Genomic DNA, 144179 nt, shown 5'->3' with positions numbered 1-144179 from the left:
GGCATTATAGTATTCATAAACACATTTGATGTCTGTACATGAGAATAGCAAAGGAAAAAAAATCATTTATCTTTTTTTTTAATACTTTGTGTGTGAATAAATGTTTGGTCTTTACTTCTACTTGATGCAGGCTTGTAGGCGTGGCCACGTTGACAAGTATTGTCTCCAATAGACATTGAACAGAACCCACGTCGGGGGTGCCATCTTGCTCTCAGGAAATAATTTCCGAAAAGTGAAAGTCATGGCTGACATCCTGGGATGGCACATCATCACCCCAAAAGTATTCTATGCCCTCCAACATCATTACATGTGTTCAGAAGTCGAGGCCACTTTTGCAGGGATATTGCAAAAGAACGTTCAGGATGTGGAAGGCCAAGAAGTTGTGGTGTGTGGTAAGGATATGCATGGTGTTATTGCTGGTGTACTTTTCACAAATGCTTTTCAATTATCAGATGGTAGCTTTCATGTGAACTGATTCACATTTTTATACTTATCTACTTTAAGGCAACATAGCATGGGGTCATCTGTTCACCCATCGGCCTCCCTTCCAATTTCCCCATTTGTTTTCATCCGTAATCGATGTTGTTGATAAAGTAACATAAGCCAGTACATGTGTCATAATGAAATGGGTCAAAGGTGGAGAGAAAATGCTCCGAGCCCAAGTACATGTACCTGCTCTCAGAACAATTTAACCATCCGCAATGAAAACTGGTTACAGGAATATAAGCACTCGATACATTTGTAGTTGTGTTAAACTTTCAATCATGTCTGATGTGTTTTTTGTAAATTTTTCAATCTTTAAATTTTTTTGCCATTCATGTGAAACTGTTGTCTCACATTATCTGTTAACCCGGTAGGAGAGCCACATAGTATAGCCGAGGCATATTGGCCACTTTAGTGACATTTCTAGTTTTGTTTTCAGCAATGCTTTTGTATGCGTAACACTGGTAAATGTTCGGTTGGGGGTGTTGGGTGAAGATGCTGTACAAACCCAATATATGATTTTTTGCGCATTGCCGCAGCATTCAATACATGTAGGTAGACAAAAACTTTATCTTGCATTTTAATTTCGTGATTCTTGGCTCTACAGAAATTTGAAAAACTAAAATGCATGCAGACATTCTTGGTTTTTACAGTAGAAAATTTTTGTTGTCACTGCCGTACACACTTGTAGAATGCTATAAGCTGACTCAGCCTCAGTTGTTGTTGAAGATTTATGTACAGCATTGCAAATACTACCACTATGCTGTTAACCAAAACAGAATCTTTATTTCATTTCCTTGTATACGAGGCCCTTGAAATATAAACATGCATGTAGATTTAGGTCGGTTTAGTGAATACTGTGGAAAGGCACCTGGCAAAGCTTACAGTAAAATTCAAATATCTCACACAGTCCAGCTAAACCTCAAGACCCTCCTTGCTTATACTCTTGACTGCAGGTGATGCGAGGAATGACTCCCCAGGATTCAGTGCACAATATTGTACATAGACATGACTCGATCTTGACCATTTGACCCAAAATATCCTGGATGTCCAAAAATTTGTGGACAAAAGGGAAACGGGGGATAAGTCACCCAACATGGAAACCCTCGCCCTCGTACGAGCCATTGAAACAATATCCAGCAAGGGCATGAAGATTGCAGAAGTGATCACTGATGCCTATCCAGTGATCACAGCACTGCTTAGTAAGCATATTCTGTTTAAAAATGATATAAAACTGCCTTCTAAAGTTTTCATAAGAAGCCTTGCATTACCTTATTTAAATGTTACAACATGGAATGCATAAAAAATGCATATTTGCATACAGTCAGCCCTGCCTAAGTTGATTGGACTGAAGAAATAGCTTCGACTTAGAGAAAACTAAACTTGTGCAGGGTTAATTTAATCAATAGAATACAAAGAGAAGGGGACTTGAAAAGATGATGTACGTAGCCAATATGTGTTTTAGTTGGTTATGAAAGTTTTTAACCTTAAAGAAGGAGGGGAAAAAGAGAAACATGGTAGATGTGATACCTTTGATAGCATTTTACAGTAAAAATCAATTTTTGGAACAAAATCTGTTACTATACACGTAATTGAAGGAAAAAATTAATTTACAGGTTGAAAAGTGGTTTCTGCCTGGATGTCAAGCATGGGTTAATGAAGTAGCATGCACCTGGCTTTGACTGATTAAAGTTACACTGTGTCTTGTGTCCCAGTGTTTGCCTCGTAATGTAATAATGTTCAGCACATTTGTGTCCATAGAAAAAGAACACAGTTGACCAACAGGACAATACTATCACCAGACTTCAAAGATTTTACTTGTTGTTTTGTTTCTTGACAGAGAGGGAATACCCAGAGATACTGCACAGCTGGGATGTTTGGCATGGTGCCAAAAACATTGGGAAAAAAGTGCCCAAGGTATCTAATCGACATTTTTGTGGCAGTTTAATATAAAGCACTAATCGTACGGACACACAACCTGAGAACAGTCCAGTACACTTCGGCAGATTTAATGAGTTTCCCCCGAAATTCTGGGAGAACCTATATTCCTCCCAACTTTCATGGTCGGTCGGCATGATCGGAGCTTACATGTTCTGATTGGCTCTCACTCACGCCCATCAAAAGATTTGGTCATTACGTATTCCTATAGTGGTGGTAAACTTTAGGCTTCTTTCAAAGTCGTAACTATTACATGCCTCGACATATTTGTACAATATAACGCGAATCAGCATTTTTTTTCTGCCAATGAAAATGTAACTTCAATATCATTGTTTCGAAAATCGTATCTTTATGTTTTTGGTGATTGTAAGAATGTATCACTTTAACATCAAACATTGAAAATTGATTGATTACTCGAAGTTCTCTTTCTGTTTGTTTTATCTTTAAATATTAGAAGACAAGACTAGAAGAAGCCAGCTAAGGTCGACTTGCAGAGCTGTAGTCTGTTATGCCATGTACCTGGTATTATACCATTTGTGAGCTTGACTGCTACGAGTGAGCCCTACATCTTCCCTTGCCTTCAGAGAATGACGACCTCACTGAGAGTTTGGGCCTTCAGCATTTTGAAATCATCATACAAGCACCAGATAGGCCCAACCAGGGAGCCTGGCCCAACATTTGCTGTTACAAAAAGTGTATGTTGTCAGCTTGTCACTTCAGGAAAATTTCAAGACATTTTCACATTAGTGAAATAATTATGTGAGCGAAAGAGATGCAAAAGTGAGAGAACCATCATATTCAGCCAGACTCATCATCATCAGTGCAGAGATTTGTTAGCTACTTTAAAGATTGACTGGAGGAAAAGGAGTGTCACTATGTCCTGTGTCATTCCATCACTGATGACAGCGTAACTGAGGAAATACTTGTACAGTAATGTACAATGTACAAGTACATGTACATTTGTATGCCAGAACCAGATGACTGGGCTTGGGTGATCTTCTGTGCTACAGTGTATCTTTACATTCATGATGGGTACAAGTATAAACTGCAAGAAAGTCAGCATATACTTAGTTCATGTACAGTATTTTGATTTTGCACAAGAGAGTTGCTGTGCTGGTAGAGGAGGGGAAGCTTCCTATGCTGTACTGATGGCAAAGGATTTGAAACTGCTACATGTCTCGATTAGGCGAGGGCCAACTTGGGCAGTAACAGTATAGCTGTACTTGCTATCGGATAAAAAGACTTATGGGTGTGAGCCTGAAGTGCAAAACCTTCCACATCCATGCTGTGTTGTTTGTGCTCAAAGTTGTTAAATGTGTAATTGAATCATGCAATGGTGTACATTGTTGTTTTTTTTTTTCTTTTTTCTTTTAAATAGTCAAATAGCTGAGTTTTACCCTTTTTTTTGTTTTAAAGAAGAGTGTTGTCAAGATTGATTTATGCATTTTACAACTTATGCATTTTAAAACTTATACAATATTACATAAAGAGCTCTTGCTCAGCATTGTCTTTCATAATCAGTTCAGTGTGTCTGTCAGTGACAAAGAGAACTGCTACCTCCAAGCCTTGCCAAATGTATCAAGTTGCTTTAGATTTACACCAAGGTTGGTAATCCTGTGCAATAACAAAAAAGCTACCACAATTAGCTATAATTGAATCAAAATTACACAAATAAAGCCATGGAAGAATTGGACAGTTAAAGAATTAACTGAGTATTTGAGGGATAGAGGTGTGAGCACAAGCGGCTACAACAAGGAGAAACTCATCAAACTAGTGCAACTGCCGTAGCCGATTTGGATTTGCTCATCGATCCCGACGCGACCTCTCCCGGGCGGACACCGGCTGGTCACTGCAGGAGAAGCCTTGCTCTGGTAGGCTGCTCGTTCTCCGATCCTACCAAGCTCACTGGGTTTACATCCAACTTCGAGAGTATTCAAGATTTTGGACTCTTTGACGTGTTCAACTACCTGATCATCAATCGGAGTGACTATGACCAGAAAAGCTAAGGGATACAAGTCATTTGAGGACTACCGTCTTTTCGCGGATGGGAGTGTTTCAAGCCTGAAGTTCAATGAGTTTCGGACACGAGCCCTTTTCGTGTTTTCCTTGGTGAGGTTAGGCCAACCGGACATACCTCAACAAACCAACGTACCAGACCTGGGTCATGATGAATAAGTCAATGGGGGAAATGAATGTTGCCTACTGCGAATGTCAGGGAGGGTAGGTCTATCATTGTTTATGTTTTTAATTTTAGGTCTACGTCTAGGCTAGATCTAGGCCTACTCTAGGCTAGATCTATCTAGTCTAGACACATAGGGCTAACGTTAGGCCCCCTAACTGTTATTGTTAATAGAAAAATAGGTCAAAATCGTCATTCTATTTCATGAAGTCTAATCAGTCTGAGTCTAACTTTAAAAAAATCCTTGGAAACATATCGATTATGAGAGATACGTTGTCTAGTTTAGATTTCACAATCAATCATACTCCAAGTAATGCCTAAAATCATTGAAGTTTGAAGTGAGATGGTCATACTGTTGTATGTTCCGTAGCAGCAGTGTTTTCCACCCGTTTTCAGAGCTACTGAAGACAAAAACGAAGCCAAAATTCAACAAAATCGAAACTATAGTTTCGATTAAGCTATATATACTTATGTATAGCTGAGTTAGTCACCCTAAGGGACAAGGGATTTTTCTAGTACATTTTTGTACAGCATTGTCATGCCATGGAATCTTGGTTCTGTTAAAACCGGTTTACATATGGGGTAGCGTGCAAGTAAATCGAGCTATTAATTGTGACATCTGGGCCCCGTTTCATAAAGACTTGTTATGATAGCAACTGCTGCTGGAATGGCAACTTTCATCACAGCAGCCAGTCAGCAAACAGAACTCCCACAGTTGTCATATACTGTACCTGCTATTCTAGCAGGAGTTGTTATCATAACATCCATCAGGGCAGCCCAGTTGAAAAGGTTTCAGAGTACATATACCTAGGCACCAAAATCACAAATAACCTAGATTGGTCCGGAAACACAACAATGATTCAAAAGGAAGCAAACCAAAGACTGTTTTTCGGTTCGGAACTGCCTACAATTGTAACATTGTATATCGAAAGAATGCTATCCCAGGTTGGAAATATCATGAAAGATTCCTCTCACCCTCTATATGAGCGGTTACACACGGTCAAAAATTCGTCATTTGACTGATGATTCCAGTGAAAAATAATTCTAATGACGAATTTGTAGCACGTGTGGAAGCAAATTAGAATCACGAATTCAAATTCTAGTCCGGAGGTGAATTCCAGTGAAGTTTCACTGAAATTACGGTGCGAAATTTGCATGTGTAATGCTTGACCTCCAAAACATCTTTTGAGGGGCGGAGCTTATGTGACCTTTCAAGCACTTCCGTAGATAATACGCGCGCCGCATGCATGCACTCGATCGTACGTTTCTATTTGCGATCGCAGTGTGTGTACTTATGTGTATATTTATGTGTACTGTATTTTGCATGTTGTGCGTTGCATATCGTGTGCACAGCCCTGAGTCCTTATAAATCTTCGGCAAGTCTTGATAATATTCTACTAGCTGCCACAACTCACCTACAATATATTATTAATATTCAGTTGAATCAACAAACCACCCGTTGATATTCTGGTTACAAACTCAGCATCAGAATGCCTGCGGACGAAGAAGGGAAGGGGGCGATTTGGGGGCCCGAATAAACGACATGTGCTGTGGAACTATGGGCTGCAGAGCGCATACAGAATATGCTGCTGGGACTCAACTCTAAAAACAAACGAGTCGATTCCCAGCGAGCATTCGAAGAAATAACCGCCCACCTGACGGAAATGGGCTTCCAGGCCCGACCCTCATCGAGAGTTAAACAAAAAATAAACAGGCTGAAGGGGGAATACCGAGAGATGAAAAGAAAAATGAAGACAAGCGGTGAAGGAAAGGTAATTGTTGAAAATGTTACAATGGATGAAAAAGACAATCCGGTTAAAAAGGAGAGACCTAATTCACGATCTTTCGGCCTCGGCCCAAAGAGTATCGAAACGGTAAAAAAAGGTTGCCGAGTGGCTGATCAAGGTGCAACGAGCTGAGGCTGAGCTGCGCTGAGCCAGCTAGTATGAAAAAGGCGCGCTATAGAACCTCGTTGTTTTGATTGAAAAGTCACCAAGGATTACGTAACGCCTTCGCTCGAGAATTTGAATTCTAATCAGTTTTCGAGCGAGCGTGTGTAAGGTCCGATAATTCTAAAGAGGAATTGCAATCATCATTACAATGATGATTCAAGTTACAAATTTTCTCTCGTGTGTAACCGATCCAAGAAGAATATAATCTGAATCGTTCAGGCGTACGTCTCTGTGTCCCCCGTAACAACCGTGCCCGCTTTAGAAAATCATTCGTTCCAGATTCAATTCATACGTTCAACAGTAAGGTAGCGAGATAAACTTTGAAATAGGAGGCAAGAGGGGGCGGGGGTATAGCACCAGAATTATGTGCTATATGTATACGGTCATTGTACATGAACTCCACTCGCGTAGCCAGGGGGGATTAAAATGGGTGGTGGTGAGCACGCACCGTAAATCTGAACTATTGTGTGTGCTTGCTAGGCCCCTTGTCTATTGATGTACTGTATGAACCCCTGGCTGCGCGAGTGATGAACTCTTAAATATGATTTGGACTGATGTGATTAAGTTTTTAAATCTCATTATTCAATTAAATTAAAAGACAATGCACTGAGAATTTGGGATGGGGTATAGTTGAACAGGTGCAGGGGGTGGGCTACAGAACTCGCAAGTTTTTATATTTTTCACCTTATAATAAATATTATGTACTTTAATGGTTGGTTTATACCCCGATTGGAATATTCTGATAATAATAATGTTTTAACGGAGAGCTTGAAAGGGTGCACGCAAATTAATGCCATGAAGTTTTGAATTGTATTTTTCAATTTATAAATGAATGAAATTATTGCATTGTAAATGTATTTCCCACAATATACTAATTCGACTACATGGTGGTGGGGGCCCAGATCATTCAGTGTACATACATGTTGTGACGATACATTAAAAAAACACTTTATACCTTGGGTTTACTGGTGTGCCAGTGATTACCCATAATGGAGTACATGTAATGACTATTGAAGACTCAGCATTGTATCACAATTCCTTCATTTAATGCTACCCATGGTGTAGCAATTAAGGCTCACCACTTTACAAATGCAAGGGTAATCACCATAGAATGTAGATACATTTATTATGTGTGTGCTCTGAATATTAAATTTTGACATCATCTGATCATTCAATGTATATATGCCAATTATGCAGTGTTGTGACAACCTAATAATGTCACTTGAGGGGTGACTTAAAACATGATACATTGTACCTTGTGTTTACTTGTGTGCCACCTCTGACAGTGATTACCCAGAATGAATTACATGTATTGGAGACTCAGCATTGTATTTATCTTAATTTAAGGCTCATCACTTCATAAATGCAAGTAATCAACATGTACATAAATGTATTATGTGTGTGCTTTCTAAACTAATAAAATGTGTATTCTTTGAAAATAGTGTGGTCTTAAATTCAACCCATGTAAATTGGTTAAATTGCAACCATTATGATTGGTCAATTTCAATCAGCATAACTGGTTAAATCCCAACCAATATCACTGGTCCCTTCAACCAATGTGGATTGGTTGCATCATATATATAGCCCATACTAGATTAACCAATCTATGGTTAAACTAACCAATCCATGTTGGTTAAATGTGCAGCCAATGTAGATTGGTTGATATTTGAACCAAACGAGATTGGTTACTGTAACCAAGAGATTGGCTGGACACATATCTACCAACGAGATTGGTTAAAATAGCCAATATATTGGCTATTCCAACCAATCTGTTTTTAGAGTGTACAATCATTACTTGTTGAAGGCGAGATGGTTATTACAAAATATGCATGATGCACATAAGGGATGGGTAATTTTGATACAGATTGCATGGCACCTCAATATCGAATTTGGAGTAAAGTGATGAGACTCCCAGTGTAGAAGTCTTTGTTAAAGTTTTACCATGTGCTCATTGCTGTCCTGAACTTTGGAGGAGCTGGATGCAGTTTGTGAGTGCAGGAGGAACTTTTGTAAGTTGTCAACTTTCTTACTTACTGATTTAATACAGTAACTATTATTCACTGCACTGTTGTACACTTGTCTAATGTTTCATTGACAATTTATGTTAAAACTGATTTGCCTGGGTTGGTATTTCCTGCATTTTAGTCAGAACAGAAGTTAGAAGACAGTCCAGCAAGCTATACTTTATTACATGTAAGATGGTTCTTAGTAATAGTATGTATATATGAATATACAATGAGAGACAGAGCTGGCGATTTAATCATATAATCACAAGTTATATGGTCAGATGGAATACAAAATTTCTGACTATATTACTTAGTTATTGTGTCATATAGGATTGCTTGCATTTTGGAAGAAGAATCTGACTTGATTCTATCTGATTTGGTTGTTTGATATTCCAGCTACTACAGTTAACCAGATTTATAATTTTTGTGTGTTAAGATTATGATTTGTTTGAATCTGTAGCAGCAATATATTCATTGGAATATATTGTATGTATGGTTTTGTGCACTTTGAGCCATTGATTTAACGGATATTGCATAACCCAAATTGCGACAGGTTTTACAAATGATTGCTTGGTCAGACTGCACATTTAATTTTATGTATATGACTATAGATCGTTGAGGGCGCACTAGACATGCATGAACAAAATGGCGGCGCCCATGTGCAGAACATATACAACTGTACCATAAATATGAAGACAGCGTGTAACATGTATAAACTATTTAGCGGAAATGATTGTGATTTAATACTTAATTGTTTTTGGTATACAATAGGTTCCCTGGTTTTGTGTCAGTGCATTGGGTTGTATGGTTTATATAGCATAACTGAGAGTTCATGTTGAGTTTGTTTTTCTATCACTGTAAATAGATTTACATGATTCATTTTTGGTATTTAGGACCTTTGTGTATAACTAGCTTAGTATGTATTCAGTGTTTTGAAGCACAGTGCACATGTTATAATTATGTTGTATATAATTTGGAATATATGGTTATATGTTTACTATTGTTTCAATCTTATATCAGGATGTTTTCACGAGTATGGTATTCCTGCCTGACTGATGTCCACTCGTGTGATTCAGGACAGTAATCACAGACCTGGGGGTTGTTGTTTGGGTATGACATCAGTGATGTCAGAATAAAGTTAGCAATAACAACGTTCTGAGTGCTGATACTCATTCATTTGAGTCCGAACCCAAGATTGTTACACAATCTACACCGGTGACCAACATCACCTCACGACATTAACAAGTTTGTGTGACCTGCATGAGAATTGTTCACCCTCCTTCACATCTGTTGTTTGAAGTAGCTGTGTTAATATCTGGTCAATGAGTGGATTCACGTGGTGATATCTGATTGATATATGTGGATTCATTTGAAACTCTGGATTATTAACTGGATTATCATCTTCACAACATGACATCCTTTTGTCTTGAGCTGCCCGAAGTGTTTACCGGTGAAGATGGAAAAGATTTCCACCAGTGGGTACATTGATTCGAAGTAGCCGCACAAGCATTTCCGGATAGCTCAACTAAGCTACATTCCCTTCTTCCAGCAAGACTTGCTGGATCAGCTTTTACTGTTTGGGAGAGCATACCTGATTCCGGAAAGGAGGAGATACAAGGCTTTGCTGTCTTACAGCAGCATATGGCAAGCTGGGAGAAGTCAGCGGGCCAGACTGCATTCGTCAATTCCCACCGTGGCTTTGACTGCAACTACAACCAAACAGATTCGACATGATGTGTCTGATAATTTGGGACTCAGAAACTTTGTGCTCATAGACCGGTCACCAGAGAGGCACAACATCAAACATGTGGTGCTGAAATCAAAAACGAAAGACCTGGATCACTTGTTTAAGTGGATGGCAGATGAAGTCATAGCTAATGGTGCCACCACAGAGCGAACTAAAATATATTGTAGTTCTCGCAAGATTGTTAGCGAATTATATTCTACATTCCTTTACTACCTACCAAAAACCAATCAAAAACATGTTAACATGTTGCATACCATAGCAACTGCTGCTGGAATGGCAACTTTCATCACAGCAGCCAGTCAGCAAACAGAACTCCCACAGTTGTCATATACTGTACTTGCTATTCTAGCAGGAGTTGTTATAACATCCATCAGGGCAGCCCAGTTGAAAAGATTTCAGAGTACAAATACCTAGGCACCAAAATCACAAATAACCTAGATTGGTCCGGAAACACAACAATGATTCAAAAGGAAGCAAACCAAAGACTGTTTTTCATTCGTCAACTTAACAAACTTTCTCTAGACAAAACTTACAAATCGATCATTCAATCTATACTCATGTTTAACCTGATCTGCTTTTATGGAACCTTAACAAAACAAGATAAGGTAAAGATTGATCGCCTACGCAAAACCGCCCAAAAGATTATCGGTTCGGAACTGCCTACAATTGTAACATTGTATATCGAAAGAATTCTATACAAGGTTGGAAATATCATGAAGGATCCCTCTCACCCTCTATATGAAGAATACAATCTGAATCGTTCAGATCTGAATCGTACGTCTCTGTGTCCCCCGTACCAACCGTGCCCGCTTTAAACAATCATTCGTTCCAGATTCAATTCATACGTTCAACAGTAAGGTAGTGAGATAGACTTTTAAATAGGAGGCGGGGGGGTATAGCACCAGAATTATGTGCTATATGTATATGGTCATTGTACATGAACTCCACTCGCGTAGCCAGGGGGGATTAAAATGGGTGGTGGTGAGCACGCACCGTAAATCTGAACTATTGTGTGTGCTTGCTAGGCCCCTTGTCTATTCATGTATGAACCCCTGGCTGCGCGAGTGATGAACTCTTGAATATGATTTGGACTGACGTGATTAAGTTTTTAAATGTCATTATTCAATTAAATTAAAAGACAATGCACTGAGAATTTGGGATGGGGTGCAATTGAACAGGTGCAGGGGGTGGGCTGCAGAACTCGCAAGTTTTTATATTTTTTACCTTACATATGTATAATAAATATTATGTACTTTAATGGTTGGTTTATACCCCGATTGGAATATTCTGATAATAATAATGTTTTAACGGTGAGCTTGAAAGGGTGCACGCAAATTAATGCCATGAAGTTCTGAATTGTATTTTTCAATTTATAAATGAATGAAATTATTGCATTGTAAATGTATTTCCCACAATATACTAATTCGACTACATGGTGGTGGGGGGGGGGGGGGGTTAGGTGATCAAGGTGAGAGAAAGCTGTTATATTAAGGATATGTTTAATTTATTGTTATGTTGTCTATTGTATTATGTGTATTTTCTTATGTATTTATGTTTGTAAAATCCAATGCAAGAACAATTTCCATACGGACAATAAATTATTCAATTCAATTCAATTCAAATTTATAAAACAGGGCCCAGATCATTCAGTGTACATATGTTGTGTCAATATACTAAAAAACGATACTTTATACCTTGGGTTTACCGGTACTTGAATGTGTGCCAGTGATTACCCATAATGGAGTACATGTAATGACTATTGAAGACTCAGCACTGTATCACAATTCCTTCATTTAATGCTACCCATGGTGTAGCAATTAAGGCTCACCACTTTACAAATGTAAGGGTAATCAACATAGAATGTAGATACATTTATTATGTGTGTGCTCTGAATATTACATTTTGACATCATCTGATCATTCAATGTATATATGCCAATTATGCAGTGTTGTGACAAAATAATAATGTCACTTGAGGGGTGACTTAAAACATGATACATTGTACCTTGTGTTTACTTGTGTGCCACCTCTGACAGTGATTACCCAGAATGAATTACATGTATTGGAGACTCAGCATTGTATTTACCTTAATTTAAGGCTCATCACTTCATAAATGCAAGTAATCAACATGTAGATACATGTATTATGTGTGTGCTTTCTAAATTAATAAAATGTGTATTCTTTGAAAATACTGTTGTCTTAAATTCAACCCATGTAAATTGGTTAAATTGCAACCATTATAATTGGTCAATTTCAATCAGCATAAATGGTTAAATCCCAACCAATATCACTGGTCCCTTCAACCAATGTGGATTGGTTGCATTATATATATAGCCCATACTAGATTAACCAATCTATGGTTAAACTAACCAATCCATGTTGGTTAAATGTGCAGCCAATGTAGATTGGTTGATATTTGAACCAAACGAGATTGGTTACTGTAACCAAGAGATTGGCTGGACACATATCTACCAACGAGATTGGTTAAATTTAACCAATATATTGGTTATTCCAACCAATCTGTTTTTAGAGTGTACTCTAACCTCGCACATGTGACAATGCTGAGATAGACCAGCGTTATTTTTGAACTAACCATGGGAATTATCATACAGCTCCATTATGTTTTTAATAAAAATAATTCAAAGTAACAGCTTTTTATAGTACTTGAAAACTGATTCAAATAAATTTGACATGAATTGGTTGCTAGCTGTCATAAAAATGATTGCTTAAAAGTCAGTACAGTGTATAATGTGATGAATTGCACATCCACACCTACACACTAACAAAAAATCTTGAAATAAATTAAAAAAACTTAGTCTTTTAAAGACCAGTCTTCACTGCCTGAGTTCTACTTGATTTTTCCTCTCCTTGCAAAGTCCGATCATTACGAAGAGTATAAGCCAATGAAAACATATACTTTTGTGTGAAGTTTGTAGTAACTAGAGAGTACCAAGTCATCCATTTGGATGATCAGTTTGTCCTGCCTTGATAGGATCAAATTCATTAACTGCATAATGATGGCATTTGAGGAATATCAAGAAAAAAAAAATCCACCTTACTTTGAGAATTTTCCTTGCCTGATTTGAGCAATCAGTTTTTGCCTTTGCTCCAAAACACTTGCCCGACTTTGACTTGCCCAGGGCAAGCGGGCACATGCTTACCTAGCACCCTGCCGTAAAAAATTAGCAATGATGGGTAAGAAGAGTAATGCATATGTTAACTTAGATGAGCATTAATTTTGAGACTCATGTTAAATTGACCCAAAACTCATGTGTTGATACTCAGTATATGGCTAAGATGTAACTTATAGTTAGTAGCAAAAAGAAGTTTCCACCAGTATTTCAAATCTTCATTTCATATCCCCTTCTTTTCCCAGCACTCTTAAGTCCAGCAACCAGCTGTAGCATCCCCAACATGACTGGTCATTTCAGGATCCAGAGCAAGCCCCATAACAAAATTCGCAAGTAACAACCTAGCTTTACTCAGCACCCTGTACTGTATCTTGTCTCCAAGGAAGCACCCATTTCAGATTTCAGTGAACGTGCACAAGTGGACGAAGTCGAGATCACGTCTGCCTACAATCAAAGGGCTACTGCGCATGTGCCTCGCTCTCAACAGTACGTCGACGTGTTCACTACCCATACCGGTATTTAGAACTCCTAACCCGCTAATTTCACGTCATCTCAGACAGGTGAACGTCGTCCACTGCACCATGTAAACGTACCCTTAAATGACGCAATCGGTTCATGTCGACTATGTCAAGGTGCAATCTTAACTCCCTAATATACAGTCAGTGAAATGTGGACTTCTACGCCTGTCGTATGGCTCTCACACGCCACATCGCAGCAGGTATACAACCAACAAAGAGCGGTTGAGACTGTACTTCTGTGCTCTTGCTTGCAGCAGCTCAGCTGCTGCCCCGGCGAATTGCCAATGTTACAGTGTGAAAATTCAGACATCTACAGACTGTCAATCTTATGATAAGCTTTTTAAGAGTGAATTTCAAAATGTTTGTTTTCAAGCCAAAAATTGGAAGTTTGTATCAGAGCTTTGGAAGGTGAAGCAGTAACAGCCTATTTCAGCAATAACATGAATTCTATGCTCAGTCTTGTGGAGAACCGCCATTTCATGTTCTGAAATGAAAATGGGGCGACATGCCGGGGGATAGGGCATCTGGGCCGGCCGTTTTAATAGCGGCCACGATCCACTTCGAAATCGTGTCCTTCGAAGCTGGAGAAAAGGGCTCCTTCGTGACAATGAAGAGCTGATCTCCGGAGCGTCGGTCTTTGGTGCGCGCCCAATAATATTTGAGCGCTCGCACTGGGCACCAGACCTTATCCTCTGCAGTAGAGGAGTGGGCCGAGAGCGGTTGGATAAAAATCTCAACCGGTCTGGAGACTGCCGTCTGGTTCTTGGCTATGAACGAAGGGTTGGGGATGCGTAGCCTCTGAATCCCTTCCACTGGAAGGAGAAGGCGTCCAGCCGCCAGGCCGCGGGGTCCTGCACCCTCGTGCAGTACCTCGGTAGCTGAGCATTCAGCTCCGAGGCGAATAGGTCCACCTCCAGTGGGGGCAGCCGACGCACCTGCTTCCCTGGTTCCTTATCAACACTATAAAAGGAAAATTGATGCATGCAAAGAGAAAGTTGAAAAGGCAACATGGAACACAAAATTTCTTTTTTTCCTTCTATTAAAAGAGAATGTTTCCACCAGCAATGGACCAAGAAAGGATACCAAGCTGAGAAGCTGAAAACGTAGCTTGACAAAATTAACAAATTCATTTTGGTAAAGATTCAAGACCTGAAAAGGCCAAGAAATACTTTTGGAGTAGGAGATCCTTTACACACTGGTGGATGGAAAGGTTTGCACTTGAGAACTTAATGATTTTAGGAGATCATTGTCAACTCTTTGTAAATGCATTGGGAGCCATATTGTAAGCAATAGGTAGGCAGCATCCTATGACATTACAAGAATGGATAGTGGTGTATACATGCAAGATGGAATTGTGCATGAGCATCAGGTTCATCCTTTGCTTCCCTGGTTCCACATCAACACAATAGAAGGCAAGTGGATGCATGCAAAGAGAAAGTTGAAGAGGCAATGTGGAACATTGAGAGCTCTGTTCACTGCCAGTGGGGACCCAATCCAGTCATCGCAAAGTTTGACATGCTCGAGATCAAGACATGGATGACTGTGGAAGAATTGGGAAGTCAGGTATAGACAATTACACAGATGTACATTGTATGTGGTGTTGTCCAAATTGGGGACAAAGAATGACCATTTGACATGGTTCTGTTTTTGCAAAGAACAAGTACTTAATTCCCTGCATGATTTCTAAAATATTGAAACGTATGATAAAGAATAATGGAGACATAGCACTGGAAGACATTTCCATGTTGAGCCTAATTTTCTCAGGCGAACAAATTTTAGTGACTTTTTTGTGCTTTCCAGAAATCGCCTGAGATACTAAGAGATGTCTCGTTTGGGAGTGATTCAGCTCAGCCCGATGGCCCAATTAACTAACTAGTCTTGACTGTGGTAATGGTTTTCTGGAGAGACTCATCCTTCATTTCCAGACTGCATTCGACCGACTCTAAGTGAAACAAGACAGGCAAGAGAGTCACTTGCTGGGAATCCAAGTCTCACTGTGTACTTCAGATTATAGCACAGCTGCATGAGAATGGCCAGGAATACATCTTTTCAGACGAGTCTGAAAAGGAACTGGACGATATTAACGAACAATACATCGAGCAAATCAATGCTGCAGCAAAGGAAGGCCATCCACCTCCTCAATCCAAAAAGATAGAAATATTCATGCGTATGGAGAATGATGGAGACACGGCATCAGGAGACATTTCGATGTTGAGCCAAATTTTCTCAGGCAAACAAATTTCAGTGACTTATGCTTTCCAGAAGATCACCTGCGATACGAAGAGATGTCGTGTTCTATACATCTTAAGAGCAATTCAGCCCAGCCTGATGGCCCAGTTACTCACTAGTCTTGATTGTGCTAATGGTTTTCTGGAGAGACTAATTCTTCACTTCCCTGGCTGCATTCAACCGACTCCAAGTGAGACCAAGTCTCATTGTCATACTCTCTGTAATTGCACAGCTGCATGAGAATGGCCAGGAATACATCTTTTCCGATGATGCTAAAAAGGAACTGGACGATATCAACGAACAGTACATAGAAACTAGATATATCGCTACGGCGACTGATATGCCTCCGCCATAATGCATGGTTCTCCTAATAGGTCAATAGTACAATGTCTTGACAATGTGTGATGACAGTTTCAAACAATTGGCAAAATATTAAAATGACAGGTTTGACGCAAATGTGCTGAATGTTCACTTTCCTAGAACTAGGTTCAATTGGATGAATGATTAAAATGTCAGAGTGCAGGTATTTGGGGAACTGATGATTTTTACTTGACTTTTGACCCTTTTATAAGTTTATGCATTGAGTAATTTTTCAAGGTATTGAGAAAAAGTATAATTTCAGTATCAAATGGGAAAATAGCATTATCTAAACCTGGCCTTTGACCTTTGACCTCACAGTTCCAAAGAGAATCACTGTTAGGTTGAACATGTATAAATATGTAAGTTTCATGATGATACCTTGAGTTACTTTTGAGATATGGAGGAAAAAGTGCAAATTCAGCACTTTCACTTGACCTTTGACCTTTTGGCAAGAAACCTCCCACAGAATATATATTGGTTAATACATGTATACATCAAGTTAAAAAAAAAAAACAAACTTCATTCATTGCATAAATATAAGGAAAGTAGTGATATTTTGAGAAGTTGACCTTGACCTTTGACCCATGACCCCCAACTTCTGTAGATAATCACTGCCCATCGGTACAAGCATATATACTAAGTTCCATGAAGATACCTTGAACCATTTGCGAGATATGGAGAAAAACATGAAATTTCATTTTTTTTCACAAAATAACCTGTGACCTTTGACCTTTGACCCTGTGACCCTAAAATCCACACAAAGTATTATCCCCCAAGGATATACCCTCATACCAAGTTTGATGTAAAACCACCACACGGTTCTTGAGATCGACAAAAACAAAACGGGACGGACGGACGGACGGACGGACGACCCAAAAACATAATGCCTCCAGCCACTTCGTTGCGGAGGCATAAAAATCACCTGTGACCTGCAGCGAGGGAAGGCAATCCTTCTTAATCCAAAAAGATTGACCATATTTCTACGTGTGGCACTGGTGCTTCACGTCATAGGCAACGTGATTAGTCAGATGTTGGTGGGGGAAGAAGTAAAGTTTTTGTCAAGGACAATCAAAAAGGACACCTTGATATCAGCCACACAATTTGTAGAATTCTGTGAAGATCAGAAGGAAACCTTTTTATGTGTTAAGTACAATTGTTATCAATTCATACAAGGCATGAAGCATTTTTTTAATGTGTACATGCTTTCATATAATAAATCAAATAATACTGACAAGTGAAAATGTAGATTATATATATTATAACTTAATTATGATCATTTGAAAGAAGGCCCATAAATGGAGGTATAATAACGCATAGTTAATTAAATCTTAGTACACATTTATCAGGCCTAATCACTTTTTGAAAGACCCACATGATACTTATCTTAATCAATTAGATATTGTATGTAAACTATTAAAAAATGTTCCCATTAATAATTATCATTTTCATTATCCCATTTAGGATTAAACTTTATTCCATTCTCTCTTTGAACAGATGGCACTTGGACATGGCAATGATGTTAATGCTTCCCAGAGGGAAATACTAGTGCAGCAGAAGAAAAACTCCAAGTATGTTAAAACTTTGGCCACCATGCAAAGGGTCTGGCCACATAGAAAGACAAGAGCTTATTTGGGGGCCTTGCCCCAGACAGTTACGTAGATGGGGGACCACATGGTGAAGGCACCAATAACTCCAAAAAAGCTGGATGTCATGTGAGGTAAATTAGTGCAAATTACCTCTTTTCATAACTGTTAAATATTAAATGCACTCTCGACCAAATCACTGTTGACGACACAGACTCAAACTAAATGAAATCTTAGTACACATTTATCAGGCCTAATTACTATTTGAAAGATCTACCTTCTACTTAATTATGAAATCAATTTAGTGTTTATCTAAACTGTTTACAAAAAATGGTTAAATGAATAATTATTATTCCTTTTTTTCATAGTTCTTTTCTTTTGGGATTAACCTTTATTTCTCTCTATGTGAACAGGTGGCACTTATACATGGCCATTAAATCTCTGCTGGCGAGCCCAGTGTTGTTGCCCTGGACAGCATCAATGTCCTGATTGGAGGAACAGCTGACGCTCACATCCTGACTCGTGCCGAGTACATGGAATGTTACCTAAAAGAGTGACAACCCAAAGGACTTCATCTTGAGGCTTATGGAAAAAGTCTCCACTGACGAGGAACTGGCCCGCAGTAATTACAACGGGGGACCGGTGGGCAGCAAGCAGTCAAGGACAGTCAAAGAGAAATTGTGCACTAAGATCTTCAAGGCCATCCTTGCACAGGCAGAACTCGTATATCCGGGATGCACGTCATCTGCAAAGTTTCAGAAGGTGCTGTGACCTGCGATCAACTCAAAATGCCTATGGGCACTGTTCGTGTTAAGACACTAGGCATGGGACTGTACTTCATGATCAGGAATGCAAGTCATGGATTTGGACAGTAGATGCGACGACTGATATTAGGCTGCTGGGATCAGTTATACATTTGACGGTGTATTACAAGTTCTTACTTTAATTTAATACAGCTATGACATTAACGGTGCACTTTTCCATAAGTCTGACAACTGTGATCAGTTGTGCGTTTAAGTTTGATAATTAGTATATTTGTGTCATTCCTGTTTTCATTAAGTGTGACCGACAACTTATATCTAGAGCTTGATGTTATCACTTTTATGATTTGACTTTGTATTACAGACTCTTGTTTAGTGTATTTGTGTCACTGGACACTTTAATTCTCCAATAAGTGTGATAACTATCATCCACCATATGTTGATGTATAACTTGGGCCCCTTCCTCTTTCAACTGAAAAATCTAGATGGATCGCTTGCCAAGACAGAAAAATCAACATTGCTCCATTGCATTGAAACTCATGTACAACCATTTCCACAAGCTGACATTCTGCCAGGGAGCATTTGGATTGTTGATGGTATGGCGATGATACAGGAAATGTCCCCCAAAAGTATTCCCACAACCTTTGGAAAGCTTAGTGAATTCCTTCTCAGACAACTATAGTTGAATTGGCTCTCAGCGTGTGCAGTGATACAGGTGACACAACACAGGTACAATTATTTGAGCACAAGAGAGTGCTGCATAGTTTAAAATTAGCATACCGGTAATTATAAATGTGCAACTTTTTTGACACTAATGAGTTATAAATTTGTGTTTAGTAATTATTTATTTGAAGTATAACAAAAACTAGTGTAGAATCAAGACATGAGGCACGAAAATGAAAAACTAGGCTTCTTTATGATGTATGTCCCTCGGTCTATAATGTTCTTTGTTCCAATCATGTGATCTGGCAATGACAAATGCTTACATTGTATACAGGTCAGTTACTGGCAAGCCCAGCACACACATTGACTTTTAAATATGCTTGATGTTATCGGGCAATTTCTCTCTGAAAGACAATTAGAAGTCACTGATCGAACAAAGCCTGGACCAAGGGGGAAAGAAATCTTCTCCAGTCCTCATTAGAGACAACCCAACCAGTCTCAAATACTCAACATCTGATCATTGGCCCACAGAGATACCTCCAACAGAGAAGAGGCAGAAACCAACACGTCTATGTGAGGTCTGCAAGCCACCAAGGAGTGAAACATGCTGCTCTTGCCATTCCTGCCATGTTGTTCTCTGCGCCAAGTAAACGCTTTATAAAACCATATCTAAACCTTGCTTCACAATACAGTAACAAACACAAGGAATGAAACTGACATTGGACACTCACAAATGACTCTGTGCAGTGTTATCTTGAAGTCTTGACAGGAATTTTTATAGTGATGTGAGATTTCAAGTTTCCTTCATGTTATCTGAGCACAGATATACAGAATGCAAATTTGATTACATTCATGGAAGTTTTCTGGATCCTGATCTCGCTTTTAATAGTTCCCTTTTTCATAAGTTCACTATATTCATCCTTTAATGGTTACTTTTTAAGAATGAAGGATGCAGCTATGACCTTGGAGAGTTTCAGAGATGGTGATGTTGGACCTATATCAGTTTCAGGGGAAATGTAAGTATCATTTCAGGATAAATTGTCAGCTGTACAGGTATATTGAGACCTGCCTTAAATCCACCTCCAGGACTTGTTCTGGAGTCATCTGCTCAGCCTTATATGGCTCAGGCTCAGGATTGTCATCACAGTCATCTACCCGTTCTACCACCGGGCCCACCACCAAGCCACGACCATCTCCTAGTAGTAGTACTAGTAGAAGTAGTAGTAGTACTTTGTGCTACCGCACACTGACCCATTGGAAAAAAACACAACATCCAAAAGACGACAAATTAAGAGAGTGAACATAGCTCTGCACACCATCACACCTTATGAAGACGACTGTAGTGTATGTGCGACAAATCTTCCATCATCATTAACAGATATATTGTCCTTAGCGCAGGCAGCCGGAAAAGACTGTGACGCGGTACAGTCACTGGTGAGATCAAACATGAGTCCTCCTTGCTTCCCATGATGATGAAGGAAATAGTGAAAAGGTCCTTATTGTAAAGTCAGGAGGATTATGGTCATGCAGAGTACATGGAAGACTGGCTGTCAGTCAAGACACTAATACTCCTCCTTCTTAAGACTGAAACTAAATCCCAAGTTTCAAATATTTCTTTTTAAAGTGTACAATAAATCTTGTCAAAAATAATCTTTCTCACACTTAGTTTTAACTTGCTTTTTGGTCTATACCATGTATGCCCAAATACATAGTATAGGTAGATACAAGACTTGAGGCACGAAAATGAAAAACTAGGCTCCTTTTTGATGTATGGCCCTCGTTCTATAATGTTCTTTACTCCAATCATGTGACCTGGCAATGACAAATGCTTACATTGTATGCAGGTCAGTTACTGGCATGCCCTGCACACACGTTGACTTTATGCTTGATGATATCGGGCAATTTCTCTCTGAAAGACAATTAGAAGTCACCGATCGACCAAAGCCTGGACCAAGGTGGAAAGAAATCTTCACCAGTCTTCTGCAGAGACAACCCAACCAGTCTCGAGTACTCAAAATCTGATCACTGGCCTACAGAGATATCTCCTAATGAGAAAAGGCAGAAACCAACACGTCTATGTGAGGTCAGTAAACCAACAAGGAGAGAAACAAGCTACTTTTGCCCTTCCTGCCATGTCGTTCTCCAAGCCAAACGCTTCAGACCATATCTACAAACCTTGCTTCACCATACAGCAACAACCATGAAGAATGAAACTGACATTGGACACTCACAATTGACTCTGGTTATCTTGAAGTCTTGACAGGAATTTTTATAGTTATATGAGATTTCAAGTTTCCTTTATGTACCAGTCATCTGAGCACAGATATACAGAATGCAAATTTGATTACATTCTTGTTAAGTTTTCTAGATCCAGATCTCACTTTTGTATCTCCCTTTTTCGTAAGCTCCCTGTATTCATCCTTTAAATAGTTACTTCTCAAGAAGGATGGATGCAGCTATGACCATGGAAAGTCTAAGAGAGGGTGATGTTTGACCATATATCAGTTTCAGGGGAAATGTAAGTATCATTTCAGGATAAATTATCATTTGTACATAATTTTCACACAGTACAGTCCTTCAGGTATAAACCAGGACGATCCTCGGCGCTGTCGAATGCCGTCTCGTGATCCCTACTCTGCTGCCTATATTAACACTGCTTGTAAGTGTATACATCTTATATTGAGCTCTATATTCCAAATTCTCAAAAGCTTGTTTTATTATACAATTTGTTTTTGATGGAAAAGAGTAAAAGCACTCACTGGCACGTGGAGGAGACCAAATTTTTCGTATGCACAAGGCATCGGGATGAACTGCTGCGGTAATGTTCAGAGCTATCGCAAACATGGGGACAAGGTCTACCGGGAAATGAGTGCCAGCATGGCTGCTCCTGGCTATAAGCAATCACACACCCAAATAAAAGACAAAATGCGAGCGATGACAAGCGCCTATAACGAAGTTAACACAAGTAACAGCAGAAGCGGAAGGAATCGGGTGACCTGCCCGTTTTACGGTGAACTACACAAGTTTTTGGGAGGAATGGGTGACCTGCCCGTTTTACGGTGAACTACACAAGTTTTTGGGAGGGAGACTTGGCTTAATTAAATCCACCTTCAGGGCTTGTTCTGGAGTCATCTGCACGCTCGGCCTCATCAGGTTCAGGCTCAGGCTCAGGACTGTCATCACAGTCAGCTAACTCGTTCTACCACCGGGCCCACCACCAAGCCATAAGCATTTCCTAGTAGTAGTAGTACTACGGCTACGCCTGCTAGCAGTGCTAAGTCAGCAGTTGCAGAATCTGACAGCAAGAACGAGCTCGATCTCGATCAGCTGCGGTGCTAGCTAGGACTGGAAGTAGTGCTAGTAGTAGTACTAGTAGGCCCCCAAGCAGAGCCTCGGGGTAAGTACTTAAAGACAGAGTACTGAATCAATGTGGAGAGGCAGAGAGTCCCCCTGACATTCAGCCAAGGGAAAGTCTTGAAAGAGGGAAAGGAAGGTTGCTATGGTAGAACAGATGAAAATGAATGTTAGTGAATCAGTTGACACACTGGTATTCCTCACTTCCTTTTATAAGCAGTGGTACCAGCGGCCCATGAGGAAAGATAGAACGTGGGGCTGGGCATGGTTCTTGCCAAGAAGGGTCACCTGCTGAAGGACCTCGGCTGAGTTTAGGCAGAATGAGGAGAGGTGCAGATAGAGGACAGAGTATCCAAAGGGTGCCAGAGAGAGTGACACTACCAGCTGATGATCAACACAGGGGAGATCCAGGACGTTGAGGGACAGGAGGAGAGAAGAAAAGATAGGAAGGAGCAGGAGAAGAGGACGTGGGCGTGGAAAAAGCTGAAGAAGACAGAGTACAGAGTGGTGGAGAGTTTCCCCCTGATGGTGAGCGAGAAGAAAGTCTGGGAAAAATTATTAAATGGCTCCTCACTTAATGATCAATTTACATACATACAATTCTCCTTCGCCCACGCAGGGTACACTCTACAAGAGTCAACAGAGAGATAAAGATCTCATGCTAGACACACACACACACACACACAAAAGCATCTTTGCTATTAAAAAAACCCCAGAAGTTAGATATAACATTCAGAACAGCTAAATTCCTAAGTGCAGGTTATTAATGATGATTTAAAAGAAACTTGAAGAGAATTTAGCTCCCAAATGCAGATTTATTTGTGGTCTGATTTGAAATCTATGCTCCATTAAAAGCACTGACACTAACAATTGTACTAAAACTGAGTAAAAAACCCCCCCCCCCAAACAACCAAAACAATACTCCGTTGAAGAACTAATCAATAAAATGCCTCCCTATGTGTACGTAAAGAGCCAATAACATGGCAAAGAAGAGTGACACAGAGTATGATTTGGATAGGTAAAGGAAAAATATGGAAAAAATATGTAAAATACGGAAAAAGATATGAAAAAAAAATGCGGAAAAATACAGAAAAAAAAACCCTCAGAAATGACAGTTGTTTGCATGTGCTGTCTTGCTTTTGTGCTTTGAATGAAAACAAGGTAATGAGTTGGTCAAACATTCAACTTTAAAATCCCATCCAGCTGATCCTATCCCTACATGGTTAGCTAAGTGCTACCTTTCTGCTACTCTTCCAGCACTGACTGAAATTGGTAGCACATCTTTGACATTGGGTTCCTTTGCACCACCGTTCGGCACTGCCGTTATTTCCCCACTGCTAAAGACATGATGTCAGGAATTGTCCCAAGTGTCACAGATTTATGATCTGAAAAAACTCACAGGAACAGCCGTTTCAAAACAACTGATATCCTACATCGAGTCTAATGGATCTTCAGATCCAATGCAGTCAGCTTACATGTGATCGCATCATACTAAAACTTTTTACTTCATAGAATTCACGACCTACACCTCTCCACCATCAAAGGCAGTATTCTGAAGTTTATACCCCTTGAAGTTGAATACTAATCACTCACTTTACAATGCAAATATTCACTCAGCAATTGTTTTACTGCTGGAAATCACTTGGCTGTTGCCCTATTGTTGCTTCCAAATTCATCCAACAAAATACAGAAGCTATCTTGTACCATTTATATGTGGCCTGGTTCATTATGTCAAGTGACGAGTGTCAAGGTGCTCAGCACGAATAAATTGATTGTATCGTATGTGATATCTGTGTAATACCTCACTACTGCAGCTACCAACACAGGGATAGCACTACAGTTGCTGCATTGTACATGCCATTGAACTTGGTTATTCAATAAACTGGTATCATGATGCAGGCTCAAACATATATTGTAGTTGAACATTATCCCAAATGTCATCAATACATCTTACATACACGGTATACTGTATATTGTATTATGTATATTATCTCCTACATGAACATGTGGACTTATGATTTGATACATAAATATTTTATGTATATAATCCACAAACAGATATATTCTGTTCTTATACTCAAGAGTTCATTATCCACTCTCTTATACTGACCTAATAAAATAACACATTAGCAGAAATGCCATCCGGAAGAACAGATGTACAGGTATAGCTATAATATAAGCTAAAAACCTGTATGAACACTACATACATGTGTGTTTATCAAAACATGTATTGGTACTTCAATTCTCATAACTGCAAAAACACACTTAAAGGAGACCCCTTGTATGTTTGTCATTAAATTGACAAAACAAGAGAACAATATGTATGAAACTTTGACATTTGATAAATACATGCACATGGCAATTGTACAAATGTGGGTATCATCATGTAGTACAATCTAGTTTAAGAAATTATGTGTGTAGAAAATGCATCATATACCCAGTACATCAAAATGTTGTAGATATTGCAGTCTACAACAGTCCCTTCCATATGGTTATTGTTTCATGTCATGTATCTGACTGTCATGTTCCAATTGTTGGAGCACCCCCTCTGTTGAGCATCAATACATTGCCACCAGTTCTCTGCTTAATGCTCTGTGTTATAGAACTCATGGCCAAAGGGCTTGGGGTCCTAAACTTGCTACCTACCTGTGGGGTTGCAGCAAGCCTTACACCCGACACGCTATTAAATGGGCTGTTGAGCCCGCTTACCACGCTGCTCTCCCAGCAGAAGTAGCCACATCCCCATTTGACATTGGTGGCATCTCCAAGGGCTGGGCGGGAGTCCCTGCCTCTGCTTGGGCAGGAGTAGAATGGCCGTCCCTGATTGGGACCTGGTCTGGCAGCTACCCGTCTCTTGGTTCTGCGACCGCACTTGCACATCGGTGGGGTGATCTTGGCGCACGGTTTTGGCGTCGTCGCCATGTCCGGAGTGCGAAAGTTTTCGGAGCTCCTCTTCCTCAAGTGTGAATTACTACCACAAGGTGTCTTGAACACTGTGATCTCGTCGGTCTTCACGCCAAGTCGTCCATATTTGGTAATGGAATTCTGGTTGAAAAAAGGGACACACTGCGCAGGAGGTGTTTTTAACTTGCAGTTCTCAGAAATATTGCAGTGCTCAGGCGTTCTTTTTTCAACACCACCAATATCCCCAATGCCCTCATGCGATACCTCTTCCCCTATCAAACTGCTCTGCTTGGAGGTAACCTTGGAAGTAACACATGACTCCCTTACAGACATGTCCAAGCTTGTCCTGGGAGGTTGATGTAGTTGATGATTGGAGGAATCAACGACACTTAATGTTCCAGGGCAAGGACGTGGAGTAGTGTTCTCTTCCGAAGACTTGTCTGGGCTAAGTCTTGAGGCTTTGGGTGATTTAAGCAAGATGGTTGTATCAGACTTTGGTCTGTCAGACGTTAAGGTGTGGGGCTGACCTGTCTGGCGATCAGCTTCTCCTGATTGAATGCGAGGATTCATTGTTGTGGTTCTTCCCTTTAAGACAAAAAGGGAAAAGATCACAAATGACATCATCAGTCTTATCTCTCTTTCTCTTCCAGATTTGAATAAGTATTTATTGCACAATCTTAAAAATATCACAGATATATAACAAAACAGTGTCCAAAACATGCACATCTTAACAAAATATGAAATGACTGAATCAAATTGAATAAATATGGGAGTTACTTGTATCTTTAAGACAGATTCCTGAGGCACACTTAACACATACGATACTACAAAATAACTTTGCAAACATCCTGAATTTTGACAGGTACAGCGGAGAAACAACCACTCATATAATCACAGTTCAAAGCAGAACTCATCAATAATGGCCACTCTAGAGACAAGATACAGGGTGCATTTAGGCAAAATTTTTCCAAGGCAGAATTACGATCCTTAGTGCGTTTGAGGCATTTTCAGGCGGTAGATAAACGCAACCATGTTTCCAAATGCATTTAGAAATGCTGATATGAAACGGCATTCAAAGGGTGATTTGGAACACAATTTCAGACCAAGCTCGCCTTTCAGCGAAGAGATAAACAAAATGCCGTTTTGAAACACGTTTTCATCTCTGAGCTGTCGAAGTAAACTTTCCAGCTATTTCCGGTTGCAGAGAAAAGTGCGCTATTCGTGTTTTTTACATTGCTTGTGTGTGAATGAAGGCATGTTTCGTGGTACACAGTTGACCTCTACTTCCCGAGTCGAATGCCGCAAAGCAGCTGCGCAGTGATAACACTCAGAATTGCAATTACCCGATGGTTATATAAATGTGGCATCCTGAGAATCATGTTCCCAACTACATTCGTACATGCCATTGGAAACATGTTTTAAAAACGTGATTCCCTCTCGAGTTAGATAAACGCAGCCTTCGACATACAAAAACAGACAGGATATCAGAGACAGTATACAAAGATCGTCACAAATACATTATCTGAATAGTAAAATCTGCAGTGGCTAGATATAAAAGATGGCAACAACAAGGCAAGTGCCAAAATGTGTCTCGCTCTTGTGGTGACCATCCACTCCCCAAGGGACATCTACCATCCAAGTTTGGTCACAAACGGACCTATGGATCAAAAGTTATGACCCATAATAGAAACGCGCCATAAAAACTTAACACTGGACTCTAAGAGTTCGTTGACCCCTGCTTGTGACCATTGACCTTGTGGTGACCATCCACTCCCCAAGGGACATCTACCATCCAAGTTAAGTCACAAATGGAGTTATGGATCAAAAGTTATGACCCATAATAGAAACGCGCCATAAAAACTTAACATTGGGCTCTAAAAGTTCGTTGACCCCTGCTTGTGACCTTTGACCTTGAGGTGACCTTCATATTATATAATAAAATGTAAAACTTTGTATGACCCCTCTTCCCTCGAAGTTTAATTGCAATTGAAGCCCAGAGTAAAGAGTTATTGAATTTTTTGTAGCGTTACGGACAGACGACGGACGGACGGACGGACGAACAGACGCCGCAGGCGATCCCTTAGTCTCCCCTCACCGCCGGTGGGCTTGACAAAAACCACGTTTGACAGCATAAAATAGAAATATACAAAATAGTGACTATGACTAAACTAGCTGATGAGAGATACACCACAGATGATTTCAGTTTTCTCCTCATTGACCTAGCATCGTCATACAATGGATTTGGTATCCAATTCCTACATCTTGTTATTTCTTGTTTGACACATTGAGTGGATTTGAACTATCTGTTGGTAAAGTATTCATGGCACATACACAAAAGAGTCTAAACTTGGACACCCTCATCAGAAAGATATTGCACAACAATTTCATTGCAGATAATATTGACTACTGCAAATCCTATGAAAAATATCTGTAATGTGACGGGTCCAGATTTCCAATTTTTTGAAAGATTTCACATATTCCGAACCCATCTTTATCCAGTAAAAAAAAAGATTCTGATACAATAGTGCTGCTTGTTCTCATAAATAGTATTTGGCTTGCAAACCTCACAAAATGTAGCAACTCAGATTGAATTCTCAAACTTTTAAGTTTTTTTTGTTTTTTGCTTTGTTTTTTGTTTTTTCACTGGTGAGGCCATGAACAAGATCAAGTTCTGAAAAAAACTGGATTAACCCATTCCCTATCACATTTTGAAATCCACAACTCTACAGGATGTGCCCAGCTCTCAAGGCAATAAGTTAGGTGAGCTTAAAGTTTTAAGCATAAAGATTGGAGGAGGTACTGAAATAAAATCAAGTCTTGACAATCTTTTTTTCTTCTGTTTTGATAAGGGGGGGGGGGGGAGGGCTGCCTTTCACTCCAAGCCTTTTTGTCTACATGTCATTTACAACTTAAGCTATTCCTGAATGTAATTTGATACCTTTCTGCATATATTTTAAACAGATGTGTTTCTCTCTTTTTATTCAACAAGTGAAAACACTTTCAATGAGAAATATTGAGGCTCTAAGAACATGACAGTAAATATCGACCTCTTTTAGTAGTTGGCATTGTTCTCAATATTCAAACTTTTTATGCAAAAGGCACTATATTACATAAATATTCAGTATTATTCACTTGCAGCTTGATAAAACATCACATGAAGTTACAAATTAGTTCACAATGACATGGCTGATGGACTTTAACAGTGGGGAAAATGATACTTGCAAAAGTTTGCTAACTTGTGTGTTTGACATAGACTGCATTCACAAAGGCTGACTAAATCTAAACCCTGGATTTGTTAAGTCCGAGGCATAAATGGGGAATTTCAACCACGATGCAGATTTCATCTCGATAAATTTGGGCTAATATTTAATTCGTCTTGATCTATCAACAACAAAAGAATAAGGGAGAGGGGTTAAGACAGATGGAATTCATTCTGAAGTTATCTCCAGTAGACCCCCTGACCCACCGATCTGATAGTCTTTGTAATGCTGAGGAGACATCCATCCTGAATCATTCGCCACACCAGTCGTGCTGTGTTCCTGGCATCATCCAGACCTGGTCCCACAACAGGAGGGGGAGAGAGGGGAGAGAAAGACAGCAGCATCCATATGTTACACAGTGGATGCACATCTTGCTACAAGTACCGTGAGCTGGTAGATTAACCGACAACATATTTAAGCAAGCACTTTGCACTTTATCAGGCAATGGATGGACATGGCGGGAGAACATGAATAGTCACTGTGTCTTCTCTTAGTTTGATACGTCAACAATCATTGCCTCAACTCTGTTCTTCTTTAATAGCTGGCTAGTCACATTTCTGAAGAAACTCTTAGATCTCTTCCCAATGGGGAAGCATCATCCCCTCCTCAAAAATATAAAATTCCATAAATTTGATAAACAAATACAGGTATGTACAAATACACACTACATAAGTAACCGTACTTCCATTTCTTGCACTGCTGAAGACAGGATTTGACAGGTCTAACGCCGAAAATTGGAGTCCAAAATGGAATTTAGATACTACACCAAAATTAGACTAACATGAGTGCTATTGAACGTGCGCATCCATCAGTATTCTTGTCAGCCGGCACAGGGCTTTCATAAAAGCTCAATTGTTTCCATGAAGTCTTGTCACAACATTTTTAGTACAATTATTACACACATATCAAGATCGAGTAATGTCACATGTATTCAACATTTGTAGAAAAGAATAATCTGATACCATATTGTGTAGCAAAAAAAAAAAAAAAAAAAAAAGAACAGATGCACACACACACACACACACGCACAAACATCATTATACATTTTTAAGCGTAATTTGAAATCTTTTATTAACCCTAACTAGGCCGGGCTATTTAGGTAGATCATAGAGCCGGGGGGGGGGGGGGGGCCTCCCAGGCCCCCCCTCCAGATCTCGGCCGTCGACCACGCAATCGCGACGAAAATTGGCACACAGGTTGCCTATGATGTAATCTAAAGTACCATGAAGTTAAATTTTAAAGAAATTATCATTTATGCTAAATTATGCTAATTTATGCGTAATGATGCATGAAATCAGACAATTTGGTATAAATCACTAAATAAAGCTCAAAATGGGCACATTTTTTGTGGTAATATTCTTTTCAGTCTCCTGAGCAAATATAAGAGAAAAAAATTACACCATCATAAAAAATTTCCTAAGTATTTTATTGTTTTTTGAATTTCTTATGTATTTCTTTGTTTTTTCGACTTTATGTTTTTCATTGTTTTTTCGATGAAACTTGTCCGCGACATTGTTCCGAACAAGAAAATATGTTATTAATTGATTTTAATCCATAAAACCTCAAAATAATCATGCTTTTATGAAATTTGCCTGTAAGCACAGTTTGCATTGAAATTGTACATGAATTCACGTTTTTGAGCAATTTTTGGTCTGACATGCATGTACATATTTATGCGCAACTTCGGAACTGCGTGCCCGGATATCGCAAATTTGGTGTCAAAAGATGCGGGAGACTCGAAAGAAAAAAGTCACGAAACGTCGCGGCGATAGCTTTTCGCGTTAGCGATACATCGCGCGGAACGTCGAAGGGGGGGCCTCGGAGGCCCCCCCCCCCCCCGGCCTAGTTAGGGTTAAATTCTAGCTGAGATATTTATTTTCATTACCTATACAGGTTACAGCAAACAGGAGGGTCATCATCGGTTATTGAATTTATCATTACGCAGTGAAAAACGGCATTACGAGGCAATGAAATACGGAATGTTATTTGCATAATTTCTACACAGCTGCGTGCAGTCACCAGCTGTTCGAAGCACCTCATCAATTCTCTCTTCCGTTTCTCTTGTTCAGCGTGTAGGCATTCTCTCTCTTTTCCCTCCCTTCCTCTCCCGCCACCCCCACCTCTCTCTTTCTTCCTTTCCCTTTCTTCCTTTAATTTTGTTTTTGTCCTATTCCGTTCAATTGTATCTCCTAAGTTTAGTCATGTCATGTTGTTGTGTCTGTTGTTTGTTCCATTTTGTCTAAATCGTTTTTGTGTAATGTATTTGTAATTGTATGTGAAGTATTTTTGGAAGAAATTCTTGAGTGGTCCACAATCTACAAGCACTGCTTTTTAGTGGAGCTCTCAGTTCTCTTTTTCTCCTCAAAATAGAACTTTGTATTTTCCCATATATGTATAACATACATGATTCATCTCTATTAGTTTGTTGTATATCGTTAATCCTTCACACTTTGTACTGTATATAATTATGCTTATGATGCATTTTCTGATTTACCTTGTGTTATGTTTTGTTGGAAAGAAAATGAGAATGAAATAAATGGATTGAATTGAATTTCAAACAGAGAGAACTGTTCTCCTTGGGAACAAAGGTACACTCACCAGAGTGTTGTCTGCCAGCAAACTGGATACCAAGCTCTTGTAGAGCGCCATTAAGTCCCTGTGGTCTGCGCTTGTAGAAGCTCTGTGAGAAATGGGGCAAGTAGCAATGCCATTTATTATCATTCATAGAAACATCTACTATAAGATTTACACAATCAGAAAAACAGCAGACCTGTTTAGCAATTTGCAGGTGACCCCCCCCCCCCCCCCCCAACCAAAAAAGAAGAAGAAGAAGAAGAAGAAAAAGAAGAAGAGAATAGCACATTTTGCAATCCTGGAAAGAAAATTGTTGTAATTTCAATTCAACATCTGGTAATTGTCTGAAAATCAAACATATTCTACACATGTATGCACCAAGACAAAAATGCATGATTTTAACAAACTCATATAATGATTGTTGTATGTCACATCATTCTCCAGGGAAAAAAAACAACAACAACAAAAAACAATTACAGATAAGTTTTGGAAGTCATAGAGGGACAAGCACATACAGTACCATATCAAACATGACATCTCATAGCATAAATCAATAACATCTGTCCATTTGTGTGCTTAATGCATCTGGGTAGTATTTATGAACTCCTTTTTAAGTGGTATTGTTGCTTCACAGAGGATTTATAGCAACAAATAATTCCTATGACTTAAAAATACAAACAAAAGAATTTCAGTACTATAGAAACATACAATCATGTACATTTCGTCTGTTGAGAATGAGAAGGGCATTAAGTTGTCTCGAACATTATGGGTTTAGTAGCAACTAAATGCCCTTATCATTCTCACCCGACGATTTCATATTTCCCTACAACAGATAAGATTAAAAAGTTACGAGTACATAAAAACAGGTCAAAACATACTGGCACAAGTGACATTAACTTACCCTGTACACAGCACGAATGTCGATCCATTGGTTGAGGGCGCTGGGCTTGCAGAGTTGTTTCCGTTGACACTCGTAGTGCAGACACACTCCAAGATCCCAGTCTGTGGAATACAATGGAGCATAAAAAACATATCTGGCATAAAGTTTAGGCATGTTTTAGTTTGTGTATGGATGTTTATCTAAATGGAGTAAAAAAGGGCATGAGCTTTCTATCCTAGCAGAATCTTCATCAGAGGCAAAATGACACACATAAAACAGTAGAGAACGCAATCACATATTATAAAGACTACACACAACAAGCACAGTCAGGGGAGGGCTCTGGACATGGAGCAAAGAGAACAAAAGGGGTGGGTTAGAAGTCAAAGGCAGGGGCCAGACAGGTATAAGGGGGTGGGGTTACAGCAAGAGGGTGAACAGACAAAAGGCAGATCGAAGAGGTGGATTAGTGATGATCCGAAGGATTATTGGGGAGGGCCCCCCCCCCCCCACCCCAATGATGAATAGGGAGGCAACATCAGACAAGATAATTCAGGAACAATAGAAGGATAAAGAATATGAAAAGAGTGAAATAGCAACAGCATGAGTGAAGAAGGGGGGGGGGGCTGAAGAAGCTTTACTCCATTTTTACTCAATTGGCTTGCCACTATTAGATAAGTAGTTTTCAGCAGCTGTTTTTCACTACATTGTTTATCTAAAATCAGAAAGTGTTTGATTTAGATTCAAGAAAGTAATGAATATCAATGACACTAATAATTGCTTTACATGTGACAACAGGTAAGAGAGACCTGTCAGAGTAAGAAAACAGGCAAACATTCACGACTGGTTATACTTGCGCTGAAGAAAATACGCAAGCATTATCAATTGGTTGTATTACTCACATTGACAAGCAAAGTTTGAAAAATGAATATTGTATTTGAATTAAACATAACACAGTTCTATCTTGTATATTATACATATTCTGGCTTACTTTCGAAACACAATCTTAAACACAATTTCAGTACAAACACAAACACATAGAAGTTGCCCTGTTGATATGTAATAATCATTACCTGACCAAGTGATGAAGGTACATAAGCTTTTTGTGTCATCCTTGGAAGTGTTGTAGGCAACAAATTTATCCCTCTCAATCTTCTTAAGCCAGGAGTTAAATTGGTTCAGGCAAACAAAGAGGGGCACACCATTGTCAACTTGTTCCTGTCAACAACAAAATAAATAAATAAATTCATAAAATTCATACATTAGAAGCATATCAATTTTGAGCTCTAAAAGGCATCCATGCTATCTTCCACAAAGAGGTGTTTAAAACTGTACAGGTCGTTTGTATTTTTATACTGAGTTTTTAAATGACACTGAAAATACCAAACAAAATTATACACATGATATACTGCGGTAGAAAGTACAAATGTAACATTAACAGTAATATCCACGCATAGCAAGTACTGTAAAATGAGGAATGTTAATGTGCATTTTAATTTCACGAGCGCCAAAATTCGCAAAATTAAAATGCATGCGAAATTTCGTCTACACTATATGCATTGAACGACAGAGACAATTCGCGAAAATTTCATGCCACAAAAAGGGCCGTCGGCTCTAATTTGCAAAAATTTCGTGCCACAAATATATCATGCTTTACACTAGTAGTCAACTGAGTCAAAATCAGGGATAGGAGTCTTGCGTATCAATTTGTGCATTTGATATAACCTTGGAAACTCAACAATGACAGCAAGTGTGTTAGTATTTGGGAAAACATTAAATTGCTTTATTTTATTTACAACCATGAACACTACAGCATGGCAGGAAAGCTTAATCTTTGGTAAATGTAATGCACATTGTAAGTATAATTCTTGAATCACATCCTGATTAACTTTGCAAAGTTCTTTGAACTGGAACTCTAACTGTAGATAACTTTTCTATATTCAAATTATTCAAACGGAATATCAAGTAGCACAAGTGCTCACAATTATTTGAAGTGAAACTGACCTTGAAGTTCTAAGAGTAAAATCAGTAGATGATTCATTAAAATTGGACTATAAGAAAGAAACTATGGAATGTCAAGTCTCACCATGCTTTTATAAACAGTGATCGCTTTATGAAACAGAGATGAAGAAATGATGTCAATTCCTCACATGTATTCCATTTTCATTACTGTACATGAACAAGTATCTTTATTAAATTTCCTTTTGTTGAAATTAATCAAAATAAGAATAAATGGTATTCTTCACATCTGTAGATTTGTTATACCTTTAATAAAATGATTCTCAAAAGAGAAAGAAAAAATCTTGCACGTACTAATTTGAGATGAGATGCTATTTAAAAAGAAAACACATAAAGCAAGTGGCCCTTGATTCGACAGGGTTCCATGAAACGCCCACTCTTGGTAAGTGCATTCTCTCCAGTTTCATGAATAATACATGGCGTAAATCAAGTGCGAAATTCAAACTATGCAACTACCTCCACACGTGTTCGGAAGAGCATGACAGTGGGCCACGTCGTGGGACCTCACAAAATCGTTGTCGCGCCTCCCAGGTCAGCTCCGGATAAGCGATTCAGGGCTCCGTTAACGGGCGAGTTAAAGGGGGAGTCTTTTAATTCGGACATTGGGGCTATATAGAAGGTATTTGAGCTCACTAACACGATTCTGGCGTTTTTATCCACCAAAAATTGCTCAGTAACAAGAAATCGCTCAAAATGTTCACTGATTTGGGAACGCCCCCCAAAATTGGCAGCTGATTGGCTTATGCGATTTGACGTATGAGGGGGTGAACCCCGCGAAGCCACCGAGTTCGTCTAATGCGTTGGCAATGTAAAATGAGTGAAACTTTATCTATTTTTAAATCAAGATTAAACCAGTTCTGACAATCTTTGCGTCCCAAAAGTGATTTGAATATGTTGTTTAGACATTTTAGTAGAGGCCCAGTGACCCCGCTGACTTTTTTTGTTACATTTTACCCATGATATTTGCCTTTTTGGATCCGGTTTACGTTTGGAAAAAACTAGATATTTTCTGCGAGAGAAAAAGACAAGTAGACGTACAGACAGCCGCTTTACTGCTGACCGTACATTGTGACTCTGTGTGTGTGCATGGATGATAACAACAAATTTCAACTGGAGACTGGATGGCACTCTAATTTTTACGATAACAGCATACCTTGCTAGCTCTTTAGCTTTATACACGGTAAACAAGCTGGTAGCAGTATGTGGTCAACAAGACAGTGTTCTCAATATGGATTCAGACCTGGATTCGCCTTTCTGGCTGCTACCCCCACCGAGATGATGAAGGCGAAGGTATAAAAGCAGCCCCTCGTCAGCTCCAGCTCCAGCCCCACGCAACCCTAAAAAATCTGTATTGAGTTCATCCCGCCCGTAGCCGTATACCGTTCTGGAGTACTAGTATATGAACCCGACTCTTCACCTCCCGCCCCCGGGGCAGTGGCCCGTGAGGATGCTGCTCGAGAAACAGGGTGATGGCAACGAGCCCGCGACGAGGTTGGGACTTGGGAGATAATAATTGGTAACTGTCATTATTAGGCTACCTATCAAGTACGCTGAGGGTCTAGATAGTTCACTCTAACGTTAGGCCTAACGTTAATTTTTACAGAATGCAGGTCGATTGGGGTCGGAAAAATCAAAACAGAATTTTGTTTACAATACAACATGAACGTGAAACTGGAGTGGAAGAGGGACATCGGTAAACGACGGTATGAATTGAAAGGCTATGCACTGAGCTGGCGAGGCAGATGTCATATCTCTCGATCTCATTCATAATGTCACAAGGACAAACTGATTTTTCAGATCCCGATTTTTTTTTTCCGCATTTAACAGTATTTTACTTGAGTCCTGGTATAAACTTTTGATGTAATTCATAGTACTGTACCTGTATACGCATGTACCCGGTATATAAGGAGGTCATTTCTCTGGCCCCAAGGACCTTCCTATCATGAGGTAATCGACTGGTAAATTCCAACCAAGTTTGTTTCCACTAGGCCCTCCTACTATACAGTTTCACATGTAAATTGCCGAGCACGAGACAAGTTATGAAAGGATAAGTGAAAAACTGCTGTTTGCAATAAGGTACAAGTGTTTGCCGGCCATACCATAACTGCAATTTCAATTACTGTATGTGGCTGGGCTAAGCAGTGGTTTGAAGAGTCTGGTATCAGTGGTAATCTCTCTGGCAGTAGGGGTTCCTACAGGCCTAGTCATGAACGATATTTTGTTCACACTTGCCTAGAACTCAAACAATGATTTCACTAATGACTAATAGGCCTATAGTCTAAATCTCATTGTGTGACAGTGCAGTACTACTTCAAAACACCAACTAAAAACACAAAGAAGGAAATAGGAATGTGTTGTTTGTTATGTTTCTTCTTTTTTTTTCATTTTTTCTTTGTTTTCAGGTGCCTCTGTCGCAGCTGTGTTCCCACATGACCACTGCCAGGGAATCCATTTGCTGCAAAGAGACAGAGCACATAATGGACAAGATTGAGAATTACGGTACAACGAAAGACATTTCGATGCTCCAATACGCTGTATTATAGCACATCCAGGTTTCTCAACCGTGGGCCTCGATGAATGGGTAAAAGAAACTGGAAGTTACCAGGACACCCAACAGTAGGCCTATGGAGAAGGTGCTTGAACAAATGCTGCAGATAACAAGTGAGTTTGTTAGGCACATTTAATTCCCTATTTTATTTTCCAAATGTTGCAATAAAAATTAGGCTTTTTTCATATCCCTGATAATTTCCTAATGAATTTTATGGTGTCATTATACGATTCTACATATGAAAGATCCATTCACATTGTGTAATTTTATTCCTGTTCTCACGATTTCTAGAGTAACACTTATGTAATATATTATCAAATTTTAGTCCCTTTGCATTCCATTGCATTCCATTTCATTTCATTTTTGTTTCAATTTCAGGCAGTCAATACATGTTTTTATACATGTATTTTATCCTGCCATTATACAGTCGTCCCCAAAATAATGACTACCATACCCCATGGGTCCCATTTACATTGTCTAATTCAAATCCTATTCTCAAGATAAATTCCTAGATGAACACATGATGTCATATAATAGGATTATCAAATTTTACTCCTTTTGCATTCCATTTTGTTTCACTTTTGTTTCAATATCAGGCGATCAAGACATGTTGCATACCGGTAACTGGTGAGATGATGCTGGATATTTCTGGGCCAAAACGTGAGAGTCCTACTGCCATCTTCTGCTGTTAGAAAAATCTGATAAACTCATCCATCAGAAATAGTGACAGGCTTTCATTTTGCATAGGTTGTAATAAGACTGTATATGCAGCACTGATATTGGGTGTAGAATGTGACAACTTGTCACATTGCGATCTGCTTAACGGGAATGTGGTCACAGTGTAGAAATGCATCAGATAAGTTTGTACATTGCGAAATGTCACGTGTATACTTTGTCAGACACCTTGTCCATTACAGGTATGTTGGGTATACTGATGATATGCAGCGTCCAACACCAACTCATCAAGGCACACAGCTGAGAAACATGCTGTTGGACTTCAGCCTCTCTGTACAAATGATCTACAGTACATTGTATTTTATCGTAATTTATTGATGCATGTTCAGTGGAACCTCAATATTATAAGCAGTGATATGACAAACGGTAGTTATAACAAGATCTTGATATACAGGAGTGATATCTCTGGTCCGATAATGTACCTCATTATAACAAGATTCGACTGTATGTCAAATGCACTCTTGTCTCAATTCTTACTCTTACTATGCTCCCCTCTCTCTTTTGTAATGTAGACCTACTGCATGTTTTAGCAATTGGAAAATGACACTTTCACAACCATACAACTGAAGGTAATTTTGATTGTGTAGAATTGACATGTTGAACAGCTATGTTGTCAATCATGGTCACAAAAAACAAATAACGATCTAATACAATTAAGATGCTGTAGCCTTTCCGGCAATAGCTTCACAGCCTTTATTTAGAGAACAGGACCAAGTCTAGTTACGAACTCATTGAACTGGAATGTAGCTGGCTCATATAGCAGTATTCTGTCATGAACCAGTATTCATTTGTCAAACATTACTTCCAGCTGATTACACCAATTATATTTTGTAAGCAAATGGAAAAAAAAAGTGTGTTGTGTTTTCTATATGTAGTTGTAGCGTTGTAGTAATACAGTACATGCAGTATGAATTCATCCTTATTAACAAAAAAAGATTAGGTTCATACAGACACATGAAAATGCACAAACATACACATATACACACACCCTCAGTACACTCATGCATATCAGATACAAACATGCACAAACACACACCAACATTAGACACACATAGGATGAATATATCATTGATATATTTGCCCTATGTTTGTCTGATGTTCCCCCTCATGGAATGGATAGAAATATTCCCCTCATAGATATATGTACAGGTAAGATTTGTATGGCATTGTACATATGTATGCGATTTGCATGTTGGTGGGAGTGTTCAAGTGATGCCTGTTTGAAGGCGTTTGTGGGTATGTGTGTAGTATGGCAAAGGGTGTGTGTGTGTGTGTGTGTGTGTGTTGATGTGTGTATAGATAGGAGACCAAAGAAAATTAGTAAGTATGAAAAGGGAGTGAGGAAAAGTAGGGGAGGGGTATTGTACTTACAGGAGTGAGATTGTAAAACCCTACCAGTGTGTTATCTCCATATCCTAATGTTGGAACAAAATGGGATTTATTCCACTGGATCAATGGCAGCTGGTCAGTCAAGCACGCATGAGTGACATCCACATTTGACATCAAATCAGTCCGGAAGAGTTATCTTTTCCACATACATACTGTATATTTCATATCAATATTATGAGACATTCTCATGTAACATTGAATAAAAAGCTTTGTGATTTCTTCTTCACTATACAGAAATCTCTACAGAACTCAAATTTAGGATAAAAATAATATATGTATTGCAAGTGTACATATACAAAACAATACAGGTGAGTGTATTCAATCTTTCACACATTTAAAAATGTGTACAAATGTGTGAATGTACATGTGAGCATATGTGCATGTGGGTGTTTGCTTGTGTGCACATTTTCAGAAGTACCTATCTGCATGAATAATTATGAATGTCTGAGTCTGAGTGACCTAGCAATTGTTCTTTCATAAGACCCCTGACACCATATTCATAAAAAAAACAATGCTTAACTTTTAATGCTTGACTTCAATGATTATGCAGGGTGGTCCACGAGGGGTTTTAGCATGTCGCTGCAACATGCTAAAATTCTTGTGCAACATCCTTAAGAATTTGCAACAAGCTCAAAATAAAAGTATTAAAAAATGTGCAAAACATGTGCATAACATAAGAAACATCATAACTACCAGGTACTTTAGATATTTGTGTGCAAAACATGAGAGAGAACATTGAATGTAAGCAGCACAAAGAGAGATAAGCAGCAAAATATTGCGTACTACGTACTCATCGTGTGCGCTCCGCGCATATTCAATTTCTGCAATATTCTCAAATTCCGAGCTTGCAACAGGCTAAAATTTCAAGTTGTGGACCACCCTGGATTATGTATGGAGAACTACATGTATAATAGAAATCAACAGAATAATTCCCCAACTAGACTTAGCATCGCATTATGAATTCGGATTCTCCCTGTGGATGCATTCCAGGTCTCGGAACTTGAGTAACTGGGCCTAAGTCTGCTTAAACACAGATGAAGATTATGTAAAATGCTAATGCTTAGAACACATCTTGTTCTCCTTTTTCATAAATCTGTGAATCATATACCAAGAGTAAATTATTGCATTTCTTCTCAAAATTACATGTATATACAATTTTTTTTTTTCAATCCCTTTTGAGTGTGTTGTGTTCTATAATGCATGCACATCTGATTCTAAATTATCTTGTCAAAAATATCAATATTTGATCATAAGAGTGATGAACTCTAATCTATAACAGCAAACATGCTATGATAAAACCATAGTAAGGGACAGCATTCATGTAGAAATCTTCTAAACTTACCATTTTAATACAACACTAAATATCTCTACAGAATAGTGTTAAGAATGCAAGCTCATCTGTCCATAAATATGGTCATTTATGCTTTAAATATCAACAAAAGAATACACAGTTTTCCTTTTGTATCCACATGACTCCTGTATTGCAAATGAATTATGATTTTGCTATTAAAAGGACAATATTCAATTGGCAAAGAAATGGTCTTTGAAACACTATATCAAGTTGGCATCATATTGTTTGTGATGAAATGCTACATACATGTTATACAGACGGGACACAACAGTAACCAAGGTGATCTTATCTTGTCTTTAGATGATCACTCATGAATAGAGCGCATAAGAATGCTGGGTATGCATAACAAAATTTTGAGTGTTTGTATCCAACATCTGACAGAAGAACAGATGAAAAAATCATTCCACAAAAATTTGTATCATATTGTACATAACATGAACTTCAATCTCAATTGCAAGGATTCCTGAAACCATCACATCATTTGTCAGGTGCAAATTGTCTCCTGTGATATTCAATAACTTCCTCCCTTGGATGACACACGATGGCACTCACAAGGGGAGGCGTTGAAGGCTGGCAGGATGCAGGAGTTTTGTCATCGTACTCCACAACAGCAGAAAGGACATCATCAACATGTGCTGTAGAAAATTCAACAGAAAGAACCAAAGGGACACACAAAATAGATGGAATTAAGATGTTTGCATTGGTTATTAGCAACAAAGTCCTTGAGGTGTCATGAACAGAAACCACCATTTTGATAATGACATTAAAAAAATCTTTGCAAATTCATATCAAAATTGAGGTTTGTCCTCCTCAATGCAAAGACTCGATTTGAGAATGCCAAAGTAGCCATTGGTCGTGGAATGTGGAGTGTTGGTCTTCGGGAATGGAAAACTGACTGCCTCCCTTCTATGACTTCTGATTAGTGGAACAGGCATAAGACCTGCCCCTCCACCCCCCCCCCCCTAAAAAAAAGAGAAAATGTATATCTTGACCTTTTAAAATTGATCATTTTATGTGTACTCAGTGGTCAAGAAAGCCATGCTTCTACAAAGACAAACAAATAATAAAATGTGTATTCAAATTCATGATTTTCTTCCGTCGAGATGTTTTCATTGCAACTGATTGACAAATTGCCCTACATCGACGTAAATAAGCACTGAATTGATCAGTGTCTTAGTAGTAGCCATGATAAAAAATCATGGGCGTACATACTCGAGCAGGATTTGAACCTACGACCTCCTGATCACCGGACAGGCGTCATCTCCACTAGACCACCAAGCTTTCGCCCGAAAGCAAGTGTTGGTTCTAATCCTTATAGCAGTACCCGCTGCATGCTATAAGGATTAGAACCAACACTTGCTTTCGGGCGAAAGCTCGGTGGTCTAGTGGAGATGACGCCTGTCCGGTGATCAGGAGGTCGTAGGTTCAAATCCTGCTCGAGTATGTACGCCCATGATTTTTTATCATGGCTACTACTAAGACACTGATCAATTCAGTGCTTATTTACGTCATGTAGGGCAATTTGTCAATCAGTTGCAATAAAATGTGTAGTTGAAAAATTGTGCCATTCTAATATTTTTCTCTTCATTGTAATTGGTCTTGTAACGTGAATTCATTTTCTTCCAATATTGCATAAAATATCTACACCATTCTTTACGAACCTTCACACTAGAAGACCCAGCCTTGTATTTCGGCTTCACATTCTGGTAGAGCAGATCACCTGTTGCACCTCGAGCTTGCCTCCGGTCTCGATTTGTGTTGTACACTGTAATGCAATGCTGCCAGCTGAACCCTGTAATTAGTAATAGCATAGAGAGGATTGAATAAAAAAAAATGTCTATGTAGGCCTGTAAGAACATGGTTAACTAGATGCATGTAGGAACTCTTGGGAGAAACAAATACTGTTAATCACAAATAATAACTGCCATTATAACTTCCCCACATTCAACATTGTAACCAGGGCAAGTGAAATTGTAATGACGACAACTGAAAATAAACGACTGCAGAAAGTTCCTTGTCTGATTGGAAAGTGACTTTTTTTTTTTGTACATGTAAACTATGAAATCACATTACATTAGTCAACTAATATGGGAAACATTTTGGGACCTTTTCAAATTGATCATTTTATGTGTACTCGGTGGTCAAGAAAGCCATGTTTCTACAAAGACAAACAAATAATAAAATGTGTAGTTGACAAATTGTGCCATTCTAATATTTTTCTCTTCATTGTAATTGGTCTTGTAACGTGAATTCATTTTCTTCAAATATTGCATAAAATATCTACGCCATTCTTTACGAACCTTCACACTAGAAGACCCAGCCTTGTATTTCGGCTTCACAATCTGGTAGAGCAGATCACCTGTTGCACCTCGAGCTTGCCTCCGGTCTGGATTTGTGTTGTACACTGTAATGCAATGCTGCCAGCTGAACCCTGTAATTAGTAATAGCATAGAGAGGATTGAATAAAAAAAAAATGTCTATGTAGGCCTGTAAGAACATGGTTAACTAGATGCATGTAGGAACTCTTGGGAGAAACAAATACTGTTAATCACAAGTAATAACTGCCATTAGTACTTCCCCACATTCAACATTGTAACCAGGGCAAGTGAAATTGTAATGACGACAACTGAAAATAAACGACTGCAGAAAGTTCCTTGTCTGATTGGAAAGTGACTTTTTTTTGTACATGTAAACTATGAAATCACATTACATTAGTCAACTAATATATGGGAAACATTTTGGGGCAAGAAAAAAAAAGGATATTGAAGATTTTACTTGCCTAATGACAAATGGGCAAGTGAAGACAAACAATAATGCCCAGTCCTAGATCAATTCAATCTAATAATTTGTTTTGGAACATACCATCCAACCATTCGGTGACTACGTACAACTCTTTAGAGCTTTATTGGGGAAGCAAGGCAGTCCCACTCGAAATGCCAGACAGAGCCTTATCAACCTATCTAAACCGTGAAACTGTTAGTAAATAATATGATACTAGTAGAATATTAGCAATAGGCCGAGGCCATAACCAGACGCCGTGCGAACCCCGTCCCGATTTATACAGCAACTGGGCTGTGTATAGATCTAGTTACGATACTCGTACGATAGCTAGAGAGTCGTCTATACAGAACATACCCGACTCTATAGATCTAGAGATTTAGAGTCTCTGTATACATTGGTCTCGAGTTTTTATCTCGACTCTATATAGAGTCGTGTAGACGCTATACAGAACATACCCGCTTTCTCTCCAGCTTCAGAACTGCTGATCCGCTTTGTTTTTCAGCTCTCTGACGATGGGATTGGCTTCCAGTTCCCAGCTTGATGACAGGGATAGCTATGGGCTGCAGGATCCTCTTTTTGGGCACAAATCCTAGCCGAGTATACAGCCCCTCCTCTAGTTTACATGTACTTGGCTCCATTCCTCCAAGCGATCACTGCATACGAGGCTGTACAACCTGACGACTATAACGTTAGAAGAACCATTCATCTTCATTGCATGCATCCCATCCCACTGCACTGCACTGCTGGGCTCGCTTCAGCAAATGAAATGAGTCTCAAAACCCAATTCTTTCGAATGGCGTCATCTTTAGCCTAGGGAAGTTGTGCAGACTTACACCCATCTTTTGTGTCTTTGCTGCGGTGACGACACACCTCCACGGCATTTTCTTGAAATATTTTATCTAACTTTCCTACAAATACACAAGACTCACTGCACTGTGAAGTACGGTATACGGCAAGACAGTCGGCACTATGTATACCCCCTCGTACGTCAAAGTGTCACCTGACAAGGCACGTGACCGGTCCTTGCTTTTTCTGGGGGCGTTCCCGACTACCCGAAAAATGAGCGATTTAGGCGATTTCAACTGAGTTTTTTGAAGTTCACAGATCTCGTTGAAGAAAAGCATATACGATTTCTAATAGTATTGACATAGTATTTTCATATGATCATGCATTATAAAGTTAAAAGACTGCCCCTTTAAGTTGCACAGCAACGCGTAGACTCGTTTCATTCAAAATTTCGAAGTATCTAGTCCATTTATCTGTGTTGAACGTGCACAGCATATACACCTGCAGCCACGGTGGCAGCAGCTTTTAAGATGGCTTTTGCATTTGCGAGCTGTTTAAATATGCATGCACCTGTGCCAGGATTGCGCGATGTGCCATTGTTCGTCATATGTGCGTTAGATCTGTGCGTACTGTCATCAGCATATATGCGAACGCATATCTTCCGCACTGGTATCCAGTGGGGTGGGGGGTGAACCATTCAGAGCACGCTCATGGCAGGGACTTACTCTTTCTTACCCACGCTCCCTTCTGGCTCAGCAAGCAATGCAATGTTGAAGACAGAGGCCTCCATTGTTTTACTTTATACACGACATGTATGATCGATGATGTTCACATTGTTTGGTGTTGAACAGGCAAAGGAGAGAATAGAAGTTGAAGATATGCCTAGGCCCACAAGGGCAGTAGTTTATCACAAAACAAACAAAATATATTTTTACCTTCAACACAAATTAAAATTGATCAACATAGAAATTTTATTAAGAAGTTTTGCTGCTCGTAATTTACATAGTTGAGTTCTATTTTCATATATATATCCAAATATAAAACGTCTAATTCGCACACATCATAGGCGTAGCTATTTCCCCTAAACCCAATCCTAAATCGTTCATCGTTGTCAAACGGTTATAGCAATTACGTTATAAGTATATATGAACATAATTGTGAAAACGTAACCATTCAGTTTTCACACTAATTGGTTTCTCTTGCATTTCAAACTATGACAAAATGCCCCGGCCAAAATACAGAGCCAACTACACGCAGGAAGATGTGGACAATGCTGTTCAGCGGATCCACGTAGATGGAATGTCCATCAGGCAGGCGTCAAGGACGTATAACATACCCAGGACCACTCTTGTTGACAAGGTGTGCATCACCAGCTTTAATGACAATAATTAGCACCATAGAAGGTAATGTTACTAGTGAACATATCGAAAATCTTGTAGAGGACTGCAATTTTCCCTAACTTCCCAGCTCCCTGTCTACCCCAAAGTATTTTTCTCTTGTTTGAGAAACCAGAGAGGTGGGTACCACCTGCAAAGAGGACTAATTTTTATTTACTCCAGTGTGGCCATTTCATCACAAGACGAGGCGAGTAGTGATGTCATGAAAAGAGTACAGCTCTGCTTATAGCAGAGCATTATGAGCAACTATCTCTTTCATTTTTATGTTTCAATATGCAGTTTTATCTCATTCAGAAATTCAGTGAACACCTATCTATAATTTTGAACGAACAAAAAAGAATGCTCTAAGGGAGTTGTTCCCACCCCCCCCCCCCCCCCAAAAAAAAAAGAAGAAGAAGAAGATGGCCAAAATCGGGTTTGGTCGGACAAAGAGGGAGTTGAAACAGGTGGATTACATTTGATATTTATGATGTATTATTGTATTCATCACGCATTCACTGGAAACATACCGTGCGTAAATAATTTTCAACATTCATACAAACAGAAACGGAGAGAAAGAGCCACACATGCAAATACATCTAAACATGATACAAAGTACAAGTTTGCGTATATTCGTTGAACCATACCAGGAGTATTACCTGAAGAAAACATACAGTATATATTTGCTCCTCGAGAGAAAAATTATAATCTTTGAACCAATCATACGTGCAACTTCCTCGCCCTCCCACTCTCTCTACATAAACACACACACACACACACACACACACACACACACATATATATATATATATATATATATATATATACTGGCATCAAAAGACTTGACCAAAACATGGCGGGCGGTGCAAGAACAGTAAATCTATTGACATCAAATCTTGCACATTAATAGACGTGGCTGGTGTTGGGTAGCACCCCTTTAATCATCGAGCTTTCGGGCGAAAAGCCCTTCTTCAGGATTGTGTTGGTGCTGAGTGTGGTCTTGTAGTGTTGTCTGTGTATATATATATATATATATATATATATATATAATTTCATGTCAGTTCTCTTTCCCCCACTTGTTTTTCTCTTTGTTTTTACCCTTTCCTAACCCCTCTCTTCTTGGTAGATATTTTATATTTTCCCTTTCTCATTGTTTTTCTATTTCTTTCTTTCTCTCTCTTTTTCCTCCCATCTGTCTCTTCCTTCGCCGTACTTTTTCTTCCTTAAATATACACAAAGTACTCATTTCTAAAGTAATTTGTAATGTGTTTTGGATGTGATTTGATCTATTGGCCTGTTTTATATATTCGTTTCATATGTTTTTGTAATTTTCCGATCCCAATACGACTGCACTCTTTGAATGGTGTTATATACTTACAATTTTTTTTTTTACACTCACGATGTTTAAGTCTGCTGATTTTTTGAAGAGCATAGTATAAAACAACCGAATTGAATTTATCTCCTATGTAGATATTTTTTTCTTTTTGTTCATCAAGAATGTATTACACATTTGTTAATTACAGGTCGTGAAAAGGATGCTCGACAAGGATGGCAGACCTACACCATTCAAGGACAATATCCCGGGAACTAAATGGATGCGCCTCTTCTTGAGGAGACATCCCGACATCTCTCGACGACTACCGCAGGCGATAGGAGTTCAACGCGCCGTCATCACGTCAGACAACCTCAATGCGTGGTTTTCCCAGCTGGAAACGTTCATGCAGCAACATCATGCTTTGTCGATTCTATCCCAGCTGACCAGGATATACAATTGCAACGAGTCGGGTTTCCCACTTTGCGAGAAAACCGACAGAGTGCTCGCTCAGAGGGGAGCGAAGGCGGTCGCAAGATATTCCACCGGGGACAAGACGCAGATAACGCTTCTCCGCACCATATGCGCCGATGGCAACTTTCTCCCTCCCACGCTGGTGTTTGCTGGGAAGAGATTCTGGGAGAATCCACTAAAAGGAGGACCAGCAGATGTATTCATGGGCAGGTCCAAGAACGGGTGGATGGATGGTGAAGTCTGCCCAACTTCATCTTGTATAGCTTAATCCCATTCTTGGACCAGCACGGTGTGCAAAGGCCGGTCCTCCTTCTGATGGATGGTCATGCAAGCCACCTGAGCCTCGAGGTAGCAGAACTCTGCAATGAAGAAAACATCATCCTCTACTGCCTCCCGGCCCACTCCAGCCACGTTCTGCAGCCGTGTGACTTGACCGTGTTCAGGCCCCTGAAGGCAGCTGGGGGGAAGGCAGCTGGGGGGAAGGCAGAGAGGAGTTTCCTGCTGGACAATCCTGGTGAGGTTGTCAGAAAGATGACATTTGCTAGGGCCTTTCGGCTGGCCTGGGAGGAAGTGTCCTCCAAGCCTGACATTGCGAGAGTGGCTTCAGGGCAGCGGGGATCTTCCCCGTCAACAAGAGGTACCACACAGAGAGGTTGGAACCCGCTGCCCTGTTCCAAGATGCACCACCTCCAGCTGAGGCAAGACCACCTCCACCAGAGGCAGGCCCAACAACACCAGAGGCCCCTCCACCTCCACCAGAGGCAGGCCCACCAACACCAGAGGCCCCTCCATCTCCACCAGAGGCAGGCCCAACAACACCAGAGGCCCGCCTACCTCCATCCGTGGCGCATCAGGGCCCACCGCACCAGCGGTTTATCAGCCCTGCCCTCGAAGAACGGCTGGTTCTTCCGAAAGCCGAGAGGAGGGCTTCGAGCAGGAGGAGGAGGGACACTACTGATAGCATTCCTAAATGCGTCAGTAGTGTCACCTTCATAGAAATGAAGAGGGCAAAGCTGAGGGAGGAGGAGGAAGAGGAGGAGAAGAAGAGGAAGAGGAAGCGCGAGAGGGAGGAGGAGGAAGAGGAGGAGAAGAAGAGGAAGAGGAAGCGCGAGAGAGAGGAGAAGGCGGCAGCGAAAAAGAAAGAGAAGATAAATCAAAATGTGTGCGCTGAATGTGGGGGGCAGTATGCTGATGATCCCGAGGAATGGGTGGGCTGCAATTACTGCCGCAGATGGTTCCATATCGTCTGCACAGTGTTAGACAGCCTGACAGATGAGAAGATCGAGGAAGCAGATTTCAAATGCTCTTTCTGCCAGTTCTTTTACCCTTCTTTCTTGCTTTCCTTTCCTGCTTCCTCTCATTCCTTTGATCATTGGCATCACTGGCACTTAATGTCATGCAGCTCTTTAATATGATTTCAAAAGCGTGAATTTATATCATTCTGATTTAGAATATATTTATGTTGTTGTTTGTTTTTCGGCAATGCTACGTTATCTCCGTATGCAATACATCTTGACATCTACATCAAATGACTTTCCTTTAGTTATTGTGCAATATTTTTGGTTACATGCTTTGAGTTGAATATTTTTTTTCACTTTCGTTACAGTGCGATTCATCTCAACTTGCAAACTTCAAACCTTAAACCGAATCGATTTTACCTCTGTATAGTAATTACATGAGTTTGTATCTTATCAGTCACGCATTTCTTATGTTTAAGACAAGAATAATGTATGACAGGAATGGATATATTTCAGCCATTCTTGAAAAAGTATATGTTACATTTATGGAATATATCGCAGTCATGAAATTTATACAGTGAATTTTTTTTCCTCCATCTTTCTTACCTCACTCTCTTCGTTCTGGATCGTCTCCTGACTGTGAACTTGTGTTTCCTTTTGCACATACAGTTTGTTTTATTATGTCGCATCGACAGGAGATTCCAATATGGAAGATGATGAACTTCTATATTACTTACATGAGTTCATCTTATCAATCACGCATGTCTTATGTTTTAGACAAATTTAAAATATATGACAGGAATGGATATACCTGTATTTCAGCTGTTTCTGAAAAGGTAACCGTTACATTTGTGGAATATATCGAAGTCATGCGATTTTTACAGTGAAAAGTCTCTTTAAAGTTCATTTTTCCTTCATCTTTCTAACCTCATTCTCTTCGTCCTGGATCGTCTCCGGACTGTGAACTTGCGTTTCCTTTCCATATACAGTTTGTTTAAATATGTCGTATCGACAGGAGATTCCAACATGGAAGATGATGAACTTCTATAGTACGTGAGTTCATCTTATCAATCACGCATGTCTTATGTTTCCGACAAATTTAAAATATACGACAGGAATGGATATACCTGTATTTCAGCTGTTCCTGAAAAGGTAACCGTTACATTTGTGGAATATATCGGAGTCATGCAATTTTTACAGTGAAAAGTGTTCATTTTTTCTTTATCTTTCTAACCTCATTCTCTTCGTCCTGGATCGTCTCCGGACTGTGAACTTGCGTTTCCTTTCCATGTACAGTTTGTTTAAATATGTCGTATCGACAGGAGATTCCAACATGGAAGATGATTCTGAACTTCTATAGTATACTTACATGAGTTTATCTTATCAGTCACGTGAGTCTTATGTTAACGACAAAAATAATATAATAAATATATGACAGGAGTGGATATACAATTGCACCTGTATTTCAGCTGTTCTTGAAAAGGTTACCGTTACATTTGTGGAATATCGGAGTCATGCGATTTTTACAGTGAAAAGTCTTTTTTTCCTCCATCTTTCTTTCCTCATTCTCTTCGTTTTGGATCATCTCCGGACTGTGAACTTGCATTTCCTTTTAATATACAGTTTGTTTACCATGTCGCATCGACAGGAGATTCCGACATGGAAGATGATGAACTTCTAGTACTTACATGAGTTTATCTTATCAGTCACGTGTGTCTTATATTTACAACAAAAATAAAATATACAACAGGAATGGATATACACTGTACCTGTATTTCAGCCGTTCTTGAAAAGGTTACCGTTACATTTGTGGAATACTGTATATCAGAGTCATGCGATTTTTACAGTGAAGTCTTTCTTTTTTCCTCCATCTTTCTTAACTCATTCTCTTTGTTCTGGATCGTCTCCTGACTGTGAACTTGTGTTTCCTTTTCATATAGTGTTGTATCGACAGGAGATTCCAACATGGAAGATGATGAACTTCTATAGTACTTACATTAGTTTATCTTATCAGTCATGCGTGTCTTACAATGTATGTTTACGACAAGAATAAAATATATGACAGAAATGGATATACCTGCATTTCAGCAGCTCTTTGAAGAGTAATCATTACATTGTGGAATATATCAGAGTCATGCAATTTTTACAGTGAAAAGTCTCTTTTTTCCTCCATCTTTGTTACATCATTCTTTGCTCTGGATCATCTCCGGACTGTGAACTTGCATTTCCTTTTTGTGTATATACCGTTTGTTTATCTGTCACATCGACAGGAGATTCCGACATGGAAGATGATGAACTTCTAGTGTTTACTTACATGAGTTTATGTTATCAGTCATGCGTTTCTCATCCTCATGTTTACGACAAGAATGAAATATATGACAAGAATTTATATGTTTCAGCCGTTCTTGAAAAGGTTACCATTGCATTTGTGGAGTATATAGTATTTGCAGAGTCATGACATATTTATAAAATGAAACTTTTTTTTCTCCATCTTTCTTACCTCATTCTCTGCGTTCTAGATCTTCTCCGGACTGTGAACTTGCGTTTCCTTTTTATACAGTTTGTTTATCTGTCGCATCGACAGGAGATTTCAACATGGAAGACGATGAATTAAATGTCTGGTGACTAAGTCACACTGAATCTTTACGTAACCTATGAGTTTTCATTGGTCCAGTGTTTGTGGTCATTCAGCCGAGTGCGAGTGGTTTACATAAGTTGGTATACTGTATACGGCGAATATATCACGAGATTTTTCTTTTCGCGTATTTCTGGAGTCAGGCGCTATTCTAGAAATTAAAGACACCCGAAAATATTGACTCTGATCCCGATGTGGATGTGACGTGCGCGTCTACATTTCTCCGTTCAGTAAATTTACAGGACCTCACGATCGCGAATTTAACCCTCACGAAATCGTCAGGAATCATCTAGGCCCTATATGGCGTATGGCGAAATATATGGTGTATAAAGTAATTTGTGGATGAATGTTCGAGTAAATCTCACGCACAGTGTGGAGTATATAATAACATATCGAGTATCAAGTATAATTATTATGTTGTTTGTTCGTCATCGTTGCAGCATACTCTTGTCAGAGCGTAGCTTCCCTCACGGCAGCATGATACAAACATCTGTTTTGAGCCATTCCAGTTGCTTTCTCCATAGAACCAAATGTCTCCCTCACCGTTCTGTCCCATCCTATTTGGGTCTCCCTCTACTACGCTTTCCAGGGAATTGGGCCATAAGGACTCGCCTTTTCATCCCACTGTGTCTCATAATATGCCCAAAATATCCCAGCTTCTGTTTCTTTACATACTTCAGTAGCCAGTCACTAGGTATACATTGAGTACCTTTCTGATGTCTTCATTTGTTCGTCGTTCCACCCACGGGACTCTCAAAATTCTGTGATCACATTTATTTTCAAATGCACAGATTCTTTTCTCATCTGCCTTCCGTAGAACCCAAGCTTCGGATGCGTAGGTTGCAATAGGGAAAATGCAGGCTCTGAGAACTCTGAGTTTTGTCTCCTTGTCTTGTCCTTGCCACAGTTTCCTCATGGCATTCAATGCCTTCAAACCCATAGCTAGTCGGCTTTTAATTTCCCTGCTGTTATCACCATTTTGCTGCATTCTCACCCCAAGATACTTGAAGTTGTCAACCTCCTCCAGTATTGAACCATCAATGCTAACTCATGCTAATGTTGTTTGCTAATGCTATTTTTTTTTTTTTTTTTTAGTTCTTATCAATTATGTTATATCTTATTGCCAGTATATGTTCACGTTAATGCTCATTTTATGAATTTATGCCTTTACTGTTTGATGTTTTTATGTGAATTAGATAGTGGTATTATGTTGAGATATAATATGTTTCGCAGTTATGGGATTGGATTGTACATGGAGTTGTATTGTGGAGGAGATAGTAGGGATTATGAAATAGGTGTTTGTATGGGGGAAATAGGTGAAATATAGTATTGTGAGATGAGGCTTTGATGGTATGATATGTAGATTTACAGATTGGGTATGCTGTAAACATTACATCATAACAAAAACACAGGTGATCAGAGTTTGGTATTCACACTCTCTCTTTCAATACCTCACTTGCACTCACTCCCCCTCTTTCCCTTTTTGGCATTATCACTTGCTTTTTCTGTTATTTTTTTTTTTTCATACACACCATTACGCCCACACAACATACTGGTGCATTATTAGTCCTGCTGATTTCCCACTTTTGTTACCCACCAGTGATCACCCTCTATAATGTAAGATAGAGATCGCATTTTGCCATTAAATGTACAGGTATCTTATGAGTAGTATACTCACCCTCATGAATTTATATCATACGGTGCTTGTGCAATAAGAAATAATTCATTAGTTTGTGTATTTGTATTGTAAAGTATTCTTTGTTTTGTGTTTTCTGTAATAATTGATATGAGTATTTGGATTTGGGGAATTGACGTTAAGTTCAGTTAAAAATGAATGCAAACACAGTTATTTGAGTATCAAAGTGTTAATGGTTAATGAGTTTTTGGGTTTTTTTTTAAACAGATGATATGCAAAATATATTTATTGAAGTTTTATATTGCATTGAATCAATCATAGGGAAATGTGGTGTATTTGTTATTGTTAAAGTGTTTATATAATGTCTGTTGTTTGATGTAATTTATACGTTTTTCATGTGATGCATTATAATTTAGCCTTCGGGCTACTACTTTGCATGTTTGTTCCAATAAACCATTATCAACCCCGCTCTCTCTCTCGCGATGAAATATACAGCTCTTGTCCGTGCATGTACTAGAATCATGGCACGCGCGCTAATCCATTCATTTGTACAGGCAGCGCACAGCAGTACATCGCAAATTTGAAGCACTGGCATGGGGGGTCGAACAATGAGCCGTGGGCAGGCGTACGAGTCATGCACGCTTAAATCGCTTCTGCACTTAAGCTGTCAAAACACGGGCCACTTGCTTTAGTTCTTTTATGTAACAAAGCTAAACCGAAGTGGTGACATTAGCACCTTATTTTATCTGCACAAGAGCTTGCGTTGAATATCACTTTTTGAGAGAAGCAATTTAGGCTTTCATATTTTAGAAACAAAACAAGCAAACATGATGTAGACAAACACATATGGAAAGACAAATCCTTGTTAATTCTGAAACAATGGATTTCCTCTTACCTGCGAAATGCCAGTAAACTCCTTGCAAAATTCACTCAGCATTGGGTTCTCATCCGGCATCACGTACTGATGGAATTCGGACTCTATCTGTCCTGTCTTGGTATTCAGGAGGACGGCAGGGAATTCAACTGGAAAAACAAGCAAGATAGACTTGGGACATACAATGTAAATACTCGGCATTTTAACACTGGATTGATTTCCTGATACAGATCTTCAAATCCATAGAACCACTTTTCTTGCCAAATATCTCAAGTTGAATTATGCATTTCATCAGCTTCTGACCTTTATATTAACATGGAATGCTCTAATTCTTTTTGTTTTTTTATACATGCTTATTTAAATAGCCAATAATGAGTATGGATCATTTTCAAATCTCTGAGATAGGGCATAGAAGCTTCTGCATAACCTTTCGAAAATAAGGACTGCACCTTTATGACAATTTGAAGTATCAGGAAGCTCTTTTGCATAAATGCATTACTTCTGGTCAGGTATTGGGTGTTTAATGCAGACAGAGCTGCCGCCTTCCTGCCAAACGTCATGGTGAACATAGTATGGACAATTTCAAGGCTCACATTAAAAGCATACAATACACTGTCGACATCAGCAGGTCCATTAAAAGGTCCTTTGAATTGGGGCACAGATACACTTGTAGCACACTATTTTCTACAGCAATTTGTCCCGTTCTCCTTTTAAAGTACAGTGGGAACAACCAAACTTCCTTGACAGAAATTAAGTTCCTTTTTCCAACTAAGAATCGAGTGGAGCGGCAGCAGGAACAAACTCCAGAATCTCTTGAAGCTTCCCTGAAAGCTACCTCCTGTCTCGATGACTGCCTGCTGTGTCTTCTGCCACTCCCAAGAAGCTTCCAGTAACAGACATATCCTATGTACCGGTACTTCATATCAAAGCCAGATATCCCTACGGTTCAACATACTTTTGACACTGTGGTATCACAAATGTACACATGCATACAGCTATGCTTACATATCCTATTATAAATTTGTGTGTTACTACTCAGGAACTACATTTTCTTTCTGCTGATGTACATTTTAGTACACAGGCATTCAACTGTAGCACCTGTGTACAGTGAACATGCCAAATTCTTGTACACTATATTACACTAAGACATGGTTCCAATTTGCATCCAGATCAGTCAAGACATTATGCAGAAATGTGCACAACCAAAGAGCCAACCCTGGACACATTCCAAGAGTACCAAACCTGTCATTACACACACACACACACACACACACACACACACACACACACACACACACACACACACACACACACACACACACACACAAATAACACCATTACATTACATCTGTCCTTGGCCATATATATAAATCTTGATCTAGGATGCACTGTATACATGGCATACTTCATAATAATACAATGTACTTGTGAATTTTGCTAATTGAGGACAGCAACCTTTTAGACTACAGTTGTACATGCATAATTTGCATGTACCAGTACTTACTTATTTCTTGATTGCTGTTTTTCTTATCTTTCCAGCAGGTAGATTCAAAGTCTATGACCACAACATAAGAGAAAGTCTGACCTGTAAAGAATTATGATATCATGAGGAAAATCAAAGTTTTGATTAAACTTCATCTTAAAGAGATTTTTAAAGGGATCTATAGTTTTGGTTGAGACCTAATTTCAGGTTTCTAATATTTTTCGGTAGGGTAATGAGAAAACTCTTATGAAATATGAAAGAGCATGTAATTCCATGAGGAATTCAATGTTTATTTGATGAAAATTGGTTTTGAAATGGCTGAGATATCCAAAACAGAGCGATTCTAATATGTGTGGGACCCACACTTTATTACGATCGCTTTGTTTTATTTTGTTTTTTAATGTTTCAGTCATTCCAAACCCGATTTTCATCAAATAGACTTTGAATTCCATTTAAAATGGTATGCTCTGTACTATTTCGTAAGTGTTTTCTTGGTATCTCACAAAAAGTTAAAAGCCAAATTCTCATCTCCGCCAATACTGTACCATCCCTTTAAACACTTAAAATGCAGCCTAATAGGCAAAACACTATACAAGCAAGCAAATAAAATAAAGTGGTTGCCGAATCCCTATGCCCAAAAGGGATGATGGATAGCATCATATGCTACTGTGTTGGTCTTTCTTCTGCTGTCATACTGATCATTACATACAATGTATACACTGTACAAGTGTACAATGTATGTTCTTTGTGACATCATTTACAGGTGCTAGCATGTGCATGTACCATGAGATGTATCCTGAGCAAATAAACAACTCTGGAAAGGAGAAAACTTTATCACAATTTTATGATTGAAGTCAAAGAAATGAATCAATAGGGTCCCATTTTTATTTTCTGGAAAAATCAAAACTTTTGCACAAAGTTATTATATTATACAGGGAAAGTTTATAGTGCTAGAAGTACATGTGATGTAAACAACAAGGCCACATTTCCCCTCATAAGCATTTCAACAACAAGTAAACATATTGGAATTCATTTGGATAGACAACTGAAATTCAAATTTACATGTCACTGGTGAATTCTTGGGCAGTTTGCTCTTTCTCTTGTCCAATGTTGATGCAGTCCGCTTCCGAAGTAGTCCAAGTTCCCTGCATTGGGTGAGAAAGTATACAAATCAAGAGAAATGAGGAGAGTACCGTTAAATAATCTGAGGAAACCAGAGGGAAAAAAAATTGAAGGAAATGCTCACTAGTGATACACATAAGTTATTAATTAATATCAAAGGGATGGTATAGTTTTGGTTGAGACCTAATTTCAGGTTCTCAACATTTTTGGGTGAGATATAAATGAGAAACCTCTTATGAAATATGAAAGAGCATGTAATTCTATGAGGAATTCAACGTTTATTTGATGAAAATTGGTTTTGAAATGGCCGAGATATCCAAAAAAGAGCGATTCTATAGTGTGGGACCCCCACTTTATTACGATTGCTTTGATTTACTGTACGAGCTGAAATTTTCGCAGCGGTGTTATTTTCGCGAATTTCGCGAATTGCCTTTGAACCGCGAAAATAACAACACGCGAAAATTACAACGCGCGAATATCAACCAAGTTCAGTTACAGTTAGAGCCTCACAACTGCGAAATTAACAACAGGCGAAAATGTTCTCCAAGTAGCAATTTGCGAAAATATTTGTACGCGAAAATTTCAGCTCGTACAGTACTTTGTTTTTGGATGTTTCAGTCATTCCAAATCTGATTTTCATCAAATAAACTTTTAATTCCTCTCAAAATGGTATGCTCTGTACTATATCAGAAGTGTTTTCTTGGCATCTCGCAAAAAGTTTAACTGCTAAAGCCCAATTCTCATCTCCACCAATCAATACTGTAGTCTGTACCATCTCTTTAACACGTCTTTGCCATTCACTACCCTCACTACTACCACTAGATATACATCAATGGAGAACAACAGGCGGTCGATTCTAAAATGCCACTTGCACTTGTTGCCAAAAAATTCGCGTATATGATTTAATTTACGAGTCAACAATCAATCTGAGCCTGTGTCACTGTGATATATATGAATCTGCGGTATTTTCTGTCATGGCATGGCGAGAGTGAAATTGAATTAAGGTGAAACTGAAGAACATTTTCAAAGATATGAGATAAAGTTTACTTAATCAAAAAGTGGTAGATGAGTAGTACACGTTTACAACATAGGTCTAACACTTTAGATTTTCTATTTACATTTAAAATGGTTGTGTTTACCTTGCTAGCTCTTTTGTGGACTTCATCTTTGACTTCACTTTAGATACTGCTACCAATTCCGGCCAGTTGCGGCATTTGCACACGGCCGCTACTGCACTGGCTGGCTAAATACGCACTTCTCTCTCTCTCTCCAGACTCTGTCTCTGATCAGCTGATCGCGTGACTGGCCTCTTGTCCAGAATAAGACCATTACATGAAACACACGGCTCAGGCTTAAAAACACGGGCGTGGAATGTAAGCAAATGCTTGGTCACTACGCACTAGGTCAAAACAGGGAGGTCACCTCCCTGGTCAAAATCAGCCAGCGCAGTGCTGGAGAGATCTCCAGCTGGAGAAATCTGGAGAGAAAAAGCCTGCCTGCCACTGCACAAGTACGATTCCAGCGCGCAGCGCCAGACAGACCCTGGCTGAGCTGCGGGATGTTGGTAGGCGCGGCGTGGGTCAGTGGATGGTACGCGTGATGGGGAGGACAGCGAAGATCGGGATTCTCGAACGAGACCACCTAGAAACCCTATATAGTTCACACGTTTACCTACATGGTTCTAAAATCCACGAGACAGTCAGGCCTAGTGCAATTCACAGCTCCACAGAGTTTCAACTACTTCGGGTTTGGACATAAGGAGTGGACAACGTCCATAGTTTCTGATAATTTTTGAATGAACCGGTCCATCGATCATGTTGCTCTCCTTGTTGGTCACGTGATCACGTATCGAGAAGCGCACGCACAATTACAAGAGCACGTCGAGGGTCTACTCTCTCGGTTTTGCGTATTACGCTCATGGTCAAGGTTCTGGCGCCATTTTAGGAAGCGAAGCGAGCGATAGCGGGCGTATTTTTACGTGACCCTAAATGGGGAGAAGTATCTGCCTTCCTTCCATTTTCTCCCTTTTAGGGAGGTATACAGGGTAAAAGAAGTACTTCGGACCTCATTACAACATTTGAAAGTATAATTTCCTCCTAAGAACGAAATATGAATAAAGAAATTCAATCTATTATCAAATCTGCAGTCCCTCAAAATTCGAGCTATCTAAGCCATGGTGTTTGATATGCATGAGAGTGCCCACAGGCGTGTTTTTTTTAGACGGCACAGATTGGGGACCCTATCCCTAAACCTAACCCTAATCCTAATCCTAACCCTAACCATCAAACCCTAACCCTAACCCTGACCCCAACCCCAACCCTAACCCTAACCCTAACCATAAACCCTAACCCAACGTTTTTCCCATAGGTTTAACACGCGCCATGCCCCAATCTGTGCCGTCTTTAAAAAAAACGCTGCCCACAGCTTCAGAGCCCTCTCTCTCCCTCTCTCTCTTGCCCGTCTCTCTTGTGTATTATCGTGCATTGTGGGTGGCAATGGGGGGGGGGGGCAAATTTCCTCCCCCGAATTCTTTGTATTTTGATTTCATTTTATTGGAATTTTCCTCGAGGATAGTGCCCATCCCTCGATATCTTATTGTAAAATGATAATGTCTTGATTTGCATGAAAATGAAACAATAAAGAAAGGAGGTCAGTGAAAATTTGACCACAACAAAGGTTATGAACTGTTTACAGTTAATTAATAGTGTAGAGAGTAAGACAATTTTGTAACTCTTGAAGTAGGAGTAAAGAAGTTCTACATTTTGTTTTCTATATGCACAAAATTTCTGTAATTTGAATTTTTCTCCCAATGTTTTGGAACAGACAGAACTTATCCGCCGAAGGTGTAGTATGGTGCACATGCAGAAACGTATTATGTCAATGAACAGATCTAAAGAAATTGTTCTCGTGAGGAAAGTGACAATTTGTGACTTTTTGTGTACAAATGGCACATGCAAGTATGCAACAACGTCTTACTCTCCAAGTTTGAACAGTTTACAACTCTTGTTGTGTTTCTAATTTCCCTCAAAAAAAAAAAAAAAATCACCGATCTATATACTTTGAATCTGTTCAAAAGACGAACATTAATTTTTATGAATTAAAAATTGTCCTTGTATTGTCTCCACCAAAATCATGCATTATAGATCGCTGAATTTCAATTTTCAAAAAGTCATTAATAAACACCCGACACCCTCCCCTTTGTCCTTGGTATGCGGCTCCCATATTCCTCCAAATAGGTCTACACTGCAGTGAACACGCATCAAATGCGGATCAAGAGGTGACATCAGAAGTACGGTTTATCCATTAATATTGTCCCTAAATACTTTTTCTTTTTACCTTTTGGGTGAAAATTTGTACATTTTCCACCAAATTATCGTGTGTACTAAATCGCATTAATTCAGTTAAGAGTATATGCAAAAGCTTCGTCCTCTTTGGTCCACCTCCATAAACTCTATAGTGAAGACGCACAATATATATGCAGTTTATTTCTTAGGTGGCCGGCATCTACCATGATCAGTGGCGTATCTAGGGAAAACGGCGCCCGGGGCAAGCACGAAAATTGCGCCCCTAATTTCTGAAAAAGTGTTCAACCCCAACCTCATCCCGGTAGGGACTTTAAACAAAGTCCACATGATGCTTTTTCAAGCACTTAAAAGGGATCTTTTGAGGGTGATTTAAATGTAATGAATTTTAATAGATTTTGGCGAGCGAGCGCAGCGAGCGAGGCGAAAATTTTTTGTATTTCAGCTTACAAAACATGGAATTCTTGTCATTTTTTGCTTACCAAATCTTACAATTCTAATCAAGATATAGTGACAGCCTTATAGATATCGATTTATACAAAAAAAAAACTGAGGACTTTAAAAAATATTCTAAATTAGTGCGCGCGAGTGAGCCGAAATAGGTAAATGTCCTCGTCATTATCACGTATTGTTATCTTTTTTTTTATATATATAAATTTTGGCGAGCGAGCGCAGCGAGCGAGCCGAAAATTTTTGTATTTCAGCTTACAAAACATGGAATTCTTGTCATTTTTTGCTTATTAAATCTCACAATTATAGTGACGACCTTATAGATAACGATTTATACCAACAAACTGAGGACTTGAAAAAATACTCTAAATTAGTACGAGCGAGTGAGCCGAAATTTGTATATTTCCGCGTCATCATTACGTTTTGTTCTTATCTTGTTTGATTTGTTGTTGTTGTTTTTGCGCCCCCCCCCCCATGTTCGAAACCGTTGACGCCCTCTTTTAATCCAATTGGCGATCGCTTCAGAACGAATGAAATTGCAGCCGCTGCTCCGTGAAACATTTTGCCTGCTAAATATAAATGTCATTTTGTCATCATCACGTTTTGTTCTTACCTTCTTTTTTGTATAAATTTTGGCGAGCGAGCGCAGCGAGCGAGCCGAAAATTTGTGTATTTCAACTCACAGAACATGGAATTTTTGTGTGAACACGAACATTGTCATTTTGTCCGCGTCATCATCATGTTTTGTTTTTATCTTGTTTGATTTGGTTTTCTGCCCCCCCCCCCCACCACTCTCCCTCCCCCTTCCGGGCGAGTTTTTTTTTTTCTTCTTCTTCTTCTTCTTCTTCTTCTTTTTTTCTTTTTTTTTTCTTCTTCTTCTTCGTTTTTTTTTTCATTTTTTTTTGCGCCCCCAAGGAGTGGCGCCCGGGGCACGTGCCCCCCTTGCCCCCCCCCTAGATACGCCACTGACCATAATTCAGCCATTCGCAATGTGTCTGTATAAAATATGAAAAAAAAAAGAGATATTGAAAAAGATTACAAATACATGTATATAAAGCTTACACCAGATCGGTGAATTTCAATTTTGCACGTAGAAGCTCCGACGGTGTGTGTGGGTGTGTGTTGGGGTGGGGCATCCCTTTCCACACCCTCCCTATCCCCCACACCACTTCCCCGGGTCAACCTTCATTAACTTTGAAATAACATTACACATTAATAGACAACCCCCCCCCCCACAATTAAAACAAACAAGAAGTGACAGATAGTGGTATCACAACGCATAGCAATTGTAATATTCATTCCTTCATTTTATATTTCTTCCATTTACAACAGAATCATATAAATTAATATTTTACAGAAATCGAATACATAGATTACATCACAATATAATAAAAGATAAGTTTACAGAATATTTAAGTATACGGAAATGCTTGAAATGGGGAGGAATGAAAGCAGTGATAATAGGGTGCGCCCCCCACCACACACACACGCGTAATACAATACATTATATGATTGATATATACTGTTATACATAAAAAGCGGAAATGCAAAAGAAACTAAGATATGGAAACCTAACTAACCCGAAACAAAGGGGTGCTGTTCGTTATTCCGAAGGTTCGCTATTCCGAAGGGTCGTTATTCCGAAGGGTCGTTAATCCGAAACACGCAAATTCCCTATACCTAGAGGTTCGTTACTCCGAAAATGAAAAAGGGTTCGTTAATCCGAAAATTTGTGGCGATATTCCGAAGGTTCGTTATTCCTAACATTGGTTAATCCGAAAATGAAATTCGGAACAATGAACCTTCGGAATAACGAATCTTCGAAATAACGAGCTGTAACCAAACAAAGACCCTGAACAAACCCCCACACTTAAAGTTGTCGGTGTCATGCTGAAGACAAAGGAGAGAGAGGGAGAGAGAGAGGGAGAGAGGGAGAGAGAGAAAGGGAGATAGAAACTTGGTGTTATGAGGTGTGAAGATAGAGATAAAAAAGACGGAAGACTGTAACGCGAGTTACTAGTGGATGGTTGGAGCCGCTCAGCAGTGAATGCTTGATTTTAATAGAAAATAAGGTTGGATTTTCCAGTTCTTTGCAACCATTAAAGGATCAGCACAATTTTACGATTTTGTGTTATGAGATGTAGATACATAAAACATTAATTTTGGTGATGAGACTCGGATAAATTCTTGACATTAATCAGAATTGTTTTTCTTTAAATTATTCTTAAAAGTTTATGGACGCCTTTAAACTGTCACATTTCTATAGGTTTTCATGTCCAGTCTGCACACTCCAGTATATTCACATGTCTTTTTAGTTGGCAGTCTCAACCCCCATACACACATTAAAGAATTAGAGTAATGATGGTAAATGAAGTTAATAATGTTTTAACATGCAGCATTTCTGTAAAGACTTTTAGATATGACAAGGGTTTATCATTGGTCCCTATATACAATGATTTCTAATGACTCTTCTGCATTTTGAAAACAAAACATAGTAAACACAAAAGAAATGACAACGGTTCGGACAACACTAACATTTTGAATGATGGGATCAAAAGTCTCTCCACAGCCAAAAGGGGAAAGGAACGAGGGAGTAAAAAAGAACATGAATTATGAAATTAAAATTCTCTTCATGTGGCGAAAGTAGGAGGGATGGGGGGGGGGGGGGGGAGGGGGGGAGATATACGGAGAGAGATTAACCAGGAGGGAGGGATGGAGAGAGGGGAGGGGCCTCTCCGAGCATGTAGCCCACACTCAATGCTCAATAGCCAGATCTTTGAGAGACTACAGATTGTAAAGTGAATAAAGGACTTTTCTTCGTTTTATCTCATGCTTAGGCATGAAGGATACTTCTGTACGACAAAATAAGGTCTTGTATAAATGTCTGCTTATCTGTGACCGCTATAAAAGAGAAAATAAAGGGAGGCAGAAATCACTCCTTATACAGGGTCACGTAATAGGCTATTCAGCTGTTTGCTTCCTAAAATGGCGCCGACAGTTGCCCTGAGCGTACTACGCAGCGAGTAAGCCCGAAGACCGCGCGTACGCTACAGTGTTGTTTTTGTTGTTCATTGATCCATGCATGACAAAGTAAATGTCTTAATACTCTTATTTCAAATAATCAAATATTGCCTTTATCACCTTTATGAAAATGGCCAGCAATTTTACTTATAGAATTGTAGAATGGAATAGGATTAAAATTTTGTGATGACTACGTCTCGGAATGAGTTAAATCTCATAAGATTTACACAGAGCTTAGCTGTTTCTTTTTTTCCCGTTGTGGTGCGCTTTGAAGTGAGACTATCAAATATACATTACGCCAGCATAGCAACGCTACAACAATACTGCAGTGTGACAAAAAAGAGGGAAAAACGCGATAAATTTGTTTCCCTGAGCCAGTATATTTACATTCTACAATGACGGCTGGATCGTGTATTCATTGAAATATTACTTTATAGTATTCAAGGTAAACAATTCAGAATTTTAACGAATGATTTGATGTAACGATGCTCGTGTGTGGTTTGCTGATTCGATGACGAGTAGTGGCGTTGTCGGAGTACTTAACAGTAGTCCCATCGCCTTCATATTATGTTGTGTAACGGCGAGTACGATTAGTACGGTTGGTCCTACTATGTTACTCATTAGTTTATTACATTGCTCATCGACCGCCTAATTTTTATTTGCTTGATAAGAATATTTAACACTGAAATTCACGTAAAAACTTGACCTACGTGATTGAGAAAATCCAGCACTATCAAATGCTGTTGTTCCATTTTCAACTCGAAGTTTCACTCAGTGCAAAAATATTGCCGTCGAACTTATACTGCAGTGAACTTATTGAGTGGCCTCTTTTCAGCTCGCCGCGGTGCCGCTCCTTTTTTAGAATTTAGTAGATCTAACCGTTAGATCGACCACCGTTTTTGTATTGACAATGCACACAAACCGAGTTGTATTGAACACCGTGTTGTACGAAGCTTTTTAGAAAATGCATTGACATTAGTACATTACGATTTGGTTAAAATATTCATGAATTCGAAATTTTGTCCTTGATTTAAACCATTTAAATGAACAGTGAATTTTCGCGTTTTCCCACACATCCTCATCAACAGTCAAAGCCAATACATTTTTATGTGCTCTGCGCGCAGTGCAGTGCGTACTAAGCGTTCTGTGTGCCAAAACTACGCGGTAGGTTTAAAAAAGGGTGGTTGATGTGTAGTAGAGCTACCATACATCGCTACATGGTTGGTGTCCAACACATCGACACTCTTATGTTTTTCTTTCAATAGAAACTTAAAATATCTCACAAATTGCTGAAATTTTACTCACATGTCAGGAGAATACTCTGAATTCACAAACGCGCATTAAAAATGCAATTTGTGGTACACGTTCCAAGATAACTGCTTCGAACATGTGTGTGGTGTGGGTTGTTATTTTGATGCACTCGACCTCAGCCAGTGAGGTGCGCCGTGTTTTGAAACCAACACCCCTACCCTCTATTGACAATTCGTGTGAAATGCACGTAATGCTTTTCCTTTGTGCATTTTTAATCTATGGTATAATTGTTTTGCTGCTGATATTGTTTATTATCGGTTTTTCAGTAATATTTGGACATCTTCAAATCCCTAGTGAAGAATGCAAAACCACTCGCACTGCGTGAGTCTTATGCGTGAATGTTCGTCCTCTACATGCAATGCTATAGAAAACAAAATAGAGGGATGTCAGTTTCAATGTACAGTGTGGACACCTACCATACTATGTAGCCTACAGTGTATACCCGCACCCGGTATAGAGTCTAATAGATTCTAATGTTAGCTTATTAGTAGTGATTAGTAACACTATGTGTGCACTGTTCAGTATAACTAGGTCCTGACTCCTGTCCTGGTCCTGGATAAGGCCATACTATTGCCTATAACTGTTGGAGTACTTACGATAAAGCTTAAAATGCTGCAACATACACAAAACTGTAAATGTAATAATGTGAGGCCTATCCATCCAAATGCAAATATAATCTCGATCTGTGGTTGCCATGGTATGTGCACCATATTCTTGTGAAATTGTCAATGTCCAAAAACTGTTTCTAAAGCAATGTGAGATACTGTACAAATAAGATACATTAAATGAAGAAAACTTTCTTTTTATGCACTCTCCAGCATGAGTTCCAGAAATTCACTGAGAAGCCGAGATGGTGGTAGACCCTTCTCTGCCAACAGAACACAGCTCCCTCCCATTCAGAAAGACAACAAGCCAAGGTACCCTGAAATAAAACAGAGGGGATTCTACTCTGATGTCATCAGTGGGGATGGACCCAAAAGAGTCGGTGTAAGTCACAAGTATTTCACCTTCAAATTAAGGATAGGAGATGTCAGCTGTTTGTCAGATTTGCATAAAACATGAAGAAAAACCTCAGACAGAATAGATGTATAGGGTGTATAGATACACTGATGTATGCTTACAAAATGGGCAGATGTAATTTTCATTCTAAGAATTTGTATTTCTACATTTCTTGCACCAGTAAGTTGTGCCTAAATGTGGACAAGTTTTAGTTGTGCCAAGGGTTTGAATTTCTGAAAAGAGACTGCCACCTGGATCCATTGAAAGAATGTAATATGATCATGTGTTTGTTAGTTGCTGCATGATCAATGAGAGTGGACATGTTCTTAGAGACTCAGAGTTTTTACAGTTATCATAAAATAGCTTCCACTTGACCGACAACAGCATCAAAATATTAAGTGCAATTTTCACAGAATCATGGCATTTTTCTTGTCTGTTTAATTGTGACAATTTTAAGGAAACTACATTTTCTTCTGTGTCTGCACTGTTTTGTGTGATTTTCTTGTTTTCTTGTTCTTTGAGTGTGACTCAAAGCATAATGACCACAAGTGGGCAGATTTGAGCACTTCCTATCCAGCCACTATTATTTATTCATACAAACTAAACATAAATAACTTCAAAGGTTACTGTATTTATTTCAAGCAAGCAATGCAAAACACCAGTAAACTAATATGACGTGCATATCCATTTAATAAAAGAAAAGACTTCATAAAACAGAAGAAGTGATGAAGACCTCCTGATCTGTGAGGGTTGAGATCAGATGATATTGTGATGTATATCGTATTTTTAAAGTTTCTTGGCTTCATTTCGACAGAATGTCCTGAGTGGGGCACCAGTGGAGCAGGATGTTCTGTGGAATGTTGCAAAAGACGAACACACACCAAAGACCACAACCTTCAAGGGACCAGAGGGTCCGGAAGGACTCAAGAATGAGCTTGGAAAGCAGGTGTATGGACCAACCAGTGAGATCTTGGCCAAATCGGTAATTTCCTTTGTATTTCTTGTCTATCTTTTTGTTGTTGTTGTTGTTGTTGTTGTTGTTTAAATCTTGGTACCATATAGCTGCATACAAAATTTTCATCTGTCAAACTTGCACAGCTTTGAAATGCACCCATTGCTTACATCTGAAATTTCACACTCTACTCTGTTGACAGTTTGTTTTCTGGGTGATCTGTTGTAGTCAAATGTTAATGGGGTTATCATATAAATGTTGCCTCTGGGAAATCTATTGAGGTAAACAAACCATTTACATTTTATATGCTGAATGGTAGACTGCATATTTGTGAGCTTGGTATAGCTTCCATTGTTTTATATGAAAAATTAGCTGATGATGCGAGCATAGGCCATTTTTACAGGGATAACCTGTAGTGAAAGTTTAACTGGAATATTTCCATACGCTTGGATGCCACATATGTACCTTTGTATTTGCAGTAGTCATGTGTATCAAACTAGCTTATATATAATTTGTGAAGTTTTCTGCACTGCTAAACTTATCATATTAATGTGCATGTTCTCTCCCTCCTCCCTGTGTTTCTCTATCTTTGTCTAAACCATTCATTCAAATTTCTTTAATTTCTCTTTTTTATCTTTGCTTTTCAGGACTTTCCAGAGAAGTCCTTCAAACCCAAAGTCCAGCTACCGTACTTCGTACCGCCAGGGAGATGCCCCCGCAAGATCGAGATCGAGAGGCGCAAGCGAGACTACCAGAGTCAGGACCTTGAGCAGCTTCTGGAGCAGGTTGGGGTGGAGACCAGCAACCTCATGCCCAGGCAGATCCAGGGCAACCTGGCGGTCAGGCTGAACGGGGCAGGAGGCTCCGACCCCGCCCCCTTTCCCCCTTTCCTGCCCCTGGATGTCTTCACTGACATGGAGTTTGACTGCCGCACCCCAGAGGAGTGGCTACAGCTTGGGGTGGATAACGGCTGCAGAAACCCTATACCTGGCAGAGCACTGCTGCCAGCATGGGACTCCCCTGAGGAATGTGAGTTGAGCAATCCTTTCTTGATCCGTATCAGATTGTGCTGAAAACCTTGCAATGAGTAAATTCTGTGTACATGTTTTGGTGGTGTTTGTTCGTTTGTTTTGTTTTTTGTGCAAATCTTGCAATGAGTGAATTCTTTAAATTACACACAAAAAATTATCTTATCTGCATATAAAAGAGCTTATCATCTCAAGACTGTTTTAAGAGGCGGGATAGAGTTTTCATCTGAGGAGAAAACACATATATATTTACCCAAGCACCTTCATGATAAGAATAGTTATTATAAGAATCATTATGTATTATCTTTAGATCTAGATGCATGGCAAACAAATTTTATATTTATTTTCATGTCATACATCCCATTTTTTGCAGTGGATCCCAAGGACCCAAGCATAGAGTATGAATGGTTTGATGTCGGTATGCTGGCCTATGACCCCAAAACTGAGCACTTTCTGGTACAGAAGACAGACCTCAATGGCAGGATTCTGGATGAGCAGGGAAATGTCGTCATCAATGGCGGCAACAACGGTGAAGGTAGACTTCAACTATTTAATTTCATCCAATTTGTGAAGAAAATACAGCGCACCCTTGTTCTAGCAAACATGGTTTTTACGAAATTCTCATTATGATGAATTTAAAAATCAGGCCCCTCAATTATAATCAGTATGTCTTAATGTTTTTTTACTGTTTGATTGTAACAAAATTTTAATATGATAAAGGATAACTGCTGTCTCAAGGGCTGCGTTATAATGGGAATTGCCTGTATACTGTATTTGAAATGTAATGCTATAATTCTGTTACTGTCATTGTTATAAAAGAAGTATATACATTTAGAGGCATCACACTAAGGGCAGTGACAGAGGTAATATCATCTTTTCAGTGCTAGGACCTGTGGATTTTCAGTTTTAAAGCAACAACACAAATAACTAAAATTCTATGTTCTTCTTATCTGTCTTTATGTCATCATCAGTGTTTCAATTTTCCCATTTAAAGAAATCGCCACACACTTTTGTACAGTCATCAACTTACATTTTATTTTGATATCTGTCTTTTGAAGCTATACACACAATAGGTGTGTATTCATGTTAAATCATATGCACATATGGCACTTACGACAATCGCTTTGGTCTTTGAACATTGTGAGAGGTCAGTTATCCTGACAACTTCTTGTGTCTACTCTTTCAGTTCTCCGTGCAGGCCAGTACTGGGTGCCCCGCATCAGGCTCATGTTTGCCGCTGAGGACCCCACAAACTTTGCCATGGCTGTGGGCAAGGCATTTCATCTTCGGCAGCACACAGAAGCTCTCCTCAGGTACTTTTTGGTAGAATCTCTCTAACCCCTCAGCTCCTGAATAGTTATTATTCCTTGTCAACCTTTTTACAGGCAAAACCCTTGTAGTATTCATTGCAAGTTGTTGAACGTACATGTAGAAAAACTCCCAAACTTTTAGATTGTGCTGCACAAGTGACATCTGCACATCCCTGACGGTTAAAAATTTAGTTGCATTTGTATCTGTGTTATTAGAATCTGTTGACGCTTTTTGTCATAGATACATGTATGTATCCAGTCAAACCTAAATTTAAGTAGAATTTCCACAGAATGTTATGTTTGAAGTAATAATGAAATTAGCATTTGTGTGTGTGTGTGTGTGTGTGTGTGTGTGTGTGTATTTTGCATACAGAAGTGGCCTGTGGGGTAACTCATAATACCCCAACATGACTTATATGTCATATGACTCATCCTTCATTATTTGTTGCTGTTATCTTTCATTCAGGTACAATCTGTACATAGACTTCATGCCCATGGAGGGAGTCGGAGAACTAGACCCGGAGAGCCTGAAGAGGATGATAGAGTGGGCCAAGGGGGCGCCCTCACTGGCCAAGGATAGAAAGTGAGTGTTTCATCACCGGCTGCTGAAGAGAAAGGGTACAACGGATAACATGGAAAACAGGACATGTGCCTGGGCTTGAGATGAATCTAGATGGAATACAATTGTTGATATCATTGAAAGGAAATTTGTGTGTATTTTTTTTTTCTCATTGGGATTCAGTACTTCAAAAAGCAATTCTGATAACTTTATTCTACATATTTTACGGGTGAGAAATCTGAATATAGCATATTGACCGCTGGAAATATCTGATCATTTCCATTGCCACTGTTTCAAGTTAGAATCTCTGATACAGGTACAGATGCTGCAGAAGTTGACTTTAATATGTATTGGGCTCAGAGATTCTGTGCATATAGCTGGCAAATATTACTGCCATGCTCTCTGAACTCAAGTCTGCTATGAAAGCAAAGTGCTGATGAATAATATTTATTTCTTCATTGACACAGCCTTGATGACTACATACACACCCTGGAGAAGGAGATTAACATAGAGTTCTGCAGAACCATGAACCGCATAACCTTTGATCGGATTGTGTCCAACGACCCCGACACGTATGCCTTTGTCACCCTGCCAGAAATCAAGGCGGAGCCCGTACCTGACACAGGTAAGAATTATTCTGTTCCATTCATGGGCAAAAGCAGTGCATCATGTGAGTTACAGAGAGCAGTGATGGTGGGATGGCTCAGTTAGTAGTGTTACTGCCTTGCGATCCAATGGCTCTTACTGATCTGGTTTAAGTTCTAGTGAGTTTTCTTGGGCAGTGTTTTTTGAGTACATACCATCCCCACTAGTAGGGGGCAAAACACTGTGTCCCTCAGATGGGATATACACCAGAGGTCCAGTGTGTGAGATGTATATAACTCAAACATGTAAAAGATCTCACATTACTCCCTCGCAAGGAGCAAGGAGCAAACCTGATGGATTAATTTGCCCCACATACCTACACAAAAAAATGACTAAGTGATGCTGATCTTGCTCCCTTGTTTTCCCTAGGTGACTAGCTATTATCAGCATAAGGTATACAGAAGTTGTAAATCTGGCACATCATTGTCCCGTATGAAAGAAGAAGAAGAAAACACTAATTTGCATTTGCTACGTGCTTAAATATAACCTGAGCATTTTTATTTTCTTTTAAGATACAGTGTATGGTAAGCATGCAGTTTATAACTACATCATTCAAGAATATTTCAACAATTGTGTCTTCCAGGGATGTGCCCAGATGTCCCGGAATACCCGTTTGATGAGCAGTATGACAACTTTGCCTTCAACTCCCTGCTGACGCGAGAGGAGGCCATTTTCGCCATCAACAGAGTGCGAGCCGAGTGCAACAAGGTGTCAGCCATGTCCCTCTTCCACGTCCCGATGACCAAGTACATGAGGCTGGAGGAATTTGAACAGACCCAGAGTCAAGCGAGCTCCCAGGTCAGTTCGATAACGATGATCTGGTATTTACATTGGTTCCTGTTATTTTTCTTTTAAATTCTTATGGCATTTCATGTAGTTGTATATTGACATTTTCCTAAAGTTTGATAGTGTGACATGCAAACCATAGAAAGAGGAGTGCACACACCTTTTACACTCCCGGGGCCATCTTTCTTGTCAAGCTCTGCATGTGAAGATGGTCATTCCATTTTTTTAAAGACTTTATTCAAACTGCTTCCTCTGACATTGTAATATGTCTTTACTTTATATGTTTTTCCCCCTGTGATTGCACTACATGTCATTTATGTATACTCATGTAGACACTTGCTTAAATTTTGTTACACTGGATTTAAAATGGGATGCAGGAATAAAACTGAGCTAACCTGGGTTCTATTGCTGGACATTGATTTCAACCTTCATGTAGGCTGCATAGATTTGTATGCCAGTCTGCTGAGGGTTTTACAGGAAATACTTGTAGCATTCATGCAAAAGAGTTCCCTAAGTTGAGTGCACTACGTGAGTGTGTAACAGACATTCCAAATCCACTGCGAAGGAATTATCCAGCCCCATCCTTGTGGACTTTTCGACCCCCTCCCTGTAGGTCCAATTGTTCCTGAAGGACACTTGGATTACGACGCTGCGCGCGGCCATCAGGACCAGTCTCCGCGACGTCGGCAAGGGCTGGTTCAACCTCCACGAGTCCAACTGGGAAGTCTACCAGAGGTCCAAGCTCAAGAAGTTCATGGAAATGGTCAAGTTCTGTATGCAGGTGAGTGATCTTCCCTGTTGTTTTATATTAGATGTGTGTATCACCCTCGTCATACACATGCAACAAAGGGTCCTTCCTTCTTTGTGCCAGAGAAGGTTCAGTACTTTGACAGAATGTAGTAGATGAATTTATGATATTAAGAAACAAAAATTAATAGGTAATGTTGAAGGACTTCAGGGAACATTATTTCCTCACCATGAAAGATTTCACATTTTGGCAATCCAGCTTTACAATGCCATGATTTTGTAGCCTGTTCTTGATTTGTTCCCTAATCACTTTTTACTATATTTTGGTAAGACCAAATGTTCATATCTTTTTCTTTGTCTGTGACAGGACTCTCTGAGGTACCTAGTCCAGGACTCACTAGTCAACTTCACTCAGATGATCATCGATGCTTCATTCTCCGTCATGGAGTTGCCTGATGAGGAGATGACATGGGGCGTGGATCTCATCAACAGCAAGTTCAAGTGAGTGAATCTGCTGTGTGAAGAGAAAGGAGAATGCATGAAAATGTTTTTGCCTATGCCTATGAAAGCTCTATCTAAGAGTTGTCACTTTACTGTGCTAATGTAAAACTCTTCTGAATTTTTAATATCCTATTCTGTGTTTGTATTCTTCTTTATTTCTGCATCCCCACTGGAATCCCATTTTCTTTGCTCATTTTACATTTGTATTAATTTAACAATAAGGGGTTGTGATAGTTCGGCAATAGAAATGAACTTTACTGTTACTGTGACCAAACTATAGAGCTCAAATGAATTTTGTTAAAAAGCTCTCATTCTACCATATGAATCACTAGCGTTGCATTTTAGTCAAAATCAAAATAAGAAAATAGACATCAACCATAGAAATTTTGCTTCTAGGACTTGGTGGGTTGTAAATGGCAAAAATGTTGACATTCTCATGACGTTTCTGTGATTTAGGCCCAAGAGGAACAGCCTCTTTCTAGTTGACCTGATCTTGGACAAAGAGGGCAGCCACTTCAGCACCAACCTGACCAACTTTGAGCCCACACTCATCGGTCTCTTCGACAAGGGCATCAGCTCGACCCAGAACGTACCTCAGCTTGAGAAGGTACATTGTATGTGTCTAAGATGTGTGTATGCCCCTTCCAAACAGGGGCTTCATGGAAAAAAAAAACAAAAAACTGTAGCACATTCAGCCTGGCAAATAAAACATAATGCTACTCGAATGCTTCGAGACAGTTGACATTATGATAGGTCTAATATAATGATGATAATAATGATACTGTAAACGTCAATATTTTCGCGCGATTAATTTTTCGCGCTGAGCGGCTCGAAAACGTATTCGCGGGTTCTTAAATTCGCGCTCCGCAGCAGGTTACTTTACTGTAGTACACATTCACTGCTTTCATCCAAAGCCTCCGCTACATGGCTTGCTATGCCAGCGTACGACAAGCGACGTAGTGAGCGGCTCGACTGCGAGTACAAGCACTCAAATACGTAGTACAGCTGTGACTCTAGTACCGTAGTCACGGGGGACTGTAGCATCGATGCGTGCGGTGCACACATGCATGCTACATACAGTACACAGCAATCTAGGGTATCGTCTCTTCGCACAGTAGGGTTGGACCTACTACTAATCAACCGCCTAATGTTTATTTGCTTGATAAGAATATTTAACACTGAAATTCACGTAAAAAACTTGACCTACGTGATTGAGAAAATCCAGCTCTATCAAATGCCGCTGTTCCCTTTTCGATTCGAAGTTTCAGTGCAAAAATATCGCCGACGAACTTGCGTGGCCTCGTTTCAGCTCCCCGCGGTAAATTGCGTTTTTAGGATCGACCGCTGATTTTGCATTGACAATGCACGTAAACCGAGTTGTATTGAACACAGTGTTGTACGAAGCTTTTTAGAAGCCTTTTAGAAACTTCCATAGATATCACATTGTGCTGTCATTACGATTCGGTGAAAATATTCATTCGAAATTTTGTCCTTGATTAAAACCATTAATGAACAGTGAATTATCGCGTTTTCCCACACCATCCTAATCTACATTCAAAGCCAATCCATTTTTATGTGCTTTGCGCGCAGAGAAGTGCGTACTAGGTGTTCAGTGCGCGAATTATACGCGGTCAGTTTCAATAAGGGTGGTCGATATGTAGTAGGGCTACCATACTAGTAGCGTAAACATGCCTGTACATTGTACTACATAGCAGTATCATCGATGAAGCGCACACAATTCATCCCGTTCAAAATGTGTGTAGAAAATTGTGAAGATATATTCGCGCGTTTTTGAATTCGCGCTAGCCGAGCGTAGCGCGAAATCCGCGAAAATTAATGTACCGCGAAAATTTCCACGTTTACAGTACATTGCATTCTTGTAGTGCCTGATGGGATTATAAGACACAGTAGACACTCTTGATGGCAGGACAATGAAAAACTAAATACCAACTGTGCACATAAAAAAGAGAATGGAAAAAAAATCCATCAGGACTATTCTTGCTGCTATGGAGAAATTATGCAAGTAAAAAGTTAAACTGTCAAGCCTTTCATTTCATCAAAAGAGTCATCAAAAGAAGCACAAGGTGAGAAGTTGTCTGTAACAACAACTTATCATATCAGTCATGTAATGCAGTGTGATGTAATGGAACAGAATGTCCCATCATGCATTTAGCTCTGCATACTTTTAAATGCCCTCATTTTTTGTTCTGAAAAGTTTGAAGAAGGAATGAGATCTAATCAGATCAAATCAATCTAAAAAGGATTCAACCAAAAACTAGCTCACTGGCCATATGTTGATAACCCCAGTCATGTGAAAGTTTATGATGACTTTCATGGTGATTTTCATGGCCAAGCACACCATGAGCTCTGCTTATCTCTGTTGACCTTTACTGCGCTTGCACGTCAGCCTCTCTGTGTTTTCACAATGGCATGACCTCTGACCTATGACCCCTACGATATATCATTTTATGCAGTATGTCCTTGAGGACATCTCCTGGGCCGATACACCTCTGCTGGAGTCAGTCGGGGAGCACGAGCCCCGCGTGGAAGAGCTACGGGAAACCATACAGACGGCCATCCGCAAGTCCCTCATCCCACTGCGGGCCTACGCCAGGGCCTACGAACAGTTCCTGGAGGTCAACAACCTTGAGCTCAATGACTACATGAAGTGAGTGATAGTTGTGTAGTGACATTCCTTTATCATTCCTAACCTGTTGTTTTAAGCATGCTGCAGGAAAGGGGACAAGCATGTATTTCAGTTTTGTCATTCTCACCAGGACAGCAGTGCTGGCAGTATTTGGAATAAGCCATGCAATTACAGAATTCCATCGTTTGCAATTACAGAATTCCAAAGGAGAAAGAATGTTTATAACATATCCAGAGAAGTTATACCCGTTTCTCTGAAAGCACCTCCTTCTACTTATGTGTGAAATTCTCACTTTCTAAAAAGTAATGTTCGCATGTCCCCGAGTATATGAATTGTAGAATCTTCTTCCAGCCTTCTGTCTAATCCGTCTGTGTACAACATTTTAAAGATTTGTCACGTGCATTATGGATTTTTCACATGTCCTCTTTAATGAAACTTAAATGGTTTGCAGTTGAAGGTAAGGTATGAATTGTTCCCTAAGACCACAAACTCTTCTTTGTGTGCAGAAAAATTTCTTGCATTGTGAGAGGTTTACCTCTCCCTCCCTCACCAATGTCTGACTGGCTCTCCCTCTGTCCCCATGCAGGGAGTACGATGCCACGGAGCACACAGCGGCAGAGGTCAAGAAGGAGATTGAGATGCACCTGGAGCGCAAGGAGTTCCTGGAGAACACCATCCCGTCCAACATCATGATTGGGCCGTTCTTCGTCAGCACGGAGAACGTGCGGCAGGGTCTGTCCAAGAAGCGCAAGGCCATGGCCAACGCCCTCTTGGAGCTGCTGGCCAAGAAACTTCGCAAGCAGGCTGAGGACGTGAGTTTCCAAGAGCCGTGTTCTTGAAATTGTTATCCACCTGTACTACCTGCTTCATAAGGTAGTAAGTGAAGGATGCATCCTTTGGGTTCTAGGGCAGTTTGCTGGACAATTACCCCAGACCCTTCCCCTGACCCTAACCCTAATCTTAATCCTGAACCTAATGAAAGAATCCTAACCAAAACTCTAGCCCTAAACCTAAGAGCCTAACCCTAAACCTAAGAGCCTAACCCTAATCTTTACTCTGATCTTATCACTGACCAGTATTTAACTGGGGGATAATTGTCCTGGGGGGGGGGGGGGGGTAATTGCCCTGATAAGCTTCCTTTGACCCTGGATATGTTCAGCCAAGTGAGCAATCTATATCACTGAGTCTCACTCATAGTGTATAGTGTTGCAGGAGAAATATGATAAAAATGGCTTTTGCCATATTCCAACAGCAAAGTGTCAAATGATTTACCATCACAGATATGTATCACACTTTGCAGACACACAGAGATATGTGATACTGGGCATATGATATTGGTTGTTCTGTCCAATTGTATGCATAGATGGAGATCGATCCCATTTTTGTTGTAATGGATTTGCGCTCAAAGTTTTTCCCCACAGTGCTGCGATCTATTACAAAAACTCAGTCCCATGCTCCAGGTTACATACTGTAGGTGTAAGTAGGTTTTCATGGTGAGAAAAAAATAATGCTCTGTAAGAATTTAAGAAGCTGCCGATATGTTGTCCATAGAAGGCAGAATTTGCTTGCAATATAACACAAAAAAGTTATAGCAATACAGCTATTATTTGTGATGAAAATGCACTAATTATACTGGAGTCTGACTTCAACGGAGTTCTCATGTACATGTACATCTCATATCTTTTTTGGTGATAGGCATGTGAGGAATTCAAGTACATCTCACGCAAGCTGTACGAGAAGCCAAACTGCATCGAGGACCTGTCTGAGCAGAAGGAATGGATGAAGTCCATCCCGGAGAAGCTCAAAGAACACCAGGAGCTCATCGACAAGGCCATGACAGACTACGAGCTAATCGAAGAGTTCTACTACAGTCTCTCCACAGACGACTTCAACCTCAAGTAAGCAGACATCAGCAGTGCCCTCTTTACCTACATCCTTTGACGTCTTTTATGTGTATGGAACTATTATGTTGTGATTTGCATCAGACAATCATGAGCTATCTTTCAGTGTATCTATACTGGTCTCATCTGGGCCGTATTTCATAAAAGATGTTAGGATAGCAACTCTTGTTGGAATGGCAACTTCCCATAGCAACAGCCAATCAGGAAGCTGGATTCTTGTCGTTACCATGACAATTGCTGTTCCAGCAAGGGTTGCCATCATATCAACTTTTTGTGAAATGGGACCCTGCTCTTTCTTTTCTCTGCTAAGGACTTGAATCTAGGATTTACACAACTAGGCAAAAAAAAAAAAAAAAAAAAAAAAAAGGAGAAATGTGTCTCCTCAACATCTTCACTTAGCATCAATCTACAATCCATAGATCTTCAGTTTGCTTGGTATGAATTCATATAAGAATGTTAAAAAAACAACAGCAAATTTGCATTTAATTACATTCTCCTTTTCAACATCATCTATGTTTTTGTTTGGTTGTTGTTGTTTTCTAGCTGTTGTGGTTGCATTACAATAACAATTCTAAATTGCTTTGATCAAAGTAAAGCACAGTGTTAGCATCTTCCCCTCACTTTGGGGTTCATATTCAGGCTTGGTACTCATTAGTGAAAATTTCTGTTTTAGGACAAATTGGTGCTGTACCAGTGACTTCTGCGATTATTCTCTAAGAATTGATTCATCTGAAACTTTCACTCATATCTGTACCTGCCAGATGGAGCGCCATAGGCTGGCCCCACAAGATCGAGGCCCAGATGAATGCCACATACGAACAGCTGGATGAGGACCAGGAACGGTTCCAGAAGATTCAGGTCGCAGACCAGAACTCCTTCCAGGACAGGCTGGATTCACTGCAGGTGAGATTCAATTTAAGTCTGTCAGGCTGTGTATGTGTCTCTGGATGTAAGAGGCTGTGCTCTTGCAAAAGTAGTCCATGAAATACACATGTGTGGTGTTCCTCCTGATCTTGAAGTTATAACCATACTGTTGATAGATTACATAGCCAGTGTACACTGTCAGAAGAATGTGCTCTCTTTCCCTGCTTTTTTTCTAGTGTGGGAAATTGAACAAATAGGGAGTCTGTTAATGAAATATAGTTCACATTTTGAAGAAAAACTGCATGTAGATATGCATTGATTACAGATGTACAATTGACTTACATAAACTGTCTATAACAACACTTTCTTTTATGAGTAAGTTTTGCAGAAACTATTGCCATGTATGTGTTATGATCAATCGGGTCACATCATAGTGTGTATAGTATTTATATTTCATTCATGTTTTGGCAGAAATGTCTTGTTTTTGCACTAAATCTTCACTCTATATAAAGTTAGGCTACATAGGGAGTTGCTCCACTGACCAAGTTGATGCCAAATTATATCCACCAACCCAAGAAATATGAGGACTCGCATCCCAGTATTAAATCCATCTTTTCTTCAGTGGCCAAGTCTAACTGGTTTCCCTCTCTTGTTGAAATTTAGATGGTAGTGGCTGGTTTCGCTGCCCACACCGACATCGGCAAGGCCCATGAGGTGGCCAATGAGGTGCGTCGTGTCAACAAGCAGCTGAAGGAGTGCCAGCAACTGGCCGCCATGTACAACAACAGGGAGCGTCTGTTTGAGATGCAAGTCACCAATGTGAGTTTTCAAAAGACACATGATCTTGTGGCATCCTCTTCGTATCTATGAATACCAGTGGTAGCCTATCTACTTATGAACTGATGTGAGTGACATATCTGACTGTAGGAGAATGGAAAATAATTATTTAGAGTTGATAAAGCCTGAGCATTGTGTAAACTGTTTTCATTGTTACCAAATATTTATCGTGTTGGGATTTTTTTAAGGTTAAAAGGATTGAATGGATGTCAGTGTGCATTTCCAAGAAACTTCTTGCAAAAGGATTATAAATTAGGACAATATGATGTCTTCTTGTAAATTTTTGTTTGTCTCATTCTGTTTCCACCACATGATTTTCACATATGTTTATGAGTAGATATCAAAAGTACGATAAAATGATAGAAGTGATGTTTTTCGTTATAACACTTTTTTTTCAGACAAAGTGCATGAGTGCAAGGTTCTAGTGCAGTGCATGCAGTGTTTCTCATCCATTCTTTTCTTTTATATGTCTGCACCTCCCAGTATGATAAGCTGAGCAAGCTGGTCCGTGACTTTGAGCCATTCAAGAACCTCTGGATAACATGCTCTGATTGGATAAAGTGGCATGAGAGCTGGATGAATGACCCCCTCACAGCCATCGACTCAGAGCAGTGCGACAAGCAGGTCAACGACTCCTACAAGATCATCCACAAATGTGTCAAGACTTTCAAGGACATCCCAGGTAAAGGCTGCATGCTTGGGTGAACAAAACGAAAGAAAGAGAGGGACAACATGAACAAGGGCATGTGAATTACACATTGGGACAGCTTTCGATTTACCTGATAGTCAAAAGTCAAAGGACAGTAGGTTGAGAGGAATGTGTAGTTATATTAACATTGCTCCGCAGAGCTTGTTTTGTTTAATGTGTTGGTAATGCAAAATTCTCTTGTTAGGAGAAGAACTAACAGACAGAGTGCGCTCCATTATTAGAACACATCTCACACTTAAAGCAACGAAAATGTCTGTTTCACTAGAAGAGTGCCAAGAATCATACTTCAATTTCAACAAACATAAGCATACTGATAATGACTTTCATCTGCTGAGTTTAGAAAAAAGATACTGCTTTGATACATTAGCCTGACTTCATCTCAGGGTTTTTTTTTTTTTCTTGTGCTCTTTCTTTTTTAATGGTTTTACACTGTACCTTAAATTCTTCATTTCTATCTTAAACCTCTAGATTTGATGCTCCCTCCATATCAATGGTGTTCTTTCTCATTCAAATTCATATCCATGTTTGTTTGTTTTTTTCCGTCTGTCTCTTCCAATACTCTTATCTCTCTGACGCACACACACCTACACATATGCACACGTGCTGCACTCATATTCACAAACAATTAAACAAACCAACAACACACCCTCTTCCCCCCCCCCCCCCCACACACACACATACACATGCTCACTCTAACAGGTGTGCAACTGGTGGCCCAGAAGATCAAGGGTTGGGTGGAGGACTTCAAGCCGTACATCCCCCTCATCCAGGGTCTGAGAAACCCTGGCATGCGCAGCCGCCACTGGGACATCCTGTCCAAGGAGCTAGGTTTCACCATTGTGCCCAAGGCCTCCCTCACCTTCAGCAAGTGTCTGGAGATGAACCTGCAGCAGCACATTGAGAAGATCGCCAAGGTGGCTGAGATCGCGGGCAAGGAGTACTCCATTGAACAGGTGAGGAGTAGTATTAAAGTCATTTATTCCCAGCTTCTTACTTGCTGATACGATGATTAATGAGTGTAAAACATCCCAACCTTTATGGCTACTTTCTTGGCAAATAAAGTCAATCACGTTTTTTGTTTTTTTTTAAGTAATAGAACAAATGACTAGTTCCCAGTTAGTCAAATATGAGGATGGTGTAGACGTACAGGTAGTCATTCTAGTCAAGAACGGACACATCTGACAAACTCAACACCAATGAATCAGCGACAATCAGTCATAAACATCATAGGGACTTTGAGCTGCAAGGCTAGGAAAACTGTTCTTGTGTATGTAATCAGAATGTTTTGCAAACGTACTGATAGATTTTGCTGGAATGTCACTTGAATTTCCTCAACTGAAACAGTGAACATAACTATACAACAACAAAAATCTTGAAGACAATTTCTTTCAATCATCCATACATAAGTGTGTTACGCAAACCAAGTTTTGATGAGAAAATATTGGAATCATTGCTGTTATTTGCCAGTAGGTTATTGAAATGAATACAGACATTGATTTGATTATAAACTTGTTTTACCACATCACCAATGACACTTCCTAACCCCACTACTGCCCCGCCCCAGGCCCTGGATAAGATGGAGAGTGAATGGAAGCCGGTGGTCTTCGACATCATGCCTTACAAGGAGACCGGCACCTACATCATGAAGGGCTCTGACGAGTGCACCCAGCTCCTGGACGACCACATCGTCATGACGCAGAGCATGTCCTTCTCGCCGTTCAAGAAGCCGTTTGAGGAGCGCATCAGCACGTGGGAGGGCAAACTGCGCATGACCCAGGTGAGGTTTTCTTCCTCAGCTCTTTTGATGCATCTCCTTCAATGGAAATGAGATATGAGGAAATGATAACGAGATATAGGAGATGTTATAAATTTTTCCGTACAATTCTCTGTTTGTCCTCCTGACGTTTAATCGATGTGTGAGGTTGCTTAGATCTGCATGCACAACCTAGATCATATATTACAGGTGAAAATGGCAAAAGTAGAACTGGGAAAAAGTTAAGCTCAATCTTAGTATACACTCGATGCAGCATCCGAAATAGGTTGACACGTTACTATTGATGAAATGAAGTAGTGGTAGTAGTAACAGCAGAAGCAGCAGTAATACTAGTTTTAATAAAAGTGTGCAGCAGAAGTTGTAGAAATAGAAGTAGCAGTAGTAGCAGCAGTAGTAGTGGTAGTAGTAGTAGTAGTAGTAGTAGTAGTAGTAGTAGTAGTAGAAATAGTAGTTGTAGTAGGAGTAGCAGAAGCAGCAGTAATAATATTTGTAATAGAAGTAATAGTAGAAGTGGTCACAGCAATAGAAGTAGTAGAAGTCGTAGCATTGTTAGTAGTAGTTGAGGTAGAAGGAGTACACTTGTAGTAACAATCTTATTTCTTTCTATAATTTTCCAGATTACATTCTGAGTTTTATTATACATTTCTTATTGCGATTATAGCTTCTTTTATTTTTTGAAGTGGTAGTTGCTATAGTACAGGTCAGCACACGCTCATGGGGTGTACTTTGTCAAAACTGCCTCCTATTAATGCACGAGGTATGATTAATACCATTGCTGTGTCCCCCTGCAGGACGTGTTGGATGAATGGCTGGTCTGCCAGAGGTCCTGGCTCTACCTCGAGCCCATCTTCAGCTCTGACGACATCAACCGGCAGCTTCCCGTGGAGGGCAAGCGCTACCAGACCATGGACCGCATGTGGCGCCGCATCATGAAGAATGCCAAGGACAATCCACAGGTGAGTGTTTTCTGAGCTCTTGCAGACCCATTCTAGAAGGCATTTTCTTCCACCGTAATAGTGCATAAAAGGACAGATTTGTGATTGCAAAATTACATCGTATGTCTGTCTCTTTGGACTTTGCAGAAATAAAAAAAAACAAACAAAAACAAACAAGAGTTCGCCATTTTCAGTTTGTGCTGCTGTAATTGGACTATGATTTCTGAGTTGCCTGTCATGTATTTCAGAGTTCTTTAATGTCGTGATTACTTATGACATATGTAGGAGTATTAAAGGACGAGTTCACCTTCATAGACATGTTGATTGAACTATTGCAGCAATATTAGTAGAACACATCAGTAAAAGTTTGAGGAAAATCGGACAGTTTGTTCAAAAGTTTTGAATTTTTGAATTTTCTGCTCATTCACTGCTGGATAAGAAGACTATTACTGTACAAACAGGTTGTGATGTCACATGTGTACAACGATACAGAATAGTGACTTTTCTCTTTCAGCTGAATGTGATTTGTCCAAAATGCAGTAGAGGTGCAAGCAGGAACCAAATTAGTAAGAGTATCTAGTGGTACACTGGATGGTTAGATAAGTAAAAGACAACTAGTGCATGAATTGAATAAGAATTACTGATTTGACATAGGTATGCACAGTGCAGTGAAATATGTAGATAATGGATGAATGATTTTGAATGATACCAGGTGATCTCGCTGTGCCCTGACGCCCGTCTCCTGGACAACCTCAAGGAGTGCAACAAGCTCCTGGACCAGGTCCAGAAGGGTCTCAGCGAGTACCTGGAGACCAAGCGGGCCTCCTTCCCGAGGTTCTACTTCCTGTCCGATGACGAGCTCCTCGAGATCCTGTCACAGACCAAGGACCCGACAGCGGTGCAGCCGCATCTGAGAAAGTGTTTCGAGAACATCGCAAGGGTAAGTAGCATCCGCACTCTGACGGTCGAACTCCTGTATGGCTCAGAGCCAAGCTCCATGAAGGAGTCAATGTTCAGTCAGTGTCTTCATTATGGCAGGAGCCATCTTTGTTTATGTATTTGCAGAGTTAGCATGTTTGTATAGGTCTTTGGAAATGAGGCGATGGAGAAGTTTCACAGAAAACTCACAGATTACCCTTTTGGATCCCCTCTACCCCATTTCTCAGCAAATTTTTAACAGGAATCTCATCTGTTTCTCTTACTATTTCCCTTTTACTTTGTTTGATCAACACCCCATCATAGAGAAACATGAGTGATTTTCAGCAAATTGTAGCCCTAAAGCAACATGTTCACATCTGAGGGAGATAACAAGTACATTTGTGACAACTTGACCAATACCGTAGGAAGAAGATAAAACAAAATCAGTGAAGGCAACTTAATGGCTCGAGGCAGCTGTACACTGCATTCTGCTGTGAGAGTTGTGGGAGAGATTTTACTCTTGTGGCCGTTTTTTTTAAGGCCCTTTGGATATCGAGTCGTGACTGAAGCTGTAGCCCTTCTGACAATCAACCTTTCACAATTTTGGGCAAGCTTTCATCCACTCCTGTGTACTTTTTTGAGCCAAGCCTTTCACATTTCTCACAAACTTCTGTCAACAGAGAAACTGTTCTGTATTGTTGCCCTTCTGTTTTCTTATATTCCTGTGTAACCTCAGCTTTTCTCACCAGCGTGTTGTACACAAGAGAGTTGTATTACCTGCAATCACATAGTAATTTGTATTATGATTCATATACGTTTTGATGATAATTGCCAGGAAACCGAAAGATCTGAATTAAGTCAAATCATCTCAATCTTTGCAGCTCAAATTTGAGGATGATTTGGAGATCACCCAGATGTTCTCCAGCGACGGTGAGATGGTGCCCTTCGCCCAGACCCTCTACCCCAAGGGTAACGTGGAAGACTGGCTCCTAGAGGTGGAGAGGGTGATGAGGGAGAGTCTACGCAAGATCCTGGGTGACTCCCTGATTGATTACCCCAAGGTGAGGTTGTCTTCTTCATCTTGTGTTTGAGGCGGGGGCAGCTACGTAATGTCTCTCAGTTGTTCTAGCCTGTAGTTACGGTCTCAAGGGTGGGGTGTGTTAGGTCCATGTTTTCAGGTGGTCGGAGATCAGGGCACTCACTCAAGATGTGTCGAGCAGTCTGTTCTGGTGCACCACACTGGCAGGCTGCTGATAGGCGCAGCCCCCACCAGTGCATGTCTGCGTTGAATCGACTGACTGTGAGGATTTGATTCAATGACTCAGCTGCTCATCTTTACTCTTTAATAAAACACACACACACAAAAAAAACTTCTGTATTAGGCACTGTATGAATGTAATTTATCCTTGTCATTATTATTTGTGTAAAAATAGATTCTTTTGTGATTCTTTTATTAACATTGAAATTGTGGTCACATGATCATTGACAGACCAAACGAACAGAGTGGGTGCTGAACTGGCCCGGTCAGGTGGTCATCGCCGGCTGCCAGACATTCTGGACAACCATGGTGGAGGAGGCCCTAGCCAACAAGTCACTGCCAGATCTCTCGGAGACACTCAAGCAGCAGGTAAGACATGATTGATGCTTTTCTCTCTGGGAGTGGGGTTGGGGGGAGGGCGGTGATGTGGCTTAGTCAGTAGCACATCTGCCTTCCAATCCAACAGCCTGGATTTGATTCCCGAGTCCTACCCTAGCAATGCTTTGTGTAGTCATACCGTCCTCTCCTAGTGAGAGGCCAAACACTCTTTGCCTCGCATATGACATTGAATGGAATTCCTGTGTGAGGGCATCATGACACATACACATGAAAGATCCCACTTCATTCCTTCATCGCAAAGAGCAGGGTGCTAACCAGGTGAAGTGGTCCACCTACCTACCCACACAAGAAAATGGGGATGGAGGAAGATGCAGACCCCTTGTGATTTGTCCCAGTAGTTCAAGACAGCAAACAGTATCAGTCAGGCACATTGTGCCATACACTTGAATGAATGACTGAATTATGGGGTTAGAGTTGTAAGGAGTGAGTGGTCAGCTCCTCACTAAATAGGCCTTGTGGCATATCAAGTCTGAAGGTGGCTTGTTGAATAGTGCTCTATAGATTAGAAAATGACGTGGCTCACAGCCATTTAGAATATCAAATCAGGAACTTGTGTGCTTAATGTTTACCAACTGTGATTTCAGTTGCAATGTTGTGTACACCAAAGCCTTAAAATAGTCTCAGTTCTTGCCTGTCTGTGTTTGTGTGTGTGCATACTGTATATGACTTTGTTATCACTCATGGCCATATGTGACCCGCTACAACAAAAGGATCCTAAAGTCGCTGACGGGCGAGCCAAGCATGGCCCAGAAAAATGCTATTTTCAGGCCTTTCCTTTGATCATTTAGCTTCGAAATTTTGGCAGATGATAGAAGATATATGAGAATACAAAATTATGTTAAAACAGAAATCCGAACGTTTTGACAGATTTTGATGATCTGACTTCAAACTTGATTTTCTCGGCTCACCCGTCAGCGACTTAAGGATCCTTCTCTTGTAGCGGGTCACATATGTTTTAGTTATTTCAGTTTTTGGCGTTGCTGTTGTTTCCTTAGACCTGTGTATCTATAACAACAACTAAGGAAATATATTTCCACATAGAATGTCCCAGCTGGTAGTGTGAGTGAGGATCGATGAATCTGAGCATGACAGCAGCCATGTGACGTGACCTCATTGGTAATCGCCTGTCACCGTCTCTCTCTCTCTCTCACAGATCGCAGACTTGGTGGCGCTGGTCCGAGGTCGCCTCGCCAAGATCCAGCGGGCAGTTCTCTCGGCCCTCATCGTCATTGAGGTCCACGCCAGGGACGTGGTCGCCAAGATGTGTGAGGAGAACGTGCAGAACAGCAACGACTTTGAATGGATCAGCCAGCTCAGGTCAGTTAATGCTGATCTGACATATATCACTAACTTGCCCCACATTTCATGATGAGCAAAGTTGATTTGATTTGATTTGAATTTATTAGGTTGATGTAACTGCTAAAGATGCAATGAATGCATATTTAAGCAAGCAACCATGGGACCAACATCTTTAAGTCCCCATGAGAGGAATAGGCATCAAGGATAAAGTGCCTTGCCTAGAGGCACAACAGCCACAGTCAGGGGACTTGATCTAGGGACCTTGTGATTAATGGTCGATGGTCTATATCACTAAGCCACAACAGCTCATGTGCGTAGTCTTATGTTGCCTATCTTGTTTTTTTCATCAATTGATATATGTTACTTTACGAAAGAGTAGATTGCTGTGGTAGATACTGAGAAGTTGTGACCCTGAGAAGCTAGAATGGAACAGATACAGGAATAAAACAACAAAACAAGAGTCATCATCAACATTTTCTTTGTAAGGCTCATATCAGGTAAATCCAGATTTATATAAACCCTTGACCAGGTGTCAGTGGGTCGAAAAACAATGAGTCAAGTGAATCCTTTCCCAATCTACTGCCATTCATTATTTTAAGGATAGCTTCATCAAATTTTGAATGATGGATGACTTCAGAAGATGCTAAAGTTTTAGACCATGAAATTTTATCAACACCATCAGGTATTACTGGGTGGACAATGGCCTGTACGTGCGCGCAGTGAACGCAGAGTTCTCGTATGGCTACGAGTACCTCGGTAACAGCGGACGTCTTGTCATCACCCCACTCACTGACCGTTGCTATCTGACGCTGACCGGCGCCCTCCATCTGAAGTTTGGCGGTGCACCTGCTGGTCCTGCTGGTACCGGCAAGACAGAAACCACCAAGGTAAGAAATGGTTACCCCTTATGGCCACCACACACTGTATTACTTTCGGTCACACAACTGACAGACTTTGGATCCGAAATAAAACACAATAGCTTTAGAATAAGCACGCTTGTTTATTTCAGATCCAAAGTCAGTCAGTCGTACGACTAAAAGTCGTATCATGTGCAGTGGCCTTTAGTGATTTCCAAGGACCAAAGATTACCCAAATTATCCCCCTTTCAAGCTTCCAAATACTACTGTCCTCCCTTGCCCCAACCTGAAAAGAGAATCATAAATAAAGCAATGATATCAATAATAGTGATGATGATGGTGATGAGGATATTGATGATTGGAATGATGATATTGACTAGAGGGATCATAGTTAATATGATGGTGATAATGTTGCCGGGGCGTAAATAAAGTGATGATGATCAGATGACAATTATTCTGATATAACTTGCAAGGATGATGATGATGATATGATGACATTGTTGGAGTTGTTGAATGGATTTCTCAGTTAAGCTAATAGATGCATGTGATTTAGTGAATGTATGTACATGTGTGCAAACAGAACAGTATATCCAAATCCCTTGTCCACTCTCCCCTCAACCTCTGACCTCATCCAGGATCTTGGCAAAGCACTGGCCATCCAGACAGTGGTCTTCAACTGCTCGGACCAGTTGGACTTTATGGCCATGGGCAAGTTCTTGAAAGGGCTGGCCAGCTCCGGGGCCTGGGCCTGCTTTGATGAGTTCAACCGCATTGACATTGAGGTGCTCTCCGTGGTCGCCCAGCAGATCACCACCATCCAGAAAGCTCAGCAGCAGAGGGTGAGGAAAAAGCCATTTCCTGCTGTTGATGTAATACATGCATTGAGAGCTGGAGACATGTATAATTGATGAATGAGTCTGTGTCTATAGGCAAATATGTTGATACTGATGTATATCTTCCCACTTACCAAGTGCATTGCCATGTCTACTCTTTGGCCCAAACTCAGGTTGACCGTTTCATGTTTGAAGGGGTGGAGATAGCTCTCAAGCCAGCCTGTGCTGTGTTCATCACCATGAATCCTGGCTACGCTGGGAGAACAGAGCTGCCAGACAACCTCAAGGTATGTATCATCATGCATCTTCCATCATGATTTGCAATGGTGGTTTATGGCATTCTGTGTTTTGGTACTGTTGTTTCCCAAGTAAGCTGTGCAAATGTGTAGAAACATTTTCTAATATGTGTTTCAAAAATTTGTTCTCTGGCCCTTTAAAATTTTTGGCATCAAGGAAACATCAGAAAATCTAAGGGTGCGTAAACTAGAATGACTCATAAAAGTTACAATAGCATAGTTAGAAAATAGAAACAATCAAAGATTAGCTGTAAAAGACTGAATGCTAGACTCTAAAATTACTTCTCTTAGCAATAGTTCACATATAATTCTGCAGATATGATTAGATTCATAAGTGTTTTTCTTGTCTTGTTTATTGTTTTTGATAACTTTACAAACATTTTGCAAAATATTCTATTACTGTCAATCCCTTAAGAATGTGCTGAATGAATAATACCACATACACACACCCATTGCAGGCCTTGTTCCGCCCCGTTGCCATGATGGTTCCTGACTACGCCATGATCGCCGAGATTTCGCTCTACTCATTCGGCTTCAACGAGGCAAAAGTGCTGTCCAAGAAGATCACCAGTACCTTCAAGCTTTCCTCAGAACAGCTCAGCTCACAGGTACGTAGGAAGTCTGTCTGATGGATGTTAGCCTTACCTCCAGGTTGTTGTGTCTTATAGTTTTTGATCTCATCTACCAAACCATCATAGAAGCATGAATGAGGCTGCATCCAGTAATGTTTTAACTCCTACACATTTTCAGAGATAAGAAGTCACACATGAATGTCAGCATATGATTCTGGTTCCATACTTCTCAATTCTATACCTCCATTGCTCTTGCTTTACACCCTGATCTGCATTTTTTCTATTTCTTTTACCCTTGTGTCATGCAAAACATTTTATTCAATGAAGCAAACCCGCTCATTGTTGCAGTTAAAGTGATTTTTCACATCTTCATTTCTCCTCCATACTTTCATTGTTTTTTAATACTTCTAGTCTTGTACACAATGTTTTGTATAACTTTTGACTTTTAGAGAATGAATAAAAGAATTATGACAGAGTTTGTCAAGATTGCTTATAAAAATTCAAAGCTCCATAAGGAGCCAAAAATTATGTTGTAACTTCATTAATTACTCACTTTGTACATGTGAAATTTGATGTTGAACTCTTGATCTCAATACAAGACACTTACCTCCAGAATTTTCAGCTGTCAACGCTACAGCCTTCATCAGCAGAATGACCCGTATTTGCCTTTGCCAGATGAGCTTCTACTCTAATCATTTGTGTACATGTTTATGTCTCTTATACAAGGACCACTACGACTTTGGAATGCGTGCTGTCAAGACTGTCATCTCGGCCGCAGGAAACTTGAAGAGAGAACACCCGGAGATGAACGAGGTGGGCATTGAATCTTGTGAAGTAATTTGCTGATAGTGGCAGATTGTAGTGGTAGTGCTAATTGCTCAATCATCAACAGAATCAACAATTTGCATGGTCCACCAAAATGATACATCTTCCTTAATTTGTATTCATTAATGTTATGCAGAGGTGAAAGTCTAAGGTAGGACAAATGAGGGAAATAGGCTGAATGTGTTTTTGTTTTTTGTTTTTCCCAACATGTTTCACTTTCGTCATCAGTTCAAAAACACTCGGAGATGAGACAGTAAGTTGTACAAAGACAGTTGCTAATCTTTCCATCCTGCTTTGTTTTTGTCCCAAAGCAACAGCTCTGTTAACAGTATCGATTCAGTTGACCTGATAAGTTTGAGGCAATTGGCATTGAAAGTATGCGTGTCATTGAAATGCGTGAACAGACAAAAATCATGTGTGGATTTTATATCCCAGGTTGGGATTATCCAAGTAGGTCAACCAAATTTGTTCTGAATTTTGAAGAACACCACATGCAATGATTGTCGCCTATAAGGTTATGGACATGCTGTGTTTGAAATAAGCCTGCACAGAATGCGACAATGAAATTTAACTTTACTCAGTAGGAGAAAGAAGAAGGAGGAAGAAAAAGGGACAATGGTATGATCAGAAAAAAAAGAATCAAACAAACAGTTGTAAATCTAGTGTTTCAGATTGTAATTAATACACCTTGCTATCTCTTCCCCTTACCTGTTCTCCATAGGATCTCATTGTGCTGCGAGCTATCCGTGACGTGAACGTGCCCAAGTTTCTGCAGGATGACCTCAAGCTCTTCAATGGCATTGTGTCTGATCTCTTCCCCAAAATCAAGTATGTTGAGGAGCTAACAGTTTCACTCTTCCACTTAGAGTTGTGCAGATATATTTCTACAGTTGGGAGTTTGCCTCATGAATTTGAAGTGGCATATCATCTGATAAACATAAAGCCACATGGAAGTCACACAGATGATATGGAATTAACACAGTCTGAGCTTTCAAAATTAAAAGTGCCATACTTGAAGTGTGTATAGTAAGAATTCAAACAATAACCACATGTGACAGCCATGAGACAAAAAAAAATAATAATATAGTAATCTAAGATCTCTCAAAATCATGTTCAATAATCCAGAAATATCTTAAAATGCTTTTGAGTTTTGTCAGCTGATGCAGAATAATTCTACTCCAAAGAAGCCTATTTTGAAGCAAAATATTCAAATCTATGATTTTGTGTATATCTCTATAAATTGTGCGTAATCACAAATGACTGTATGCTACAAAAACAACAACAAAAAATTCCATGTAAAAATGCAATATGTCTGAGAGATGTGAAGATGTACAAATTGCATTCCAGAGATGTACAAATTGTATTCTGTGTTTTGTGCCAACTTCCAGAGAGGAGCCAATAGACTATGGTGAGCTTGACGCCTCGATCCGCAAACACTGTGGCAAGCTTAGTCTTAAGGACGTCGACAGCTTCATCGTCAAGTGCATCCAGTTGTACGAGACCACAGTGGTGCGCCACGGTCTCATGTTAGTGGGGCCGGCCGGGTCAGGCAAAACAATGGTAAGTGGTGCTCTTTCATCAACGCCTTCCTCCTACACTATTCAAAATCCCATGGGAACCCCAAATGGAGATATTGGTATTTAGGCTAAAATCAATTCTTGAGTCTAAGATGTATGTAGGTGCGACTGTGAAGTTTGCATGGTAATACAAAATTCTGAGTGTCAGCTCTCTTTTCACTGCCTTGCATGATTGTGGCAATCAAAGTACGCAATTTTTATCAGCTTTGAATATCTAATGTACAGGGAGTTGTTGATATGTCTGCTTTACTGTATGCACATTTCATATGTTGATGTATTTATATGACTCTGTAAATTAAAGATGTAGGGTCATTGATTATAGATATTATGTTTACTGTACCATCTGAAAAATAAAACAACATCTGCAAAACTGTGAGAAGCAATTATCAGTTAGCTTTCAGAGGTTAAGTTATATCGATCAGATATATCAATGAAGGCATCAGTAGCTACACAGAGCAGATAAACTTCCTGTTATATATTATAATGGGGATGCTTCATCTAATTCTTCTTACAGACTTATTTCTCTGTCATTGTAGAGTTACTTTTAGTCATTGGTAAGATAAGAATTGATAGATCTAAGTTAGATGGTAAACTTGCATGACCAGTTGCATTCACCCACTCTCTGTGCTCCCAGTGCTATGAGGTCCTAAAGCGTGCCCTGACTGCCCTACGTGGGAAGGATGCTGTGGGTGGAGGTACCTATGAGTCGGTGCACACCTACATCGTCAACCCCAAGTCTATCACCATGGGTCAGCTGTACGGAGAGTTTGACCTTCTCACCCATGAATGGTAAGAGAGAAAATACTTCATGTGTCTCACTTGGAGATGTTGTTATGAATGATGCTTCTTGTCTAAATGTGCATTATGTAGAGGAAAAGGTGAATCTCTCATGATTAGTGGCAGCTTGCTTTTAGGTATTAGAGGTAAGGAGGGAACATAGCTTTGGAAAAGATTTTTGTCTGATCAGAGTGTCAAAATACAACAATATTTGTCATAATATGCAGAGAATTATGATGCATAAGAATTGCGATACATGTTGTCATGATCTTCAATGGAGGAACAGATATTGGTAGACTTTCTTATCCTCTCCAAAACCAGTAAAAAAAATATATATTTCTAAGCTTGGACAATACATATTCAAGTGAAATACAGTTCAAGTCAGTTCAAGTAAAATCAATTCAGTTTTGTTCAATTCACTTTAATATTACCCAACTTCAGTTCAACTCAGTCAGTAAGATTCAATTGTGTTCCATTTTATTCAATGAAAATTAAAAATCTTTTTTGTCAATCAGGACTGATGGGATCCTGTCCTCCTTGATCCGTGTCGGGTCGTCGTCACTAGATTCTGACTCCCGCTGGTACATCTTTGATGGCCCTGTGGATGCTGTTTGGATCGAGAACATGAACACTGTGCTGGATGACAACAAGAAGCTCTGCCTGAGTAGTGGTGAAATCATCAAACTCACAGAGGTAAGACATCTTTTTCTCCACCATCCATGTACCTCATCGAATACAGAGCCTGAGCTGTCTTGAGTTGGATCGTGCAATAGATTTGATTACAAGGAAAAATCCCATCTCTGTGATAGCAGTGTGCATTTGATGTGCATTGCAGCAGAGTTCATGTCTTCCAAACTTACCACCACTTGGAGGCCCTTGTTTCATTTCATTTTTGTGGCCCTAAACACCTCAACCTTGTGGCAGATATTTATGAATGGTTTAGTAGGAGTGCTGTGCAAAGTATTGTGATACCACAGCAGGGTTCTAGTTGTGGATTTATTCACAGTCTCAACATTGTATTCAAAGCAGAAATCAAGTGCATTCCTGGGCCGGGAAGAGAAAAATAGAGAAAAACTTGGATACAGTATCTATGGAATCCAACATTATCTACGAATAAAGAAAAGGTACTGTAAAACCTGAAAAATTTGTGGCATGAAACTGTTGCAAATTGGAGCCAGTGGCCTTTTCCGCAACATGTAACTTTGGCGAATTGCCACTGGCATTATGCATTCTGTAGGGAAAGAAAAGAATTTTTGCATGCATTTTCTTTCGAAAATCATGCACATGAAAATTACTGGCTTTACTGTAAAAATTTGAAGATTAAATGCAAGAAACTGACCTACCTTCCATCTTCTGCCTGTTGGTGTCTATAGTTCCAGCGGATGATATTTGAGGTGGCCGACCTGGCTGTGGCCTCGCCTGCCACTGTCAGCCGCTGCGGCATGGTGTACCTGGAGCCCAGTATCCTGGGTCTCGCGCCCTTTGTGGAATGCTGGCTGAAGAAGCTACCAGATGCCATCTACCCTTACCGGGAGAAGCTACAGGGACTCTTTGATGCTTTCCTGGAGGTAAGGTCGTCCTCAGCTGCTGCATATAACTCTTTGTTTGTTAGGAGTTGTTGCTGTTCAGGGTTTGATTTAAAAGAACCAAAGTGATGATGTCCCAGCAGTCTTTTGTTCTTGCTTGGGTTGGAACCAGGTGTGTGCAAAAATACTTGGGCCAAGTAAGGCTATTTAGAACCAGTTTCCATGGCGATGAATACCTGTGACATCACACTTTGGCACTCTCTTTGATGATCTCAGCTATCATGGGTGTATGCCTACGTATCACACCTGGCCTCATTTCATTCATAATTTGATAATATTTCATGTCACAACGTTTGTGAGCTATGCCTCAATCCATGAAGGGTTTTATTTATTGCACACGCATACTTTGATCATGCCTGCCAAAGTCATTTAAAGCTTGGCATATGGGCCAAGAAACATGCAATTTGAAATCTGTAGTATACCAGTGATTATCTGTGTTTCATCTGTTCTTCAGCTTTTTTCCTCCCCCTTCCTACTGCTCATTATCTTATATGTTTATGTGATGTCTCTAACTTAAGAAATTTCAATACGTACAGCAGTGATAATATCTAACAATCACAATGGGGAGATGCCAGAAGTTATGCTTTTGTAGTACTTTGTACAGTTTCTTTGTCAGAAACACTGCAAGTTTCATGAAGAATTGTATGCCTTAATTGTGTCACAACACATGATTATTGCATGAAAAGTAGGAATACTGTTTTTCCGCCAAAATCATGTATTTTCAATCCTCTGAATACGTTGATGCTGTTTGCAAGGTTGGTATCCTTGGCAAAGAGTAATTAAGTTATCACTGCATGTATTACCTTCATGTTGAAAGTATGTGGAGATCAAGAATTAACAGATACCGGTATTTTTCACGAGATTGTTGCACACTTTGTGTTCACAGGAGTCGATCGAGTTTGTGCGGGAGAACTGCAAAGAGATTGTGGCCTCAATGGATAGCAACCTTACGCTAAGCCTGCTCAGACTCCTGGACTGTTTCTTTACCCCCTTCATCCCCAGAGAGGTGAGTGAATGGTCCCCGGAAGTCCCCCCTCCCCCCTCCCCCTCCCCCCATTCAGCATGCAGCTGCTATGTGAAGTCAGCTTTTTCTCACATGCTTTTATGGTTCCCATCAAGCCCCCTGTGAATATCTTCCTTTGTTTTATTACCTCCATACCATAAAATACACAAATTCACTGTGAAACAAGAAATAGACATCTGACCAGCAAAGATGGGTTACAGTCTCATCATTCATGGACTACATTGTATATTGTTGCATAAGAGTATGTAATTGTTGTGATACGACATTCTTGCAATTTATTCTCGTACTGAGCACAAACATTCATATGACTAGAGTCTTCTATTGTCAGCTGTATTAATTATTCGCAGTGTATACAATCAAGGAAAAGATCAGATTCTACTCTCATATGCATGTGTACACGTATCTTCGATGTGTACTCAGATATTGTGGGTTTGGATTCATTCACTATGATGGGCTTTATATGCAGGGTAAAGTTTATCATTAGGGTGTTACATACCAGTCTTGAGTTTAGATTCCCATTACAATTATCACAAAACATTTTAAAGCAATCATGAATTGTACATTGCTGCTGCATTTCACCAAAAAAAAGGAGTCTTTTGAAACTACATGCAAATTTTGCTCTAAATGCATGAAATGTGCAAGTTACCCCTCCCCCCTTCTTGCCCCAATATATCTTTCAGCTCGCTAAAAGTCAGTTTCTCATAACAAATCCTTGATTATTGCTTAGAAACATGCATGAAAAATTAAGTGTTGCTGCATGCATTTTCTCAATGAGATTATGCATTTGTTTACAGAGATGTGAAATGTTACAGGTTACGAAACAAGCAGAAATGTATTCATGTAGTTCATGTTTACAAATATGACATGTGTGGTGTTTGAAAGCCTCTCATAATTGAACTACATTTTTTTTTCCAAGTATTTTCAAAGTGTAGAATTGTATTTTTTTTTCTTTGATTTTTATAAATGAAATTTCATTGCTCTGCATGTATTTATGCATGAAGCCCATTGTGGTTTTGTGAATACCTTATACAAATGTTAGCATGGAAGCATGCTTTTGCTTTTGTTGTTTTTGCCTCACTCTGATTTGATCATTGTCATTATATCAACCATTATACAGGATGGCGATAGTGTAAGTCATAAAGCACATTGTGATTATGTATTGTTGTGTGAAAAACTGATATATTCTCTATAATATAACAAGATGTGCATGATGTATGCAACATGCGTGTGAGTGTTAACTTTGACCCATTGTTAATCTTTAACTTTGTGTTTAATAATGCAGCTTGAAATTTGACTGAAGTCAAAGTCAACACTATTCCAATGTTCATATAAAGTTAATTTTACACTGTGAAGTGGGCCATTGACTCTACTCATGGAGTATTCACTGTTATCAGGGACTGCCTGTTTATAATACAATGTACATTGCTAAATCCAAAGCACATTATTCACCTATTGTGGGAATGGCTGTATTCTATGGTAGGCTTCATGAGCGAAACGTGAAAACATAACAAAATTAAACACTAACATTTCTTTAATAGAACTATTGCCTATCCCGGTTTCTACTTCCGAAAGATCTAAAGCAATAATTGTATGCTATGTAATAAAGTGCAATTGTTGTTGTAATATGGCTTGTGTCAAATATCCACAATGCATTAATTCCTCACACAATGCTTGTAGTGTCCGCATGTTAACTCACTAATTAAATTTTGAATTTGCAAACTAACAGTATATGTGAATCTATGTACTGCAAAGACTAAGGCTTCACATGCTTTCTATTGCCACTTGCATTCCACAGCCACGAGTTTGTAATATACACTTTTCTTCAGAATAGTGATTTGCAGGCTATCGCCTCAATCAAAGATTTCACCAAATATCACAAATAAAACCTTGTGTACTAGATATTCAACTATAGTTAGAAGCAAAAGAGGAAAAAGGTATGAATGTTGCACTGATAAGGCTCATGCAGCTTTCTACTCAAAGAATTCTCAAAGTTATCTATCACTGTTTTCTTAGCTGTTTCAACAAACCTTTTTTTGCCATGCAACATTGAAATTATAAAATGTATGAGTGTGTGTGCACAACATCACTCTTGGATATTTATCTGAGACAATTATCTGTTTTGACAAACATGTCATGCTTGTCAGGAGAATGGATTGTTGCTGGAGCAAAACCTCCAGCAATGACTCCCGGAACATAGTTTTCTGATATGTGGTATTAATGCTGTTCTCAATAAACTCAAAGTTGTTGCACTCACAGTTTTAAGTAGTCTTAGATTCAGTCTCGCATGAAGCCATTTCCAGAAGGTAATAAAAGTGGTATCAGAATAGGAATCACCATGATGCAAATTGTTTCTTTGACAAATGAAAGCTTGTAGAAATATCACATACTGATTACTATATGAGTCCACTCCTGTTTTACAGGTTCTGGCTTTCCGATAATCCAAATGGAAATTCAACTGTATAAGTTGTAGTAACTGATCTTTAAATCATTTGTGAAGACAACTGCTGGTGTTTAGATGATTGACAACTCAGATTTATGTGTTGGACTTGGGGATATATCATTTATTGGCATAACACTGCAAACCCTTGTTGTAATCTGAAAGTCAGACTTTGCTGATGTTGAAAGAGCACTTGCCTGTTAAAAGAACACTTGATAGCACTTTCCTTTTTTAACCTCGACACCAGATTTGCTCAGGTCCACTTCAGATGGTTACTCGCCCAATGTTTAGGAATGAGTTATTCATATTTTTCTCTTGTAATTAAGATGGCTAGCTGATGTGACGTGAGAATCAAAGTTAGATAAAAAAAACAAACATGAATATATTCATTAGTCTTTAATCCTTGTTCAAGGAATTCACCAAATATTACAATAATGACTTCTACCATTAGTTAAAGGGTGTGTACAGTTCTGGTCGAGGTGAGGATTTAGCTTTTAACGTTTTGCGAGATATTCAGAAACCACTCTATGAGATGTCAAAGAGCATGCAGTTCTAAGGGGTATCAAAAGTTTATTCGATGAAAATTGGTTTTGAAATGGCTGAGATATCCAAAAACAATATGAAACAAAGAGATCCTAATAAAGTTGTGGCATGTTGCCTTTTATTATTAGCACTTTTTTGGATATCTCAGCCATTTGAAAATCAATTTTCATCAAATAACGTTGAATTCTTCTTAAAATTACATGCTCTTTCATATTTCATAAGAGGCTTTTCATTATCTCACTTAGGAATGTTCAAAACATGAATCCCCACCTCATCCAGTACTGTACAGTCCCTTTAAGTGACATTCTAATGAATTTGGAGGATTTGTACGGAAGAGCTACCCACAATGCAGTTATCTCCATGGTAACTAACCCTGAGCATGACCTCCTGACTCCTCACAGGGTGACAGCCCCATGCCAGAGGAGAAGCTGATGCGCATTGAAGAGCTCATCGAGCCCTGGTTCATCTTCTCCCTCGTCTGGACGGTGGGCGGCGGAATCGACATGGACGGGAGGCGGAAGTTCAGCGAGTTCTTGCGGGAGAAGATCAAGAAACAGGAGGTCAGTTGTCATGGAAACCTTCTTTTTCAAAGCAGAGTTGTGCATTAATCAGGTTTTATTATTTTCTGAAGCTTGAAACCAAGCATGTGAAGCAAGCGTGTCAATATTTTGTCATTTTAGATTTTTATTTCTTTATAACAATGAGACGCGATGTGATATAGGTTTGCCACATACAAGAAGTGATGGCAATATGTGTACATAGGTTGAATAATGATGATAACGATATAACAATTATAGTACGAGCAATGATGATGATGATGATGATCACAATGGTGATAATGTCAGTTATCCATTGATACAATTTTGCCAACTTGGACATAGTGGATTGGATAAAACATCTCTGTGGACAGTTGTGCAAGGGGGACTTAAAACCTGTGACCTCTCGTTCAGAAGTCCATGGACACAACCGCTGTACTGCTGTGCTTTCCCAGTGCTCCTTCAGTGACTGAAGCCAGTCATTGAAACCCAATCCAATCCAATCCAATCCATTTCCTTTAAAACCAAACCAAACCAAACCAAACCAAACCAATCCAATCCAATCCAATCCAATCCATTTCCTTTAAAACCAAACCAAACCAAACCAAACCAATCCAATCCAATCCAATCCATTTCCTTTAAAACCAAACCAAACCAAACCAAACCAAACCAAACCAAACCAAACCAATCCAATCCAATTCAAACCAAACCAAACCAAACCAATATTGTCCAATCCAATCCAATCCAAACCATCTGATCCAATCTAATCCCATCACATCCCACCCACCTTAATCCCAATTTCAATTCAAATCCAATTTCATCTCCCTTCCACCTCAGATTCAGCTTCCTATGCCGGCCGGCGGTCTGGTGTATGACTACAAGCTGGACGATGGTGGCATCAGCAAGAGACCTTCACGAGATGACGATGAGGATGAGGAAGGTGGTAAGAAAGAGGTAAGTTCACACTCGGACGGGCAGCACAAATTTGAGATCAAGTATGGAAAACAAATATAGAAACTATCCCAGATTTGTTTGATTCCAAACATCACATGTGTTATTTCAACTTTCTCCAAAGTCTGTCAAAATGTCAATTACTAGTCATAGATTCAGTGTAGAATTATTCTCCTGACATATATGCATCTGTCAATTCTCAGAACTGCTAAGTAACACTTCAAGTCCTTTTCCCGTCATTAATACCATTAACATACCTTCATTCTCATTTCACATTTTCAATCTACAGTATGTAAGGCATATCTTGTGTGTTAATAGACTCCATGTCACTGTTTGCAGTCTTGTCTATCACAACATACCAGTATTTTAGAGCTGGAATATCATTACAAAATTTACAGTGTGGCTTATCATATCTCAATATGAAGCTCTCAATAATTGATAACTTACCTGATGTGCAGCTGCATCCGATATGCTGTGCACAAGATGTTTCAGGTCAAAGATTTTATCCAACTTTGGTACTTCCTTTAAGGGAAAGAGAATTTCAAGTCAATGAAACTTTCACCACAATCTCATGATGTTCAAGGAGGTTCTATGGTGCCTAAAATCCTAGGGCAGGCCCCTGTTGGTTAAAAAAACAAAACAAAACAAAAATCATCAATTTGAATATTTTTCATCAGATCCAAACTGCAGAGCCATGTTCTCTTTCGTGGACCTCAGTTTGACTGATTCCCCTCCCCCCCCCCCCCCAAAAAAAAAAAAAAAAAAAAAACTCGTAACAAGGATTCTATAGAGCAAAGAGGGAAAAATGATGTGTCACTAAAGTTCTATGATTTTAAAAGATGTATTGAAAATTGTGTAGTAGATAACAGTTAATTCACTTGGAAGATACTTCATGTAATGTGTGAATTGTAGGTCCCCAATTTTTCTCTCTCTCTTCTTTCTTTAAAACACAACAACAACATGTGTGAACCTACATTTTATAACATGCATCTCATCTGTGTGAAACTTTGTTTTCTCTCCTGTCTTTATATAACAAACTTAGAAATTTCTCTCTGAATCCGATGACTATCTGGTATTATTTCCCCATAGTTAACCAATCACTCTTCACTTCACTTGCCTACAATCTTTGCTTCTCATTCATTGTCAAGGGTCTCTCATTCTTTATGTTTGACGAGAGTGAGTCCACCACGGAGCCGGTAACTAACTCATCTTGCTTCCTCTTGCTATCATGTCTCATGCTCTCTACATTTTCTTCATCTTGTCATGGATTGCACATCTCTATCTGTTTCTCACTCACACACCTCACAGGCTGCACCCGCGGCATCAGAGCACTGTTTAGAAATTGGAGAGGTTTGTGGGCAAACATTCAAAATTGGGTCAATTATTTTTTTTTTTTTGGTATGGTTTACCCTATTTCAGTTTAATAGTGTATTGTCTACATTACCTGATGAAAGATGAAAAATAAAAATGAGTTTTGTTGCATTACTTAGCGTGCTGTTAGTTTATGATTCCCATTCATTGTGTGTTTTTTGTTAAATTTTAGTTCAAGTATTAAATTTGCACTGCATGATTTTTGGCACGAATTAGCATCCCTGACCAAATGATGAAAAGTATGTTCCCAGTAAAATCTTACATAGGCAAGCCTCGGTGTACTATTTAGCATCAAGGGTCATTTGCATGATATTGAATTCTGAAATCACAGACTTATGTGCTAAACATTTTCCAACCTTAGTCTCTCATTTACTAACCTCTCCCCCTAAATCAACAATGCTTGACATTGCATTCCATAGTGGTTTATTCAACATGACATATTTTATTTTGTCAGTAAATGATGATTTGCAATGTTCTTCCCACACAAATTTTATTTGCAATTGACATTTCCCTTGTTCGATATGTTTATGCTTTTTTGCATGATGTCATATCCCATAATGTATACAAAGTCATGTTGATTTTGTTTGCTTTTATGTTTATTTACATTTCTGAACTTGTACAAGTGTGCATGTTTGACTTGGTTCTCTTGCTCCACTTGAAAGGTATATTGTAGTAAGACTTTTAAATATTGGTGTTGATAATCATAGCATATCAATTAAGCCAAAGGTTTGTAAATTATGCATGGTTCTGAAGCAAATATCTGAAATATATGTTGAGTGTTCATATTGCATTGCTAATAGACATCACATGAAAAGTATTTATGCATGTGACATGTACATTCCCATCTAGAAGGAAAGTAAGATAAGGTCCCTCTCCAAAATATGCACATGAGCTGATTTCGAAATGGCTTATCACATAACTTCTCTTCATGCAATTGGCCCGCTGATTTCAGTTACCGTAAAAGTTTTTTGTTTTAGCAAGGGCTAAGTACAGTGTAAATGACAGACTAAAGCATGAAGGACAGCAGTACATATTCATACCCAGCTAGTCTCTCCATAGATGCATGTGATAGTTGGAACAGATAATTGATTGTTTACTAAATATAAACATCCATGGCTCCTTGCCCTGCCCTCCTGGTAATTCACAGATCTGCTGGAGAGGGTGGATGGAAGGCGTGGCTGACGTGGAGATCACGCCCGAGATGCGCTACTCCGACATCATCGTCCCGACCAGCGACACCATCAGGGGGGCGTACCTCCTGCACTTGTTGCTGACCAATAAGAAGCAGGTGGGTGTGGCCAGCCGAGGAAGCTGAAATTGGATCTTGAATTTGGTCCTGAAGAAAAAGGAAATATTATACGGAGTCAAGATGGAGATTTTTAATGTGGGGCAGGGGTGTGACTGAGAAATTGTGACAGTAGGAAATTGTCTTGTGTGTCTGGCACAGTCAGTCCAGTAATCTTTCATCTTGCTTTGAGTTCAAGTTCATGTTTCAGGGAGTCAAGATGGAAATCTTGTTTGTATATTTGTTTGTTGTTATTTTTCTAATGTGGGGCAGTGGTCCGTGTGTATGTGTGTGTGTGGGGAGGGGGGGGGATGGTGAGAAGATCGGATGGTAGGAAATGAGTTTTTGTTTGAGGCACGGTCAGTCCAGTTTTCCATGTGTCAGTAGGATTAAAGATGTCAGAAACTAGTACATCCGATAATGAGTGAAGAGACTTCCTTGAGCATCCATTGCCTTCAGCCCCTGTCATACATATCAAAGCAGTCATTTTAGGATGGAATTACTGGATCGCCTCGCTGGAGTTTAAGCAGAGATTGGCCAATGCTAAGTCAAGTAAATGTCATTATTACTCTTCTACCATTTTCACATGAAATAATTCAGTGTGAAACAAGTCAGTCAATATCATACAGATACTACCTTTTCAGAGATGTAATACATCACTTGACATTCCTGTGGAAGATATGTTTTTCCCAAGAGATTATATTGTCTTGAGGGGAAAATACAACTCCCAGGGGATTGTCGAGTGTATGATAGACAAGGCAAAATTTGATCTATGGCATAGTCTTGCTCTTCATAAACATACATCATTTCATTCTAACTCCTTCAACAGCTAGTCAAATTCTGGAATTACTCACGATATAGCTGCACTGCTCGCAGCGTAACAGTTTTGCTTCTTGGTCACATGATTTCATTATGACCAATCACTGACCGGTATTTATGTGAACCATTCGATATAAATCAGTGCAACAGTGTTACAGGGCAAGAAACTATGCTTATGATTAAGTCTTTTTGACATGACATCACAGTGAAAATCTGTCTATATTCATCATCCTTCTTGTCTCCCAAAATGGCCACTGCACTTCATCCAGGTCCTTTGTGTTGGTGACACCGGCACCGGCAAGACGATGACCATCTCAGACAAGCTGCTGAAGTACATGCCGCCCAAGTACGTCAGCAACTTCATCACCTTCTCAGCCCGCACCAGTGCCAACCAGACCCAAGACCTCATCGACAGCAAGCTGGACAAGAGGTGAGAAGTGCAATAAACTTTGCTGGACACTAAGCGGACAATGAGTGTCCATTGTAGTTAAAGAGGCTAAGTATGTTACATCCTTTTATCTTTTTTTTTTTTTTTTTTTTTAACGACTTCCTCAATTCCAATTTGAATCTTGGCATTAGAGCATTCCTCCAAGGATGATGGACTGAAAACCAGTAGAGTCATTTTGGTATCCTTGGTTTGATTTTGATGAAATTGTTGGTTTTCTTAGCCACATATGGAAATTTGATTTCCCAAAGGAGTCTTTAAGAGACCATCTTAGAATGCAGTTTCAGAGCTGTATTGAATTTCATATTACAGATTGATAGGACCGGTCAATTCCTAATTGGATGATTTCACTGCAGAAAATGTAGTTTTGTCCCAATTGAATATGCAACTGTAAATTTACTGCATTTACTATGTTCAAGAAGGACTGATAGGTGTAAATGGATAAATTGATTGATCTGCACAAAATCTGTAAACTGGAATAAAGATGAATAAAACAACAACAAAGAAACAAAAAATCTATATGAGTCATTAACCATATTCTTCTCGATTGTGTTGACAATACAAGAATCAGTTATAAAGTGAGTGATTCAGAGATTTTTTATTAATCTGCAACTGCCTTAATAATACATGACCAAAATAGAGGTAGAATTTATGTTAACAGGTAAATGGAGTGTGACAGTGTTATCAGACTTCAGAGACGGATTACATGTTGCTGTATGACTGTAGAGCAAGGTACACGTGTGTTCTCGGCATGAAATTTTCATGAATTGCCTCTGCCATTCAATGCATATGATGTAGACAAGAACTTTGCATGCATTTTAAGTTGGCGAATCATGGCTCTCGCAAAATTCGTGAAGTCAAAATGCCCGCAAACATTGCTCATTCTACAGTACACCGTAACTGACTGATTCTCTCCTTTGTGTTTTGTGGGTGTTAGGCGGAAGGGAGTGTTTGGTCCCCCACTTGGCAAGCACTTCATCCTCTTCATTGACGATCTCAACATGCCGGCCCTGGAGGTGTACGGGGCCCAGCCCCCCATTGAGCTGATCCGACAGTGGATGGACCACAAGGGCTGGTACGATAGGAAACAGATCGGTAAGCACAACTAATCCACTCTTTGGTTATGGTCAGTGCAAACCTGGTGTGATCAGAGCAGCTGTTAAAAGAAAACTGTACTGACATTTTCTAATTGTCTGATAATTCTAATCTACATTTTTTGATGCCTACTACTGGAAAGAGAGGATTGTAAAACCCAGGATAAGCCTGTAATGATTTTTTGAAAAAAATGAAAACGAGCAAGCCATGGAACGATCCACACAATTTGACCTACGTCACAGCGTAACGTTACATACCCTGCTGCCAGAACTTGAAGAAAGTCCAGACGAAAGTCCAGACCCCAGATCTAGATCTGGACCCTTGTCCTGCAGGCACTGTTGTTCCTGTGCTGAATTTTTCAGGTAAGGTATCTGCTTTATGGATTTCCGATGTTTTGTAGTCGAGTAAATCTCATAGTGGTGTTCTTTACACCAAGGACTAATGTTAGAGCTAACGGTTTGTTTCAGTAGGCCTACTAGGACCCATATCTCGGAAGAGTGGCCTGACCACGTAGATTCTAACACAGTGTCGCCGCTTCGCGATCCCAGCGCTGGTGTGTAGGTACAGTGTATAGTGCTAGCGTACTTCCGTATCCATGTAGATATCTCAAAATTCACCTTGCCAAATGGCACCAAACTCACAGGAAGTACTTTATGATTCATATCCAACAGCTCACATTAATTGGAAACAAATCACATGTCGGGAAGCGTAAGTGTAGATGTCGACTTTCCTGTCGGCGTCGCTAAAAATAATCTGCTCTACGACTAACATGAGTGATTGCGTCCAGGCCCTACCTAGAGTGTCTATCTGCTGCGCACGCACAGACTGAAGTTAGCCATTTAATATCATGAGACAAATCTTTCAAGTAATCGGGGGCAATAAATAAATTTACAAATTATTTGTGGTAAGTTGAATGAAAAATGTAGTTCCTATATCACACAAATCGCAAAAATCATTACACTTTTGAGTTTAGTTCTCGCGTAAATTCCCCGTTCGCACAGTACTAGTCGGCTAACTTCAGTTCTAGATTGTGCATCTTGCGTTCGCCAAGATCTCTCGCGAAGAGTGATTTTTTTTTTGAGTGACGACTTGAAAGTCGGCGTCAATATTGATACTTCTCGATTACTGATTTCGTTCAAATATAAGAGAATACTTTGAAATATGCTATGGAGTATATCCTGTAATTTTGGTGCGATTTGGTTTAGTGAAATTTGAGATATTTACATGGATAGAACAGTACACAAGCGCCGCCTGCTAGCTAAATTAGGCCTAAGCATCGTCTGCTACTCGATACGAATTAACGCACGCGTATGCAAGCACTTGTAATCAGTAATAGTGAGAGCACCTGTGACATCATAACAACCTGGCTCGTCAGCTCATTAGCATATTACTCACCTAAAAAGTTCCATTTTTAACATTAAATTACGGACTTAATCGTTATGAAATTTTGATTCTGTTTGCACCGCTGGGTCTTTTAGAATTAAAAGAACAACATATAAAAAAATAAAAAACCGGTAAAATGCCCGTTTAAGTTAAAGGAAGGATTTTACCACAAGGATAGGATCTTGAAATAATAATGGTAGTGGTGGTTGTTGTGGTTGTTATTCTGTGTTTCTGTTATTCCAAATACCATCTAGTGGTACGGATACATTTCTTTAAAAAAGATGAAGTGAACGCATATTCTTTGTTTCATTTTGTTTTGTCTCTAAACAAAAGATGATCTCCAGTCTTAGTTACCACGTGAACATCCTGTGTTTGTTATGGTACAAAAAAAGTGATAAAATGACAACAAAGGCAGGGAACAAACAAACGGATTTGATGGGCTTTCCTGGTTACTCTTGTATCATATTTTGATCTGCACAGATCCCTTCATTTTGATAGGCATATTATCCATATATTTTGATTTACATATTTGTATAATCCATATATTTTAATGTACCAAAATGGTATACCTATAAACAAACGCTACAAAAGAGTTTATTTCGTGCTAAACACATCATGGCTATTCATAAGGAGAAGGGAAGAAAATGATGATGCTCCTTGATGTTACTCAATACCAACATTTCCTTGTCAACCTTCTCTGTCTGATCTACTACAGGTGCTTTCCGCGAGCTGGTGGATATCGGGTTCGTGTGTGCAATGGGCCCTCCCGGTGGTGGACGTAACCCCGTCACCGCCCGTCTCATGCGCCACTTCAACTACGTCTCCTTCCTGGAGATGCAGCGGCGGAGCAAGTTCCGCATCTTCTCCACCATCTTGGAGAGCTGGATGAGTATGTGTCACACAGACGGAGACTCACATTTACCCCAAACATAGTTAACAGTGAATGCAGAAATATCAGTAGAACACACTTTGATGAAGTTTGAGGAAGATAAGACAAATTGTTCAAAAGTGATGAATTTTTGTAGTTTAGGTTACCAGCCTGAGATAAATTCATTTTTGCTTGTCATGGTTGGATAGGATGATGTCAACCATTTTTGATGTCACAATGATATTAAGGGACTTCAACAAATTTTCATTTTATTTAACATAATGAAAGAGCACTTGACTAACCTCTTTCAAATGGCAGGGGAAATAATGTTAGTCTTATTGTATGTCAGTAACAAGTCATAGGAGTGTGTAATTTTCATCTAAAAAGATTTGAATTCTAGGTACCTGGTATTGTTGGACATGATCTCCTTAAACCTTTCAGTCACATAAGAGAACACACGCAGTCAGTATAAGATTTGTAAGTACAGCTGTAAGCCAATCTAAATGCATTGTTGAAATTTCTTCTTATTCCTTGTTGTACATCAATCATACTGAGTGGAATTTCCTGTATCCTTGCCATAGTATCTAGTGTTCTTTGGTTTATGTCTTTCCCCAGCTAAAAATCCTGCCATCTCAGAACACTGCCCCAAGCTGGTGAATGCATCCATCGACGTCTACGAGAACATCATCACCCAGCTCCTCCCGACCCCAGCCAAGAGTCACTACACATTCAACCTTAGAGATCTCTCCAAGGTCTTCCAAGGTGAGCTCATCTTCTGTCACCATAGCAACAACATATCTGACATCATATCTGACATCATAACATATAGTCTATATCAGAAGTCATTAGTGATTTCTGTTATATGGATGCATATTCCTTACTTCTTTTGTTTGTGAGGAAACATTTGGCAATGGACAGATTTAATAGGTAAGTTATAAAGAAATATCCATTGCACACCAGCATATTTACAAGTAGCTGGATTTCACAGTATTAATTATTTTGAAGCATCTTTCATGCCACCTCACATTTCTAATGGAAGTGCTAATTTGTTCTTCAGATCTTTCTCTGTGAGCAAATAGAGAAGTGTCACTGAACATACGATAAAAGACAATGATTTTCTCGCATTGATTCCTGTTAGGTATTTCACATGTTGAGGGAAGCTTGTTGCTGATGCCAGACCATTTAACATTTTCTGCTGTAAAGTGAACCCAGTTTTGTCATAATTGCTCCACATTGGTTCTTTGGGCTTGAACAGCACCAAACAATTTAAGGCTAGAAAAACAAAAACAAGAACATGCAGTTTGTTTTGAGATGATGTACAACAAAGACAAAAACACCCAAACAAAACAAAACAAAACAAAACAAAACAAAACAAAACACAACAACTTATGTCTGCAATTTTGGGGAGCATCCTTGATAAAAGATAATGCCCTCCCATTACCATGGCAATCCTGCATCTTCTCCCCTCCCTGCCTTGCTGTAGGCATCCTGATGGCAGACTGCTCCAAGGTGGAAGACCTGAATCAGCTGCTGAGGCTGTGGCACCACGAGAACTGCCGCGTCTTCCAGGACCGCCTGGTCAACGCCCAGGACCGGGACTGGTTTGACGGCTACCTGGCCGAGAAGGTGGTCAAGGATTTCAAGTGTCAGATGGAGGAGGTCAATCCCAGGTCACCCATCCTCTACGGCGACTTCATGATCGCCAACGTGGACAACAAGGTGTACGCCGAGATCGTCAACCAGCGCAAGGTGGGGTAGTCTAATTAAGTTTCTTCATGAATTTGAATCTTAGTGTAACATCTCCCTCACAGAGAGCAGACAATACAAAGTAAATGCAATTTTATACCACTGCATCAAGTGTGATATTGGTACTTGGGGTACTTTTTGAAAGGATGTTTTCACAACATTAGAACTGAAATCATAAAAGGAAACATCTTCATTAATGCCTCATGTAATTATGTCATGATTTGTGTGTTATGGCACAGTCAGAGTAAGGTTTTCAGGCAAGATTAATGTGACAGGGTTTCCATCTTCAGGCATCAAGCACTACCTCTGACTTGGAGAGAAAAAAAAAATGAAATCTTAAAAAAAAAAAAAAAAAAAATAGAAGTATATGCCTGATGTCCATCCCAGGGGGTCATTTTATGTAACAACATGGACAAGACATTCTAATGCCACTCACTTTTCACAGGAGAACCTTCTGAGACATACAGAAGCATGGCAAACGATGTTGACTGTATACCTGGATCAATCCCCTCGCGCTAGCCCGCCATGTGCAAAAAAAAAACAAATAAATAAATGAAATAAAAATAAATAAATAAAACAAAATGAAACAAAAAGCACAAGCAAAATGAACATCAACTGTACTCTATCATTAGCAGAATCCTTTTTAGCAGATATATACAGATATGTAATATTTATTATGGGGAGGGGGAGGTGAGTAGGAGTTAGCAAACTACATGGTGTAGGTCGATGTTGACTGTAGTTATCTTCGTGGTGATCTTGATGGAATGATTGACAGATGGTGGAAGTAATGGAGGAGTACTTGGAGGACTACAACCAAGTCAACACCGCCAGGATGAAGCTGGTTCTCTTTGAGGACGCCACCAAGCACGTCTGCCGCATCTCCCGCATCATCCGCCAGCCGCTGGGCAACGCCCTGCTCCTTGGGGTCGGGGGCAGCGGTCGGCAGAGTTTGACCAGACTGGCCGCTCACATGTAAGATGGAATGCCATTTAAAAGTTACTGCTTTTGCCATTGATTCCCCTATGCTCAGGAATGTGAGATTTCAGAGTTTAATCTGATTTCAGACTTTTTTTACTTTGCCCCAAACCAACCCACTATTCAGATTTTCTACAGCTCAAATGCATTGAAATTTTTACAGTTTAATCAAAAGGCACTTCAGACTATTTTTCATTGAGTTTCAGATTTTTCAGACTTTCTTCTGCGAGTAATCTAACACACCTCCTCTCTACATTGTGACACACTCTAAAATTGCACATATACCATATTCTTTATGAGGAATCAAGTATGTCTGCATTTTCAGTGACCCAATGTGAATTACACACACTTTCATCTATTGAATGCCTTTGTGTATAATTCATGATTCTTATATTTGAGAACAAGTTCAACCATCACACACTGTAAAAGATTACTAACACACAACTTTCAGACACTTTTACAAGATATCGAAAGAAGATCAATGGCATTTTGACACAAATTTTGTACACTTGAAATCAGTTGACGATGAAAACTAAATGGAGCTTATGGGAGATGTTGATGTGCTGAACGTATGTTGATATGTCGATATGTTGTGAAGATGCAAATGTGAGACAGATTTATATGTTCACCTTTCACCTTTGACCTTGACCTCCAGGGCCGAGTATGACCTGTTCCAAATTGAGTTGTCCAAGAACTATGGTGTCAATGAGTGGAGGGAGGACCTGAAGACGATCCTCCTAAAGGCAGGCATGGAGAACAAGGCCATCGTCTTCCTCTTCAGTGACACACAGGTCAGTATGTCTACCTAGCCTCAAATGATCCGAACCCTGACAGTCCCAAATGTGTATATATTTGATGGCATAATTCTTTATCTTTCTGTCTTTTTCAGTGGAATAAATGTATCTATTTGTTGCAAACAATAATATCCAGGTCCAAGAATCTGAGAGTAAATTTATCACTTGTCTATACACTTCCTTCAAGCTCATGGCTTGATTCTCATTTAAACATGGAGAAGCATGTATCAACCACATGCAAGTCTGCTTTTTATATGTTGCATAACTTGCGTCACATTCATAGATATTTGAGCCAGGAAGACGCTGAAACTCTTGTTCACGCATTCATTAGCAATAGACTTGATTATTGTAATGGGCTATTGTTTGGTTTACCAGATTCACAGATAACCAAGCTTCAGCGTGTGCAGAATGCATGTGCGAGACTTGTGTCCAGTTCGTCAAAATTTTCACATATTACACCTGTTTTGAAGAAGTTACATTGGTTGCCAGTAAGACAGAGAATTGTATTTAAAATTTTGATACTCGTTTATAAAGTATTGCATGGTCAAGCACCTGGTTATTTATCAGAATTGATATCAATGAAATCACACTCATATTCTCATAATTTACGAAGTACACAGGATAAGTTGCTTCTAAAGCAATCTCACTTAAAAACGAAAGTAACTTTAGGGGACTGTGCCTTCAGCTGTGCTGCTCCAAAACTTTGGAATAAATTACCTGAGAAACTGAGGAAGGCATCATCACTTGTTGTCTTCAAATCTTTATTGAAGACGTATCCTTTTTCAGAAGCCTTTGATTAATTTGTTATTTATTTTCGTGTGTCTAATCAGTGACAGGAGCTCTGTTACATCACAGCGCAGTAGAGTACCGGTATATTTACATAGTAGCTGCGCTATACAAATTTGTCTAATTATTAATTATTATTATTATTATTAAAAAAAGAAAGAAAAGATAATGATGTGATATACACTGTTGTGCATTTTCAAAAGCAGAATGTGATGATTTTGTGATACAGAAATTAATGGAAAAGTTGCATCTTGAAGTGTAATGGGGTAAGTGTAGTTCTTTTTTTTTATATCCCCAGTTGTGGCCTGAAATGATGTAGTGTGTACTAGAACACATATGGCAGATTTTGCAATGAACTCCCGCATTCATGAACAGTTTCTGCATATCCCAGCCCAAGATTTGTATCCTTTATCATTAGGTAGATTATCTAAAATTAGTTATACATGTCTGTTTCATTGCTGACCCATCCCAATTCTGGTGTGATTATCACATAAAAGAGATTATATAAAAGTGTCCTCTAGCTATTCCCACAGACCAATAGCGACTCCCAGCTATATGTAAGGATGCCTATGTATTGTTGTAGTTGCTTCAGTCATAAAAGATCCTTCATGCATCAGGGACCTAGATTTGAGGGAGAATTTCACCATTCTGTCCTCCTCCTGTCCGCAACAGATCAAGAGCGAATCCTTCTTGGAGGACATTAACAACATCCTCAACTCGGGCGATGTGCCCAACATCTACGCCTTTGACGAGCTGGACTCCATCTATAACACCATGAAGCCCATCGTGCAGGATGCTGGGATGCAGCCGACCAAGGCCAACCTCTTCTCTGCATACACCAAGAGGGTCAAGTCCAACATCCACACCGTACTCTGCATGAGGTAATGATGCAGACAGCGAGTGAATAGATCCATGGGCATCCCCTAGCCCTGAAAGGGATGTGTACAGTCTATTTAATGGTGTGAAGCTTGTTACTAGAGTGTAATGGGGGTTCTTGCCTCCGCTTGATGCTGCCGCAGGTGATGCAGCTAAGACGAGAGTTTTGCATGTACAGGATGTGCCAGGTGTCATCTGTGTGTGCTCCCTCTGCTAAATATCTATTAGCCCATGGCAGTTTGAGCTCTGTGATACCTGCTGTCTCGCGTTGATGTTCCAAATTTCTGCCATTCTCCTGTGTACGGCAGTGCATCTTTAAAGTTCTTCCCATCTCTACACATTACTGACCCTACTTTTTATTTCCTCCATATCTTGTCATCTGAGAGCCAGAAAGAAATGAAAGCTGTACAAAGTTTACAGATTCAGTGCCTTCGAGTTTCTCAGACTGATGACATATTCTTTTCTGGAATACTTTACCCATGAGAATCCCACATCACATTTAAAGTATATCATTATCTTTCTTTTTTTTGTTGCAAGTTGTTTAAGCAAGAATTGCCATTTGAGATATTTTGCTTTTCCCCTCAGGGCTATCTGTATGATCTAAACCAAAGGAAAGCAGAATTTGAATTTGAGTCATAGTTCCACTCAAGTCAGAAGAAAGTCCTCTATGAATCTAGAAACAGACAGTGTATATACAAGCAGGAGGTGCTTCAATACCACTTTGCATATAATATCTATCGTGTTTATCCCCATGTCAGCCCTATCGGTGAGGTGTTCCGTGCCCGTTTGAGACAGTTCCCTTCGCTGGTCAACTGCTGCACCATTGACTGGTTCAGTGAGTGGCCTGATGAGGCCCTTCTCTCTGTGGCTAGGAACTTCCTCAATGACATCCCAGAGCTGGACGAGGGTCCAGAGGTCGTGGAGGGACTGGTGAGTAAAACTATAAGCCTTCCTCATCACACAACTGCAAAGATTGTATTGCTTTATGAATTAAATCCCATCCAGTGCTTGCGTCGGTGGATAAGACTTTTTTTGTCCACCATATCCTGCTCAACCTAACTGGTGTGTAAATGAGTACCTGGCAATGCAAGGGTAAAATGGCAGGGCTCTCTGGTAGAACAGTGGCAACACTGAATAGCCTACACTGGATAAAGGCAATATTATCGTTGTCGTTGTTGTCATTGTTATTTTTATTATTATCATCTTTTTTATGATTATCAATTATATGATTAACAAAAGATGTTGCGGGGAAACATGCAAGTCATGCTCAGTCTAGTGATGCCAATGTCTTTGTTAATCACAGTATGGTAGTACAGTTGAACCTCTCTTATCCGGCCTCCCTTTATCCGGATCTCTCTATTATACGGACGCAATCTCGCAGTGATTTTTTTAAATAATTACGGGAGGAAAGGGGGATTCCCAACTCAATCTAACAATGGCGACCTACAGTCCACTTTGCCGAGTACGGTTTATTTTCAAGATCTACTTGATACATTTCTTAATAATTATTTAGGTAAATCATTCCAAGAATTTATAAAAGAAAATGATTTCATTCTTGCAAACACGAACCTCTATTTTGGGGTCTTTTACTGAGTGTAACAATGAAAAGGTTGCAGTATACACATTACTACATGTGGTACTACAATGGGCTACATCAGTACATGTGTATGTACATGTATATGTACATGTATAAAGCATTGAGTCTCCCGTATCCGGCCAAATCCCTTATCCGGATGAGCCCCGGTCCCGACTTGTCCGGATACGAGAGGTTCAACTGTACTTCAACAGTGATGGACAGATGATATCAATAGCAAAATCTTGATGTGGAAGGTTTTCGGAAGACAAATAGTTGACATACTACAATAGAATAGATGGCACATATTCAGATATACTTTTTATAACATAGAGATAAGTGATGATCAGGGTAGAATGAATCCATGCAAGAGTCCACATGCATTTACATTGCATAGTTCCTGTGAAGCATGTAGGCCAGTAAAAATCATTTATGCTGGATAATCTGCTATTTGCCAGTGAGTTAGAGGAAATTTTCAAAGCAAGAAAACTTTAATGCACCTGCGTTTGATGGGCTCAACAACCTTTCTACCAAAATAATGTCAAGTTTGCTGCGTATGTAAACACTATGACTGAACGACACCACCTCTCTCTCCTGCCCTACACAGGTCAGCATGTGTGTGGAAGTGCACCAGTCCGTGGCGAGGAAGTCCACGCTGTTCCTGGCCGAGCTCTCCCGCCATAACTATGTGACTCCCACCAGCTACCTGGAGCTCCTCGGCATCTTCAGCAAACTCCTCGGCCTGAAGAAGAACGAGCTGAAGATGGCCAGGAACCGCACCAAGACTGGTCTCGACAAGGTGGGGCATCTTCAAGATGAGAATACCCTCAAATGTGACATAGATGTCATTTACTATTATGTCAGATGTCTGATTTGTATCATCATTTGTGTTACATGGCTGCTTTACTAAGGAAGCAGTGAAGGCTTGTATTCAAGGAAGCAACAGCTCTAAAGAATTGGGCAATTAGAATAAAATGCCTTGTCCAAGGACTCAACCGTCGCAGCTAGGGGACTCAAATCTCAGCAACAATGGCTCCTCATACTTATTTTTACCACGTATTATGCTATGTTGTGATACTTCCTTTCTTTTTATGTGTGGTAATTATTTTGAGAAGGCAGTTAATTTATTTTTTTTTGGGGGGGGGGTTGTCATTGATGAAACAATATCAGGATTACTTCTTGCTTGTAAAAGGAACACGTTTATTTTTCAGATAAATGAAAGCATCTAAGTGACTTTGAAGTTGAAATGACAAAACGAAACGTTATCCTTTGAATAAATTGTACATGTATACAGTCATATATATCCAGATTAATATATGTGAATACACATGAATGCGTGTTTAGGGTTCTGTTAAATGTGTTAAGGTATAGGTGTGGATGTGCATCTGATTGACTATCATTTGTACATTCGTCTTTGAATTAAGATCTTGTGTCCAGCAGCAATAGGGGTGCTTGGTAAGGTAAGGGACAGTTAAACTGGTAAAACTAGAAATCATTTTTCTGATAGAGTGCATGCAAGGACGATGCCATATTGTGTGAAGATGTGCGTTATTTGAGAGACGCCCTCCTATAACCTCTGTTGTCCCTCGTTGCCATGACGCAGCTCCTGACGACAGCAGATGACGTGGCCAAGATGCAGGAAGAGCTGGAGACGATGCAGCCGATGTTGGAGGAGGCGTCCAAGGAGACGGTCGTCACCATGGAGCAGATCAAAATTGACACGGTCAGTGCATAGTTAACATTCTCACCCATGCCTGTCTCCTCCCTCTCTCTCTCATGGAAACCAGTTTTTACAACTGATCTGACAATACCTTCTTTCTCCTGATTCCCCTTTGCAGTAGTGGTCCTGCTCTCAAATCTTTTTCTCAGTTTCCACAAAATGATTTAGAATATTGGTGTGCACTGCTCATGCACCGACAAGATCAAAACATGGATGCAATATATGGTTGTTTCCTTCAGTGCCTAAGCCATGTGATCTTAGTGCCTATGTTGTTGCAAGATTGAAACAGGTGGTGCACATCACACAGCATCCGAGTATTTCATTGTGACTGGCAATGCCGGGGTTGGCATTGATGGCTTCATTTATATAATTATTAAATCCACCATCGTTGTTATCTGTCATTCATTGGTGTGAGACTGTGGTGCTATTATTATTAGATATAATAGGCTGAAAGAAACTTATTTGACTGCCCGTTGTATATTCACGAAAGCCATTGAAGTATTGGTCTTCAGTTGGTTAAGATTTACAACAGATAATAAAATGGTGGCAAGACATTGCTCCTGTGACAATTGCTCCAGTTTTATTTTCTCCAAGGACATGGGTTAGGGTTAGGGTTGTGATAGGGTTTTGGGTTTAGTTTGATTTGAGGATTAGGATTAGGGTTAGGTTTATTTTTGTTGGTAGAATTTGTGTTTGGCTTAGCGTGCAGATATTTCATGAGAGCAAATTGTCGCAGGAATAAATGTCATGGAACTAATAAAACAAGCTGTTTCTTCCTTACAACCTTAATTCCTGCAGGCCAAAGCCAATGAGACCATGGAGGTTGTCCAGAAGGAAGAGCAGCAGGCCTTGGCTAAGGCCAAGGAGACCCAGGAGATAGCCAGCGATGCCCAGCGAGACTTGGATGAGGCCCTGCCAGCACTGGACGCTGCTCTGGCATCCCTCAAATCACTCAACCGTAATGATGTTGTGGAGGTGGGCTTCTAGTGGATAAATGAGGGACATCAGTTTTGTTTTGTCTTTGTTTTTCAAAGATATCTTGCCAGAAACAAATATGATGTATTGTGTTTAGTACTGTGATGCCAACAAAACTCAGAGTAAGATGGCATAAATGTTACATGCTTCTCAAGAAGCGTAAACCCACATCTTACATTCTTGTGGATAACACTTAGAATGGGTATATCTTGACATATTTCTCTTTTTTTGTGAAATAAAAAGTTTTTAAATTCATCATAAAAGGATTGTTTTAAGATATTTCTCTGCTTTGGTCTCATAACATGTACATACTATTATTGTACTATTGTTCCCCACTTTGATTCGTTTGCTGAGTAGAAGGAAGCATTCTCTGACTTTTAAAAGAGTAAAAACAGATTCTTGCTCGGTACAACAGTGGCTTTGGCCCCTTCATACAACCTGAGCTAATAATCAATTGCACACATCTCACCCCTCCCCCCCCCTTTGCCTTATCTACCAGGTTCGTGCCCTCCAGCGACCCCCTGCCGGTGTGAGGATGGTGATTGATGCAGTCTGCATCATGAAGGGCATCAAACCAAAGAAGGTGGCAGGGGAGAAGCCAGGCACCAAAGTGGACGACTACTGGGATGCCGGCAAGGGCCTCCTGCAGGACCCCGGCAAGTTCCTGGAAAGTCTCTTCCAGTATGACAAGGTGAGGAAGAATGGGCAAAACTTGCATTTCACCTCCCAACCTCCCCCCCCCCCCCCCCAACAGGAGCTCTCATTAGCTGCAGTCACACTACACGAAACTACTTATAATTTGCTTCCCGATAACTGCCTGAAGTTTAGCACGTGGTAGCACTACCAACAAAACTATGCGTAGTTTCATTGATGCAAAACTACTTGTAGTCTCGTTCTTGAGGAAATGATGGAAATTCATGATATTCTCAACCCCTAATGTACCTTAATTTCATGCCAACAACAACAACAAAAAAAAAAAAAAAATGCCAGTCCATAGTTATGGCAGCCATGGTAGAATGTCCCCTAGCTAGAATTTAGCAAACATAATACTTGAGTGCATTTTGTTTAGATTTGTTTAGTTGGGTTTGATGCATCCATCTCTGAGAACAATACAAGCCTTGCCGACTCTAGGTTTCTAGGACATGTAGACATGAACCCCTTCATATCTTCTCCTCGTACTCATCTCAACCTCATCCTCCTCCTCCTCCTCTTCCTCTGTCACCAGGACAACATCCCCGATGCTGTCATCACCAAGATCCAGCCGTACATCGACAACGAGGAGTTCACTCCGGCAGCCATCGCCAGGGTCTCCAAGGCCTGTACCTCCATCTGCCAGTGGGCGCGGGCCATGCACAAGTACCACTTTGTGGCCAAGAATGTGGCACCAAAGAGGGTGGGCTCTCCCTTCTTTCATTCTCTGATTGGGTTAAAGTGATTAGTGGTGGTGGTGGTGTTATAGATGGGTGATAGGTGTTTTTGGAAGATTATATGAAAGATTGATTGGTATTAATGTTATAAAAGAGTAATTGGTATTGCTGCTGTTGTCATAGAAGGATTTATTATTTTCTTTTACAAATCCCCCCCCCCCCAAAAAAAAAAGAAGAAAAAAATGTGCTATTTTTTCATTGTGCAGTCAAAAAGCATGTTATTTGATACAGCTGAGCTTTTGCAAGGCAATGCAGTGAGCTGCACTATGCAGGAAGCTACCACCCTTGATGATGGCATGCTTTTAGACCCATTTTGTGGCAGATCAGCCAAGTTTCAAATTTCCCAGGCACAAATGTGTGTATGATGTCACATTCCTTCAGCTGCATTGGGGCTTCTAGTCAGACACCATTTTGACTGAGAACTGTTGTCGTTTCGAGGGGATGCAGCTTGTCACAGGCTCGTAACTATGCTAACTGCCAAAATTTTCTCATGACACGCACAATCTAACGTTCGGGTTGCCACTGCAAAAGCGCCCCATAGTGTCACACAGAGTACACCTGAATCCTAGCACCAGAATCCTGTCGTCTCTCCCTGTGTAGGAGTCCCTGCGGATCGCCAGGGAAGACTTGGAGAAGACACAGCGCATCCTTGACGCAGCCAAGGCCAACCTTCGGGAGGTGGAGGAAGGCATCGCCACCCTCAAGGCCAAGTACGAGGACTGCATCGCCAAGAAGGAGGAACTAGAGAACAAGTGTGACCTCTGCAAGGCCCGCCTCATTCGGGCAGACAAGGTAGGCTCTCCAAGGCCTTGACTCATTTTTTTCTTTCATCATGCTTTTCCATTTCTTGGAAACTACTCTCTGTCCCAAACGAGCATTCACGTAGAGGAGTGATAAATTAAGGGTCAGCACAGTGGAGCAATAGCGTAACCATATTCCTGAGGGGATTGTATTAGATGAGAATCAATTGCATGCATTTGACTCCTTATGGCTGCTTCCAGTATGAATGTTTGAAATATTGTTACAAAGTCCCATGAAAGAAGTATTATGTAGAGTTATTTGCAGTCTACATTGTGCTATTTTGATGCTTCATAGCTGCAGCAGTATTAAATGACAATTCAGAACATCTATCTAGCGCTACTGTTTGTAACTACAAAAAAAAACAACAACAACAACCAGAAGATAATGTTTGATATGCTCCCCTGCCCGTAGGATTCTCTTTTTTGCAACGCCCAATGAAAACTTGGTGAAGCTTGTACTGTGTATGAATACTTTTGATAATTTCTTTGCTGGGATTTTTGTACACTCTACGGTTTAATTTGAATCTGACCATTATGCTCATTTCATATGCCCCTGAGGAACAAGCTAAGGAGTGATAAATGCAGCTCTTCTTAAATTAAACTGTAAGAATGGATTCCAGTGCTAAAATCATACTAATAAGTTACAAATACAATTTGCTTTCCTCTATCAACTTTTTAAAGTATATCATGCATAAAGAATTGAGAATTCGTCACTGTACTATTGACTCTGCTGAATGTCCTACATGAAGAGCTGTTTAAAAAACAATGTCTCGTATTCCCTCGCAGCTCATTGGTGGACTGGCCGATGAGAAGGGCCGATGGCAAGAGTCCGTTGACCTCCTGGAGAATGTGATCAACCAGATCACTGGGGACGTGCTGATATCAGCCGGCTACGTGGCCTACCTGGGACCCTTCACAGTACGTTCCAAAGCCCTCATAAATCTCTTTCTGTGCTAGCAGATCGTGCATTTGCTTGTAGATTTCATGAATACCAGTGTAGTGTCTGTTCACATATACCTGCTGTCATAGGCCCTATTTAGTTCATTTCCACTCAGCAGGTAGTGAAGCAAAAGAACAACAAAATATTTCATTTTGTGTATATAGCATATCATATATAAAGCGCTATGTAAATTTTCATTACTGGTTTCATTCATCAGCGCCATAGACTTCATTTACACGAACGACATGATAGTTTTGAAGTGAGGATGATAGCGAGAAGATGTTTTGCTTTCCCTTTTCGCTTTTCCCTTCCCTGCACTATTATACACTGCAAGGAAAAGACTGTTCCTCATTCTGGCCACGTTGCTTGCATCGGTCATTTGTAACACATTCACTGTTTTGCCTCTATCCCAGGGGGAGTACAGACTGTCTCTGTCTGGGGACTGGCAGGCCAAGTGTAAGGATTACCACGTGCCGTGCACCACGGACCCGGGCTTCATCCAGTCCTTCGGTGACCCCGTCAAGATCCGGGCGTGGCAGATCGCCGGTCTCCCCCGCGACAACCTGTCCATCGAGAACGGCGTCATCATGCAGTTCTCCCGCCGCTGGCCGCTCTTCATCGACCCTCAGGGTCAGGCTAACAAGTGGATCAAAGCACTGGTATGGACAGTTTACGCACTGTGGATCTCTGAACTGGTGCTGCATAGATAATAATGCATCATTTTTAATTGTACTGGTGTATTGCAAAATACTCACTGGATATTATGTCAGGAGAGTGCCCACCATGTGTGCCTATGCAGTAGAGCCAATATGTCATAGTGCATGCTGAGTATCAGACGGAGGTATTATTCTTCTGTTTTGCCTCGGGGAAAATTCACCTTTTCTACTTCGATTATTTATCCACGTGAGCTTTATCAGACTAACGCATTATTGTTGTGTGCCGTGGATAATCTCCTTTCCTTGGTTTTAATTGTGTATTTGAGCATCGAATCATGGATTCGTCGGCTTCACAGATTTCGGCGAAAGAGAAATTACGCACTGTTATGAAAGTTTGGTGTGTTGTAAAATATGGAGAAAGCCATGAAGCCTGCAGACAATGTTGAAGCTTGCTGTATTTTGTAATGCAGGAACATTTGAGTATTAGAAATCATATTGTTTGCTAGCAAATCTCATAAGAGTCTGCATTGCAGATTTTCATGGCAGTGTCAGTGTTACTAAACATTAGATATTAGTGTTGTGATGATAGGAATGGTACCTTCATTATGATTGGTAATATTGATACTATTGTTCTTACCTTCCTCATTGCTGACATTGTTATTATATCTGTTATCACTTATCAAATCCTGACTACAGGAAAAGGACAACGGCATTGACGTGATCAAGCTGTCGGACCGTGACTTCCTGCGCAGCCTGGAGAACGCTGTGCGATTCGGCAAACCCTGTCTCCTGGAGAATGTTGCTGAGGAGCTGGACCCAGCTCTGGAACCTATCCTTCAGAAGCAGGTACTTAGCTACCTCTTCCACCCATAGCTCCTCTTTGATAGAGGGAGCTATTCAAACTTTCTAATATACTATTTACACTATATCTTTTGCAAATTTAGATTTGAGAGACAATCTTGTGAGTATTTGCATTCACGATCAAGAACTAGAGTGATATGAAATGAGAAATACATATTATCCCCTTATTGGGAGAACATTTTGTGATTTTCCCTCCTTGGAAAAGGTATGCAGTGCATATGTGTATGCGGGAAATATTTTCATGAGTTGTTGATTTTGCAGATACCAGTTTATTGAAAACAGGATACTGTGAAATATGTGACATATACTCTAGATTTATATATAGACATACATGTATATACATGTAGTTGATATTTTACATAAATGAATACTACTGAATGGACAGAGAGATAGACAGGTAAGTATATTCATTAGCTAGTAGACAGTTAAGTGGATAAAAACCTACCATACAACTGTATGTTGTGATTTCTGATGCTTTGAAGCTGGTAAGGGACCTTTATTTTGATGAATAATAGAAATCAAGTCTTTCCATCCAACTTGCCATTGATTTCTATAGTAACTCGCAATAGGTAATGAGAGCAGCAATCCTAACCATTTACTAAACCTTTGCGTATGTGCTATGTCTCTTTCGTGCCTCAGACTTTCAAACAGCAAGGCAGTCTGGTGATCAAGCTCGGTGATGCCGTCATCCCGTACCACGAGGACTTCAAGTTCTACATCACCACCAAGCTGCCCAACCCCCACTACACCCCTGAGGTGTCCACCAAGGTCACCCTGGTCAACTTCACCCTCTCTCCAAGGTGATTGTCTCACATTTACATTCTTAACTCCTCCACTGTTGGTGCAGTGGATATCACAGACCATCCTGTCATGCTGCTCTTTATTCCCCCAGTTATTTTGATACATTAGATGTAGCATGCGCTACTAATTAATGGCCTTTTACTGGAAAACATTTCCATCATTTACCTTATCAACAATTTTTCATTTAAAAGATACTGTAAAATACATTTTTGCCGGAGTAATTTTTTGTTGTGGTTTGCCTCGTAAGATAAATTTTTTATGCGTTTAATCCACACATTTAACATATGAAATGTTATTTCATATAACAAGCAAAATATTTGCATACTTTAATTTTTTTGTGTGTGCTAGTTTCATGTTGCTTGAAATGCATGAAAGTTTCCATTTTTTTTTTTTTGGTTTTAATTCTTTGCGCACACCACTCCATGAGCCCCAACTCATGATGTTCAACAGACAAGGATAAGTGCTTCTTCATTGGTGTCCCTTACATGGATTTAAATGCCCTCTAGACATACTTAACATTTCTTCTCAAGAATTTATCATATCAGGACATCTGTATTTTGATTTGAGGGATTTCTCTTAATGCCTCTTTCTGTATAAGCTGTTATTTTGGCATCCAGATATTTTTGCTAATGAGGGGTAACAGACATTTTCGTGAGATTTTGTTTTCGCGATTTGACACCGAGGCCATCATAAGTGCACTATTACCCTAGCATATGGCAACATTTTCGCGTGTTGATAAATTCGTGGTCCAACAGTGGTTTGCAAAATTCTTGAAAATTAACCCCCAGGAAAATAACACCTTATACAGTATTTATTCAGCATTAAAACCAATCTAACTTTCAAACTATAAAACCACCACACCCCTGCCCCCATCCATCCCACCCCCAGTGGTCTGGAGGACCAGCTGCTGGCCCGTGTGGTGGCAGAGGAACGCCCTGACCTGGAGGAGGCTAAGAACCAGCTCATCGTCAGCAATGCCAAGATGAAGCAGGAGCTGAAGGAGATCGAGGACAAGATCCTGGAGCGGCTGAGCTCCTCCGAGGGCAACCCCGTGGACGACGTCGACCTCATCCAGGTGCTGGAGGCCTCCAAGGTCAAGGCTCAGGAGATCAAGGTCAGTGTTTCTCTCCCTTTTGTCCGTCTGGATGTCTGTTGTACGTTCAAAGAATTGAATGTGCTTCTCATGGACATAGGTCAAATAATGAAGACTTCTCTCATTTCATTATTTTTTTTTTCCAGTCACTCATGTTATGATTATTTGCCCAGGTGTTCCATCACTGAGACTGTTATTCTGTCAATTAACTTCATAGAATTGTATAATTTCCATTGATATATCTTGTGCAGTGAAGATTTCTTTCTCTCATTTCATGATTTTTCAGTCACTCTATGTTGTGATCATTTTGCCCTGATGTTTTAAAAGGGGGGAAAGGAAGGAAAGAGAAAAAGAATCTGTCAGGCTTTAGATTAGAAGTTTCATTATAAAATGGAGTGAATGTGAGTACCACTAGAGGCCATGAACACTTTCATTTCAAAAGAGTGTCACTTGTGCTATACATAAGCGTAGTAGTCACAATCTGCTTTTAATCCAGTATGATTGCCTAAAAAATACTAGGATTTTCATCACAGCACAATTTTCTTTAGATTGGAAGTTCAGTTTCATAATGGAGGAATAAGCTAGATTCCATGATATGAAACCACATCGTCTTCTGATTTGATATTCACTTCAGTTTGCTGTCATAAGAGGTAATATAGAAACAAACTTAACTCTCTTGCCATTGCACTTTTCAAACCTTCAGGCTAAGGTGATCGTCGCCGAGCAGACGGAGCGAGAGATCGACGAGACCCGCTCCCAGTACATCCCTGTGGCTGTCCGCACCCAGCTGCTGTTCTTCTGTACCACAGACCTGGCCATCGTGGACCCCATGTACCAGTACTCACTGGGATGGTTCATCAACATTTTCCTTTCTGGCATCGCCAACTCGGAGAGAGCCGGTAAAGATTTCATATTCTTTCTGTTCTTGGAAGATGAAGATAAGAGACGATTGACATCATTACACATTACATGAAAGTCAAGGGATAATGTTACATTGTATCGAATGCATTTGCACAGTAGTAAGAAGAAAAACAAGTTGGGAAAATAGAAGAAAAAAAAAATCCAATGTTGATATGATATGCTGCTTTACCTGCAGTGGACAGATTCTGCCTGTATACATCTTACAGCTCTGTTGACAGCATTCTGCAAGAAAAGAAAAAATATGTGCTCTTTACCCCAAAAGTTTCTCAATAAAGCCAGGAGTGTTTACTTTGCTAGCACTCTTCTCTAATGTGAAAATGTTACACAGATTGTCACCCTTAAAGTCATTAAAAGGTCATGAAGCACTGGGTATTGGAGCTCCTCCGAAAACTTGTCGGCTTCCTTCCCACAGACAACCTGCCGCAGCGCATCATCAACATCAACGAGTACTTCACCTACAGCCTGTACTCCAACGTCTGCCGCAGTCTGTTTGAGAAGCACAAGCTCATGTTCGCCTTCCTGCTCTGCGTCCGCATCCTGCAGAACGATGGCAAGATCAACATGGTGAGGAATTCAACCTCTAAACCCTTTCTGTTCTGGGGCTTTGGACAGTGTGCATGATATTATGGGTCTCTCTGTGCCAGTGGGCGCTCAAAACACACAAAGGGTCAAATAGGAAGTACACTTCCTCCTTCACTCCCATCTTCTTTAAAGGGATGGTACAGTATTGGTGGAGATGAGAATTGGGCTTCTAACTTTTTGCGAGATACCAAGAAAACACTTATGATATAGTACAGAGCATACCATTTTAAGAGAAATTCAAAGTTTATTTGATAAAAATCGGGTTTGGAATGACTGAAGCATCCAAAAACAAAGTAAAACAAAGCGATCGTAAGAAAGTGTGGGTCCCACACTTTATTAGAATCGCTCTTTTTTGGATATCTCGGCCATTTCAAAACCAATTTTCATCAAATAAAACGTTGAATTCCTCATAGAATTACATGCTCTTTCATATTTCATAAGAGGTTTCTCATTATCTCACCAAAAAATGTTAGAAACCTGAAATTAGGTCTCAACCAAAACTATACGATCCCTTTAAATAAAGGGGGTGGACCAAAAAGATTGTCTCTGTTCACAAACATGTTTGTTTGTGTAACTGTGTTTTTGTTTGTTTGTCTTTTTTTTTAGTGAAAGACAGGTACATTTAAAGGGATAATGTCCACAGGTTATTACCAGTGAGTGTAATACCTGTTTGTTCTTAAAATGAAAAAAAGGTAATGACCCAAAATACAGGAAAAGATGGTACAAGCTTCACTTTCTTATGCAAGCTACTAAGAGTTTACATGTACCTCTCACTAAAACACCTGTTGAGAGATTACTGTGGGTAAGAAGATATCCTTCTCTAGCTAGGGCCAAACCACCCATTGAGAATGTGCATGAATGTTGTTGGTGAAACTAACAAGACCATACCAGTCACACTCACACACACACACACACACATGCAAATGTGTATACATGTTCATTTACCTGTCTGTTGGATGAGTGTATGCATTTGTTACCAGATGTAGCCATCACATGGTCTATGAACTTTCCAGGTCAGTGTACACTGGGGATACATAATGCTGACTCTACCAATTATGATGATGATAATGATTATAATAATCGTAGATAACATTACATAACATAGGCATTTCTAAGAGCATTGATACAGAACTGAAAATTTTAATTAACCCGTTGAGGATGAGTCCCGAGTATACTCGGGCAGGTGTCTATGGGAAATGCGTGTTGTAGCAAAATCAAACCGTCCTCAACAGGTTAAGATACGGACACACACACACACACACACACACTCACACACACATGATGAATTCTGTGTTCTTTGATCCCTCTGTAGGAAGAGTGGAGGTTCCTGTTATCCGGTGGACCAATCAAAGAGGAGCTTCCTAACCCCTGCCCCAGCTGGCTCTCTCAGAGGGCCTGGATGGAGATCCTCTCTCTTGGTGCCCTGGTAAGATGATCGAAGTATTACCTGTAAGCTCAATGCCATGGTGTAAATTGACCTCTTGTTTGAATACTTATTTTGAGACCATGAGGCATGAGTGTTTTTGGAAAACATTCTCTGTGTCAAAGATATGTACCTTTTTTTTTTTTTTTTTTTTTTTTTTGATAGAAGCTTTCTATGATAGAAATTTGGAACAGCAAAGATGTCAGGAAAATTGCAAACTTTGCTTAGATCTATACTTTTTGAAAAAGCAATGGCTATAATGACCCTTTCAATATAAATAACCTGGGAATATTCATAATCTTTCAGTTTGTGTGTGAATGCGCATTTGAGCAAACCATTGAAGTTGGCCAGCTGTCAACTGAATTGGGCATGTGAACGTACGTGGCACTGAAAGAATTCAGCAAGCAGGAGATGGCATAGATGCTGTGATGCCCTTTGACCCTTGTCCTGTTATATACAGTCAAACCTGCCTTAGCGGCCACCTGTCTAACGCGGCCAGCGGCCACAAATTTTGTTTCCCGCGGTAGAGTTTAACCTGTCTATAGCGGCCACAGAGCCGGTAATTCAGCGTGTTTTTCTGACTTGTGGCCGTGCCAGACATTCATGGGCAACTTTCAGTGATCGCCACCGCTGCAATCGTCACTTGTTGATATTCAGTCATAATAATGCACTAGTGTTAAGCTTTTTTTCACGACTGTACAACATGCTACTATAATGTATATCCATCAATTCATGAACACCGGCATTGTTCAATGCATGAAACACACGTGTGCATAGGGACGCATGTACATGTACACTAAGTACATATTATACCTATGCGATGTATACAGCGATGATACATGTACATGCATAGGCAATGCACACATATAGTTGGATAACTTGTCTATAGCGGCCACCTGTCTATAACGGCCACTTTTTTCGTTTCCCTTGGGTGGCCGCTATAGACAGGTTTGACTGTACAAGTAAAGTGATATACTGGTATATATATATTATGATGTGCTTGTCACATGATGAGGAAGATAGGAAGATAGTATCATTAAGTTGACAACCACAATGCATTTAACATACGGTTTCCCCTGAAACGTGTGTACATTTAGTATATGGTTTCCCCTGAATTATGTATGTAATGATTAATATCAACCTGTGAGTCTTCCATCTTGAAAGTAAGTTGGACATCTCTGTTTGCTCAATTATGTTTGAATCTTAAGGATCAGGAAGGGTAGGGATGCTTTTGATGACTGAATAAATTTGGAGTAATGAAGGACGCTACTTGCAACTTCTGTTCTGGTTCTCTATCATTGATATATGTCTTGCTAGGAAATTTTATTGTTAATGTTATTAGTATATTGTGTACATGTGCTCAGAGAGAAAGACATCAATTAATTGTTGTCTCCAAGTGCCCAGCGATGCGAAGCTCACTCAGCTTTGCCCAAAATATCACTCGGTATCAGTGTCATCTCAGCTGGCAAAGTTGGTGAATTCCAAACAAATCATATTCATTGTTTGCTCTGCAATGTTCGATTTCCAGCCCACTTTTGCCGCATTTCCCAAGGACTTTGGAAACCACTCTGATGCCTTCCAGCACATCTTTGATAGCACAGAGCCTCATAGGTAAGACCTTGGGGAGTCCAACAATCACAGCTTTGTGTTTATGAACATGAGTTAGTAGAGGGCAGCCATTTGTTCTTTTATCTTGTCGCAATGTAAATATACTCCAGTTGGTCCATATAAAACATCTCATACTCTTCTCTCACCTCTTGAAGAGATATGTCTGGACCTTCAGTATTGCAGTGTGATGTCCTTTTTGTACATCACTGTTGAAACTCTTTTGTCAGTATTCTGAGGCTTCTCTGTATTTAAATTTTGAACTTGATGGAGAAATGGTTTTTGATCATTTTGTAAACGTACACTGGGCAAAATAACTAAAATAACAATTTCCCAAAATGTTCAATACTTATTCACATCTTAACATATTTCACATTTCAGAGGTTAATATTACAATGGTCTGTGATGCAAGACTATAATTATTTTTGTGGATGTGTGTATGTGTGTGTTTGTAATTTACAGCTGTAAAGAAGTTCTAACCAAATGCCAAACTGTTTATCAAGTCAAAAGGAAAGAAAAAAAAAAAGAAATCAGTAGAATGCATTCCTGCCTCCAGGAGTTGAAATTCATGAGAACTTTATCTCTATCCTTCCTCCCTCTCACCCATCACCTACTCCAGGGAGCCGCTTCCTGGTTCCTGGAACACCGACCTGGACGACTTCCAGAAGCTCCTGGTCCTGAAGTGCATCCGGGCCGACAAGTTGACCAACGCCATGCAGGACTACGTGGCTACCCACCTGGGTCAGCGCTTCATTGAGCCGCAGACTGCGGACCTGGCCATCGCCTACAAGGAGTCCTCCGCCACCATCCCCCTTGTCTTTGTCCTCTCCGTCGGTACCGACCCGGCCGCCGACCTCTACAAGTTTGCCGAGGAGATGCGCTTCTCCAAGAAGCTGACCTCCATCTCCCTGGGTCAGGGACAGGTCAGAGTTCAAGCTTGATGTCAATCATCACTTCCTGTTTGACTGTAAAAATATCTTGTGGTCACATGATTGCAAAAACTGCGCAGAATATTTGAGGAGACAACATAGTGTATCATAATAATGTATGGATGAAAGTAGTCAGATGGAAAATGATAGACCTATTTGCCAGCACCAAAATAAAGCCAAAACTTATCGAATTAGTTTTTTCATTTTGTCATGCTGCTGTGATATCACTTTTTGGATTTACCTTTCATTGTACTGCTGTGCAATCTGTCTTAGAATCATGTTAAGGTACACAGAAAACATCTTATAAGATCTCCTGTGATACATTTTGTCACAATATTCAGCAATTTGTATAAGAATGGAGACAGTTGTCTTCTAGAATTGACTTTTTTTTAAAATCAACTTTATGTACTTGTTTTGTTTTGTTCTTTTATTTTGACTAGCTGTAAGCATTTTTGGTCAGTCTCTCTTTGATTAATTGCCTTTAGAGTTATGATAGGTTACATTGCTGTGTTTTTTGACTGTGCTTTGTGTCACAGGGTCCCAGAGCCGAGGCCCTCATGAGGAGTGCCATGGACCGGGGTAAGTGGGTCTTCTTCCAGAACTGCCATCTCTCTCCCAGTTGGATGCCCTCCTTGGAGAGACTCATCGAGAACATCGACCCGGACAAGGTGAGATGCCAAGTCAGCCAGCCATCATCTTGGATGCACTGACTATCATACAAACATGCCAAGAACATCAGTAGTTGAATAGGTGGAATTGTTGCTTTATGTGGAGCCAATGTTATTATTATCATCATTATTAGAATGACCAGTGTGGAGGTCATAGTGTCTTCAGTGAATAATGGCAGTGTTAATCTCTTCTTTCTTTCTCCAGTTCTGTTTTTCACTTAAGAAGCCCATTGTCACACCAAAATGGATAATACTTCCATGTACAATTGCTATGAAATTTACACTCTTGCAGCTAAAAAATCAAAGCCACATGACTTTTGACTTTTATGTTTGTTTTAAATAAATATCACAAAATTCAAAGAAAACTGTCTTTTTCATAGAAGAGAGATCATCTAAAATATTGCTGCAGTCAAAGTCAGTTGGAATCTGTAGAGAGGATGAAGACCAATAAATAAGACTGATTTCTGTTTTCTTTTGATTACTTCTAGGGTTGAGCTGAAGTCCTCCTTATTCAGCTACCACTAAATGGACAGAAATATGTTGTAGTCTTATTTATTTATTCATTCATTTTTTGGTGCTTTGACTCAATCTTGTTTTCCATGTCCATGTTTTCAGGTGCATCGTGACTTCCGGCTGTGGCTGACCAGTATGCCCAGTCCAAAGTTCCCAGTGGCCATCCTCCAGAACAGCTCTAAGATGACCATTGAGCCTCCCCGGGGCATCAAGGCAAACTTGCTTCAGAGCTACACCAGTCTCAATGATGACTTCCTCAACTCCTGCATTGGAAAGGTAAAAGCAGTAAAAATAGGCACTTATAAAAGACTGACAAAAGGATAGATTATTCAAAAGATCATTTAGATAGTCCCTCTTGCTTGAATATTGACTATTGTCAGTAATCATAATTGTTTTCTGTAGAGATTTCTGAATGGTTTGGCTTCATTTGACACATTGCCCACTTCACTCTATACACAATGTCAGTCAGATTAATATATTCAGTGTTTGTTACTGTCCCATCACGTAAGTGTCATTGCGTACCATTCTCTCTCCCGTTTTTCGCAGACACACGAGTTCAAGAGCCTGCTGTTCTCACTCAGTCTCTTCCATGCCATCGCGCTGGAGAGACGCAAGTTTGGTGCCCTCGGTTTCAACATCCCGTACGAGTTCACCACCGGTGACTTGAGAATCTGCATCAGCCAGCTGAAGATGTTCCTTATGGAGTATGAGGACCATGTGCCTTTTAAGGTAAAAAGGGATGCTTGTAGTCTCACGTGTAGACAGTGATGTACAGTTGTATGCGTATTGATCATAATGAAGCATGATGTAATCAGCAGTGTCCCATCAATAAAGAAAGAAAATCAAAACCAAAACCAAAATCAAAAGACCTAATGACAAAGTTCCTAATGATTATGTGTTTGTATCATTTTGTTTGTTTGTTTGTTCATTTCCATCTGAGAAGATGACTGGATAGCCCATATTCAGCTACGTTAAGCTGGTCTTCCATGAGGTCCAGTTGGATGTGAGGTGGGACCACTTCACCAGGTTAAACACCCTGCGATGAATGAATGAAGCAGGATCTTACGTGCATGAGTTATTACTCTCTCATACTCGGGACCTCTATTTTATGTCCTATCCGAGGGACAGAGTGTTTTGCCTCTTACTAGAGGGGACGGTATGCTTACACACAACATTGCTCAGTCTCGGGTTTGAACCCGGACCCTTAGGATTGTGAGGCAGACGCGCTACCGACTGAGCCAACTCACCATTGTCATCATAAGGCGGAGCAAAAATGAAGTCATCATAACTTGCTCATTTTGTAGATTTTCAGTGAAAACTTTAAAGCAGCAGTACTTAAAAGGAGAAGGTATATGGTACGTATCGTCTTGTTGCTTTAATCATCATAGCCACAGATATGATGAAATGATTTCTAGCAGTGGCAAGGTGCACCAGGGAGAGACGAACATATCCTCTGAAGGAATTAGTTTTACCTAGTATGTCACAAAGACAGTGTCATGGTCATTGACTGCAACATTTCGCATCCTACCTACAGGTTCTAAAGTACACGGCCGGTCACATCAACTACGGTGGCCGTGTGACGGATGACAGGGACCGACGCTGCATCATGAACATCCTGGCTGACTTCTACTGCAACGACGTCCTGGAAGAGGAACACCAGTTCTCTGAGTCGGGTATCTTCCACCAGATTCCTACCACCCATGATCACAATGTGAGTATATCCTGAAAATATAGATAGTTAGATTGATAAGTAGATAGATGTATAGAATGGTAAATAGATAGATAAATAGACAGATAGCTAGAAAGATAGATAGATAGATAGATAGATAGATAGATAGATAGATAGATAGATAGATAGATACATAGATAGATAAATAGAAAGATAGATTGATAGACATATACTCTATGTGCAGAATATATCGTGAGGTTCTTATTTTCGTGAATTTGGTGAGTCGGGTGCTATTCGTGAATTTTAAAACACACAAAAATATCAACTGTGATCCCAACATGAATGTGGCATGCACACAAACATTTCTTTGTCTAGTACTGTACTCCACAATCGTAAATGTAACCACTTGTGAAATTGCTGAGCTGTCCTGGTTTGTGTAATATTAGACTCGCTAGATATATTTGTATAATTTATATAATTTATATAATTTATATAATTTATACAATTTTTGTTTTCCAATGTACTACCAGGGATACATGGCGTACGTGCGAAGCCTGCCAATCAACGACACCCCAGAGATCTTCTCGCTCCATGACAACGCCAACATCACCTTCGCCCAGAACGAGACCTTCACCACACTCAGCACCATCATGCTGCTCCAGCCCAAGACGGCCACTGGGGCTGGCAAGTCTCGAGAAGAGGTAGGCGCGGACTGCTGTTGGTATCAAGACATTTTTTTTTTTGGGGGGGGATGGGGGAAGGTAGGATGTACATGTATAGTTTAACATGTACTGTATACGCTGTTATTTTGGCGTACAGATATTTTCGCGAATGACGAGGTCACAAACATTTTCGCGAGATGTTGTTTCACGAATCAACGCAGACGCTTACGTTAATACTCTATTAACACAGCACATGGAGTCATTTTCACATGTTGTTGAATTCGCGATCCAACTGTGATTCGTGAAATTCGCGAAAATTAAACCCTCACAAAAATAACAGCTTATACAGTATTATGTTCCTGTGTCTTTTTGAGTGTCAGTTGGCTTGGTAGATATCATTTTGATGGAACCCACAATATTGAGTTGGTCTATTCTTCTTTGTACAGAGTTATTTTGAGTATTCAGTTTTCATGTTGTATTCTAGGAAGGTTTCCATGGTAAGAGGCATAATCTTGGTGATTTCCAGTCCACCATGCACCAAATTCTTTCATGGAGTATGAGGTTGCTATGAAAATGACCACCCCAGTCCATTTCAAGGTCACCTCTCACTCTCACTCACTCTCAATGTAGTATTCCCGTTACATAAAAAGCTTTATTCTGTAATGACATGTTGACATATAAACTGGTGTGCGCTACAAATATGTAATCATAAGCACCAAGAAAACATTAGTGTGACGTGATGTTTATCCCTCAATCTCTGGTTGCTAGGTGATTGAGGAGTCTGCCAAGGCGATTCTCGCCCGAGTTCCTCAACCCATTGACCATGTGATGGTTGCCAAGAAACACCCAGTACTCTATGAGGAGTCCATGAACACTGTACTCATTCAGGAAGTCATCAGGTAAGAAGAATACACCTCAGTTTAGTTACTAGACCCATCCACTTACAGATTTCATAGTCTTGTTCTTCAATCTACCTTTTTCTGTGGTTGCTTCAGACTGAAAGAAATCAAGCTATTAGTCCTTTGTTCTACCTCACTGGTACAATATCTGTGTCAATTGAATATATGAAAATGGAATATATCAAATATTGTGCCACATTGTACCATTTGTCATATCACTCTGGATACGTCCTGAACAGACAACTACAAGTAGAAGGATCGAGGGATAGAAAGCGATTTAAAGTTTGATAGATGGATGAATGGATGGATTCATTCACTCATTCATTCATTTTTTTCCATCTCCCACAGAGACATATAAATATGAAGTTTTACAGAAAATATTAAGCACAAATATATTGATATTAGAATGTATCATAGGCAAAATGTGTAAGTACGCAATTGATGGAAGGAATATGAAAACATTTGGATGGATGGATAGATAAATGGATGGATGAATTTATGAATGGATAAGCGGGTATATTGATGGATGGAGAGAGAGAGAGAAATGTAGACACATAGACAAAATACACTGTGTAGCATATAAAAAGAAAGACAAAAGGACAGAGAACTATAGTAATGGAAAAATTGTTGGAAAAAGTTGGCTCTTAGAATTAAACAGAGAGGGCAACTGGAGACTGTCTCTGTTTGAGAATGTAATAACAATTGTGTACCCTTTGGGACTCAAATTGTATCGTATGGCTTTCTTTTCCTTTTGCCCATGACCACCTGTTTGTGCCCTCCGCCCCCTTCCAGGTACAACCGTCTGCTGACTGCCATCCACAGCACCCTCAAGGACCTCCTTAAGGCCCTCAAGGGATTGGTGGTCCTCTCCCTTGAGCTGGAGACCATGTCCAACAGCATCTACAACAACACCGTCCCAGACCTGTGGGCAGGCAAGGTCAGTGGATGCCCCTCACCTTCTCCTTTCTTCCATTTCATACCTAATATACATCTACAACCTTATTATCTGACAATTGTTTCCGTTGTTTTTAAGGGATTTTTTTGCTGTTGCTGTTTATGAATTCTGTAAAGAGACATCTGTGTGCTAATATTTCTCTGAATTCATAATTTCGTACCATCAACAAATAAGTAAGAGTGCATCTTGATTTTGCTAGCTAGTTAAGATCATGGTATTATCAGTGCAATTTTCCCATAGACGGGTTTCATGCCCCGTACATTTTGCTTTGTGAAATATGAAAGTTGACTTTACAAGTGAATGTGGTTCAACCAGTGCCCTGCATAGGACACTCTTTATCGGGACTTTCACTTAATTGCAGTACATTTGCAGTCTACCAGGAATATTGTCATCAAATTAAAACACAATTATATCATTAATGGGACAACCTTAATCCTCAACTACCGTTTGTGTTTTGTGTCCCAATCAAATCTTTCCTTTTTTCAACTAGCTTATTGTTGATAATGTTGGTATAGGACCAACACCTTCTGTTAACGAAATCTTACAGATGTCTCTTGTGTGAGAATTTCCCGACAGTGCTTAATAATGCGCTGTTAGACGTGAAAGTGGACTTTCCTGGAGATGACATCGTGTTGCCCAGCAACCAGTTGTATCCGATCATCATCCTCCGTTCTGTCATCCCATTCTCCCTTTACTTCCTGTCTCCAGGCGTACCCATCACTGAAGCCTCTCTCCTCCTGGGTGACTGACCTGGTGGAGCGGATGAAGTTCATTGATAACTGGATCCACCAGGGCATCCCCAGCGTCTTCTGGATCTCGGGATTTTTCTTCCCCCAGGCCTTCCTCACCGGAACGCTCCAGAACTACGCCCGTCGGGCCATCATCTCCATCGACATCATCGGCTTCGACTTCAAGGTAACGAACACTCTCCCATCGTGCCCCTCCCTATTGAAAGTCATTAATGATGAAACTTGCTGTACACAGGTTCTCTTATCTCAGACTTCATTTATCCTCTCAGGGCCCCGTCTTATGAAGACTTCAAATCAATCACAAGTCCCCAAATCAATTGCAACTTGCATTGCAGCTCTCAATAAACTTGTGATTGATTTCTATCACAAGTCTTAATAAGACAGGGCCCAGATCTTCCCATAAATTGAGCCCCTGTGCATTTGCAAAGAAGAGAATCATCTCATCAGAAAGATTACTGGGTGGTCGTGAGTTCTCAGGGTAAAATTAGGCTGGGATCAATAAGCCATATTTATGGCACTGACTGTGATTTTATTTGACCTTTTCAGAGTACTACAGTGTATCATATGTTATTGCAGTGACTTCATGATTTTTCATGGGTCTCCTGAAAGGCATTTTATTACAACTTTTGAGCAGACTTAAGCATGGTTCAATTAATTTGTAAAATTGCGAGGACTACACAGAGTAAGTCATGTTCCCCTAATTTGTTTAAAATAATTCCCTTATGTGGTGTAGTTGGAAAATGACAATATTGATGCAGTTTGTGTTAGACAGGCTCTTAAAATAAAGAACACAGACGTGCCAAGGAACATGCTTTGTATGGTATGGTTAAGATGCGTGATGTAGATGTAACTAGAGAGGAGTGACCTAACAGAGTTTATTGCGCCTTGCCCCCCAAAACTCTATAGGTGATGAAGGAGCCAGCAGAGCAGCTGAAGGAGCGGCCAGAGAATGGCTGCTACATCCGAGGCCTGTTCCTTGAGGGGGCAAGGTGGAGCTACGAGCAGCACCAGCTGGCCGAGTCACGCCCCAAGGAGCTGTACACCGAGATGCCCTGCATGCAGCTCATCCCAGCAGCCAGCCGCAAACAGCCAGAGACCGGCATCTATGTCTGCCCCATGTACAAGACTCTCACTAGAGCAGGTACGAATCACTCCATAGAGTTGGCATTAAATAAATCACAACCTTCATCATGTGCTTTGTTTTCAAGGGAAATTTTTAGAGTTGATTAGGATTGCTGATTTTTGAATTTGGTCAGACCTGATTCAGAATGCCATCACCTCAGATGGATGGTATCACTAAATACCAAAAGTAACACAAACTGACATGCTTGATGAATGGAAATCATTTATCATTTTCCTTGCTTCTAAGGCTGCGATTGTGGTCAAAGGCTTGTCACATTTGCTAGGAAGGGCTCCTTCATCTCAAAGTCTTTTTCCAACCCCTATCAGCTGGGGTCCTTAAGTTTGTCTCAAGGAAGCTATTGAGGGAGTAAGCGAATTATTTTCCTGAAATGTTAAGCAGAGTATGAACAAATTTGATATCAGGACCTGTCATAAAGTATTGAAACTGGTGGTCATTTTGTCACACACGAAATACAGCAAGATGTGTTAGTTATCTTATGTGACCATTTTCTCTGAATTCTCACAGGTACTTTGTCCACCACTGGTCACTCAACAAACTACGTCATCGCCGTGGAGGTTCCGAGCGACAAGAAGCAGAGCCACTGGATCAAGCGCGGGGTGGCTGTGATTTGTGCTCTGGACTATTAAGTGTCCCAGGCTGGAACCAAGGCTAACATATCACGCAGTATTATTGCTAGTACATCATTGGTTTGGAATCTAACTAATCACAGTCATGCAGATCTGCTGTTCAGCTTCAAACTATAATTCATTCTTCCAAGCCGCTATAGCATAAGTTTGAACAGACAGTCTATATCAGACCTGAAGTTCTAGAGACAGAAATTCTTTCAGGAGAAGTTAAGGTGCATATGAAATCAATGTGTAGCAAGCCATAAAATTTGTACATAATTTGTAAACAATTTGTACAAATGTTGAGTCTATTATAGAGAGATGTTTTATCGTGTTTCTGAAAGATGTGCACTAGTGTGTCGGGAGCCAGAACAGTCTGAGGTTTGTTGTGCCTGTGCTCAACCAATGCTAAAAAATAAGATAAATTGAAATAACAACTTCGTTTTGACTACATGGTAACCATGAGGTTCTTGTTTGTATATTGTTTTTCACTGTAAACTACAAGTATGTTGATGATAGAATTTCAAAGCCCACAGAATAGATATTTATATCCTTTGATATGTTACATTGGCGATGAGACACACGCCTATGTCCTTTAACTTCAAGTTGAAACACTCAAATAAACATTACCATCACCTTGATAAAGTCATGTGTACTTCTTTTATCTGGACCAGATGTAGGTTGGCTAGCAAATTGATTCCAACATTTAAAATCATTCACAGCTGAGACAAATATGTTCTCTCTGTTAAAGACAATTTTCTTTGATTGAAGACCATTGACCGGAGACCAGGTACTGTATTGGTTGTTGTGTGAATTAAAAAATTATTTCAGTTTTTATTGCAGTGTCTGAGACACTATAATGTGCAAAATGTTTACATAATCACATGTGTTCTACTGAGCTGAAGTGGTTGCCTGTGCCGTGTGCCTATTTTATATGATACAGATTTTATTACACTTCGAATGCATCAAATGAATGTGACTGGAGTGAATCTTGAAAGTCATGCTTTTCTGTCAAACAATGAGTCATTAAAGTTTATGAAATTTAGTCACAATCATACTGGTTGTAGGTCTGTTGTATTCTATGTTTACACACAAGAAGTTGTTATAAGATATGTGCACATTAAAGCTTGGTTCAACTTTTTCACCTTGACATAATATTGAGTTCACATTCATAATTCTTATAGAGCAAACATGATATGGGTGGTGGTGATATCCAAAGTTTATTCCTTTTTAATGCATAAAATGCACAAAGTATGTATAAAATATTCAGACTAGAATGTCTTGTCATTCCTGAGAAAATTTGCCGTCCATAAATCGAGTAGTGTACCTCATCTTACAAAATACATTGTACCAAGAATCTATCACTAGTACTGTATTTATTGTTGTGGGTGGTTGTTCACCTAATGTTGAGATTTACTCTAAAGTAAAGAATCTACCATTATTGTATTCAATGTTCTGAGTGATCTATTTACATACTTGTACCTGACATGTCAGAATTTGCTTGGAAATAAAGAGTATATTTCTTGAGACTATGTCAATGTGTCCAAACAGCATTATTTTCTTTCTCTTTCTGATCATTACTACCATAAGGCAAGGCTCACATTAGAGGTGGGCGGTGGCCTAAGGCCACTAGAGATTTATTTTGGGCAACCAAACTTCCTAAAAGGTTTTCTTTTGGTGGTCTGGTAGGGAAACTTAGATTCAGAATGTATGTTGATGTTTCCTTTTATTTTGGGCCACTACTTTTTTTTTTCTTCAAAATTCAAAGATTATCATTGCAGGTGGCCCAATTAGGCCACCACAGAAAAAAAGTTGGTGTTCAAGCCCAGCATACAGACAGTAACATAGAATGAACTGAAAGGCCTTGCTCTGAATGTGTGCTCTCCTTAAATGACACTTATACCAGTCTCCAGAGGCTATACCCTCCAATACTTCCTACCAAAGTGTCTCTGATTGGCTAGTCTGCAGATGTCAAATATCTATGTTGAATGCTACAGGTACAGCAGTGTACATGTATATTGTATACTTGTAACTGAGGGGCATTCAGAAAAAAGAAGAAAAGATGATTTAATGGGTTATGCAATGAGTCGGATGCATTGCTTCTCATGTATGTCGGAACATAAATCCACTATTGATAAAGGGGAAGTTTCCCAAAATGTACTTAAGTGGATTGAGTGATTTCAGCAATGTTTGTATTACTGGAAGACATTAGTGAAGTCTGAGGAAAATTGGACCGTTCATTCAAGAGTGACAAATTTGTTAAATTTTGATGCCACCAATGCTGGATAAAAAGACTACAACAGTTTGTGATTGTCACAGAAAATACACAATGAGATCTGCTAATTTTCATTTTCCTAGCAAAATGAAAGAGCAATTGATTTAACTCTTGAAAGCATGCAGAACTAGAGAAGCACTCTGAGAGCGCCGCAGACCTCCGCCAAGCATGCAGCTCATTTCCACCATTGATCTTGTTATTCCATAGCTCTATTTCCATCCATACGTACTTATAGCATTGTGTGCTGAAAGTCGCCCAATTTCCCAATATAGAAGCCTTTGTTACGTCATAAACCCTCACCTGCATGACGCGCCTCGCCCTAGCAGAAGCTAGAGCACGCACTTCAGTGCGCGCACTAGAGTGCGAACTCGTCATACGCGCGCACGTTAAGGCTCTGTGATCGCATGGAGCACGATCCACCATTACTAAGAGTGGCAAAACTTCAGTACAGTACGAACCGCTTGTGGATTAATAGCAATGTACCGTTGCGTTGACAACCGCGATGAAAATCAACGATTTGAGTGATAATTTGATAATCTCATTCACAAAACCATGCGTAACGCAATATAATTGCTATTTTTAATGTAAATTAAAGCTAAATAATTATCTCCTCAGTGGTGTATCAATTTTCATACGCTGAGCGCTGATTGTTCATCGCGGACATTCAAGTGCAGCTACGTAGCTAATTAGCTCTGGTTGATCGAGCGGTGAACGCGACTTGGAGATAATTTGTAACTCCGGGGCGGGAATCAGTGCGGCATAGCTAGGATTTTTCCAGTAAAGGGCACTGGGTGCCTCACAGTTTTGTAGGGGGCACCCTGAACTGCTAGTGTGATTATTTTTTATTCAGCATATTTTTTTTTTTCAGGGGGTCATGGTGGCATACAATTATTATTATTTTTTTTTTTTTTGGGGGGGGGGGGAGGGCAGGTCCCCCATATCTACAGCCCTGCATGGGGACACTGCCACTACATTTATAAGTCCTGTATAAACAATGCGTGTAAAAGGGGTTGTTTTTCACGGACGGGCGATGTACGCACGTATAGTGAACAGGGTAGCAAAATCGCTGAAATCAGAGAAAAAGGCCATACTTTTACAGAAGTAGCTAGGCTACTTGAAAAAAGGTAGCTTCAGGGTGAATTTGGTGTATTCTGAGATCAAAGGATCATTACTTGTACACACACACACGTGCGCGCGCGCGCACGGGTGACACAAACATAATGGATACCTAACAAACATAAATACATACACATCCATAACAAACACAAGTAGGCCTACACACATGCACATCCATAACAAACACAAATACACACACACACACACACACACACTTACTGAAGGCCCCCACCTCAACCTTAATCAATAGGAATACAATAATTTGCATGGGACATAGTGAATATGCCTGCACACACAAACACTCTCTCTCTCTCTCTCACACACACACACACACACACACACACAAAGTCCTGAACATATCACACAAATGAATACATGTACTACAGAGCATATATTCTATGCATTTAATCTTGTCATGGGATATTAATTCTCAAATTATTCAACATACATCATAAATGGCTGTTAGAAAATCTGTAATACAAACGCACTGGCAATATCGTCTGCATGCACAATTTTGGCAGATGCAGTGCGCGTGCATAATGCACTTGCCACTCTCACTTGCCACTCTTAGTAATGGCGGCGAGCTCTCCATGCGATCACAGCGATTTAAATGAGTACACCCTCTAGCGATATGTAAATACAGCTCTATGGCGCATGCAAACCTCCAATACGCGCAGCCTGAACTCCCAAGTTCATTGATCCTACCTGCCAAAATATCAAAAATCCTTCATAAATTCCCTAAAAATTCTCAAATCACTACCAAAATTTAATCATCTGTTACTTGTATCATTCTAAACCTTTCCTGCAAGTTTCATCCAAATCCGTTAACTACTTTTTGAGTTATTTTGCACACGGACAAACTAACTAACTAACAAACAAACAAATAAACAAACCAACGGTAACATAACCTCCTCCCTTGGCGGAGGTAATAATATTATCCTTAACATAGGTTAGTAACAAGTCAAAGGAATGGGTAGTTTTCATCAAAAATAAAATTTTGTGGAATTTCCTTTATATTTTCTTTGTATCATTGTTTTGCAATGATGCCATGAATTGCTGTTGTTTTCTCATTAGCAGCACCAAAACTGCAAAAATTCACAACTTTTGAACGAATTGTCAAATTTTCCTCAAACTTCACTGAAGTGTTACACTAATATTGCAGCATTCACTCAATCCACATGTGTATATTTGGGAAAACTTCCCCTTTTACAAGCAAACTTGGTTGAACTAGGACATAAACACACACACAACACACACAAAAAAAAGCACTATATACCAAACAAGTTTATATGCCTTGTAAGAACAAATCAAAGCTAAACATTTAACCAAAGCCCTCACACACACAACCTCAATTGTCACAATCATGTCGGATGACTTTATTTGCAGCAAACACCAAACTTCTTGTACGCCAGTCGTTCTTCAACATTCTCACACTGGTGTTAATGAATACAGAAAGAATATACCAGAAAACAACTGCAAATTTGAATTCAGCGTGAACTTTCTTTCAATCTCAACATATGCACAAAGATTGGTGTATTTTACAGCCTCAAAAAACAGAGCTCAAATGAGAGTAAAAAAAAAACAACAACAGCAAAATGGTGCTTTGCATCAGAATATGCGTAAAACGTCACTCCTGCAACTAGTTTAACAAATAATATATCGTATTCCTGATTACAAACTGTCATCATTCTCACGGCAAACACGTTTAAAAAAAATGAAACAAACTCAAAGTACATTTTGTTTCTCACTTACATAAATGTCTATTACAAATGGCTGAGATTACTGCTGCTTTTTCTTCCTTTTTTTTTTTAGCCCAACACACAAAACACATGTATATTCAAAATGTTCAATGGCTTTCAAGATACAACATACAATTGACATATGATGAGAACAATGTTGATAATTGTTACACTGTAGCAAGCCTATACTTGGGGCAATGTCGAACATGTCTGTGACACAAATGTTAATAGCAGAATTAAGCACCCAACTGCTGCAGCTGGAATATCACTTTCATTCATCATACACACCACTCGGCAAGATTTAACACAAAACTTTTACAGTTCCCTGTTGCATGAAAAGTTGACATCAAATGTAAGTCAGAAAACTTCGGGGAAAAAAGTCTCTGAGTACTCAATTCTGAATTGGCTATTAGCTGACTTGCATTTCATATTTTGATATTTGTTTGATTGCATCTTTTCATGCAAAAGGGTCCTAGACTTAATCATTCCCACACGCAGGGCTGCAAAATCATTCAGACAATAAAAAAATTGGGGAGGTTCCAAAGAGCGATTGCAGAGATACTCATGCATTACATGCACTCCAATGGGCAGAAACATTTCCTCCAGTCAGAGAGGATCTATAACAGTATAAAATGCTCTTGTGTCAAGACTTAAAGAGATATTTAGTTTTCAAGGAGCACTTTGTTAAAGCAGAGAGACTTGGAAGCTCTGTAATAATAGAACTATCAAGCATCACCAGACAGTGGACTCTTGTAACAATTTCATTGTGACCAGCTTGCTACATTGAAATTTCATTATGACAGGATTTGAAAAAAACAAACAAACAATAACATCCAAAGAAACAATGAACTTTGAAGCAAGAATAAAATTTTTTGTTATAACAAGTTTGCCCTTTATCAGTGTTCTTTATAACGGCTGTCAACTGTGGTAGTTAAAGCATGGAGGTAGAAAAGACTTTTCTACCTCCATGGTTAAAGTAAGGTTACTACTTTGCATTAGAAAGTATTAAGTATTTCAGTATGTCAGATAGATGAGACTGATATAATAAAGGAGTGAACAGCCTGGTGTTAAAGACACTCAGACAAGAAATTTTTATACAAAGGGAACATCATAAATCATTTTTTTACATCCTTTTTTAATGTTCTGCAGAAAGCAATGCTGGCGTAACGCAAACAAGTCCATGATTGAGCATGTGAATAGTTGTTTGGTGGCTTCTCCTTGTCGTTTTTCTCCACTTATCATTAACCTGTTGAAGACTAGGCCCGATTATACTCAGGCAGGCGTCTATGGGAATTGTGTATCATACTCATAGCAAAATCAGCCTGTCCTCAATGGGTTAAATGTAGGATTTAATACCAACCGACATTACCGTCTGAGAGTGTTTGCTAGAAGTCTACATGCTTCCCTGGTCCTACATATACATGGTCTACCCACAAAGTCTACAAAGCCGACGAGTCAAAGAGCCTGAAATAATACACGTACACAAAAGCTAGATCCCAATAAAACCTGCCACGGAGAAATGCTATTCTCATCTTCCGCATCAGCACATGCTGTACATGTGACCTTCACGAGGTCAACTGTCATTCAATTTTACACAATGGCAGATTTTCACAGTCTGTGAACCTGATCTGCTGAAAAAAAAAAAACAAATGTAGATCAACTACACTGACAATTCAAAATATAAAATGCTTATCTTGCCCACAAAGGAATATGACTGCAGTGAATTTGGTATCACACTCATACCTTTTATTCTTACACTGTGCACAGTGCTGTTGAACAAGAAATTAATAATCATATGATGATTAATTAAGTCTCTAACTTTTTTGGTATCGAAAAAGTTGAACTTGGAGTATTGTAGCTTTGAATATATCAAGGTCAAAAGTCTAACCTTAAAAATATCACTAAAGGGCTAAAGACAACTTTTCTTTATCTGTTTTGCTTAAAAAATTTTGAAATATCTGTAGAATAGATATGGCATAGCTATGATTTCTTTGAAGAGAAAACCGAGATATAATTAATTGCATTTACAGTGAAGATTCAGACTTTTGTCTGTTTGTGAGCTTTAGTGATACACATACATTCCATGCTTCTTGCTTCTAAATCATTGTGTCAACTGTATCAATAATGGTAAAGCATCACACACGTCAAAGCACATTCTGTATGTATAGACTAGCTATATCATTACATATATGCACGCATGGTGGTTGCAACTGGCTGTATGCGCAGGCCAGCTCTGTATGGCTTTATGCTACATCGAGAAATGTATTGTTACAGAGCATGACCCCGACAAAAGACTACACAAATGTCGTCCTTTCGTGGAGTTGGTCGAAGTGTTTCAGACACAGGGAGTTGAGATAAATGTTCATGAGTATTGTTTTTTTGTCTTCAAAACAGAGTCCTTTTCCCAGCAGCTCCCTTCAAAGACCCACATACCTCGTGGGTGGATAATCATAATAACGTAATACTGTAAAAGTGGATATTTTCGCGGGACTAATTTTTCGCGCTAGGCAGGGTCAGAAGAGTTTCGCGTGTTTTTAATTCCGCGGAATCAAGACATCACGCACAGGAACGTATGGCAAGCAAAAATATTCGCGTGTTTTTATTTTCGCGCTAGTTTCTGGTTGTGCGAAATGCGCGAAAATTTCAACACCGCGAAAATTTCCACTTTTACAGTATACAATTTTTATCGCACCATTTTCCATTCTGCTCACATGCTCCAGGCACTATACACCGAAGTAAAAAGACTGAAAATACCATAAAAGCTACAAAATGCATGGTTAAACAACCGTCAAGATATATCCGCACTCCAAAAATCTTGAACAGTTACAATAGTAATGCAGTACGAATCATAACAGCAGGGTCTTAAAAATGCATAAAATGTGAGGTGTGGCGGTTTCACAGACACACACACATGCTCATCATAAGGAACAAATACAGCATGTCTTTAAACATCATCTTTGAATGCAATCAATGTACTCTTGTTCTGCCTCATACCAGCTTGAACTTCCTGTACTCATTGGGCAAGAGAGCAATAATATTTCACATTTCAACCCGTAACTTCGAGAAGAGTGCACAACGCCCTATAAAAGCAGACATACCATTACATTGTTAAAGGACAAGTCCACCTTCATCCACATGTGGATTGAGTGAAGGCAACAATATTAGTAGAACACATCAGTGAAAGTTTGGGGGAAATCGGACAATCCGTTCAAAAGTTATGAATTTTTGAAGTATCTGCGCAGTCACTGCTGGATGAGAAGACTACTACAGTGTGTGATGTCACATGCGTACAACAATATAAGGAAAATAAAAAGAGAATTTAACAAAACTTTACTTTTTGAATAAAGTGCACATTACTTCAACTTGTTACTGACATATGTAAAAGGTAATATTATTCCCCCTGCCTTCTGAAAGAGAAAAGTCGAGTGTTCTTTTGTTATGTGAGAAAATTTGAAATATGTTGAATTTTCTTTACTCTTTCTTTATATCGCTGTACACATGTGACATCATAAGCTATAGTAGTCTTTTCATCCAGCCGTGACTGAGCAGAAATTTCAAAAATTCATAACTTTTGAACGGATTGTCCGATTTTCCTCAAACTTCCACTGATGTGTTCTACTGATATTGCTGCATTCACAAAACCCACATGTCTATGAAGGTGAACTTGTCCTTTAAGTTACTTCTGCACTCAATTTCCAGTAGTGTCTTGAGGGTGGTAAATACATTGCAATGTCAAAATACTAAAATATAGCTCATTACCACTTGGTCATCATTTTTTCTATTATGTTTTCAAGTTATACAACCTTAGGCTGAGTAATGTTGCTTTTAAACATTTTGTTACTCCACAAACCTGCCCTGAAGTTCATGTCACAAACGTATGATGGTCAAAATGTTTGTTCATGTATGGTATCTTTAAATTGTCAACAATTCAACTGAGTGGCTTCCCTCATTCCATAAAATCAAGAATTTGTCGAAATACTTTTACTCTTATTGTTGCTGTTTCTAATGAGACTGTATGGACAACATTTACTAGCACTTGAGCTCCCTCCCTCCAAATTTCTACCCCCTTTTATAATTGAATAGTCCACATGTTGGTATTTAAAACTTGTCCCCTTACTATAACTCATAGTGTAGCATGGTCAAGCAATAAATAGTTTCTTGCCCACTGCTGCTTCTCTTAACTCTTGTATCTA

The 144179-nt window shown here is 39.8% G+C and overlaps 2 protein-coding genes across 2 annotated transcripts; one reads left to right on the top strand and one right to left on the bottom strand.

Annotated features, from left to right (window-relative positions):
* Positions 1–25423: 25423 nt before the first annotated feature.
* On the bottom strand, positions 25424–57539 carry LOC140232119 (ERI1 exoribonuclease 2-like). The gene is made up of 9 exons (XM_072312267.1): positions 57417–57539; positions 56218–56300; positions 55177–55257; positions 53694–53821; positions 33592–33736; positions 32543–32643; positions 31666–31747; positions 29274–29362; positions 25424–26392 (listed from the first exon to the last, which is right to left on the bottom strand). Exons 1-9 carry the CDS (start codon positions 57440–57442, stop codon positions 25424–25426), a joined length of 1704 nt encoding a protein of 567 aa, XP_072168368.1. The 5' UTR covers positions 57443–57539.
* Positions 57540–63354: 5815 nt separating this feature from the next.
* Positions 63355–136382, top strand: LOC140231928 (dynein axonemal heavy chain 1-like). The gene is made up of 74 exons (XM_072312075.1): positions 63355–63495; positions 65180–65348; positions 66175–66342; positions 66960–67341; positions 67714–67875; positions 68527–68653; positions 69117–69233; positions 69677–69834; positions 70438–70652; positions 71254–71421; positions 71755–71888; positions 72345–72495; positions 74363–74556; positions 75122–75347; positions 76231–76433; positions 77198–77339; positions 77964–78119; positions 78621–78819; positions 79546–79799; positions 80411–80623; positions 81412–81576; positions 82268–82495; positions 83355–83534; positions 83963–84100; positions 85284–85447; positions 86112–86316; positions 86922–87125; positions 87293–87406; positions 87874–88023; positions 88714–88800; positions 89534–89640; positions 90201–90372; positions 91024–91178; positions 91682–91859; positions 92540–92734; positions 93639–93758; positions 97158–97316; positions 98130–98246; positions 100762–100902; positions 101988–102148; positions 103101–103258; positions 105357–105530; positions 106125–106271; positions 106993–107258; positions 108031–108227; positions 108886–109021; positions 110483–110691; positions 111445–111616; positions 112867–113058; positions 113863–113982; positions 114778–114954; positions 115454–115645; positions 116180–116347; positions 116982–117173; positions 117968–118099; positions 118535–118780; positions 119474–119623; positions 120278–120438; positions 121328–121553; positions 122236–122431; positions 122866–123017; positions 124348–124461; positions 125987–126069; positions 126683–126986; positions 127529–127660; positions 128276–128449; positions 128720–128902; positions 129708–129884; positions 130373–130543; positions 131273–131403; positions 132196–132340; positions 133067–133273; positions 134014–134248; positions 134756–136382. Exons 2-74 carry the CDS (start codon positions 65181–65183, stop codon positions 134875–134877), a joined length of 12618 nt encoding a protein of 4205 aa, XP_072168176.1. The 5' UTR covers positions 63355–63495; position 65180; the 3' UTR covers positions 134878–136382.
* Positions 136383–144179: the final 7797 nt, after the last annotated feature.

Source organism: Diadema setosum, chromosome 8 (genome assembly GCF_964275005.1).
Source record: "Diadema setosum chromosome 8, eeDiaSeto1, whole genome shotgun sequence".
In the NCBI taxonomy this organism is placed as follows: domain Eukaryota; kingdom Metazoa; phylum Echinodermata; class Echinoidea; order Diadematoida; family Diadematidae; genus Diadema; species Diadema setosum.
Note: the sequence above shows the minus strand (reverse complement) of the source record. Positions and strands in the feature narration are given on the sequence as shown.

Excerpts from the sequence above, each read along its gene's own strand:
- LOC140232119 (XM_072312267.1), bottom strand. The coding sequence starts at position 57,442 with ATGAAGTCCACAAAAGAGCTAGCAAG. Across the intron at positions 53,822-55,176 it reads AAACAGCAATCAAGAAATAA|TTGAATTCCCTGCCGTCCTC; the intron begins GTAAGTACTGGT and ends TTGTTTTTCCAG. Across the intron at positions 26,393-29,273 it reads TTACAAAGACTATCAGATCG|GGAAGAACCACAACAATGAA; the intron begins GTGGGTCAGGGG and ends TTTGTCTTAAAG.
- LOC140231928 (XM_072312075.1), top strand. The coding sequence starts at position 65,181 with ATGAGTTCCAGAAATTCACTGAGAAGCCGAGATGGTGGTAGACCCTTC. Across the intron at positions 87,407-87,873 it reads AGCTGCCAGACAACCTCAAG|GCCTTGTTCCGCCCCGTTGC; the intron begins GTATGTATCATC and ends CACCCATTGCAG. Across the intron at positions 116,348-116,981 it reads AGAATGTGGCACCAAAGAGG|GAGTCCCTGCGGATCGCCAG; the intron begins GTGGGCTCTCCC and ends CTCCCTGTGTAG.